The sequence below is a fragment of the Podarcis liolepis genome (assembly GCF_965112155.1).
Source record: "Podarcis liolepis genome assembly, chromosome: 2".
Lineage (NCBI taxonomy): Eukaryota > Metazoa > Chordata > Lepidosauria > Squamata > Lacertidae > Podarcis > Podarcis liolepis.
Window position 1 is genome coordinate 3,152,001 of NC_139555.1, and position 142,256 is coordinate 3,294,256.

General features: G+C 46.2%; 4 protein-coding genes and 1 long non-coding RNA gene across 16 annotated transcripts in view; 2 read left to right on the forward strand and 3 right to left on the reverse strand.

Moving 5' to 3' along the window:
* The first annotated feature begins 3,351 nt into the window (after positions 1 to 3,351).
* On the forward strand, positions 3,352 to 15,594 carry IGFBP6 (insulin like growth factor binding protein 6). The gene is made up of 4 exons (XM_083486769.1): positions 3,352 to 4,296; positions 13,338 to 13,489; positions 14,144 to 14,263; positions 14,654 to 15,594. The coding sequence occupies exons 1-4, from the start codon at positions 3,981 to 3,983 to the stop codon at positions 14,765 to 14,767; spliced, it is 702 nt and encodes a 233-aa protein (XP_083342895.1). The 5' UTR covers positions 3,352 to 3,980; the 3' UTR covers positions 14,768 to 15,594.
* A 1,320-nt stretch (positions 15,595 to 16,914) lies between these two features.
* On the reverse strand, positions 16,915 to 31,310 carry NEMP1 (nuclear envelope integral membrane protein 1). Of its 5 annotated transcripts, none has more exons than XM_083486708.1 (9): positions 30,996 to 31,310; positions 29,093 to 29,205; positions 26,917 to 27,136; positions 25,521 to 25,593; positions 24,838 to 24,931; positions 23,247 to 23,361; positions 21,802 to 22,027; positions 19,798 to 19,974; positions 16,915 to 19,397 (listed from the first exon to the last, which is right to left on the reverse strand). In XM_083486708.1, the coding sequence occupies exons 1-9, from the start codon at positions 31,102 to 31,104 to the stop codon at positions 19,205 to 19,207; spliced, it is 1,320 nt and encodes a 439-aa protein (XP_083342834.1). In that variant the 5' UTR covers positions 31,105 to 31,310; the 3' UTR covers positions 16,915 to 19,204. The 5 variants fall into 5 exon arrangements, with proteins under 5 accessions (XP_083342834.1, XP_083342833.1, XP_083342837.1 ...); XM_083486707.1 differs by having other exon boundaries at positions 19,798 to 19,971; positions 29,093 to 29,208; positions 30,996 to 31,309; XM_083486711.1 differs by having other exon boundaries at positions 29,093 to 29,208; positions 30,996 to 31,309.
* Positions 31,311 to 44,318: 13,008 nt separating this feature from the next.
* NAB2 (NGFI-A binding protein 2) lies at positions 44,319 to 61,445 on the forward strand. 7 transcript variants are annotated; one of them, XM_083486692.1, is made up of 8 exons: positions 44,319 to 45,004; positions 48,049 to 48,814; positions 49,754 to 49,887; positions 51,850 to 51,901; positions 53,994 to 54,120; positions 57,490 to 57,690; positions 58,854 to 59,774; positions 59,843 to 61,445. In XM_083486692.1, exons 2-7 carry the CDS (start codon positions 48,059 to 48,061, stop codon positions 58,952 to 58,954), a joined length of 1,371 nt encoding a protein of 456 aa, XP_083342818.1. In that variant the 5' UTR covers positions 44,319 to 45,004; positions 48,049 to 48,058; the 3' UTR covers positions 58,955 to 59,774; positions 59,843 to 61,445. The 7 variants fall into 7 exon arrangements, with proteins under 7 accessions (XP_083342818.1, XP_083342819.1, XP_083342817.1 ...); XM_083486693.1 differs by having other exon boundaries at positions 44,536 to 45,004; positions 53,997 to 54,120; XM_083486688.1 differs by having other exon boundaries at positions 44,671 to 45,021.
* Positions 61,381 to 115,905, reverse strand: STAT6 (signal transducer and activator of transcription 6). Of its 2 annotated transcripts, none has more exons than XM_083486623.1 (21): positions 115,627 to 115,905; positions 89,633 to 89,763; positions 87,905 to 88,043; positions 87,023 to 87,103; positions 86,654 to 86,792; positions 85,034 to 85,086; positions 83,965 to 84,122; positions 82,506 to 82,625; positions 81,354 to 81,539; positions 80,143 to 80,230; positions 78,192 to 78,314; positions 76,881 to 76,973; positions 74,306 to 74,512; positions 74,129 to 74,223; positions 73,419 to 73,555; positions 68,759 to 68,896; positions 66,987 to 67,047; positions 65,733 to 65,828; positions 65,020 to 65,097; positions 63,261 to 63,428; positions 61,381 to 62,656 (listed from the first exon to the last, which is right to left on the reverse strand). In XM_083486623.1, the coding sequence occupies exons 2-21, from the start codon at positions 89,761 to 89,763 to the stop codon at positions 62,560 to 62,562; spliced, it is 2,388 nt and encodes a 795-aa protein (XP_083342749.1). In that variant the 5' UTR covers positions 115,627 to 115,905; the 3' UTR covers positions 61,381 to 62,559. The 2 variants fall into 2 exon arrangements, with proteins under 2 accessions (XP_083342749.1, XP_083342750.1); XM_083486624.1 differs by lacking the exon at positions 115,627 to 115,905 and adding an exon at positions 97,477 to 97,497.
* A 20,710-nt stretch (positions 115,906 to 136,615) lies between these two features.
* Positions 136,616 to 142,256, reverse strand: part of LOC310699175 — a 6,856-nt gene continuing 1,215 nt past the window's right edge. The window contains exons 1-3 of the long non-coding RNA XR_014521968.1: positions 142,222 to 142,256; positions 138,703 to 139,778; positions 136,616 to 138,457 (exon numbers count right to left, since the gene is read on the reverse strand). The exon at positions 142,222 to 142,256 is cut by the window's right edge and continues 1,215 nt beyond it. This is a non-coding gene — a long non-coding RNA (uncharacterized lncRNA). The remainder of the gene's footprint in view (positions 138,458 to 138,702; positions 139,779 to 142,221) is intronic.

Sequence of the window (142,256 nt, forward strand, 5' to 3'; positions counted from 1 at the left end):
GGCACCTTGTTGGTTATGCCTGCAGCTTGACCTGGAGCCATTCGCAAGTGATTTATGTTTCATGCCATGAAAAGCTTAACCTAATTATTGAGAGCAAACCTCTCAAAAGGCACAGGAACCGGCTGGGCTGTTATCTGGCCAATTGGCAGCCCTATTTTAGAGCCATGTCTTCTATTGCATTCTATCTCCCTGAATCCAGCTGTGTGCTGCTCCCAAGGATTGCTACCATTTTGCTAGTCCCAATTTCCTTAACAGCAGCCAGATGTTCAGGCAAACATTAGCACGTGATAATAGTTCATCTCCATACGGGAAAGTTATGCAAACTGGTTCCTGAAGGTGCACAAGCAGCCAAAGCTGCATTTTCCTGATCCGTTGGCAACTTTAATCAGTGGTGAAGACTGCAAGATTCCCCTGGAGGCAGCACTCCACTGAATACCAAATGCCGGGCACAAAGGACAGGAGGAGGGTTGTTTCTTTCATGTCCTGTTTGTGGGCTTTCCCCCAGAAGCATCTGGCTGGCCACTGGGAAGGAGGATGCGGACCTAGATGGCCCTTAGTGGGCAGACCACCAGGCTCTCCTTTGGCTGTTTTACCAGAACCCCAAGATCCATCAAGCAAAGCCAGGAGCAAAGTCGTGACTCAGGCAGACAAACATGTTCTGAGAATTCAGGAACAGGGTGCAGCTGAACACAAGCTCACCCCAGGAATTTGTGATGGGTACCAAAAGAAACCAAGGTCACAAATCCTTTCACACAAAATTCCACTCCTGGTTTCCCCCCAAACATTCTTTTTTCAGCAACCAAATTGATTGTGAGTTGGAAATTCTTGCAGATCTTATACACATTCTGCAGAAGGGCATTCTCTTCTGCTCTAACCACTCAGCTTCATTCACACCCCACACAGAACAGGTAAGGGTTCCTCATCCCCTGGACATTGTAAGTGACTGCCAAGCAGGAAGACTAAGTCTTAAGAGCAACTTTTCAAAAACAACCCAAGTGATGGATGTCATGTTTTTGGAAAGAACCAGCCAAGAAGGGAAATAGCTGGGCAATTGAATTACACAACAGAGATGGACTGGAAACTTTAAGTATTCCAAGCATTCTGCCTGGATCCAAACAGAATAAAATTTTAAGGGTGGGAAGAAGAGCCAATCTCTCCCAATCTCTCCCCCCCCCCAAAAAGGGGACACACAAAAGGGCCCTGAGCAGGGATGTTTTGGCTCATTGCCGGCTTTTGTTTGGAAACAGTTTCAACACCATCCCCAAATAATTACATTAAGTCAAACAGGAGGAGTTTGAGAGGCGGACTCCTCTAACTCTCAGCCTAACCGACTTTGCAGGGTTGTTGTGAGGGTAAAAGCAAGGTAACCCCACGTATTCTGCCTTGACCTTCTTAGACAAATGAGGGGGTGTCAGTTAAAGTTCAGCCCATCCCTAAATAGTTAACCCAGAAGTCCTGAGTTAAAAAGGGACAACTTTCACTAGTGTGTCTTAACCTGTCTTATGTGCATTCCTGGAAGACCCAATGAACATAATGGGACATGTCTGGAGGTAAATGACATCACATTACATTTACTCGGGAGTAAGCTCAACTGAGCTCTGGTAAAGACTCACCTTGAGCAGACACACAAGCTCTGCAATCCTAACCCTCTGATTTGGGAGTAAGACCCACAGACATGGTTAGGATTGCAGCCAAAGCTCCTGCCAGGTATTTCCATACCCAGAAGATTCAGCCTGCTGTTAAAGGCACAGGAGCAGATTTTAAAAGGTGGTTTGCACAACTGCAGAGAAAGGAGCTGAACTGGAGCATTGCAGGAAAAGAGGAGAGAGCATGAAATAAAAGGGGGAGAAGTAAATTCGTTCAAGCCTTATGCTTCGATTTTGTGGTTGTAATACCCTGTTACCTAATTATCATCTTTCAGCACTCAGATGTTACAAGTGTCAGCAATTTATTCCCACTAACTGACGGTTGGTTATAACCACAAACAAGCACTCAGGGTGAAGCGCCTGTCTCTCTTCCCCAACCCCATGCATTTAACAGCTTGGTGACAGGCAGAAATCCAATAGGTAAAGTGTTCCTGATCACAGTTTGCAAGCTGCACCTCCTTTTGCAAAGGTTTGCAAGCTGCACCAGTTATTCAGCACAGTTGAAGGCTCAGAAGTACCTCGACTTCACTGCCACATGACTTGAAAGTTGCAACTTCACAAAACCTTCATGGAGGAAAACAGAGCCTCTTGTTAATTTTTGATCAATTTGCATGTTTTAAGGTACAGGGGTTCATGGGGGAGAGGGAACTTGGCAGTCCTATCATCAGATAAAAGTGAGTATTTTCCGATGGCTGATTATTGTGTTCTCTAACATGAGAAAACAAAACTCCCGCTTCAGGCAAGAATTTCCTCATTCTGTTTTTCCCAGAAACAAAATGGGAATATTGCACTGCAATGCTATCCTCCTTTATCTGGAAAGAAAGTCCCATTCAATTTTGTGGGATTTACTTCTGAGTAGATAGCACTGTCAGTGTTCTAATCCCGGTGCTCAGGTGGGTGAGACAAACACCAATAGCATAATTGCTGAATTTGCATCTTAGCTTTTATTTCAAAACAGGCTAGATTTGGGCTTCAGGGTTCCTTCCACTGCAGCAAGTTGTCGTATTTTGACTGCGACTTGGGACTGTTATCTTTGTTTTCCTCTTCAAATTTAAAAAGGCTAAATGTGTGGGTGCATGTGGAAATGTTTGATAAAATATTCTGCTTTAAGAATGAGATTTATTTTTTTACTTTTCTTCTAAAAACCAAGCCGAATTCTGATTGCCTGGAATTCCAAAGCAATACTTCTATTGCATTTACCGATGATTAATTGAACAGAATGGGACTTTCCTGTGAACATGGGCGTAGCCAGTGTTTATTTAAAGGGAGCAGGCTTTATGTGGGGGAGGGGGGAGAACCGAGATATCTGCAATGCAATCGGTCAGTTAAGCATTTCTAATTATTTACTTAATTTAAGGAGGCAGCTGCCCTCCCTGCACCCCCTTGGCCACGCCCATGCGTGTGAACGTGCATGCACGCGGCGTCTCCGTGCTGCCTAGGTTCAGAAGTTGAGAAGTGTGCAGCAAGATTCGTGTCCATGTTTACTACTTCGAAATAAGTTCCTGAAAGTGGGGCAGGCGACCTTCCTCCGAAGCAAGTGTGCAGAAGGATGCTGCTTTGCAGGCCCATCCTAGGCACGGTTCCTTCTGACTTAACCATTCCCTCCCCTCTTCCCCTGTTTCCACCCCCCGCGAGGTGGGCTGGGTCCAGAAAGAGCGCTTCGCGGCTTGTAGAGGCAGGGGCGCAGCTGCCAGCCGCTTGGGCGCCCTCGGGGCGGGACGGGCCACAATCCCGGGGCCCGAGCCGCGCTCCGCTGCGGCACCCTGCAGGCCCGCCTTGCTTTTTCGAGCGGCAAGGAGCCTGCTCGCCTTTGGGCGGCGGGCAGATGGTGGTGCCCTCTCGGGCCGCGCGGAGCCTCCGGGGGAGACGCGAGGCTCGGGTGCGGTAAGCGCCCCCCCCCCGCCGCCCCGCCTGTGTCTACAGGATTCCGAAGCGGGGTCTTTCCTCCAGTTCCTAATGGCGAGCCCTCCGCCGCCCAGGTTTTCCGCGGCTTGCTCGGAAGGCAGTTCCCAAGACGGGAACCGGGCGCTTGGCGCATGGCGCGCTTCCTGGGCCGGCCGTTGGACGGGGCTCCCGCGCCGCGCAGGGCGCCTGGCACCTCCCGCCTTGGAGCGGCGGGGCGCGGAGCCCCAGCTGCCCGCCAGCTCCTCGCGGTCGCCCGCAGCCCCACCCCGCGGGCTGGCGCCCTTCCAGCCGGGCAGGCTGCGCACCTGGCGCGGAAGGAGGCCGGCGGCTCGGGGGCTGGCGCTGCGCGCTGCACGCATTTAAGGGCTGCCGCGCGGTGCTCCAGCCACTCTCTCCGCGGCTCCGGCACCGGGCGCCCTGCGGACCACCATGCTCCCGGCTTGCTGCTTGGAGACGGCGCCGCTGCTGCTGCTCCTCTTGCTGACCGAGGCGGGAGGCGGCGGCGCCCCTTGCGCTTCCCCGGCGGGCGGCCGCGCATCCTCCGCGCAGGCTCTTGGCGACGAGCAGGGCTGCGACGCGCGGGCGCTGGGCGAGCCGTGCGGCGTCTACACCCCGAGCTGCGCGCCCGGCTTGCGCTGCGTCCCTCGGCCCGGCGAGCGCACTCCGCTGCACGCCTTGCTGCACGGCCGCGGGGTCTGCGTGGCCGGAGGCGGCCGGAACCAGACGGAGGCGGCGCCCGCGGCAGGTGAGTGCCGTGGAGGAGCCGCGCCTGGCAAGCGGGGAAGCGGGGGGGGGGGGGCGGAAGGCGGTAGAGAGTCCCGCATGGGGGTTAGACTAGATGACCCCGCGGGGTCCCTTGCAACTCTACAATTCTATCCTTCCATGAAATATCGCGGGGCCAAGATTGCCAAGCAAGTGATCCTAAAGTATGGAGGGTGAGGAAGTATAAAGGGGGGTTGGGAGCATATTGGATGCAGGAGAGGACTGAACCTCCTTGGCCTTTCATCGAGATTCACATGTAAGATCCTCGGCGCAAAGGGAGCAAAACCCTATTGAACACTGTGGGATTTACTCCCAAGTAAAGAGCCATAGGATTGCCGGCAGCGAAGGTGATGGAGTGAAACGATCAGCTGTCCTCTTCCTGCACTCCCACGGTGCGATTCAAGTGCTCTTTCTTTACATTTCTTTAATTTTGTAAATACAGCAAAGACAAAAGAAGTAACATCACCAGCTCACATTAGGAATGAAAATAATCCACACAGTCTGATTTAAACCTATATATTAATATAAGCAGTCCCTATTCCCCAAACAAAATTGAAGATTGCGAAGATGTACAATCAAGGGCAGAAAGGGAAGAGAAGTCTTTCGGGTGCTGAGTAGCGAATGCTGGCTGCTGCTTTTTCTAGCCTTGAAGCATAAAAGCCATAAGGGCTCATAGGTTCCCCCCCCCCCCTGTGCTTGAACTACAAAATTTGAATCTGAATTAGTTACTTGATTTGGAATCGTGTTTGTGCAGGGGGAGTAGGTACTTTTGAAATGTGTGTGCTTTGAGTTCTTTGCTCAGCCGTTCGTGTTTTGTTCCAACTTTGGAAACATTTAATGCCTCTCTGGTAACTCGGACCTAACTATATGCAACCTGAGGTCTAGAAGCCTCCATAGCCCCTCCAAACCAGGTATAAACACCAGGGATGACCCCTGAAATCGGTTAGGTCACCTAGACTTGTGTGTGAGCTGAACACACGCCGTGGCCCCCCTTGATCTCTCATGCCAGGCCTGAGTCACCTTTTGCTCAGACTAGTAGCGGGTGCAGTGCCAAACTTGTCTTGCAGGGAGAAGACTGCAAAATCATCTCTGCCTCCCTGGAGCTGCACCTTCTCCTCTTCTCTCTGGGGAGGTTTCGCAAACAGTTCTTTACGGCTTCCCTTTGTAGACTGCAAGAATCCACTAGTTTGTGGGGTGGAGAGAGGAACCCTGGGAAGAAGAGCTTGGGCTTCAACTCTATAAAGCTAATATACTGTACTGTGCAAGTAAAGTTTGGATCTGGCAGTTCCTTGTCATGAACCTACTTTATGAGTTGGATTTATGATTAGACTTGTGATTTAAGGACACTGCCTCAGAACTCTTGAAATGCTAGTACTGGTCTGTGGCAACAGGAGAGGAGGGGATGTGAGCATGTCTGGCAGCGTGTCCGACTCTGCACTGGAGCACAACTCCCGAAAACACGTTTTTGCTTGCTTCCTGGGCACTTGCTGACAGCAGTCTGTTTTCTTTGATTGCATGAAATGAGCCATAATCTGCAAACTGGATTACTTGCAAGTGCCCTTGGTTTTGCTTTTCCTCTCTAGCAAGCTGAAAAGGAGCCATTCTGCCAGATGATGGAAAGATGCTGGGCAACTCACATGGGTACTTATTTTCACGAGCAAAATTTGGCTCTTATCCTTTGTGTTGTGACACAGAGCAGTGGACAAAGAGAGAAGCTGGCCCTGCATTTTCCTTTTTCAAAAATCTTGGTCATGCTTGGCTAGACCTTCTTGCTCTTTTTGCCAGGACCAGTTGGGGTCTATAACTAGCCAGAGCAGAATCCAGATTTTGGTCTGCTATTGAACTCCCAGGCTCCCTGGGACAACAAGTAAGCAGTTAATCTGGATCCTGAAAGTGCAACAGGGACTGTTGCTTTTGACCAGGGATTTGACCTTGGTTCTAGTACATAAGCCTGGCCTGGCCAGTCCAGAGGCTTATACTGCCTACAACAAGGCTGATACTGTGCATTCTTAGTTCTTTCTGTTCCTGATGCTCTCTGAAGTTGAACACATCCAGTCCATGGAAACAGCCAAGGCTAAGTGTTAACATCAGGCCATGAGATTCCTGGCTTCTGTTGGCATCCATCTGTCTCGAGAGATGAAATCAACCACTGCATTAGTAGCACGGATGTGACCTTCTCAGGGTGCAAGCCTGGGCAGCGTGTCTGGAGGCCCTGGGCAAACTCCCTCTCTGCCTCCCTGATGTGGTCCAAAGGAAAGCAGAGCAATATGTTTGGCACCAGCTGGGCTGCAGGAGTTGCCAGAAGGCATACAAGGCACCATCCAAATGTGGATTTCTGTAGGGGTACTCCATAGCCTTTTTTTCTCCTGAAGATATCTCCCAAGCAGCGGCAGAGCGTATGCCTGCACTGCATGGGGTGTGCTTTCAGTGGTGCTGGGGCTGGAGGGTGCCCTTCTGGGTGCCACAGTCCAGGGGAGAAGGGGGGAGCTGCTGCCCACTCTCCTTCTAATCTCCCCCTCTGGGTCAGACCTGACCCAGCGGCACAGCTGCTGTGGCTGGGCACAAGGTGCACCGTGGCCGAGGGGGGTGGGCCAGCAGCATTGCTGCCCACTCTCCTCCTGCTCTCCTCCTCTGGGTCAGGGCTGACCCAGGGCTGAGCTGCAGACAGGCAGGAGCGCCACAGCCAAGGCACAGCTGCTTCTTGATCAGAGTCAGGCTCTGTTGAAGGAGCCTGCTGTAGGGTGCCTCTTGGTGCCCCCTCACAAAATTGTGCCCAGAGCCACAGACACCCCCCCCCCATGCCTCTGCTCACAAGGCAGCAGAGATTTAGGTTCAGAGTTTTCCTTCTCCTAGATGGACTCCCTTCCAGGTTTGACAAACCCCACCTGCCCCTCACTTCCATGTTCAGCACGTGCAGAACCTCCTTCTTGACCATTGGACCCACTATCGGTCTCGTCCATTCAATCCACCAGAGCCTGTTTTCCCATGCAAGGGAAGTCCCTCAATCGCCAAGGGTCTGAGACCCATTGGCTCCCCTCACCTCGTTTAGCTGGCCAATCGAAGCCGTTCCCGGGGTGTGGCTGCTGTCCCATGCTGACAGCTTCTAGGAGCCACTGGCAAGAGCTGAGTGCAGGGGGGGGGGGCAAAAGTGGGCAAACTAACTCAGAAGGAGCACGATGTGTCCCCCACCAGAGGTGCTACCCCTCTCCTAACATCCCATACACCCTGATTGCTGGCATATATGGCCCTGACATTGCCTCCGCCCCCCACCCTGTGGTCTTATTTATTAAAACATGTATTTGCTGCCATTCAACTCATTTGGATTTCAGAGTGGTATACAATCGGTTTATAGCATAAAATGATAATAAAACAAAATTTTTAAATGCCTGAGTGAGTAAAAATGTTGGTTGGCACTGGAAAGACTGCAGTGTTGGTGGAAGCTGAGCCTCGATAGGGAGGGCATTCCATAACTGGGGTGCCACTGCTGAGAAAGCCCTTTCCCTTCCTGTTGAATAGCAGATCTCTGATGAAGGAGGCACCTGGAGAATGAACATCAGCAGAAGATTTTAAAGCACAGACAAGTTAATATGGGAAGCCATGGTCTTTAACATTTAAAAAAATGCATTGCAGATTAAAATCCTGCCATTCAACTGTTTGGCAGGAAAAATAGAAGGTCTGAATCTATTCTATTTTGCTCTCCTGAACAGGTGATATGCAGAATTCTCACCTTTTTCAATAGAGCTCCATAGATGATGCAGGGGCAATAATGGTGGCAGAGCAACCAAGAAATACAGAACGGTTGGGGTTTGCCAGCCCTAGCAACAGCTGCCTCATGGACCACTCCTCTGTGCTGGGTGAGTTGAGGCTAGCACTAGGCTTGTACTAAAAGTCAGACAATTTGCAGTGAACTAGGTCTATAAAGTCAGAAGGACAACGGAGAGAACACTGGAACAGAATGATGTCATACCAACATCATCTGGATTCTCCAACATTCCCAAGTGAGCAAGTTATGTCACTTCTGGAGAAAACAGCTATATTGGTAGCCCTTCCAGTGCCATGGATTTCCAATGTAATGTCTAGTTGCTTTGTCATCATTTTGTAGAAGGTATGCAGATTTGAGCTTAGCTTGGCACTGAACATGCAAAACAGGTGCCCCAGTTACGCTGTCTGATATAAAAATAAAAAGATCTCTTAGTTTGTTAATATGGAGAAGATGAAAACCACAGTTGGCAGCAAGGAATTGTGGTCGGCATGTCCCTCAAATGGCTTGTGCAATAAATTGTCATTCTCTTCTCAAAATAAAATCCAGAGGTAAGAAGGGATATTGGAGATGTGGAGATCATGCCAAACCCTTCCCTCTGCTGAGGGATTGTGGTTGGAGAACTGCTTGTGTTGAGCTTGTAAAATTCACTCCGCTCCTGATGACTAAGAAGCACTGAATGCCACTGTCCTGATGATTAAGAAGCACTGAGTGCATCTTCCTCCACCTCCTACTTTAAAATATTTTAAATGGCAACCTTATTCAGGCCTCTTGGCGTGAATTCAAGTATGTGCATGCATGCAGTTCAACAAACCCAAAAATGAGACATCAGTTTTTTACATTACACATGTAGCACTGAACATTGTTTCATGAATTTGTGACAGCTTTCTGTCCTTGTAATACACTTGTAGCCTGACATTGTTAGGAGGAGCAGCATCAAACCTTGCTCAGAAACATTTACTACAGCCAAACATTGTGTGGAAATCAGAATAAACCTGCATTTCAAGCTGCAATCCTATGCACGCTTATTTGGGGAATAAAGGATGATTATGTCCAAGTAAACATGCAGAGGATTGCACGAGTGGTCAAAACCTAGGAACACTGGGGGGGCGCTGGTGGCGCTGTGGGTTAAACCACTGAACCTAGGGCTTGCCGATCAGAAGGTCGGCGGTTCAAATCCCCACAATGGGGTGAGCTCCCGTTGCTCAGTCCCTGCTCCTGCCAACCTAGCAGTTCGAAAGCACATCAAAGTGTAAGTAGATAAATAGATACTGCTCCAGCGGGAAGGTAAACGGTGTTTCTGTGCACTGCTCTGCTTCGCCAGCAGTGGCTTAGTCATGATGGCCACATGACCCAGAAGCTGTCTGCGGACAAACGCCGGCCCCCTCAGCCAGTAAAGTGAGATGAGCACTGCAACCCCAGAGTTGTTTGCGACTGGACTTTTAACAGTCAGGGGTCCCCTTTACCCTTTACCCAAGTTGTAAAAGCTGGCTTAGAGACCGCAATATCCAACAAATCCTTTGGAATACTAAAAAAAATCCACCTTTTTAATATCAAACTTTTAGACACTATTAATGCAGAAGTGGTTTTTGAAAGATGAAAGCAGTGGAGTCTAGGCCAGTTGTGATCTGGATGGGACCTTCAGTAACTCATGCATACATCTCTCTTCCTATTTTGCCATTTTACCCATGCCTTGTTTTTGCAGTTAGGAAAACACTTAATCAACATCTGCCTGCTGTTTATACTAGGCTAAGTGGGGCTTTGTATCTAATCGATTGAACCTTGATTCCATTTGATCAAATGACCTGGGTAAAGGTATAATTTATCATGTGGATAACTTGCAGATTGTCAGGGACTGTCCTGAGGAGGGCTGCACTGAGGAGGAATGGTGGGAGCCGCCACCCCCCTCCTGATCCTGAATCTTCCCAGGAGCAGGAGGACAGTATAGCTTTGGAACAGTGGTTTGCAGAGGGGCATAGTTCAGAAGGCAGAAGCTGGGAAATACTGGATGGGGAACAGCTAGCAGATCTAACACTAGAAGAGAGAGAGTTAACAGATTCACAGTCCCTGGGTACTATCTACCCCCCTTCCCCAAAGTCTCTGAGAGCTCAGAAAGTGGCAGAAAAGAAAGCACAGAGGCTACAATCTCAGATTACAAAACATAGGAATGACGTAGATTAATAGGGACGGAGGGGGGGGAGTGACCTTAATTGGGAGCACTGCCATTCTGGTTAGAGGCTTTCTTTTGACCTTCGCTGTGTTTATTAAAGAAACTAACTGGTAAGAATTCCCTTTCCTTTGATCTGCTCATTTACGGCCACAGGTGAGGAAGCCAATCCCCCCAAAGCCTGACACTGGTGCAGCATCCTGGATTTATCAATCACTGGTGAAAATGGTCTAGCATTTCACAGCCAGGAAGCCCCTGGAGTTTTCCAGGATAAGACTGCAGTTCTACTCATCCTTAGATAAGAAGGCAAGTCCCACTGATCACACTGTGAATTGCTTCTGAGTTGAACATGTATGTGATTGGGCAGCCTACAAGCACCCTGAGTTTTTAAGATTAATCATGCTCTCTAATAAATATGTATGTAGCCTCCAAAAAACATGTGATTCTTTTATGGCTGGAACCTGTTCTGTCTTTTTGTCCTGCATGGAACTTGTCATTATGGCCTACTAAGTAGGCTTTGCCCATCGTTCTTGCTGCTACCGTTTCAACAGCCTTAAATGGTCTCCACTGAGCCAGGGTGCTGTATGTACAATCCAGACTGAATTGGAGCTACAGTGGTACCTTGGGTTACAGACGCTTCTGGTTACAGACTCCGCTAACCCAGAAATAGTACCTCGGGTTACGAACTTTGCTTCAGGATGAGAACAGAAATTGTGCGGCGGCAGTGGGAGGCCCCATTAGCTAAAGTGGTGCTTCAGGTTAAGAACAGTTTCAGATTAAGAATGGACCTCCGGAACGAATTAAGTTCTTAACCCGAGGTACCACTGTACTAGTAGTACAGGACCTCACAGGAAATGGGTTGATGCAAGGAAGCTCTGCTGCCCCCTTGAGGAGCTGTGTGGAAAATGCAGAAGTCTCATGTGAGAGCTGAGCCAGTGGTCAGCTGTGGAGCAAATCCACAGGTTGTCAATGATCACAATCTGTAACGTGCTCCACATGTGTCTATAGACGTAACCAGTGATAATCTTCAGGTCCTCTGTGTGCTGCTGTAAGGGGTAATGTGTATATGATTGTGTTTTACCCACATCATTCATGTGCAGAAATTTTTAGCAGAGCTAATTTTACATCTTCATTATTGACTACTAGAAGCTGTCTATTTCACTTGGGTCTCATGGATGGTGGAGTGAAACAGTTTTCTCAACTAAACCTGCCCACTGAACTTTCCTTTCTGGAAGTATCCCTTTGTTGCTGGTGGGAAAAATCCATGTTCCTTCAGGACTGCATAATTATTAAAACTGCCCCAAATGATACTAAAATCATCTGTCATGATTACTTTGACACGCCTGGACTTGGTGAGTTTCTCCATTATTCCAGACTTGCTGATGCCAGTCAGTTATTAAATCAGCATGCAAAATTCTGCACTCCCTGGATCAGCTTTTGTTCGAAAAACCCAATGGGACTTTTTTTAACCTTCTTTTTCCCCAATACATTAAAACTGCCTGGGAGAAAAAGTCCCCCAACAAAAACAGCAAAGATATACTTCTTGGCTTTTGGTTGGTTTGTTGTTGATTTTTGTCTCAGGTGCTTTTTGTGTACAGAAATGCTCACTTAAATGGTAAGTGGCTGGAATTTGGGAACAGAAAGGCTGCATTATACATCTGTTTCCTTTCTAAATTCTACAGTAAAAAGCACAACTGGGCTAAGGTCCTGAACATGCCCCCCCCCCCCGGAAAAGTATAACTTGACAACAATATATCTGGGCGTGAATTCAGCTAGCCTCCATTCTGATTGTCACAAAGGGAGAACTGAAGTGTTCAACACTTATTGTCCCAAGTGACAACATTATGGGGCTGGAGGAGATAGGGATAACTAGATTAGGATTTTTTATATATTAAAAAAATGGGAAGTGCATGTGACTGTTAAGATTCCTCCAAAACTACCTTCTGGAGAATATTAGCTTTAAAAATTGTCCTTTGGACACTGCTAGTTCTTGGCTGGAGATGGACAAATGATTATTTGAAATAGCTGTTAGGCGAAACAGTGCTTTCCAGTGTACATTTCTTTCTTACATTTTTATCCCACGTGCCTTTCAGGGCAGTGTAGCTTCATGGCTGAGGGTTTTTCTGGATGAGTTGCTCCTAATGTCTGTTCCAGCTCTTTGACTAAGTGCAGAGTATGTCCCAGTTGCGGCATCTGGCAAAATACTAGGCAAGGGTAAGATTATCTGAAATGTCAAGGAGGAGAAACTAACCAAAGTCTTTGGCTGTATTGCAAATCCCACCACCTTTAGAGAGGTATTGCTCACTGATCACAACTTTTGATACCTGGCATAGAGGCACGTTTACTTTGCAGTTAATGCTAGATGGGTTTCACACATGTATCTAGATGGGTTTCACACATGTATCTCCAGAGAAGCGGACACGGAGCAATGGATCCAAACTACAAGAAAGAAGATTCCACCTAAACATTAGGAAGAACTTCCTGACAGTAAGAGCTGTTCGACAGTGGAATTTGCTGCCAAGGAGTGTGGTGGAGTCTCCTTCTTTGGAGGTCTTTAAGCAGAGGCTTGACAACCATATGTCAGGAGTGCTCTGATGGTGTTTCCTGCTTGGCAGGGGGTTGGACTCGATGGCCCTTGTGGTCTCTTCCAATTCTATGATTCTATTTTCTTGATGAGCTTCCAGAACAATGAGCAGATATGTTTCTTTCAACTGCAGGGCAGTTTAGTTAACATCCCTACTGTGTCCTGCTTCCCTTTTGCCCAGTTACAGGACTCGAGGCAGGGCTGGACTTCTGGGATCCCTCAGACCCCGTCAGCTGCAGCTCATGCAGTGCATCCTTAATCATACCCCCTGCACAGGGTGGGTGGGTGGTGGTAAATGTTACCAGATATACTGATAGGAATAACAGAGGCTGACTGTTCCATTCATCTTCTGTTTTCATGTTCTGCTTGGAAGAGAATGTGGATGCACCCAATATTTCAACATTGTTCTCTGTAGGATTTGGGAACTGCTGTCCTGCAGCTGGTCCTCCCTCCCTCCCCTTGTCATCCTTAAGAAGGTGACTGAAAGGCTGAAGCCTGTTTCCATCTCTCTAGATGATGGTTGGGAGGAGAATCACCATGCCGGTCAATCAACAGCAGAGCCTCTCCTGTTACAGAGCCAGGATCCACTGCAAGAGGTCACGGTTGGCAAAACCCAGCTACAGCAGCTCTCCCTGGGCAGTGATGCCAAACAGGAGCGTGATATGGTACGTGGAGCAAGCAGCCTGTACTTTCCCACCCAGAGAAAGAATAGAAGGGACTGCTTCCCTGCTGACATTCTGGCTTCCTGCTCTGTATGGACCTTCCTGCACAGGAAAGTGATGTTAGAAGAACTGAGGAACCTGCACATTATTGCTCTTAACTGTTTGCTTCTATTTCTCTCTCTCTCCTTCTCACACCACCAAATTCCTACTTACAGAAAAGCATGAGGTATAATCTTTCTGGGATTGCATATTTTCAGTAAGCCAGAGAAGGATCTCGTAATTGAACACTTCCTCATGGTTTAACACATACAGCCTTCCTCCCTATAGGGGAAGCCAGCGTATCGCTCCCTGCCATGCTAGCACTTTTATATGGTGCCTTCTGTATAAACCCTTGACTTGTAAAGCAGACCCAAACACTTGTATTTAAAGTACTGTTAAACCCAGGCTGAATACACTGCTTGACTCTTCTGGCTTCTGTCCACCTATGGGTATCATAGCTCTTTTGTCAATCCAATACCAGGGAACCTGTGGCTCTCCAGATGATGTTAGACTACAACTTCCATCATCCTGGCTGTGGCCGATGGAGTGATCTAATAACATCTGAGAGGCCACAGGTTCCCACCACAACTTAACTACTGTCCTATTTCTATTTGGCAGGCTCCTTGCCGCAGGCACCTGGCAGCCATCTTGCAGGAGTTGAAGGCCCCGCTCTACCAGAATGGTCAAGACATCTTCATTCCCAACTGTGACACCAAAGGGTTCTACAGGCGTAAGCAGGTATACTGAAAAGTTGCCTAGAGGCAAAGTGAGCTACTCTTGGGCTTTTATAGCAAGCCATAACTCTAATAAGCTGAGTAATTTCTCAGTTGGCTTAGTGTTCTGGTTCTTTTGGCTTCAACTTTCCTACCAGAATCTTATGTTAAAAATATCCAGTCTCTCCCACTGTGTATACAGGCAACTCCCCATATACACAGAGGTTGTGCTTTGAGGCACTGTGTGTCAGTGGGATGCATGTAAGCCCACCCTACCCGTCCTGCCCCATTGCAGAGCCGAAGTGGCTTGCGCATGCCGATCATGCACAAATGGGGAATTGCCCGGATCCATGGGCTAGAGAAGCTGCTGTTCCACAGTAGTCTTATCTTCCACTAACATCATTGCCCCCTACAGTGTCAGGCATCCAAGGGACAGAAAAGAGGCCAGTGCTGGTGTGTGGATAAGAGAGGCCGCCGGTTGGAGGGCATGGAAGAAAAACCCCTTTGCCTGCTTCCCAATGTCGACTGAGCGGTTGGGAGAAGAGTGCTCCAGCAGCAGAGATGCTTGTCCAGGAAGAATCGCTCTACTAGAACTGTTGCAAATATTTGCTTTTAACTTATTGTGCTGTTGCTGCCTTGCTGGGACCTTGCATTCCCTGGAATAACCTTGGAGCAGCTGTTGCATCTGATAATTTACAGAAGGGTGGAGGAGCCTGGACTGGCTGCATCACAACACGGGCCAAGAGGAGGCTTCTGACTACATGACTAAAGAGGTTTTCTTGGATAAGCTATCAGTGGTTGCACTGCAAAGATAAGCTGGCACCTAAGCCAGCTTTACATTTAGTAGATGTTGCGTGCATCCTATGTTCTAAGCCGGTAGGGAGACATGAGTAGCCAGATACTGGGTGTGGGGAGGAGAACCAGGGCTGATCTAAAGCTTTTTACCAAGCTAGAAGTAATAGGAAAAATGGGAAAGGAGACAACTTTGTAAAAACAGGTGACCATAGAGAGCCCGCAAGGGCACTATGAAATGGGAAAGGATGAGAACAGCAACCACACACCATTACCAACACCTAGAATTATAATGAGATAGTGTAGAAGGGATAAATGGTACGGGGCACTGGGACACTCGTGGTTGTTTTTTTCCACTAAAACCTGCTTGGTCCTTAGCCTGCCCTCTGTATCATCTTGCCTTACAGCTTCCTCTCAAACAGATTGTGGGGAGAGCTCCATGGAGGGGGTCTGTGGTTGCCTGGGTTTTCCCTATTCTCTGCCATGTGCTTTCATTGGGCGGGGGGTGGATTCTGTATGTTTCACTGGCACTGGATTCAATAAATCTGAGGACGATATAACATGCTTGCTATTAGTCCTAAAGACTGGTTTTTCTTTGGCTTCTGAAAATCTCCTGGCACCAACAATGAAAAGGATTCAGCTAAAGAAATAAACCTTGTCCCTAAGAAATGCTTGGAAAAGATGAAAAGGTCATAATTGCATCTGGTAATTAGAACTACACCAGCATTTTTGTGGGGGATTTTAACCGTTATTATTGTTTGCACCTAAGCATAACCTGCCACATTGTTTACTCAGGAAACCTGTCTGCTAAACAATTAGTAGCAAATAAAGTAAGTTTGGAGGCTACCATCAGTTCTGAGAGGTCCAAGTTCTACAAGGAGGAGCCCTGTGGATGCTACTTTACATAATAGCATGCTCTGTTCCTTCATGCATTTGTGGCATCAGTCTCCAGTGAACTCAGCGAAAAGGAAGCTGAAGTCAGGTAGGGCTATCCCAAGAGCTACTATGGTTACATGCTTTTCCTCTCCTCAGTAGCGACCACCCTTCTGCGTGTGACAAGACAGAAGGGTGTGGGATAGAGCTGGGCTGCTATCTACTCTTTTTCTCCCCCCGTGTGCTTTCGGATGAATGTGGTTACTCTATATTACCTCACTTGTATGTTTTTTAAAGGAATCAAATTCAACAAGTAAACACTTGTGCCTGACCTTCTGTTAGAACTGCATATGGTCTCTAAGCTGAGTTGTTTAGAAGTTCTTTGTAGTCAGTCTCTTCACCATGCTCTGAAAGCAGGGAAACTAGTCTGGGGCACAGAGTTCAGTCACCCAAGTTCAGTCTTGGGCTTGTGTGTGTTTTTTAAAAAGCACGTTTATTGCCCTTAAGGTTAAACATGAGCAGATTTGACTAGAGGGTTGCTATTGCTACCCTTCCTTGGACACTAGATGTGTGGGTGCCATTACTATTCTGCAAAACCCCTGTGGCCTTGCATGCCTAAGGCACATTATTCCCACTGTAACGTAACTCCAGAAATTACAGCTTGACCTGTGTCTTTAGCCCTTGGCTAAAAAATAATGTGTAGAAGTTAGATCCGCATAAATTGCAGGCTCGCTGTATAAGGAAGCATCAACCAGGCCTTTCTGATCAAGCAATAACAGCAGTCACCACCTGCAAGAAGATTCTCATGTTTGGGGGCAGGTTGTTGTTCTTCAATAAAGCTTCCAACTCACAAGTGGTTTATTGTACATAATGCTAGAGAGCAGTCCAACAAGCAAATAGCTGCTTGGAACAATCAAGAGGCAATTTTAGACAAAAAACAAAGCAGAGTTTTCTACTAAACCTTCCATAAGAAGGTGGAAAGGTTTACCCCTCACACCATCACAAGTTTCATTTTCTACCAAAAAAGACTTTATTAAAAATCTTAACCTTCACTACACAACCGAGAAAGCATTGATATGGCATATCAGTACATTCACAGTCAAAAGTAACTTTTTAAAAAATACTGACCACCTCCTAGGAGAAATAAAAGAGAAACACACACTTATTTAAACCTGTCTGTTGGCAGTTTGACCACAGTTAGGAGGTATTCCCCTCCACCACTACCCCAGAAATACGTAATGGCTTATATCCCCAATTTGCATAGATCAAGTATTTTGCTTTTGTGACAAAGTGAACTCAGCATTTTGTATTGACTGTAACACTTGGAGGAAGACATTTTACACATACTGTTTCATAGAATGTAGAGCAAAAACTCTTAAGTTTTGAACAAGTGAACTTTGCAATATACAAGGTCAGGTGCTTCTGTCTGATCAGATCTGTTCAGCTCTCAATATGGGGAAAGGGCACCAGCAATTTACTCCCCAGCCCTGAATTTGGAACCGAAAAAACTTAAGGCAGTGGCCAAGGCCAGCACCATGACCTTTCTTCTCTCCTGCTCTTCTAGTACAACCTGCTCTGGTCCCATTATCGTAATACTTTCTCATTTCCTCTCTGTGTTCCACAGCACTAGCTGCAGCTAGTGGAGAAAGTATGGCAAAGTACATCAGGGCATGGGATAATTTGTACCATTTTGGATGCAGACAGGGGGTTGTGATTTTCAGTAGTCCCGTTTCTTGTAACACTAAATTCGCTCAAAATGTATACCAACAGCATGGAGTTCTGATCAACTATATTGTTTTTATGATCTCTGAATATGGAGAAAAGGAAGAATTTCAATCCCAAAAATCCTGCTGACCAGGTACTGCCAAATATACTGGGCAGCATTTGCACAAGTATCAGGCTACAGAGAAGAAACAGAATAGCCAGAACACAGGACATGACAGCTCTTATCACCTTTTTGTGTTTGCTCATGTTGCTCCAAGACTAGGTAAATAAGGCACATATAACCAGTCAAATTCTCTGTCATATGCTGTCAACTATTTTGAGGGAGTTATTCCTGAAAGAACTTCATGGAACCTAATGCCACCCACTCTTGGAAGATACAATTCAACTGATCTCTGGAAAAACAACCATTTTGAAAATGTAGGCCTTTGCTACATTTCTCTGTAGAAACTAATTTGAAAAAGGCTCAAGGAATATGATAATAAGGACCTACACCTAAGTGAATCAGGTTGCCATTGTGTCTGTAATTCTTTAGGAACTATCCCTGAAGTTAAAAAGCTGGTAGAATTTGATAGGCTTAGTCGCCTATAACATTTAACAGCTCTTTATTAGATTGTGCCAAGCTGCATCTGCTAAAAGGAACAAACCCCCGAGGATCTAACTTAGCTGTCAGAATTTTTAAAGCCAGGTGGTAACGAGAGGGCCAAACAGGTGCTTGAAAGTAGCAAGGCAAAAGTTAAATCCTGTTATAGTACCAGTTAGTTGGTCTTTTCTGATGCCAAATAGCAGCTTCAGAGAGCTATACAGGCAAACTTATGTTGGGAGGAAACTAGTTCAAAACAAACAAAAACACAGAAAGCAGTAGAAGGCCACCCAAAAAAATTGGTTGCATCTTGTTTGCAAGCAGACAAAATCCTGTTTGAGCTAAAACATGCATAATGTGGGTCATCTGCTGTTCATTAAAGACCTGGGCCAAGCACAAGATCAAGCTTGATAGCATAAGAAAGAGTTGCCTAACAGATGATAAGCACAGGAGCCACCAAGGGGGCAGTATCTCTACCAACCACCACAGACACCATGAAAAGTCAGACCTCGGACGACAGCATTCTGGGCTTCCAAGAAACAAAGTATGACACCAATTAAGGTACTTACGGCAAAGCCTAACTCAGCTGGACATTACACATTGCTGTAAGCACTTCCTCTGGAGCCCCTGTCTAATCAAGGCAAAATAATCCATTACCGGCAGGTTTTAAATAGATTGTCACAACTCCACCTTGCTCCCCAGTTGCCTAGCCTCATTCACTCACAGCCCACAAGATACTGAGTCCAGGACTCTGCCCCACGTGTAGCTCACTGCACGTTCGAATCACTGTTTAGTGCAGGCAGCAGGGCTTTAATAGAACCCCAGCCCATTTGCGCAGTCTGCCAAGCATATACACCTTGTTCTGTATGTGCCATCCACAGTAGACTAGGCATACATGTGCTCTAACATGAGAGCAGCAACGCTGCAACTCCTACCCCGTGTCAACAAGGGGCATTACCAACCAATCTATTTGCATGAATACTAGCCGGCTTTGTTTCAGAAACTCAGATGGTTCTGGGGCCAAAAGGTGTCCACGCGTTTCTCTTCTTCAAAGCTGTAGTCTCGCTCTCCATCTTCCTCTTCAAAGAGCTGATCCTCCAGAAAAGAACCTCCCAGCCCATATTCCTGCTCATGGACAGAGATCTCATTGGGGACCACATGCGAAGCACCTTCTACAAAATCAGCAAATCTGGGGAAAAACCAGCAGAGAGCAGTGAGAGTACTGCAGCAACCAGCAGATGTCTGACTTTTATTTAATGGCCTGCCATGAAATGCATGTAACATGGGCCAATTAAACATTTGTCAGTCCAAACTGCAGGCACGGCCAGGGGAATAGCCCCCATGTGTAGCATGCACTCAATAAAGCAATGCACACTTGGTAGTTTTTCCTGGCGTGTGGCACTAGCAGAGAAGCCAGCTTCAAACCTGCATCTCATCCCCCCCCTTCCCTTAACTACCCCAGATCCCACCTCCCTCCTATAGCTGAGTTTGTAACCAGGCTATCCTTTTGAAGGCTCCCAAAGGGTATAAGGACCCCATAGCACCATGCAGCTTTCCCCTCCCATCTTCCAATCATCTTGGGACAGTACCTCTTGGGAGACTGGATGCGGGAGACTGCTTTCCAGGCAGAGAATTCTGGGCTGCTGCAGTACTCCCGCAATTCCTCCAGGGCTCTGCGTGTCTCCACCTCCCCCTGTATCCGGTACTCCTCCTCAGTCAGCAGACGTGGTGGGCTGGGCTTTTCTGGGGCTGTGGAGACCTTCCTGCTAGGATAGCAATGACATTAGTGGCAGCTGCAAGTCTGAACATCAAAGTCTGGTGCCTTCCAAGAACCTTTGAGCAGCTCAGGAAACAGTGTTTACTCTGGAGCTTCACTAGAATAGGGTGCAACTGGGAGTCTGTACCAAAAGGGCACAAGACTGTGATTTTGGGCTAGGACTAGACCTTCTTCAGAAAGATTCTATGCCACTGGTCTTACTGCATTATCTTGATGGTTCTTCCCAAGACAGTCTTGTGATGCACAACAACTAAACACAATTTGGCAGTAATCGGAGTAGGGTATTCTTTAAGCTAGTGAACACTAGGTAGACATTTGAACAGACCTCAGACCTGTGTGTCATTTTCTTACATCAGACCCAAAGAGAGACCTTTTACAGACTGACTGTCTTTTTAGGGTGATTCGCTCCCAGCCTCAAATTTTATGCCTTGAGCAGTCTTACGTCTCTTGTGTCTTACTGCTGTAAAGTTCAATTGAAAAGAGGTTTGCCAGGTATTGTAAATATATATGTTCTCATATGCTATGCTCATAGGCCCACCTGACAGAAGAAAAGACACAGAGAGCAGGAGGACCCAGGCATCTAAACATGATGCTAGTCTTTATAGGGAGACAGAGCTTGCAAAAATCTCTGAAGGCACCATCTAGTGGTATGTTTCAATCCAGCAACTGAAATCCCAATTTTAATGGTTTCAACACAATATCCATTTGACCATATTTGCCATTCAACATCCAGAGCAAGCTCACCAACAATTCAACCCAGCTTCCACCATACAGGCTGCAACCCAGGCTGCATGGAGCAAAAGCATACCCATTAATTGGGGGTTAAAGCATTAGGTTAGCCATTCCCCCTCCCACAACCTGTTTCCATCAGCTACCATTTCACCTGGCTTCACCTGAGGGAGGAAAAAAGAGATAATGGGTGTGTTCAAACATCACTGTAAGCCATAAGTAATGGCTTACTGTAAATATGTCTGCTTCATTCCTCCCCTCTAGTATGCAAAGGAAACAAACCACAATCCCTGGCTTGGCATCACATCTGAACTGGAGATCATGTTTTGTTTTATTCAAACAAACCATGATGAGAAAGCAAACTTTGGAGCAAAACAAACCATAATCCTTGTTTGGACACAGCAGTGAGCCAGGATCATGGTTTGTTTCTGCCCCACCTTACGAAGGAGGAGAGAATCGGGGAGGAGTAAAACGATGGTTTACAGTGGCACATGAATGCTGCGATTGAGGTCTGACTGAGCTAGCTGGGATCCAGTCAATGGGTCCTCCTTTTTCAACACTGTCCCCATAGCACCTATTTCAACTGGTCATTAGAAGAAACTTTACCCAATTACATAACTTGCTATAACTTTTAACAACTGGTACGTGAATTTGCCTGCTTTCCTCTCCATTCTTTACACTAGTATATTAAAGAAACAATATAGTTTTGCAATCTAATATGCTGCACAGCAGATTGCTGCACAGTGCCCCAGAATTTTAAGTGCTTAAATAATTAACAACAATCATCCCATTCTGAGCAACTATCCTCTACAGGAGTGTCTAGACACTCCCTGTATATATATGCAAAAGTATTCATTCTCCTTCTGATTATCCAGATATAAACTACAGACTTGGCCAACACTGAATGAAATATAGTAAGTGATCTTTGAATAGGCAATCCTTGTTCTCTCGTACATGTTGGAAATTTCACTGTGTTTTGAGTACATACACACAAACACAAGCACACACCTTATCTTACTAGTCTATTAATGTCTATTATTGGATTGTGCCTTCTAGGATGAGTAATGCCCTGCTTCCCATCCGTCACCTGTAGATAGCATAGGCCCACATGACTGGGTACTCCAGGTTTTTAGTGCAGAATGCAATTACGATCAGTGCGATGGCGATCTGCCGTATCTGGATGCCTGCGTAGAGGAAAAGCAAGCCAAGAACCTGCAAACCCCAAGTGAGGAGATTGATGCTGCGTTCGTTCTCCAGGGGCCCATATTTGTAGCACACTGCAAAGCTGATACACCCTACAACGAGCAAGTAACCTGCAAAGAAAGGAAAGGAAATTAAGGAAGAAACATAAAGAGAAACTCCAAGAATTGTTTTTAATCTGGAGCCTAAGCTATCCTCATGGTGAGTGACTTAATGAATGAAGCACCACCCCAGGAAGCAAAACAATGTGCTAAATCAGCCAGAAATAGATAGAAAACATTGACTATTCCCTAACAGCAAGAGGATTAAAACATGTTGCCAACAGCACAATTCCAGAAAGCAACAAAAGCCAGGAACTCAGGTCTTTTACACAGTCTGCTCTAGGAAGACTGGACCAAAAAGCCTTAAAATGAATGGGAAGATGATCTAGAAAGGTTGTATCATACCAAGTGTAATTAAGACCATGACTCCTGTGCTCACAGTGCGTGCTTCTCACATGGGATATTAAAAGGAAAAACCTCTCAAGATCAAAACCAAGTCAGGGTTTGGTACGGTCGACAAGGACTGCATAACTAGAAGCCTGAAACAGGTCGCTTTCAAGACACATGCAATACAGTGGTACCTCGGGTTAAGTACTTAATTCGTTCCGGAGGTCCGTTCTTAACCTGAAACTGTTCTTAACCTGAAGCACCACTTCAGCTAATGGGGCCTCCCACTGTCACCGCACGATTTCTGTTCTCATCCTGAAGCAAAGTTCTTAACCCAAGGTACTATTTCTGGGTTAGCGAAGTCTGTAACCTGGAACGTATGTAACCCGAGGTACCACTGTATCCAGTAGTATAGCTGATGCCATTATTTCCTTCATAACTCCCACCCCAGTGCCTCATCCCACTAGGAGTCACCATCCAAATACCAGTTTTACTTAAATTTCTGTTTAAGTGACTCCAAATCATACTTGAGCAGAATTTGCTGAACACTTCTTAGCTGTCATTTTGGTGTGAACAAATATCAGTGCAGCTAAATTTGCCTTAATTAGATCTCTGGGTACTCTTTACTCAAGCTAATTGGGAGCTGAGGATGAAGTGTGGAGGCTAAGCATTTCCCAAGAGTGAAGGCAATGCATTTCCCAAGTGTGAAGGCTAAGCATTTCCCAAGAGTGAAGGCAATGGATTTCCCTGCATTGCAGGGGGTTGGACTAGATGAAACTTGGTGCTACTTCCAGTTCTAAAATTCTATGATTCTAAAATTCTAGATTCACTCAAAAATATGAAGATTAGCCTAAGGCACAGGCTTTGATGAAAAAGAAAGCACAGAAAGTCAAGAAATACTCACCCAGCAGATATTCCCAGTACAATTTACAGATCTCCTGCAGGTTTCTGAAGACCAGCTGAATAAGGTAAACAGAAAAAGACCAGCCTCCCACTAGCATGAGGTAGATGGGACTTTTCTAGGGCACAAAAAGAACAAGAAAGCTATTTTCGCATTCTCGACAGAGCAGACAATCCAGCTTGCCCTAAATTAGGCATACAACACTACTAGGTTGTTACCATATGCAAACTGCACAATTTAAATTCTATGGCTGGGTTCTGGCAGGCAGGCATATTTCAGCATAGCCTGGCAAGATAAAGTTAGGCCAGATTCTTTGGTTGGGACTGATGAGAAGCATTTGGCCTAGTTCTCACAACAGCAAGTGGAGTGGCAAACCTGTATGTAGACTGTACTATGCAGGTTGCGGCTCACACAACACAACATGCCCTACTAGAACCCTTCTTCCCAGCACTCTACATGCAGGGAGAGGGGTTGGTTTTTTTTAACAGAAGAGGATTAAATCATTTGATGCATACCACTGAGACACAGGTTTACCCATTTTACCCACTTATGAGAACCAGGTCTTAGACTACAGTGGCCAATTTCGGTGCTGAATGAGGGATTGCAGGGGCGGGGCAGCCATGGCACTCTACTTAAATCCCACTGAACTGTGTATCTGCACTTGACTTGGTCCAAATGATTTCACAAAGGACACACAAACACTTTTCCAACTCCACAATATGAAATATGAAGCACAATAAGAAACAGACAATTTCAATTCAAGCAGCTATTTAACTATCAGATGAATAGATTTGTCCAAAGACGGGCATTTTCATTTGCTGAATGTCATTTTTTTTCTCATAGGGAAATATACCATTTGAACTGTGCGGTTGATGGCATGGGTTTTCCTACATTGCAAAATACCACAACTGGGATTTTTATACGTGGTTGCACAACCACTAACATTTGAATTTGCATATGGTAAGCTGGTGGAATGTAGTCAAGCAAAAATGGAATATACCCACTAACACACTGCCAAAAAATATTTTTTCTAGTATATATGGCAACCACAGTAGTAAAGTATTTATCATATTAAGTTAGTCCAGATTCCAACAAAAACGTGACTGAAGTGCTTCTGAGCTATTATATATCAGGCAAGAGCCATATATTGAGAAGGGTGCAATAAAAATCCCACTCTGTGATGATGTGAGCCATGTTCATCTGCCCACAGCAAGCAAATGTTTCTCTTTTCCCTATTTTCAATTATTCCCCTCTCTAGGGTCAATGATTATTATGTCTATCAGTTCCTCATTTGCAATGGAAAGAGCACCACTGTACATCCTGTTTCCTCTCCTCTTGCTTCTGCCATCCCACTCATTCCTCTTGCTAACTTAAAACAGTGAAAGGAGGAATATGGACAACAAAGCGGTATGGAAGACAAGCCAAGACTGGGTGGTCAATGTGTCCTGCACGTTCTTTAAGCCGTGGACAGTCTGAATAAGGCACTTGAAATTAAAGCTTAAGCATTTTGAAAGATGAACTCTGAACTCGTGGCTTTCTGGATGCTTGTTGTCAAAGAGTCTAGTATTGTCAATAGAACAGTACTTTCACTCACCTTGGGCACCATTCTGGACATTACATAGATGACAATTAGCAATGAACTTAGCACGCCAATGCTTATTCCAGCCGAATAGAAGAAAAGTGGACTTCTGCAAAGACAATTGTTATTTCAGTTGCTGTGCAAGAATAACATTTATACGTCCACAAAGGTTGTCAGGAGCAGCAAATATTCAACACACGCCACAAGAACAAGGGGAAATGGCTGGAATACACCAAGAGCCAAAACCTTTGGCTGGCCTTTGGGGGACAAGCCGGAGTTTACAGTTGCCATGTAGAGGTGGAGATTGTTCTCTCTGTTGCTTCTGGCAAAGCCCACAAAGCCCTGAGTCCACAGAGACACTGGGGGCAGCATAGCCATGATTTAGCAGAGCAAAAGGCAACTTTCTGTGGAACAAAGAAGCAGCATGTCCTTTGCTAGCCATGGCACAGCTGGAGACAGGCAGTCCTGAGTCCCGGGTCTCAAAGGCCAGACAGAGAGCCCTGGGATGGGGGGGAATATTTTGCTCCTGAGTCTGAGGTTCCCCACCCCTGCATTAGCCTTTCATTATTAAAACAAAAACCATATAACCTACTACCATTGCTTTAGACAGGAAAGATCAATCTGGTAGCTGTTACAGGCCAAGAAGATGGTTGCAGTAGATTATGTCTGGCATTTCTGCCACCCATTACGGTCCTCACCTGCTCATCAAGTCAGCACAGAAAAACAGCAGAAGGCCCAGAAATGTAACCACGAAGAGCTTGGGATCAAATGCTGCAAGAAAATGAAACAGTTCATCCGTTGTGTTGAACCGACCTTTGAGCTGCTAAATCTTTTGGATCAGGGTGTAAGGTGACCTCAAATGCTGTCAGACCAAGTGCCCATTTATGATGAGGCTTCATATAGCAATACTGCCAGACACACAACACTTCTGATGACCGCTTCCTGTCTTTCATAGGGCATCACCCAAAACCACCCTATACTCTTTGTGCAAATCTAGAATTAATTCAAAGGGCAGAGTACAAAGTTCCTGTGCAGCAACATTAAGAGTGCTGATCTACTGTAGGAACAAGCACACTACATCCTAACTTACCAAGAAGAAACAACACAGCATAGCACATAACTCATTCAAGCAGTTAATACTTTCCCTTAAAATACCGTATTTTTTGCACCATAACACTCACTTTTTTCCTCCTAGAAAGTAAGGGGAAATGTCTGTGCGTGTTATGGAGGGAATGCCTACGGGTGGAATGCCTACGGATTTTCCTCCTCTAAAAACTACGTGCGTGTTATGGTCGGGTGCGTGTCATAGAGCGAAAAATATGGTACTAGTTCTCATCATCAACATCCCTCCCAAATAAAATACAAAAATGAATTGAACAAATTTCGATTTTACTCAAACTTTGGTACTCTGAGATAATACGCACACAGCTGTTCACTAATTGCAAAAGGTGCATGCATACTGAAATGGCCAAGCTCCTATGCAATATATACAGGATCAGTGCATATGTGTCATTCACAAGTGATGGGTATTTGCACCCAAGTATAGAAGAATGAACCATTAATTGAAATTTCACACTAAGCAATAGGATCTCCTTTTAAAAACCATTTGGTATAAGAGTGTCATGTGTCCATTTTGCAATAGAAAATATTCTAGACACATAGGTTTTCACAAGGAATGGTAAAAGATCACTAAAACCCGAAAAATACCATATAAGTCAAGCTTACATCTTGTTAAAAAGCTAAAAAAAAAAAAAAAGAACTTTGGGTCACTGCGACTTATTTGGCCCTCACAAAATGAATCAACTTCTCCATTAACCTGACATAGTGAAGCTTCTGACATCAGCATGAAATCCTAGTATTCATCCTACTTATGGCACCACATGTAGTAGAAAGCATCTAGATTACGTAAGTCACTTGCCCAGCTAGTGTCCTGATATTCCTGCCCTCGCATAACTACTACATTTCTGTCAACCAGAAGGCCTGCAGTTCACAGTATCAGGAAGTAAGCAGCTTAATCTAATTCATTTAGCAGTATTAGATGCACAACTAACAGCTTCCCCAGTAAGCCAGCAACTAAGGTAAAAGAGGACATACTACGAGCAACGATGATGGTGTAATTGGAGCCTTCTTCAAGCACATCAACTTTCAAACAAGTTTTATTACTGTAGAGACCTACAGTAACATAGGTGTCATTGAGTTTTTCTTTGAAGAAGGAGCCGATGTAGTTCCACACATTGAATCCCTCCAGTTCCTTAAGTTTTTCCTCATTTTCCACCTGGATGACTCGGATCATCTTGCTGCTTTTTACCCGTATCTGCAAAAGACAGAGGTGGGAAAGGGTTAGCCACAAGGGAGATTCCAACCTTAAAATATAGAAAAATCAGAATATCACCACTCAAGTGGTATCTAAATAAACAACACAAAACTTATGTACCATTATGAAATGCACGCTACAAAGATGAATGACAGGCTGGTTCAGAGGAAAGTACCAAGGAAGAGAAAGGGGCTTTTGGAAAGCGTGCCAACAAAGGAAGCTGATAAGATTGGTATAATGTACAATTATTATAAAGAAAAAGTATAAGCATTCACTTGAAGGAACAGGATCAGAAAGGGAAAAATCAGGATCAGGATGGGGGCGGGGGCAGGGGGAGAGAATGAGGAGACAGATGGCCAAAGTTACAATGCTAAACTTCATTATACAAACAACTGAGCAGCAAAACAAGTTTACAAGAGACTGTGTGAGTATTCCATTCAATCAAGGCTGAGGGCCTTTCCAGACACCGCGGCTCAGGTGGGTGGGCAGGAGCAACAGTCATCACTAAATTATTGATCCTGTTATGGAGAAACTGCTGTTTCCCAGGACACAAGCAGTTAAGCACCGGTGATAGTAACTGCAATCATTGCTACAAGAAATATGAATCTCCATTGTTCAAAGTGATGCGAGCACTTACTTGACCTTGCCTATGACATCACAAGTCCCTTCCCCCTGGCTATTGTGCCATCTTCAACCAATCTTTTCTATTTTCCAACTTCTCTTCTTCAGTAGCTGCATAGTCAACCCTCTCCCACAAATAAAAAAGTCAACTACCCAGCAAGGAAGGAAGATTAACAGCACAATCCTAACCTTGTCTACTCAGAAGTAAATTCTACTGAATTCAACAGAGTTTACTCCCAGCTAAGTGGGGTTAGGATTGGAGCTCAAATATGCAACATTCCATTACCTGGGTATAAGAATACTACTCAGTTTATGTAATGCTGGTAAATAAGCACAGACATCTGCCAACCATTACTGTAGTTGGGTAAATCACAAATAGTGTATGGAGAGTTTGCATTACCCATAGAGATAGATAAGTAACTAACTAAGGGATAGGAAATCTGTGGCCCTCTAGATGTTGATGCACTCCATATGCCATCAACCATAGCCAGCATAGTCAATGGTCAGGGATGATGGGAGATATCATCCAACAGTATCTGGAGGGCTACAGGTTCCCTATTTGTCAGCTACATCAATCTGCAGCATAACTGGGGCTCCAAGAGATGACCTTGTCTTTGACTTTCATCTCCAACCATGATAACAATCTATTTTTCTCAAAGCCTGAACCTATGAACATCATTCTATAACACAGAATGCTCTTTTGAATAAGAGTTTCTTTTAACGACTGTATAATACAACTTGAAACAGAATGAGAAGGCACAGAGAAAACATCTGACTATACTGTACAGTGGTACCTCTGGTTGCGAACGGGAACCGTTCCACAGGCCCGTTTGCAACCTGAAAAGAACGCAACCCGCGTCTGCGCATGCGTGGGTCGTGATTCGCCACTTCTGCGCATGCGAGTGATGTCATTTTGCGCGTCTGCACATATGCGAGCAGTGAAACCAGGAAGTAACCCGTTACGGTACTTCCGGGTTGCCGTGGGACGCAACCTGAAAACGCTCAACCTGAAGCAAACGTAACATGAGGTATGACTGTATACAAAACTAGCTTCACAGTAACACAGTAGAGCACTTCAACAGTAATCATGGCTCCAATTCTGAGCCTTGAGAAATGCATTACACAGCACCCCATATCGTTCATCCACCACACACTCCCAACCAGTATGCTGAGAAACAAAAGACAATGGAGGTTTTTCTGAAAGCTACATGTAGCTACTTAACAGATTTACATAATCTAGGATTAGTTCCCTTGAATTTTGTTAGCAAGTATGCAGACAGAAAGTTCGGCTGAGGTTCGTCAACTGCCAGAAACTTAAAGGACTCCATTTCTTACCTGAATTCTGGTCCATAAGTCATGCCATTTTGGGGTCACCTTGTTTGTGTAGCAAAACTGCTTAGAGGAATTCTCTTTTTGCATGCGATGATCTTCAAGAGGCAACACTCGATCTACTGAATTCAAACAATAACCAAGGACTGCGTTAAATACATTTGCAAGATCTTTGCCTGAAATCAGAGTTGCTGCCTGAGAATTGAGAGAACTGGGTTGTTTTATACAAAATGTAGATCAGGATTAGTCTATTCAGTAAAGTGCTGGAATGATGCTCTCTAGCCTACACCAAGAAAGCACTATTTCCGAGAGCAGTATTAGCAAGAGGACACAAAAAAGTCCAAAACATCACTATTCATTTTCACACAAGTTATACCACACCAATGAACTGCAATAGGCAACTTAAAAGCAGCCACTAACACAGGGTTTGGTGCCCCAAAATCTACACGTAGTGGACAATGAGAGGGAGCCTGCACATTCATGGACATGCATGTACACACGCACCTTCTACACATACCACCATGTTTTTTTCTCCTACGTTGAATTTGAAATTTTAAGATCCTCAGGGCAAGCACCTGATTGTGTAGATTCTGCAAAGCACTATAAAAATTATGTGTGCTTGGCAAAGAGGAAATTTCAAATAATTCACAAGCATGCAAAAAGTAACTTGTGAATCCTGTGGGGGGGGGGAACACTTTTATGACTATAGCACCCAACCTGGTGTCCTCCAGAAATTTTTGACTACAGTGCCCATCATCCCTCACCAACAGCCATGCAGGTTGAGGTTGATGGAGTTGTAGTCCAACAGCATGTGGATGGCACCAGGTTAGAGAAGGCTGCTTTGCAGAATAACTAAAAAGGTGCCTGTCTCAGGAAGTTAGAAACTAAATTTCACTATGGAGTGTGTGCATGCATGAAGGAAAGTGGCAAGGATTAGCAAGGGATGAACAAGCACAATACAGTTAAATATACTTAGGTTTTAGAGCCACTGGAGATGCGGATAAAGCTATTGTTTTCAATTGTTTAAAATCATACTCTGCGCTGATTTCCTGCGCCTCCAGGAAATGGCACTGCTGGGGGGAAGCCTTATCAAATTCAGCTGGACCTCCTTCCAAGTTAGCAGGCACAGGACTGCGCTGTCAGTGTCAGAAGTTTAGTGAATCCTGCCTTTTACCAACAATTTTCACCTGGGCTGTTCAAATCAGACACTTGCCAGTAAACGAGTGCCATCATTTACAGCTAAAGGAAACTTATTATACCCCAAATTCATAGCCAAGCATTTCTGGCATTTCCAGTTTGCTCTCTTGAGACTTGCTGGTAAATAACAGAAACGTAGTGCCTGACAACATTTATGTTTTTATATACAGTACGTTGGAAGCCGCCCAGAGTGGCTGGGGCAATCCAGAAAGATGAGCAGGATACATTTATTATTATTAGTAGTAGTATCTTAACATACATAACAATTGTTATAAAGTTGTCTCACATAGAGCTAGGTTCCAATTCTTTGGTCAATTAATTATGAACATTTTGGGAAACACCAAACTAAAGCCTCTTATGTCGAAGCCCAGGAACAAATCACGTCGCCTTTCTGCCTTCACTTCCCAAACAAGACCACGGATAAATTATGCTGTCTAGTTTTGGGTGGAATTTGCAGCATTTTAACGAAACTGTACATTTCGTGTGAATTGTTTTTATCAGTAGTGATGTTCATTTATTAGGTCTCTATGGCGCCCGAAGATCACGGGGCGGGTCAGGCTAGAAATGCAAAGCCTGCCTTGAGAAGGGAAGGCAGCTCAGCCGAGACTCTGGCATCTTCCCTCGCCGCTCTGCGCTCCTGGGATTCCCCGAGCGGGGAAGCAGCTCCGCGCCTGCAGCCGCCCGGGGAGAGGGGAAGGGCCCGCCCGCTTACCTGAGCCGCCCACCGGCACCACGAGGACCACGGCCCCGAGGAGGAGGAGGAGGAGGACGCGGCGGCCGAGCCTAGGCCGCCCCGAGGCCGCGTTCGTCCCTCCCGCCATGGCCTTCACCCGCCGCCCATCCCCAAAGGCCGCTTTCTCGCCGCGGTTCCTCTGGCAACCTATCGGAGAGCCGGGCTCGCCGCCACGCGGCCTCCCCTGCGCATGACCGAGAGGGATGTTAGCCAATGGCAGGCTGCTCGAGCGCGGCCGCTGTCGGGAGTGCCAACTCTCGAGGCCGCCTTGCCTGACGGTAGCGCTGAATGATGTGCCAGCAAGCCTATCACCGCGGCGGCCTCTGTGAGGTAACGCCTCTCGGCAAAACGCCACATTAACTCGCTGGCTCTCTGGCCAACGACAAAGTCAAATCGCCCGACATTGAGCCCGCCCCCAGACTCGTATTGGGCTGCGGACGTCCCTTGTCAGCCAATCAGAGGAACGGTTTTTAAAGCTAAGCCCCCGCCGCCGTTTTCAAGCGGCAACCTGGCAACCAAGGGGGAATGTCTGACGTCGAGCGAAGCGACTTTCGCTTCACGCGCGCGCTGCGCAGGCAGCTGTTGAACCTCGTTGCTGAGCAACCGCCTGAGTGACAGGTCGCAGTTTCAGCTCTCGCTTTAGATTTCAACTGTTAGAATTCAGTATCTCCAAGTGGCGGGAAAGAAAACGACTCCACCTTGTGGGAATGTTCAGGGATGCAGGAGAGGCTATATTGTTTGATTATATCCTTTCCAACTTGTGCTAACAAGTTCCACAATTTAGCAGAGTAACATTCCCCTTTTTAAACTTGCACAGCGGATGCGTTTGCTCAGGCTCACTAAAGCCTCTAAAATACGTTTTCCTTTTGGTAATTTCCCATTTAGTCCCTCATAAAAAGATAGACACGACACAGTCATCTATAAAAGTATAAAAAGAGCTTACTCACACATTCTGTTCACAGATGGATCCCAGAAGGCAGACTTTAAATTACAAAAGTAATATACACCTGGAAACTGTCCCATAAGGAGACAGCCCCTTTGTAAACCAATAAAATCTTTAATAAAAATTAAGTTTTATAAAACTCTGTAAAGTATAATTACCACAAGATCTAGATCAGGAAAAAGAGAGGGAATAAAGATCTGCATCAGAATCTGCTGCCCCTGTGGATCCTGCCGCCTGAGGTACTCTCACCCAACTTGTGATCCCAGCAACGGCACAGTGGATTTCAATTGCAGAGAACATGGCATCATGCTTATCTTCCAAGAATTTATCTAATCCTCTTTCAAAGTTGGTGGCCATCACCCCATCTTTTGAGAGCGAAGCTGTGCGAAGAACAGATAAAGAAGCTCACTGCGAGCCTGGTTTCTCTCAGCTGTATGCCAAGTGTGTCAGCTCCCTCCTAACATGTACACATGATGGGCAGGATTAATATAAGGAGTCCCATCAGTGGAAACCCTGCTCAAGAATTTATGCATGTGCAAGAAGACTTGCCCCTTTTTCTTACCCCATGCTCCCTGAAATTAGGTCTAGAACAATATACCCGTACATAGTGTATAAAGTACATTTGAAACACATTTTCAAATGTGTTTGTTAAGGGCTGCTGGGATTGTAATTCCATGAGGGATACTACAATGCCCAGAATTCTTTGAGGGGGGAAATGTGCTTTGAATGTGCTTTAAAGGTCCAGTATAGTGTGTATGCAACCAACAAGTAGGTGAAACTGATGCATATGTTTGTGCAGGAGCATGACTTCCCTTTATACCACAGCTTTTCAAACTTTTCATATTGGTGACAGACTTTTTAGACATGCATCATTTCATGACCCAGTAATTCAGTTTTACTAGCAGACTGGAGGTTAAACTAACCCCTTTCCAGTCCCAGGAGGAGTGCAGGAAGCGTTTGCATGACACACTTACACACTGCAGCTGACACACTAATGTGTTGTGACACACAGTTTGGAAAGCTCTGCTTTGTACCATAGACAAACAGGGAGAGTCCATATTTTTTCCAATGGCTGGATGTCTCCAATGTAGCTCTTAATATAACAGAACACACTATACATGTTTTGATGGGGAAGTTAGCTCACATCACATAGGTTTCAGTTCTCATTTGTCAGCCAAGGCTAACGCTATCCATTTCAACCCCCCAAACTCAATCAATATCTCACTTCCCTGTAGCTGTAACTGCCAGAGAAAATAAAAACGAGCACACTAAACTTAGAAAAAATAAAGTTCAAAAGACAACAGAACATTGTTACCTAAAAGTGTGGTTTGAGGTCATAGGCACCTGGTCTTGAGTTCTTCAGCTCCCACCACATTCCCCATGAAGGGGCGGGCACCTGCAAATTTTTGTGCTGGGGCTGTGCACACCATGAGGACTTGTGCGCCTGACGTCAGCACGCCTGCAGCAAGTGTGTCCAATATCAGCATGCCCCGCTGATGCTACATGTGCACATCAGTGGGTATACTGACATCAGACGCATGTGCGCATGTGGCGTGTGTAGCCCCAGGCACCAACTGACCCAGGGCCAAGTTTGGGGTCATTTAACACAAATGCTTCTGCTAGCCAGAGGCTATATCCAGGATTGTTCATTTTATAGTTTGGGTACACTTTATTGTTTTTCCAAAAATATAAAGAGTGGTGGTATACTCCCTCCAGTGAAGTCAAAAATATGGATGCATGATTGAATGAATGGGGAAATTCCAGTGTTTCCTGCAGTAGGAGGAAGGAAAACACTAAGACGAATTCTGGAAATACTTAACCTGAAAGTGGGGAGTAAAAATGGCATTATATTAAACCATTAAATGTTAATGGGCTTTGTTTCCTATTGCTTTTGTAATCATTTACAATTGTAGAAAGAAATTAATAATTTTCTGATGTAATGCATTGTCATATTGTCAGAGGCTAGGGCAATAAAAAGACAAGGTTAGGAGTGGAGCAAAACAGTAACTGTTGCAATGTAGAAATAATAGCTTCCAAGAAGCCCAGCAATCCTTTGCTGCTTTCTCTAGTGCAAAGGTGGGCTACCTTTATTTTGTGGGGGACCACATTCCCCTGGTGGTGGCAATGGCAGGAGGGGGGAGTAATCTCTGTGGGGCTGCATGCCAATGATGGGTAGAATCAGAGACAAAAGTGTTCTGGATTGACTAATCCAGAATAAAGATTGCCCTATTTCAATTTTCACCATTGCTATCTCAGATTAGATTTCCTGTTCTTATGCAAGTCTACTCAGAAGTAAGCTCAAATGGGCTTCATAAGACAAGCAGCACATGGTATTGATCACACAGAATTTTTGCATGATATTGATTGAGGTTCTATCTTACACAACTTAAGAACATGATAGGATACAATATTTATTTATTTATTTAGTAAGCACTTCTCCCACTTTCATGCTGCTTATCAGTTTGCAGGCCATTATTTAAGGGACTGGGTGCAATCCTTTTTGTTGTTTAGTTGTGTCCGACTCTTCGTGACCCCCTGGACCAGAGCACGCCAGGCACTCCTGTCTTCCACTGCCTCCCGTAGTTTGGTCAAACTCATGCTGGTAGCTTCGAGAACACTGTCCAACCGTCTTGTCCTCTGTCGTCCCCTTCTTCTTGTGCCCTCAATCTTTTCCAGCATCAGGGTCTTTTCCAGGGAGTCTTCTCTTCTCATGAGGTGGCCAAAGTATTGGAGCCTCAGCTTCAGGATCTGTCCTTCCAGTGAGCACTCAGGGCTGATTTCCTTAAGAATGGAGAGGTTGGATCTTCTTGCAGTCCATGGGACTCTCTAGAGTCTCCTCCAGCACCATAATTCAAAAGCATCAATTGGTCCAGCTCTCACTTCCATACTTCACTACTGGGAAAACCATAGCTTTAACTATACAGACCTTGTTTCAGGACTTTTTGGTGTAGGATGTGGGTCATAAATTTAATAAATCTAACCTGAGCTAACCTACTCAGAAGTAAACCCCATTTGATTCAGTGGAACATACTGCCAAGTAATTATGCAGCTTTTTAGTGAAATCCTATGTTTATCTACTCAGTACACCCCAGTGACTTCAATGGGTCTTACTTCTCCTAGGTAATTGGCTCTAGGAGTGTAATCTCAGTCTCTTTCATTTGAAAGGGAATTATCAAGAGTGCATGAACAGTTCAGAGGCATAACTAACTTATTCATTTCAGGGTCAAATCTTCCCTTTTGCTTTGTTATGTTCATTGTCCTATTTTCATACCCTGTAAGTCTCCCCAGCAGGGATAATGACTGTCAAGGCTCTGTGAAAACAGCATGTTCACACCCACACTATCTAAAATATATGTCTATGGATAACCCTTGTTCCCGTGCCAAGGTCACATCGCTATCCTACCAGTCCAGCAGTCCAGAAAGAGAGAGACCCTCTTCTTCAGAGGAACAAAACTTGATGGAGATCAGATTAAGAGAGGAAAAGAGACCTCGACCAAAAAAAAAGTGCTAGGGTAAAAGACGGGGATTCTTCCTTATTTTTTGTTTGCCTTGGAGCACAACAGACCTCACAAGAATTAAGGAGCACATTCTAGCTGAGAAAGGAGCCATTCAACCTGTTTTGATAGTCCAGCCTGATGTAATTCAAGATGGCTTTCTCAGAAATCCCTCTCTATAACTGGTTTGCTGGTTGAGTTTATTGCTGCAAAAAGTGACTTGACGAAAAAGGAGATTGAGGTGCCCAGTCTGGCACATCATGAAACAGATACCTGCACTGATAATGATCAGTGGCTACTGTTACCTGAACTTTCTGCTGGTGCATCCCTTTTCCAACAAGAACATACAGTATGTACTGTAAAAGCAAATCTCTTCTTCAAAGAAGAACCTTCAAAGGTTGCTCTATAAGTGCAGGTGCTTGGGGAATAAAAAGGAACCAGGCAAGATTAACATCCTAGAGTTAAGTGTCCAGTGCTGGCTGAGACACCTTAAGCAAGGACAGTTGTGCAGCTCAGAGAGGGCTGCAGTTGAGTATCAGTGCTCCTGCTTTAAATGCAAAATGTAGCCGAGTGTCAGCGCTTGGAAGGCATCTCCTGATACAGCAGAGGTCTGAAACACAGGAGAGCTGCTGTCAGTGTTGACAACACTGAGGTAGAAGGGCTAGTGATCTGACTCAGTACATATAAGGCTGTTTATGATGTTTTTAAGTCTGGCAGAGCCAAAGTCCCAATGTTTTCCTCTGGGCAGCTGGAGATAGCTTTTCATGCAATGCTCATAACTGAGAAGCATAGGTACTCTATGGTGGGATGTAGTGCCACCAAGGCATCACAATGTAGCATGCATAGATGGATATCTGACTTGGTTCGTTTGCAAAAAAGGTAGGCCTTTGTAGCAGCAAGAGGAATAGCCTAAAGCGTGCCTGTGTGCGTAAAATTCATCAAAGCAAGAAAAGGCTTCTTTGTCTTTGGCTTCAGAGTGTGAGAAATTAAGCAAGTGCCTAAGAGCCTTTGTAAGGAAAGAAAGCAACAACCCTACTTCTCAATTGCTTTTCCTTTTTGATTCTCTCCGGGAGGCTCATATTAGTGGGAAGGAAAGGCTCAGGGGGTGGACGGCAGCCTTTTCAACAAGCCTATGTGGGATGCAAATGCTTCACAATCCCATCCTTTCAACCCACGTGACCCGGCTCTTTAATGCCAAATATTTTCTTAATAGCATAATTGTCAAGGCCCTTCCCACGTGCTGCCCACTGCTCTGCACTTGGCTTGCTGCACCTGGGTAGGGAATTTCACACTCACGGCGATAGTGGGAGAGGAGGGATAGCTTGTAAACTGAGCTGATGTGAAGTGCTAGGACAGTCCTATTGCACACCCCACGATTGGCCAGCTCTCACAAGAAACCATGAGCTTCTCCAACCTCAGTCTGACCTCAGTCTCAGAGCTCATCCACTTTTCTGTGTTATTCTGACTTGAGTTGCCATATACTCAAGCTTGTGGAAATGTGGCTGAAGTTGGTTCCAAGCTCCTTATTCAACACGGAGCTACGTGCATGAACAGCCCAAATGAAGAACTGATGTTTATATGCCCCTTCATCCTCGAAATAAACTTTGGTCTACCTACATCTTGGGTGCATCTCAAAAGGAACAGTTTCTCAGTAGCAGAGATCTGTGACTGGCACTCTAAATTATCACTCTAATTATCAGCTCTAAAGAGTTGATAATTTCGGGGATAACTAACTAGAAACTAGTAATCAGATTAGTTGCTTTCATGATACAGTATTCTCAGGAAAGTCTTCATCTGACAGCTGGCCATTCAGATTAGTTTACCTTCAGATGGGAACAGATCAGTTGGCATTACCTTAGCAAAGTTAACTGATTAAGTAGTTGGAGAAATACCTGCAAAGCATTAAAGTAGGCTATCCATGCAATCCTACACGTTTACCCGGAAGAAAGACCCACTGTTCAATAGGATGCATGGGATAGCAGCTCTAATACATTGCCAAGTTGTACAAATTAATGTCCAAAACTCTTTGTCTGTAATTGTAGGATTGCTGCCCATATACAGTGGTACCTTGGGTTAAGTACTTAATTTGTTCCAGAGGTCCGTTCTTAACCTGAAACTGTTCTTAACCTGAAGCACGACTTTAGCTAATGGGGCCTCCTCCTGCTGCTGCTGCGCTGCTCATCCTGAAGCAAAGTTCTTAACCTGAAGCACTATTTCTGGCCTAGCGGAGTCTGTGACCTGAAGCGTATGTAACCCGAGGTACCACTGTACATAACCACAATATGTGACACGTGTGACTCTCTGGTGCCACATATACACTGCACCTATTTATTCCATATTCATCCAGAATAGTATGTCAATCCACTTCTACCACTTCCTTCCCCTCCCCCACATTCTATATGAGTGCACGGGGGTGGGGAAGAACTAGCCACTTCTGATTGTGGGTAACTACTGCTAATCCATAATTGGTCAACTTGAGTGGGGCAGGGAACACAGAAGCACTGCCTTCCAGCTGTAAACATGAGGCATTTCTTCCTCAGTTAGAACTGGGGAAAGAACCCAAGGGTTCCTACATCACACACCCCTCTGCTATAATGTAGTAGGTGATGCTTCTTCTGAAGAGCAAGGGAACTGCTTTATGCTGAACAGGCTTTATAACAGGATTGGGAACCTTTTTTGGCCAGATCCTTCTCTGTCCTCACCTCCCTGGGCCAACTCTAACAAGTGGGTGGGGAAAACCACCTGCCAATCACCTGACACCAAATGATTGACAGGTGGGTTCTACCTCTCACCTGTCAAAGCTCGTCGGGCAGCTCTTCCCAAGTGCCCAATAGCCACATGGATGCTGGGTGCCTGGGAACCGCAGCACAAGGGGTTTTGCTGGCCGTGTGCTTGGTGTTTCCCAAGCACCAAAAACAGGGTTGGTAAAGTTGTTATTTGCAGTGATCAGCTGCACAGCCAATCCAACTGTCCCTCTTTCTGTCCCACAAGATGTCAGGTATGGGGAGGAAGACCATGGTTTGGCAATCAATCAATCAATCAATCAATCAATCAAGGCCTCACATGCCAAATTGGGATCTGTACCAGGGCGAGCTCTGGCTCACAGCTCTATACTGACCAGAATAAAAAAATTCCTTCCTGTAGCACCTTAAAGACCAACTAAGTTAGTTCTTGGTATAAGCTTTCGTGTGCATGCACACTTCTTCAGATACACAGATACACAGTGTATCTGAAGAAGTGTGCATGCACACGAAAGCTTATACCAAGAACTAACTTAGTTGGTCTTTAAGGTGCTACAGGAAGGAATTTTTTTATTTTGACTATGGCAGACCAACACGGCTACCCATCTGTAACTATACTGACCAGGATGACGATTTATTGAATTTATATACAGCCCTATACCTGGAGGTCTCAGGGCAGTTCACAGGATTTCAGGAAGGAGCTAACCGGCTCCTAACTAGATTTGCTAGCTAAGGAGCCCGGGACCTTCTGCATGCAAAGCAGGCGCTCTGCCACTTAGTAGCCAGAGAGACAGGCCGCTCGGCTGGCACTTTTGGGGGGGCAGCACCGTCCAGCTTGACCCGGGGGTGGAGAGAGGAGAGTGGGAAGCAAACTGGCCGCCCTCTCACGGGCTGCGTGGCGCCACGCGAGGATGCTGCCAAGGCAACTTTCTCCGGGTCAGGCGTGAGCAGAGGGCGCAGGGGGCTCCATCCGCAGGAGCAGAAGGGATTCCAGGGCCGCCCTCAACGCCCGCCTGCCTTCCTGTTAGAAGAACTAGATGGCGAGCCTTCAGGAGCGGGGGGGGGGGCGGCTAGAAATCTCTCCTTTCTGCTGCTACTGCAGCTCCCCAAACCTCCAGAAATCGGGGAGGGGGATCTGCAGGCCGCCTGTCATGACTTCCTTGCGCCCCATTTGAGAGTGCGGGGAGCGGTCCCCCCCTGGGGGCTCTTTTCTTGAGCGTGGGCGTGGGGGTCTCTTTGGCGCCCGCGCCAACTTCCCTGCAGCGCGGCCGCGCGTGGGCGCGCTCCTTTCTGCCAGCCCCGCGAGCAAAGCGCGCCGCGCGCCACTGGCCGCGTGGGAGGCAGGATGTGCGTCAGTCCCGCGCGGGGGAGGCCGACACGTGGAAGCGAGTCCGACCGCAGCGCTGGTGGGGAGGGAGGGAGGCAGGCGAGGGCGGGAGCCGGTCCTTCAGGGAGGCGAGAAACAGGATTGATCGTCTTCCTTCCCAAGAGCCCAAAACTTGCCTGTCGCTGGCGAGAGCGGCCCATCGGAGGCGATAGAATGGGGAAGCCAGGCCACCCCCAATGGCGAGTGGCTGCGTTTAGAGTTGGTTGGTTTTTCTAATTGCACTGGGATTGGAGCATTCCTCTCCCTAATATGATTGCCCTCCGGTATCGCGGTGGGAGGGCGCAGACTGAGAAACGTCGGGCCGATGGAAGGCCGATTGTCGCTTACAACCACCCTGCACTGTCAGCCGAACGAGGACGCTTTTTACCATCACCGTCTTGCTCAATTAGACATTGAACCTCGATTTAATGTTCTCTTAAGTAAAAGCTGAGTTTCTGCCGTCTCATTTAATTATGGGACTCTTCAGTTTACCACAAGATTTTCCAAACTCCATGTTCGCTGATCATCTACAAGTTGAAAGAAAAAGGTTAAGCGGGGAGCTTAAATTATTTCAGGACAGTACTTTTAGAAATGCAGCAACTGCGAAGTGTTACTTACTCAATGATATTAAAAGAAAGAGCCCCCCCCCGGGTTATTGTGCTCCTGCTGCCTGTGCTCGCGCACACATCTGCCTGGGGGTGGGGAGGCGCTAGTCTTTACAACCCCAACCTGTATTCCACCCACAGCAAAGTCCACCCCACCCCACTATAGGGCGCTTTCTCTGCTGCTGCTTTTCAAACAGAAACAGTGGCAACAGCGGGCTGTCCTTTAGGTGCTTCTGTAGTCGCGAGTCAAACCCCGTGGAATAAATACAGCCAGCAAGAGGCAGTTGCCAGAGTGATGGTCTTGGACCTGGAAGACCAGGGATCTAATCCCTGCTCCACTCTCAAGCTCACAGGCTGGAAGTGATTCGGTTAAACGCCTTGTAAGCTCATGCAGGGAAACCTGATAGGGAAAGATGGGACTCCACAGCACCAACTGGTGTCACAGTGTTGTATCGCATATGCAGCACATATAAAACGCTTTTTCTTTACCAATCTAGCTGAGTCCACAGTCTCTCTCAGCCTAACTTACTTCACAGGGTTGTTGTGAGCATAAAATGGAGAATGGGAGAACCACGTATGCCATCTTGTGGTCCTTGGAGGAAAGGGGGGATATAAACCTACAAATAAATAAATAATTAAGCAGCTACCTTCCAGAGTCTTGTCTCCACCCAGAACATGGCCAGCTGCAAAGCTCTGGTACTTGGCTGAGTCACTGATTCATAATGATGCCACTTAGGTTGTTGAACTGGCACTGTTGCACACCACCCCAGTCTCTGAGCAGTGCAAGATTCCAGGGGTTCCAGGCACACTTACCCAGGGCCTGGGCTTCCTTTTGGAAATGAGGCACAACAGAGTCTGTGGTGTCTCTATGATATATGGTTTATATAGTACACATATTATACAACCTGAGCCTACAATGGAGGGGCTCCCAGCATTCACACGCCAAGAGGGTCCTGCTTCTCCCACAGCTGCAGCCCTGGATTCAGGCAGACAGCAGCCATGGCTCTGACCCTCTCTCTAGCTTGCTGCCTTTTACTGACTGCTGCCTTTACCAGACTGCAACCGTCTACTCCTATCTTCCATCATGGCCAATGTTGAAAACCCAATCCTAAACACTACTCTACTTCAAACTCTGAAGTTTGGTCTTTCTAACTAACTCAGAGCTGGAGGAGGGTCTCTTCTCCTTGGCTTACTTAAAGGTCCATTACTTTCCCTTAGTTCTTGGTTAATGGCTCATCTCCCAGGTGATTACCTCATGAGGAAACTGGTGTGGCTCATATTTTGCCGCAAACTGAATCCAGGAATTCATTGTCCAGCACTCAGTTTAATAACAAGCATTAAATTCTAAATCTTACTGGGCCCAGGAATTTAGGGGAGTCTGGAACCCCTGAACTCATATTGGTATGTTAGCTCAAATGCAGGTCCTCCACTGTCCTTGGGACACGTGCATAGAATTGCAACCCAAATCCTGTTTTCCCCCCAAACACCTGCTTGTATGAATACGGCTTGCAGTTCTGACCTGCAGCCTAGCTCTGTAGCATTATTCACAACTGGTTAAAGAAATGAAGTTGGCTTGTGTGTGAGGAGCCCTGGTGGCAGATGGGGATTCAGAGCCCCTGCAGAGGTTGTGGGACTCAAGGATGGGATGGCTTGTGGGCCAGCTTGAGGAGCATTAGCACTTTGAATCTGCCCCCACCTGGGTAGATGCTGTCACCATGCCCGTGGGAGGTTGCACAGTGGGAACCATATGTTACTGCTCAGGCCTCTCTGAATAGAAACCTTTTCTCAGCAGCTAAAGCTGGTCAGGAGGATCCGGCCTCCACAGAGGCAGCTCCCTGCCTACGCCTTCCTTTGCATGCAGGGAATAGCTCTGACTTCCCGGGGCCTCTGTTGCTTAGAAGCTGGGAGGTTTCTCTGGGCCTGGACACTGCTGAAGGAAGGCAGAAGGGGAGGGGCCCCCAAAATGCAGTGAAAGGGTGGCACAAAAAGTTGCTGAACTTCCGTTGCTACAAAACCCACAATGGACATTTCCTGTGCTGCAAAGAAGATGCAAAAATAAACCCACAATCAATTCCCAGCTGCATGGGGAAAAGATAAATTTAGCTTTGGAGGGAGGTGGGAGTCAGAGCGGAGAGGCCAAAGCACGAGGGAGCTTATAGCTGGGGTGGCAGAACAGGGGAGGGGTGGCACAGCGTTGGCCTTGCATGCAGGAGGTCCTCAGTCAAGCCCCAGGTATGGCTGGGAGAGACCCCTGTCTAAAATCCTGGAGAGCCACTGCTAGTCAACTTGCTGAGTTAGATGGACCAACAAACATATCGCGCAGAAGACAGCTTTCTATGTTCCTATAATACTGTTGGTGGGGTATTTTATTCTGATCATCCTTTAGATGCAACTTTTGGGTCTTCAAGTTGTTTCTCTCCTTTGGATTCTAGGGGTCATCTCTATTGCCAAGTTCTCCCCAGAACCTCTGCACATGCTCACCCAATTCAACTGAGCTATATTTACACAAATGCACATTCTTTTCATGCCATGTGGAACAGGCTGAGATGTTGAAGTGAAAGGGCAGGATTTGGCAACTGGCCAATCCCACCCACGTATGGCTACACTTTAGGTACAGTGTTCCTCTTTTTGGTGTGAGTACATCTGCAGTGTAAAGATGCAGTCTGCAGGAATGGGGGCCTATTAAAGTGGCATTTATGCACTAAACGCATGTGGATATACAACCCATCCCTCTATGTTCTGTGGACATTTCCTCTCATTTACTGAACCCAATACATTGACTACTCATAAGTGTTGCAACATTATAGCCCCTTTTACTACAGCCCCTCCATCCTAGCCCACAAACCTCCAGCATTTCCCCTAGGGTTTTCAAGTCTGCAATATCAGAAACTCTCCTTACCTGTAGTGAAGATGCTTGCTTTGCTCATTTAATTTTAATTTAGTATTTGAAACCCGCTTTGCCCTGTGTAATGAAGCCCTAAGTAGGTCCAAGTGTACAAGATCAAAAACGATTCAGGTACTTTTTCTATTGGATTGGATTTGCTACAAGCTGAGTAGCAAGTTTCAGAATGGCTCAGAAAGAAAACTCACCAGAGCGATTGCTGAAATTCTGCACCTTGCAAGTGGAGAATGCATATGTGCTATTCTATGGGACAAAATATGATATTTTGAAGTGTACATCTTTACAAGACTCGTGACGCTAGTCATCTGTCAATCCATGGAATCTCCAGGTAAAATGAAAGGCTTCAGTCAAAGACTCTTAAAGAGCTGTTGCCAGTCGGATTAGATAACACTGTGCTAGATGGACAAAAAGCCTATTCCTAATGGGCTAGCTATCCAATGTCTAATAATAACAACTAGATATTAGTTATTAGATTCTGGTATCAAAGTCTGCACTGCAAATTTTCAGTGGAGTCATCCCCACTCTCCCAATGTAATTCTTTGGTCACTATCAAGTCATTTTTAAAATAATAAAAAAAATTAAGGAATTCAATTTTGCTTTTAAAAAGGCAATCCAAAAAAATTTGGAATGAAAGAATAATCCATTAAACTTGTTTCCAGTAGGGTGGAAATTTGAATATATTCAACTATGGGCATAGTGGGGGGGGGTTGTGGGGGGGCAGGACTTTGTTAGGGGGCAGAAATGACGTGATTGGTCAGTTAGTTAAGTATTTCTATTGTTTTACTTGATGGGGGGGGAGATGCCCTCCCTTGCCCATGTATTCAACTACAATGACACCACCATGGGAAGGCATTTTTAAACAAGAGGAGCATGTATCTCAACGCTAGTCCCATTTCAGTTACCAAATCCTGGCTCTGGCCACTAAAATATTTGTAAAATCATCCAGCAGGATTTTGACAATTAATAATTTTATAATACGCCTCTAAACGCCCCCCCCCCCGCATCGGCACCCTTCAATTAACCTTGGAAGCTTGTTCCCCATGGTTTACACGGTCCCAGGCACACTTCACCCACGGACGTCCAGTTCACACAATAGCGGGCAGCACGCCCCCCTCACTTACATGCGGGACCATGCGCGTCACTTGCACTTCCAAACACAACACCGCACACGTGAAACCCAAGCACTCACGCAAACGCAAAGCCGTGCACGCCTGGCACGAAGGGCGGGCAGGCGGGCGCGGGATATTGAGCGCGCAGCCCCACCCGCGAAACCCCTTTCTCTTTGCCAGGTACTTCAAAGTCCTGCACACCAATTTCTCCCCGGCGGGGCGTAACGCACAACGCCCAGAAAAGGGAGCCGGGGCGAAGCCAGCGCGGCGGCGCCGGATCCTAACCCTGGCCTGGGGAGGCGCGCGGGGGAGGCCGGGGACAGCCATGGGGCGAAGCAGCAGCAGCAGCAGCCCGGCGCGCTCGGCCCCTGCCCGGCCCGCGCGTGGGCAGAGCGGAGGGGCGCGCGCGCGAGGAGGCGGCGTTTTCCTTCGCCGCTGCCGCTTTTCTGGTCCGAGGCAAGAGCCGCCTGCCGCCCCCGACGCCTCCCACGCGCCGCGGCACCAGCAGCACCAGCAGCAGCTCCGAGCCGCCGCCGCCGCGGCTCCATTGTAAATCCGGCGGCGTGGGAGGCGATTCCGCGCCAGAGGCTCCGCGCCGAGGAGGAGGAGGCGGAGGCGGAGGAAGGAGAAGGGGGAAGGGGCCGGGCGCGGAGAGCCACCCCGGCGGACAGGCGCCACCCGACGCCCGGCGCGCACTCGCCTCTCGCCCAGAAGAGGAGGAAGGCGCCGCCGCCAGCGAGGCTCGAAGGCCCGGGGTCCATGCCCCACCACCCCGCCCCCCGGGACGCCGGCGAAGGAAGCCAGCAGCCCCTCGAGGTCGCGGCCAGGGCGGAGCGCGCCCAAAAGTAAGCGGGGAGCGGGCGGGGGGGGGGTGAGGGTCGTCTCCCTCCGTTCTCGCCTCTGCCCCAAACTCCGCTCCCGCATCTGGTCAGGGAATTGCCCGCTTAGGAGGCCGGGGGGGGGGGGAGAGGTGCCGGGACTCCAGTCTTTCGCGAAGGCGCACCTCCTGACACGAGCCGCTCGGGCTCCCAAGTGGGAGATGCGCGGCCCGGTGCTTCTTCCGTGCATTCTGCACACGCTCAGAGACGCTTCGGCCTGTCATTTTTCTGTCCCTGTTCGCGGGCTCAGTATTGCCCTTTCGGGTCCATCAGAAAGGATCTTCCCCAGCACCCCGCCCTCAAATCTCTTATCGCAAATTCTGCCCCGGGGTATTTTTAGGTTGGCTTGTAGCATCCTGCATGCACCTAACCAGGGCTTGGACTGTGAGTATCTGGGGAGCGGCAGGCAGGGCGAGTCGTGGAGCTCCATGTCTTTGGGAGATGGGGAAAGTGTCTCCTAGGCGCTTCAAAAAGGACTTGGAAGCCTTCCTGGTCAGCTGGAGACAGCAGAACGTCCCCAGAAACTCCCAGTCCGAAATCCTCCTTCCCGAAGAGTATTGGCAGGAAGCATGATGTGGGAGGAGGGCAAGGAAGTTTGGAGCTAGCCGTGCCTTCCCCCACCCTGCCTGCAAGCTTCATTACCCAGCTCCCCTACACCCCCCCCCAATCACTCACATTTCCACATTCCAGCACTGCCCCTAGCACTGCTCCGGGGAAAAGACACACATAAACACATAGGGGGGGGAGAGAATGGTAGTTTACAGAACTATCCTAAGTGCCCCAGTGCCTTTCATTTTGACCAAGACGGGGCACGGAGTGGGTGTCTGCGGAGTGTGGGTGGGTGTGTTTTAGGGGAGACAAAGAGCATGTGTTTGTGTGTGGCCTCTTCCTACTTTGCAGAGAAGATCCAAGTAATGTGAGTTTGTTTGAAATGTCCTTGGCTTTAGTGCAGACAGAAGGTCCCATTCAGCTATTGGTAGTGCATCAGTGGTGTGGGGGCTGGGGAGAGCTAAAGGTGCGTTTTGTACCTTCATTTTGAGTAATTCAGGGCAGGGACAGAGGACTCTCCCTGCATGCCATGGTCTGAGTGCAAAGTGGGTAAAGGGGTAAAGTAGATGCACTTTGCTGCCTGGGGTGAAGGACAAGACAACACCCCCACCACCCATTTCCCATTCCATGCCAATTTTGAACAGGCTCATAGCTGAGTCTTCCTTCCACACCAGGCTTTGTCCCTGTGACTGAGGGGGCCGCGGCTGCGTGACACCACCATGCTGTGCATGCATGAGCTTGGAGGGTGGCCCCTTAAGTGAAAGGGGGGGGCTTGGCTCCCATGACCCCGCATAGATGGCGCACGTGTTCCACACTGTGCAAAGGGACAGCATTCTTCACAACTCCTGAGGGCAACAGGCATAGGGCCGGCCGCAGGGCACACCTAGCATTGCCACCCAGTGTTTCAGCTGCAACTCCCCGCTCACCAGACCTGCTCCCTGAGGCATGTGCCCTCAAGCCTGTCTGGCCCTCAAGCTTAGGACTGTCTACATGGACTAGTCGTGGTTCTCTGGAGTTTTAGGCAGGGGGTATGCCCAGCCCCACCTGGAGGTGCCAGGAATTGAACCTGGGGCGTTCTGCACACCCAACAGTTGCTCTACCAGTGAGCTGCGACGCTTCCCCAGTTTCAGCGTAGATCTCACTGAATAGGTTCAATGACAGAGGGAAAAGTGACGTGGGGGGCGAGCTCTTTGCTTTGATGGGAAGATGGCTGTGTGTTACGGTTGGAGGTTGTTGTGTAGGATGTGGGTACGCAAGATGACACTCACTTATTCCAGGCGAATTCATCCAGAGAAAATGCCAGCCTCTGGCCTCTGGCTCACAATCACTAATGATGATCCGAATCACAGTCGCAATGTTTTACAGGGCGGCAAGGAGGTGGGAGGTAGACCTCTGGAGTGGGGGGGGGGTCTCTTCCACCCCCTTTATAGAATCACAGAATTGTAGAGTTCGAAGGGATCCCGAGGGTCATCCAGTCCAATCCTCTGCGATGGAGGCAGGAATCTCAGCTAAAGTATCCCTGACAGATGCCCAGCAACCTCTTCTTTAAAACCTCCAAGGTTGGAGAGTCCACCATCTCCTGAGGGAGTCTGCTAACAGCACTTAGCACCACAAAGTTCTTCCTGATGTTTAGTCGGAATCTCCTTTCTTGAAACTTGAATCCATTGGTTTGGGTCCTACCCTCCAGAGAAAGAGAAAACAATCTTGCTCCCTCTTCCATGTGACAACCCTTAAGATATTTGAAGGTGGCTTTCCTATCTCCTCTCAGTCTCCTCTTATCCGGGCTAAGCATACCCAACTCCGTCAACCGTTCCTCATAAGGCTTGGTTTCCAGGCCTTTGATCATCTCGGTCCCCCTCCTCTGTGCAAGTTCCTTGCTTAGGACCAGTTCACACAGATAAGTGGTGCTTGTTTCCTCTGCACAATCGTCTTCTGTGGTATGCTAACCACATGGAGAGACCCACATGGGGACAGTCTAATCAAGGGAAAAGCAGCAGCTGCCTCTGTGTTAGCAGGGGCAGATAGACGCAAGTACATAACCATTCACTTGCAGAAAACAAGCACCCCCCTTTTAGGGGTGAATCAGGCCTCGAACCAAACGGATTGTGAGTACAGGTTAACTTATCCATGTTGGTAGAGCATAAGACCCTTAATTTCAGGGTCGTAGGTTTGAGCCCCATGTTAGGCAAAAGATTTCTGCAATCCAAAGGGGTTGGACTAGATGACCCTCTGGGTCCCTTCCAGTTGTACAGTTTTATGATTCTATCATTCCAAACCTGGTTGTGGGGTAATAAGCCCCAGCACATGCTCTCCATTTGTCCACCAATCCCATGCCTGCCTTCTCTCCCCCATCAACCATGGGGGCGAGACAAGAGGGGGTGACTTCATCTCTCCGTTTCGCCCACCCTTTCTGCCGGCTCACCGCGCACTCTGTCCCTGCTGCAGGCCTCTGGCTATGGCCCTGTCCCTGCCTCGTACCCTGGGCGAACTCCAGCTGTATCGTGTTCTGCAGAGAGCCAACCTCCTCTCCTACTATGAGACCTTCATCCAGCAGGGCGGCGACGATGTGCAGCAGCTGTGTGAGGCAGGCGAGGAGGAGTTCCTGGAGATCATGGCCCTGGTTGGCATGGCAACCAAACCGCTCCATGTCCGGCGCCTGCAGAAGGCCTTGCGGGAGTGGGCCACCAACCCAGGGCTCTTCAACCAGCCAGTGCCTTCCATACCTGTGAGCAGCATCCCTCTGTTCAAGATCTCTGAGTCTGGGGGCCGCAAGTCCCTGACCAACGGGCACACCAGCCCCGGAGAGACCCTCAGCAAAGCCAGCGCTACCTCCCCCGCCAAGAGCCCCTCGGATCCAAGAGAGAAGCTGTCCCCCTTGCCGGCAATTCAGTGGGGCAATCCAGAATCGGAAGAGGAAGGGGGGGCCTCCTCGCCCAGCGAGCACCCCTCATCCGCAGAGCACCTGGATCCAGAGCTGGCACAGGCGGTGTCGGAGGGTGTGGACCGACTGCTGCGCAGCTGCCCCCGTGGCGGCGAGACCGAGCTGAGGACCCTCATGAAGCTGAACAAGAAACTGGCCAAAGCAGTGGGGCACATCTTCCGGATGGACAGCGGGGACCCTCGCAAAGAGGAAGAGATACGGCGCCACAGCGCCATCTACGGACGAGGCGAGACCCGGCGATGCGAGGGCAAGCAGCTCACGCTTCATGAGGTGAGCCAAGGAGGCTGGCTGGGGAGGCAGGATTGCTCACCATCAGGGGACTCCTCCAGGCCCAAGCAGATCTGGCTCAGATCCAGAGTTTGCAGTGGAGCAGCCCCATGCAGTGCACTTGGGGAATAACACTTTGTGGCAAGGGGAGTGCAGGTCTGCTAGTTCGTATTGTTTTGTTTTTAAGATGGGGTTTGGGCGCTCCAACTCTAAAGGGAGCTAAATTAGCTTAGAGCCAGGCTTCCTTTTCCCTGAACGAAAGGAGCTTTGATCCGGCAGACACTGCCAGTGGTGGAAGGGTTGTGGGAAGGAATTTCTCCCAGTCCCCTGCAGCTTTCAGGGTAGGTTTTCAGGGGGCTGAAATTGCTTCCTTCACCTTTCCACCCACTGGGAGTATTGCATGAACAGAGTTCTGCCTGGTGATCTGTATATCACAGGCATTTTTTATCCAAGAAACTGGTAATCAAATATTGATTCTGGATTGTTACAGAAGAGGGGAGTTAGACTTGCTGTTGTTCTTTGTCTGCCCCCTTCACCCCTCAAGCGCTCCTCCAGTCTTCCCCACAGCATTGTTACAATGGGGAGCTTTCCTTTAAAAGAGACCTCAAACTGGCAAGCGAATGTGTGGAGTGTGTGTCTGGCACTCCTCACAAATGTTGCCCAGTGGTAAGCCATGCGCTGCTCTCCAGATGCCAGTGATTGTCTGCTCTTTGCTCATGAGTTCCCCAAGAACCACAGGGGTAGACAACATGGTGCTCTGTAGGTGTTTTTGTACTCCAGGTCCCACCGTCTGTGCTCATGGGCCAGGCTGGGTAGGGTCTATGGGAGCTGGAGCCCAGCATCGTCCAACGTTGCCTCCCCTTGCTGTACCGCAAGAGCCCTGTGGACTCAGTATCCTCATCGCTTCCCCAGAGACTCACTCTGCCCTCTCCATCCTCCCAGCTCACCATCAACGAGGCTGCCGCCCAGTTCTGCCTGCGGGACAATTCCCTGCTGCTGCGAAGGGTGGAACTCTTCTCACTGTCACGCCAGGTGGCCCGGGACAGCAGCTACCTGTCCTCACTTAAGGGATCCAGGTGAGAACCAAACCCTCTTGTTCTTGCTAGAGCCTTGGGGGGGGGGTTACCTGAAAGTGAGGCTGCGGCCTCCGGCTGTAATGCTACTGTGGGTCAGGGGCGCCAGCTCCTGGGGACTGAGCCCTTCTCCTCCCCCCATCCCAGAAGGCAGAGGCGAACCGCAGAGCAGTGCACAGCGCAGCTCCAGTGGCTGGCTCTTCCTCCTCATCCTCCTGCTGTGAAGCAGCCTTCTGCTGGTGGCAGCGCCAAGAGGAGGCGGATGAGGAGCCGCCAGCCACTGAAGTGACGTTGCCCCCCCCCATTGCCCTCACAAGCTGGCACCTCTGCTGCGGGGTGGGGAGATGGTTCAGCAAGCAGCCTAAAGATTCTCTGCTTGGTAGGGTGGAGAGCCTTTTCTTCTATTTGAACCCTCCCCAGCTGTCCTTCCAGATTGGCAAGAAGGGAGGCGTCAGTGCCTACTTTAGTTAAAAGTAAATACAACCAAAACTCTTGTTTATCTGGAAACACAGATTTCTGATCTGGAAGCCCTGTCCCCTAATTCCTGATAGGCGAGGATGCTTTGCCATTGCTCAGTGACAGAAGAATGTTTCTAATTATTATTTTTCCTGATATTTTTGTGCCCCAACATCACAGAGACCTGGACTGAGCTTTGCTGGGTCCTGGGACAAAGTGAGTTCTGCCGAGGGATGTCCACCTGGCCTGTTTATCGCACCCCCTGGCAGGGCCTTTTCTGCAGTGACACCCCAATTTTGAAATACCCTGACTAGTGATGTCAACATTAGAATATTTTCAGTGCCAGATTAAGACTTCCTTGTTTGCCCAGATAGAGCAGTGCCTAGTGGGTGGCGCAGGTGGGGCTCCAATGCTCTCCCAGCTTCCCAAAACTTTAACCCGTCCCCCTCTTGGCCCCCCCCCCCGTGCCTCCACACTGGCTGCTACTGCCCAGATATTTTACAAGCTCTATATTTGTATTTTATCTGCTTTTTGCCTGTTAGTTAGTTTTATGGTGGATTATGCTTTGCTTCAGTTTTATTTTGTTGTTGTTGTTAGTATTATATACTGCCTCGGGACCTGTTTGGATGAAGGGCAGAAACTTTAAAAATGAAGAGCTGCTCCCCCACTGCTCCAAATAGCAGTTTGGGCACCCAGTAAATGGGCTTGGCGCTCTTTGGCAGCTGGAGCTGACCCAGCTGTGACTGTGCAATACATGCACATTCTGGCACCCTTTCTGCTTATGGCCCTTGCTGCTGCTCTCACTCATGGAATGGCCTGGTTCAAATGTAAGAGGAATCCATTGTTTGGCACTGAAGGTCAGGGCCGTGCATGAGCCTCTGGTTTGCAAGCACTCCCTCCACACCCCTCTCCTCCTTCTGTGCATGTGCAAAGAGATCAAAAGCTTCAGCGTTCACTTTTGAACTAACCACAGTTCGCAGTTATGTCCAAACTTGAGGACCCGTGGTTTGTTCTAATTGCGGCAAGTTATCAAACCAGAGCATCAAACTACAGATCACAGATTCCCAATGTAACAGAGAACTGTGATTAGTTCAAAAGGGAAAGGGGAGGGCACAAATCCAACACCCACCGCAACACGTTCTCGTGGTTTCCCATTACAGTGGAATCAATTTGGCAGTTAATGGGCAAAAAGAGTTTATCTGTGTGATATTGTAGGTGCCTAGCGTCTCACTTAAACAGGCCCTCAGCTGCTGTGCCTGCAACATTAATATGCCTGCAGCGTCCCAGGCTGCAGAATCCTGTATGCGCTAAACTGGCATGTTAAGGTGAGGGGCTCAGTTTAAATGTAGGAAGGCATGCAACGTTATATGGCTGAGTTCCTCACTACCTGGCAGTATGTTTAAATCATTCCTGATACCTTTTTGACTTCTTCAGTGCCCAGGCCAGGGACGAAATCCTGGCCCGTTACCTAGCAGAGTGTTCTGACTCCATTGTGTCTTTTGTCCTCAGGCTGCATCCGGATGAGAGCGGTTCTGGGCAAGCCAAGCGCTTCAAGCAGGAGGTAAGCTGCAGAGCCAGCCCAGTTGCGCCTGCATGAGATTGCAAAGATAATGAATGGGAAGCCCTGTGGATCCCCAGAGAAACTGCTACATAAATGGTGGTGGTGATTCACGTGTTCACACACATAGAAACTGGCAAGTATATGGTACGATGGACCAGGGGAAAGCACTCACTTTGCATGCAGGAGATCCCCAGCTGAATCGCCAGCATGGAGGTCTCTTGCCAGTCAGAGCAGAGACAGTGCTCAGCTAGATCAGGGGTCAGCAAACTTTTTTTGGAGGAGGCCGGTTCATCGTCCCCCAGACCTTGTGGCGGGTTGGACCTCGCGTGCAGGCGCACACGCGTCAAAGGGAGCTTCTCTCCCCCAGCCCCTCCCCTCCCCCTGCTTACCTATGCTGCTGCCATCGGCACTGCGCTCTCCCAACCGCGGCTCCTGTGCCTGCCCTTGTGAGCGGTGGAGGGACGAGTGGCCCGAAAGGGCTGGCTGGCTCTGGAGAGGCGCTGCCCAAAATGGCGCTCAGCCAGCCCCCTTCCTGCACTACAAAAATGTGAGTCATTTTGGACTCCCAGCTGTCCATAGAGGCACAGGTTAATTCTGTGTCCAGGGCAGCTCTCTACCAGCTCCATCTGGTACGCAGGCTGAGACCCTACCTGCCCGCAGACTGTCTTGCCAGTGGTGCATGCTCTAGTTATCTCCCGCATGGACTACTGCAATGTGCTCTGTGTGGGGCTACCTTTGAAGGTGACTCAGAAACTATAACTAATACAGAATATGGCAGCTAGACTGGTAACTGGGAGTGGCCGCTGAGACCATATAAAACCAGCCCTAAAGGATCTTCACTGACTCCCAGTATGTTTCCGAGCACAATTCAAAATGTTGGTGCTGACCTTTAAAGCCCTAAACAGCCTCGGCCATGAATACCTGAAGGAGTGTCTCCACCCCCATTGCTCAGCCTGGACACTGAGGTCCTCCTCTGAGGGTCTTCTGCTCACTGCAAGAAGCCAAGTTACAGGGAACCAGGCAGAGGGCCTTCTCGGTGGTGGCGCCTTCCCTGTGGAACGCCCTCCCAGCAGATGTCAAACAGATAAACAGTTATGTGATTTTAAAAAGACACCTGATGTCGTCTTTAGGGAAGTTTTTAGCGTGTGATGTTGTATTGTACTTTTACAATTTTTTCTTGGGAGCTGCCCAGAGTGGTTGGGGCAACCCAGTCAGATGGGAGACATGTAAGTAAGTAAGTAAATAAATTAGTAGTAGTAGTAGTAGTAGTAGTAGTAGTAGTAGTTTAGAGTTCATTTCATCAGATCTCTGAAATATTATCCTCAGTTGTAACATAAGCTGCAGCTGCAGGTATACATGTGGGGGTGGAATCATAAGCAGTGGGATTAGAGGATAATTAAATGCAAAAAGTACTGGTCATAGTGACAATTCAATTAAAGCTGGAGCCTCTGCCGAAATAAGCTTCCTGGCTCTAACTGACTTTTCCCTAGCAAGGTTCGAAGCTGGAGAGCATCCACCCACCTTTAAACCTCCCCAGTTGGCCTCTCCTGCCCTGTCCCATCCTGGGCCTGCCTTCCAACACCCCTTCCCCAATCTGATTCAGGGCTCTGGGGGACACACAGGAGACAGTGGGTGACTGCCGTATCTCTTGCAACACCAGGAGATTAGGGGCCAAACTAAACGGGCCATTAAATATGTACAGGGGTCTAATGTGCACTTTTATCTTTCAATAGCAGCTGCAGTGGGGGGGGGGGCGGGGGGCGGTTAACCCTTTCCATGCATCCATCTCTTCCCGTGAAGCCATTAGTCTCACGTGGGACGATTCCATTGTGTCAATTTTTGGTTGAGCATTAATTCCCTTCCCCAGACACCACAGTCCCATTTCTGCTTGAGCATGGGGTATAGCTGACATTTGCAGATAAAATAAAGTGCACGTTGAACAGTTGCATGCATTTCAAATCACTTTTAAGTGAATGGTCTCCAGCATTGAATCTGACAAACCTAGTGGGGGGGGGTGTTTACGGTGGAGGCAAAGTCTTTTGCCAAAGGACTATACGCCCAGCTTTAATGCCTGCCTCCCTTGTCCTTCCAGCAGGTTGCTGAGCACAGCCGTTCTGAACTTCCCTTGGTCTGCGAACCCTTCCTTCCTCAGTACCGGTCAAGCGTGGAGGAAGACACAGCCAGCTTGTCAGGGGAAAGCTTAGATGGACACCCACAGGGTGAGTGGACTGAGCTCCAATTAAATGTTCCAACTGCATGGAGAAGTAAATTAGGGTGCCTCAAGACTCTCACTGTTTTGTGGGGCGGGTGCAAGTAAGTTTAGGTTTGCACTGTTTTGTTTTTTATTATTTTTATTTAGAGCATCCGTACCTTGCTTTTTAGCCAAAAAGGCTCCAAGAGTGGATTACATGCAGTTAATTCAAACAAAGTAGTACCTGCCTGCAGACTTTCTATCTAAAAACCACAAGTAAAGAAACGGGCAAAGAGGGAAGAGGAAAAAAGCAAATTCGGGCACCAATTCCTAAATAGTAGTTCATATAATGATCAGCTGTCAGGGAAACAGCTCAGGGGCAGGAGGTCGGATGGATTAGAGTCCGGAAATGGCTGAAATCCAGAAAAAATAGTCTGTTTTCCTAGTGCAACAAATCCACTTTTTTAAAAAGTATGACTTTTTGAGGCTTGGAAAGTGACTGGTAAATGTATTGAAAAATGTGGGATGAACAAATCACGTAACAGGAGGACATATAAAACACCATGCCAGCAAATCAGGAAGAATGCAGGACGAATGTTCATTGCCATATAATAAACCCCACAAACAAATCAGAACAAATGCTCAATAGAAACTGGATCTAGAATCTAACCTCCATGTAAGCTTTGGGTGAGCAAATTGGGATGAATGCTGACTAAACAGGCCCCCTGGATCTCATTCCCTTTGGCCATGGGGCCAGAAGAAGTCTCCTAGACTTACAGGCAGGCTCAAATACCCTTCCTTTGTGTTGGAGCTCTGATTCTTTTGCCCTTTGTTTGTTTGCTCTTTCTAAACTTGGAACATGTGTTGACTTGTACATAATTTGGAATCATATTCTGTGGCTCACAGACTTTGCACAACAGCGGTAAGTTCTGTCTGATTTTGACTTCATCCTGAATGCTTTCTGCATTTTGCCACCTCAGATTCTTCATGCGCACAGACCTTTCCCTCGCCAAACAATACTGATATTTTGAGCTTTGATTTTTTTTTTAAACCCTTGAGTATCAAAACCTACTCTTTTAGGCATATTTGTGTTTCCTAAAAGCTATCACAGTGTCCTAACTGCCGTTTTCCAGAGGGGCTGTGGATTTTGGGCAGAAAATTCTCAGTACCCTGACAAAACCAGCAGCCCCAGGGCGTTTATTAGAGGGATATGCAGCAGTAGGTTGGCTTTAAAACCAGCTTTTCATTTCTGTTGAAGAAACCTCCTGTGTTTCCTTCTCAGAACTATGGCAACTTTCTCTCTGAAATGCAAACCGTGTCATGTACACCCCTAAGACTTAATTCACTCACTTTATATTCCATCTTTCTGCATAGAGCAGCCAAGACTTGTTTGGCAACTCTCAGAAGATTCCAAGAGATTAGAAAGGGATCCCATAGCTCAGAGATAGAGCGCCTGCTCTCCCTGCAGAAGGTCCCAGGGGCAGCTGTCTTGCAGGACAGCCTTCTCAAATCTGCTGCTCCAGATGTTGCTGGGCTCACAGCTGCCATCATCTCTGGCCTCTGGCAATGCTGGCTGGGGCTGATGGGAGTCAGAGTCCAGCAGCATCTGGAGAAGGCTGAGTTAGAATAACCTTGTGTAGCAGGACTCATGCCTGAGATCCTGGAAAGTCACTGCCTGTCAGAGCAGATCAGCCTTCCCGTACTTGCCCCCCACCTGGCGGTTTTGACTGCGACTCCTTCACCCTGAACCACTGTCGTGTTGTCTAAGGCTGATGGGAGTTGTAGCCCTAAACATCTGGAGAGCCAGAGGATGGGTAGTGCTAGAATGGACAGTGCTGGGCTCTGCAGATCTGACTCAGGGCAGCTTCACCTGTTCAGAGAGGCAGCCAGAGAAAATAAAGACGGACACATTAAGACCAAAGGCTTTCTAACCTTTGGTCCTCCACATAGTGCTGGATTAGACCTCCAGACCCAGCTGGCTGCGTCTGATGGGAGATGGGGTCCGACAGCATCTTTCAATACCACAAGTTCCCCCTTCCTGTTTTGCAATTTTCAATCGCCACTTCTGATTTGGCATTCCAGCAACTCCTCCTGCAATTCTGATAAGAGCACAGCAAAGCTTTGCAAGTCTCAGCACGGAGGTGCCCCCAGGTGCCATCGTTCTGAGGTGCCAAACTGGCGTCATTGACGGGATCAGGTTCGTTGGGCCTCATGTTGGCAGGGAGCTGAACAGCAGCCGAGTTCCCATGAACGCAGAGGTCTTAAAGGCATGTGATGTGCTCCTGACCCCTGCCTCGCGCAAGTCTTGGGGGGCTGCTCCTGTTCTCCTCGGCAGCTCCCACCACAATAGGGAACCTGCCTGGTTGCATCCCCAGCTTACGTGAATGGGTTTGTTTTCTGAGTAGAGGATAATGTGTTCTCTGGACCATGGTGGTTGGCCTGTGCCCTTCCAAATGTTACCACAGTGCCCTTTTGTTGTTTCTCCTGGATAATGCAGATGCTGTTTAGTTGTAGATTAATAGGTTTTATGTGACTAGATCAACTAACTACTATGCATAATTTAGGAAATACATGAAGTGCCAGTGGAAAACATGATTTAAATTATTCAAATCATCTGGGTCCACTCCCTCCCCCCTCCCCCGTGATTTTAATTGATGTGCCCTGGTTGAATTGCATGCAAGAGTTTCATAATAATAGTACTATAATCTTTATTATTTGTACCCCATCCATCTGACTGGGTTGCCCCAGCCGCTCTGGACAGCTTCCAACATATATAAAAACATAATAAAACAATACACATTAAAAGCTTCCCTATATAGGGAATTCTTTCTGACAGGATTGAAAAAAGCTGGAAGTTGTGTTCCCCTTGTATTTTTGGTCCCACCAAACATAAATTGATCCAGGAAACAGTGCTGCCTGTTTCTGCTCTAGGCACCTTCAACCTTTTTAGACTTAGGATCCACTTTTAACCCAAACATGCATTTGGGGACCCATTCCGTGTGTTTGCATGGTGGTTAGCGTTCCTGTTGCGACCTACCTTGGATCAGGCTGCTCCCACCAGTTGAAGAACAGTGTTCTGCTCTGTATCTCACTTGCAGAATGCATGTCCTTCGGAAGGGTGTGAAAGGAAGAACAGAATCCCTACTCATTCTGCCTCCCTCGGTGATTCCAGTCTTTAAGAACCTATTCTAAGCTCCGTTTCTTGACCATGTTAGAGCAGGATAGACAATGGGGACTTGGCTTTTCTTTGTCTAGGTTACTCCTAGTTCCTAGCGTAGCTTTAGTTTGGAAGAGATTCTAAGTTCTGGAGTAGATTGGGTCATTCTGTTGACTCAATCCATTTTCACACAAGTTCGCACCGTCTTCCCCATTGATTCCCCCTCCCCCTTTTCTGCAGCAACAGGATCCTGTCCTCGGCTTACACCACCCCCCAACGCTGCCCCTGACACACTTCTGAGCCTCCCGCCCCATGGACTATGGAGTCGTCATATCCTGCAGCAGACTTTGATGGATGAAGGGCTGCGTCTGGCCCGGCTGGTGTCGCATGAGCGGGTTGGACGGCTCAGCCCCTGCCTGCCAGGGAAGCCCCCAAGCCAAGGTAAGAGGCTTCCTCTCCCAAGACTTCATTGGGCAGCACAGGCCTGGGATAGCAATAGAAGCCTTGCCCATCAGCTTCGCTAAACTAATAAGTGGGCACCACAGCCAGGATAGCAACGGGCATATAGAACCAGAACTGTAGAGGTGGAAGGGACCCTGAGGGTTATCTGGTCCACCCCCTGCAGTGCAGGAATCTCAGCTAAAGCATCCATGGCAGGTGGCCATTCAGCCTCTGCTGAAAAACCTCCAAGGAAGGAGAGTCCGCCACTTCCCGAGGGAGACTCTTCCATTTTCAAACAGCTCTTGCAGCCAGAAAGTTTTTCCTAATGCTTAGTCAGAAAGGATAAGGAGCCTTCACAAACACTGCCTAGCTGGGCTTAGTCAGGAAAGACATCATTAAATCAAGAAAATGCAAAATACATGAATGTCTGGCAAGACTAACTTTGATGGCTTCCAAAACACAGTTTTGGGCACAGCAAAATCTCAATAGCCACATTAAGCTCAAGATCATCGTGCTACCTTATATTGGTTATTACTATGTCGCAAGGAGATGGCAGGAATAAAAGCAGCGTGTCATAGATTTTGTGCCTGCCAAATTCTTTTTGTTTCGTTAATTAAGGGGGCTTCCAGGCTGACGCTGTTTTAGGGTGGGATTCAGTCACATACTGGCAAATTCAGGTTGTGCAACTAAAGCCGATTTGGACCTCTTGCACAAAAGGTTGGATGTTTTGCGATAAGGAATGCGACAAGACAATGCACTGCCAAGTGTAGGATAATGATTGGGTGATGCGATGTTGTATAACCTCCCCACAAACAAACCACAACAAATGCTTGAGAAAAGGAATGTCTGGAAGCACCCTAAGAGTAAGCTTACAGGGGCAAAATAATTTTTGACAGCAAAGATCACCGTGTGGTGATCTTTCCTTGTGGTCACTGGAGAATGGCAGGGAAAACTGAGGGGATGGTGCTTCAGAGCTCAGATGTTAAGCGTATAACCTTTGGAACCACCCAAAAAAATACATTGTGGCTGTGGGGATGTGCAACTGAAGGGAAGCCCACAGTTGTGGCAGGAGCTCCTTGCTGCTTGAAGTTAATAACAACAGAAAAAGAGGCCAAGGACAGGAAATTGCATATTTCTGCCTGACTTTCAATTTCTCATTTTAGAGTTTGGGGAAAATCTTTCTGAGCGGTGCCAGCCCCCAGTAGCACAGGCCGAAGCTAGAAGAAACAGCATCAAGGTGGAACCGGATACCAGCCGGCAATGAGCAGCAGGTGACTTGAGGCTCAGTCGCCAAGCAATAACATGCCAACCAGCTCTGAACATCAGACTCTGGCAGGGGAGAGGGGCGCAATTCTCCTCATCACCACAAGGAGGCGTGCTTGGTTTCCTCAACAGAGCAAGGCTACCATATTAGCACAACACATTTTATTACTCCTGGTTCTCGTCACAAAATGGAGAGCCTGCCTCTCCCCCTCCCTATTAACTATGTAAGATGTTGGGGGCCATCCTCACTACAGGCGATAGCCATGAGCTCAGGGAGACCCAATCTGTGGCTGGCTTTGCCCTGTGAAAGGCTGCTGGGAGGTCAGCCTTTCGCCCCTCATGAAGCCTGGAACTCTGGGGTACATAGCCATAAAAACACAAAACCCCTCACCAATACACTTTATGCCCTGAACAGAAAGCTGATTCGATTTCTCAGACACAAGCATTGATTATCTTTCTGCATCCAAATTTCTTATGATAACGCACTGACTTACACTTGCATCCCATACGTGTACATACAACACATTCTCTCCATAGCCCTTCTCTCTCTCTCTCTCTCTCTCTCTCTCTCTCTCTCTCACACACACACACACACACACACTGCCTTGCATATGGACAAGTGGCAGACATGATATTCCTTACATTATTGTGTATCGGTTGTCACACTTTCAATTGTAGATTGCGTATACAATGCTCAAAATAGCTTCAGCATCATTGCCTCCCTTGGTCTTGACCTTAATCTGGTGTTTATAGTCACCAATGGTACTGATTCACTGCTCAGTCGTGTTGTGGAATCCTGAGAGGTATTTGCTTCCATGCCTGCCTGAGGGAATCTGTCTGAGAATTTGACCAGTTAAACAACATGGATCTATTTAGTGACTGCCATTAGTTTTGGGGGCATGCTGGTGAAATTTACAGTTCCATCCTGTTCCAGCAGCAGATTTGTTTTTTAATTTCTTATTTTACTAAAATTGTGTAGTTGCAGGAATTAGAATTGACTTTTGAAAAAGGCTTACCGCGCCCACCCCAATTTTATGTGACCTGCAGTAGCCCCCTAAAGGGAGAGGAAACACAAGTGAGTCTTCTCTCTGTTGGATCCAGGAGGAGCATCAGGCTCACTCCTTCACTGGGAGCAGCTTCTTTCTCCCAGCCGCCGCTTTCCTTTCCTGAGGCAACCAGTTCATACTCTTGGGGCTCATCTACTGCTTTTGCTCCTTGCAAGGAAGAGAAGCCAGTGGCCTCAGGACCAAGAGGTGGTGTTGTACCACACAGGACGACTCAGAACCAGCGCTGCCTCTGGTACCTTCAAGGGGAACGTGATGATTTGAATGCCCCTGGGTTGCTGAGTGGATCTTCCATCTTGGAGCAGCTGCATGTAGGCAAGAAACTGGAGCACAATTGCATTTTTAAATTGGTATAACCCGCCCTGGGACCTTATGGCAAAGGCTGAGTAAGAAATTGAATAAATTATAATATTCTAGCAAAAGGCAGCCATAGAGAAACAGGCCCCAAGTGCATACACTGAAAATGCCACCTATTTATTTGAGGTTCCCACTTTGACAAGTGGTTTAATTCTGGAAGTTCTGTAGTACTTTACCACTGTACCGCTTGGAATCTCTGAATGGGAGATAGGACACATTTCTAGTATTGCTCAACCTCTTCTGGGGCAGAGGATTGATTATAGTGACCTTTAAGGAGGCCAGGAGGGCATGAACTGTACTGCTGCCATAAGGAAAGATTGTTCAGCCTCAATGCTGCATTGTGCTGAGCTAATCCCTCCTTTGGGCTTTCTTGAATGCAGCCCCATCTCCCTTCTCCATATGAACGGAGCAGAGGGCAAGGGCTGCAACAGGAAAGGAGGAGGGAAGGGGGACACCTCCCTAAGGTTCTGGGGTGGGGAATCTATCACATGTGGCATTCTGCTTAAGTAGACCTACTGAAATTAATGGGCCTGACTTAGACATGTTCATGGATTTCAGTGAGTCTTTGGTCTGGGGTGGCTTGAAGAAAAGGCAACACAGTCCATTTCTGCAGTGCAGGAGAATATGGTGTTGCCAAGGGAAATGGATCCTCTGGATCGCCACACGTTGCTGAGCTGTAATCCCTGTCACCCCAGGCCATTGTTCATACTGGCTGGGGCTGATGGGAGTTGTAATCCAACCACACCTGGAGGATCCCTGGCATAACCACTGCTTGTCAGGATGGAGAAAAAAGAACAGTGACTGCTCTGTATTTTGCTGACAATTTAAGCGAATTGTACTGTAGTGAGGTTTTGTTTGGACATACAGGTGCAAAACATGGATTGTCCAAGGAAGGCCATGAAATCCTGTTGAGGCAAACATTAGCAGCCACAGGCTCTCGCTTCCGGTTCCTCATCTTGTCCCATAGAGCCTTGGTGTCTTTTTAGAGAAAATTAGCACCCTTTCCTTTGTAATGTGTACAGTAGATTATTTATTTTGTTATTTTGAAATAAAGTCTTATTTTACGGCTTATTTTACCATCTATTTGCACCTCTTCACAGGCTGGGAGATCAGATCATGGGGAATTGGCACTGGTGGGTGGAGCCCGAACAACGGGAAAGGTGTGGGGGGGGGATCTCGTTATTACATGAAGTAGCAAAAGACACTTCCCCACACTTCCCCAGGAATTAGAAAGGACAGGGGATTTTCACCCCACCTGGGTCTCTCACAGCCCAAAAGTCATACCATCACTGCTTGGGAATGGGATAGTTCTGGAATATGCACTTGGTAGTGGATCTTGGTCCCACCCAACCAGGCAAAAGTAGAAGGTCTGATGGGGAGAAGTGGCATTTGTGGGTTTTTAATCCTGGGAGTCTTCTGCAGCAGAAAAACAGAACCCAGGATAGAAGAGCCAGTTGGAGTAATCCCACCTGCCCACAGTAGATAGAGGAAAGCTCCAGCAGTCCAGTGAAGGATCCAAGTCTCTAGTTCCTGAGAAAAATACCCTCTCTCTCCTGTCTGGGCTGCTGGTGGGGAAGGAAATCCACCCCATGTTTTGCAGAAGGAACCACTTCCATGGCAAGCAGGAAAGCATCCAGGGCTATATTGGCCCCTCCCCAAAGGACAGTGCCAAGCAGCAAGCAAATGTGAGCCTCAGCCCTGCTCCAAAGCAGTGGCACCAGTGCAGTCCTAGCTCAGCAGTACAGCACCTGCTTTGGATACAAAAAGTCCCAGGTTCAGTCACTGGCATCTCCATGTAGGACTGGGAAAGCCCTTTGTCTGAGCTGCTGCCAGTCAGTGTAGGAAATGCTGAGCTAGACGAACTAAGGGTCTAACCTGGAGAAAGGCAGCTTCCTATGTGACTTCCCTGGATAGGCATAATTGGCAAGAATCCCTTGACAGCACATATCATTTCGCGGATCTGGCCCAGCACAGAATCAAAGCTGCCCTTGATTAAAGCAAGGATAGGAGGGTCCTGGGAGAGGGAGGGCATGCCTGGAGCCAGGGGAAGAGCTTCCTGTGCCCCATAAGGATTTAGGGGGCATCAACCACCACTGCTCTGGGAGCATGTCCAGTCTTTGATTGCTGCATGGTCCATAAAAGTCCCCAGAAAGCATCAGATGAAAAGGCTATGAACAGATGCTGATCACCCCAGATTCTGATGATAGCGATTCATTTCTGACTCGGGGTGTAGCAGATGGGCCAGCTCCTCGTCGGAAGGTGGGGAAATGTTCTCAGGCACCCTAGGGAGGGAAAAGAGAAGGTGGGCAAAAGGAAGATGCAGCCCTCTTGAAACATGTCCACAAAGAGATGTAGTGGCAAAGCACCTCCTTCGCGCCCTGTCTCCGTGCCCCACTGTCTGTAGAGACACTCGGCTTCACTAGGTTCCAGGACTAAGCATGGCATCTACTCTGAATCGCATCAGCAGCCAAGTCAGGCCCATCAAAGCTACTACTGCTCCTCTTGGACCTGTTCCCACCTCTCCCTTTCACCCACATCCTGCTGAATTATCCCATACACTTGAATTTCCAACTCACAAACTTGCAACCATCCCCCACCCACAACCTTCCTAAAATTGGAGCATGCCTACATTATATATTTAAACTACTTTTCCACCTCCTTAACCTTTCAGAAGCTCCCAGCTAAGAAATGCTGCAAACTGTAGGACAATGAAAAGGCAAGTAACTGATAGTGCTGCAAACTACTAATTCCTAGGATTCTTTGGCCCGCAGACTCGGTCACAGGAGGAGGCAGCACAACAGGAAAAGCTTATCAACTGCAGGCAGTGGAGAGAAGGAGCCTTGGCCTCCTCAACCTTTATCCTTGCCCAGGACTCGCTACACTTACCTGATCAGATTTGGTAGCACTGGGAATGAAAGATCCCTAACGTAGGATGTGGAGTTCTCACTGTGCGAGCAGTCCAGTGGCATTTCCACATCATGAGGCATGGGGTAGGCATCCATTGAGCCAAGGGGTGAAGAACTTCCCAGGGAGTAAGGGCAGCCCATTAATTCACTATAGGAAGCAAAAGAAGAACTGAGTGGAAACATGTCCAACTTAAGAGAGTCACGGAGAAAGGAACAGAACGTGTGTGCGTGCGTGTGTGTGCACACGCACAATTAGATTCCAACTCCCATAAGCCTTAGCCAGCATGGCTAATAGTCAGGGATTACGGAAGCTATAGTACAACAACATCTGGGAGAGGCATCTAATGGGTTAGAAGTCCTATTCTAACTCTCCCACAAAGCAATAGCTTAAGCTAAAGCTGGCTGGCTAGTGGGGCTGATAATGATGTTCAGGGCTTTTGCAGTATTCTTGCTGGAAAACCAAAAGAAGCACTAGCTTAACTGGGCAAAATTCTAAGTAGCCTTAGTGCTAGGAAAATGCACACAGAAATATATTTATTTAATATATAGAATGTTCCCAACATCACTATATTATGCTGAGGAGCCAAAATGCATTCACTGAATGCAGTGAATTGTCTCTTGATGAATAGATGAGGTATTTAAACTGGGTTCCACATATGCTAATATTGTGCATGGTGCTGCTTCGTTTGCTTTAATATTGTATGCATTAACTAGCAGCCTTGCAGTCAGCATTGCTTGGGAATTCTAAAAAACAAAGAAACACAGCATGGTTTTGAAACCAGTGGTTAAAATCAGTGTAAGCTTGAAAGGCCCAGCCCATTGTGATTCAAAATGGCATCCAATTGTAGATGAAAACTTACTCTCAGGGACCATCATTCAAAAATTTGGCTACAATACCTTCAGGGGTGTCCAAATGCACAGTTATCAAGCAGCTTTCATATACATACACAAAACCTAAACCTTAGACCTCACCAACCCTGCATCTTCTCCCTCCCCTTGCAGACTGCTCTCCCCAAAACGTCACCCCTTATTTGCCCCCCAAGCCCACATCCTTTTCAGCTCCTCCCCAAACCTCTTCCCATTCGTTTCTGCTCACCCAAACTGTCCTCTTCACTGCCCTCCTCTCTAGCAGTGGCACTGTGGGAAGGCTTGCCAAGCTCACCCTGCAGTGATCTGGCCTCCTATGTTGTATTGTGCCCACCTGCTTCCATTTGCCTCCAGTTACCTCCTCCTTGCTTCCTTGCTGGCCTCAGACACCTGCCTGCTTGGTCAAACAACACCCCCCCCCCCTTATAAAGCTCAGCGAAACTGCAGTCTAGACAAGCCAAAGAGGAACAGGAAGGACAAGACAGGTCACCTCCTTTAGCAACCATCCTGCTCTGCTGCTGCTCTCCTCCTCAACCTCTTGGCACTGCTGAGGCCAAACACCAACATTGGTGTGAAGTGTGTAGCAGCAGCAGCAGAGCAGCAGTTCCAACAGCTGCCTCAGCCTGTCCTGTTCCTCTGCAGCTTCCTGGGCTCATCTGCCTGCCTGGGCTGTGAGCCTGCTGTTCTGTCATGCTGCAACATGACAAAGGACCAGTGCAAATATAGTACAGACACACTACCCTGGATCTCTAGGCTTTGCCAGGTGGGAAGAGAACAGGGTTTTGGTGTGTTTGCCCCCTAGTGGGGCACATTTGTAACATTCAATCTGACACTCAAAACAAAGACGTCTGCAATCAGGGCATGATTCTTACGGCAGCAAGTTCGGACTTCCATATGTTGTACTGATGGAGGGAGACATGCCCATAGGTTGCGCAATCATCAGATGAGGACTGTGGAAAGACAGAGCAAGGATATGTTAAACATATCCCAGACGAACAGGAAATTGGAGAGCCTATCCTATCCCAAACTCTGGAATGGACCTGCAGAGCTGGGGTCATAGAATCACAGAGCTGTAAGGTACTGCAAGGGTAATTAAAAAAAAGAAATCCCACCCTTATTAATTTATTTATTCATGGCATGTTTATCTGTCCCTTCCTCCAGAAATCTGGGACAGTATCAATGGTGGTGCTTTTGCTCTCACCACCCTGTCAGGTAGATTAGGCAGAGAGAGGCTGACTGAGCCAAGGTCACCCAGGAAAGTTGCCCCACAACCTCAGATCCCCAGATGTGGTTGGGCTCCAACTCCCACCGTCCCCAGCCAACTTAGCCAACGCCTTAAAATCCTGGCAACTATAGTCCCCCACAAAGCTACAATTCCCAGTGCCCTGAACTACAGTTCCAATGATTTTTTTTGTGTGGGGGGGGAGTCATGTGCTTTAAATGTGCATCAAGCGTATGGTTGGAGTGAGGTGCACGCAGGTCCTCCCCACTCCTAAAGGATGATGGAAAGTTATTGAGAGATTAGTGCTGTTTCACATGCACAGCTACTGCACAAAAATGGCAGGATTCATAGCAGAGGACTTACTCATAAGCAGGACCAGATGAGATTCCAGGATTCATGCTAAGGTTGCTTGTGGAGCCGCCTGGGGTGTGACTCAATGAACCAGCGAATGAGCAAGGTCTGGAATTCAACACAGTTTTGGTATCATTTATTTGCTTGCTTATTTATTTAACATTTATTTATTTGCTTTGCTTATTTATTTAACATTCATTCATTTATTTATTTCCCGCCCTTTAGGATACAAATCAAAGCTGCATATTAGGATGGCAGTTTGGAGACAAAATCAGGGTTTTACTATCTGACCGCAGTTATCTGCCCATTGCCCTGTTTCTAACAGCTAAATACAGTACCAAAATGCTCAAAAGAAATATAAGAGAACCCAGAGACCAACTGTGGAGGTTGCTGTGGGCTCCCTCATTTCTCTTCTCCATGAATTAATTTAGACTACAGCTTATGCTGTAAAGTGCAATATACACCAATGATGAACTACCAAGAACAATAAACTTCTAGTCAATACAGTAGCTGCTGCTCTCATTAAGGTGCTCTTAGGTGGTGGCCCAGGGGATGGAGTCCCAAGTCTCTTGCAGTGAGGCCTAGACCTCCTGTTCCCACTTTCCCCCTGTAAGCAGAGTGGCTGAGCACAAGGGATGGGAGAATTCATATTTTTTTGTTGGTTTATTATTTTTCCAATATTAAATACACTTCTCCAGATTTCCACCATCAGTCTGCTTTTCTTTAGTCTTCATGGAAATTCAGCAGCATTTTAGTATTGATTTCTCTTACACGTTTGTATGCGTTTCTGTCTAATACAAACATCTTTGCAGCGCAATTTCCAACAATATAATTCATTTGTGAATGTTGATTTCACTAATATATGCATTTTCATGAACACTTTATCTCAGTATATTCAGTTTTGTAAACATTACAACTGCATTGCAACAGTCAGAAAAATGCAAATTTTGAAGGATGGCTGTGCTCTGGTTCTCTCACTGTTTCAAAAAGTGCAAATTAGGCCATTTTGTTATGCAACATAAACTGAATCAAAATTCTCCCCACCCGTACTGAGCATATTGCTTGCCACCTACTATCTTTAGTTTCCCAGCTGCATCTATACATATAAATCAACATATTATTTTTTTTTTTGCAAATTTGTGCCCTGGGCCCTTTCACCTATTTAGGAATATCTCCAACACATCTACACTGCAACCCAAGACAAGAAAGCCCCATGAGAAGAAGCAGGGAAGTTTTCACCAGAAGTGTAAAAATCCACCCACTTACACATCCACGGTCATCTTCATCTTCGCTGGCTGGTACTCTTTATTCTTCTTTGGTGGGTCTACTGTGGGAGGAAACACACTCAGGGTTCATTCCTCTCAACACACAAATAGGTATCATTCCCACCCCCGTTTTTCTATAAGATGAGATTCGCAGTGATTTTTACATCCCTCTACAGGAGGGGTGGGGAACCTGTGACTCCCCAAATGCCGCTGGACTTCTGCCCAACATCCCAAGAAAACTCAGGCTTTTGACCCATAACTTGAATGGTACATGGGTATGTTCTTAGCCTCTTCCTTTTTTAGCAAAAAATAAATAAATTAGTTATTCAAATTTACATGTACAAACAGCAAGAATGAAGAGACATGTAAACAGGAAATAACCATATTGAGTAAAATTACATAAAATTGGGGTGGGGGGGGACCATAAAACATCCTAACCTGTCTTAACCAGGGTCAATGGACTTTTCTTCTGCTTGTCTTTTTTTAGTGGGGTGGGCTGAGTTCTGCCCTTTTTTATATATTACCAACGAACATTTTGGGCTCTTGTTTTATTCTTGTTCTAATTCTTGGTTTAATTGTTTGTGTGTTTTTGGGAAACATTAAAAAATGCCCATTTGAGGCACTTTCACAAAGTAATAACGATAAAACAACCAACTGCTACTAGCAGAATAAAGATACCACCAATGAAAGGCCTGCTCTCCTCGGCGGAAGGAGGTCTCTGTTGTTTTAGGCAGTGGCGTAGCGTGGGTTGTCAGCACCCGGGGCAAGGCAAGTAATTTGCGCCCCCTAACCCGTGGATTTGCGCCCCCTAACCCTAACCCCCAGATGTTGCGCCCGGTGCGGCCGGCCCCCCTGCACCCCCCACACTACGCCACTGGTTTTAGGTATAACAAAAGGGCTGCTTGCTGCTGTCCAGGTTGGGGCGAAGGAAAGAGGTGTGCATATATGGCAGACAGCCCTTCACCCCTTGCACATCCTGGGTGGGAAGAGGGAAAAGGACAAGGCTGCTGGATCATTGCCACATGATGAGGTGAGGAGAAGGTGAGGAGAAACTGCACACAATCCCACTACCTCAAGTATAGAAGGATTAAAAATCGGGTGCTCTAGTGGCCCAAGAGACCCAGACTCAGACCCAGACAAGGAAGGGCAGAGAGAGCAAGGCCAAAAAGTGGAAACTGCAAATGGGCGGCTCACCCGCCCCCCCCCCCAGGAGGAGAGCACAACCCACCCACTGTTCCCGTGCCCCAGGGACACCTGAGTGCACGCCGACAGTGGAAGAAAGTTGTTCAGCAAAACTAAAAACCTCAGCCAATCCCCTGCCCACCCCACCTCAGCCCTGATGAAGATATGTTGGCTGGGGAGAAGAGAGGTAACCACGGGGGCCCTTCAAAAACACACATACAGAAACCAAGATTAAAAAAGTGCCTGACTCAAAAAAGTTGATGAGCTCAGCTAGTGCAACCACAACAGCTAAGCCCCTTGCCCTGGAGTGGATATTCTGAGGGGGAAGGACTAACCTGGAAGTCTGGAATGCAGGAGAAAGGCTAGTTTTCAGCTGTGACTTTTGAATGTGGCCATTTAGTTAATAAATATAAGGGAATACAGTTTTCCAATTGTTTTAGAATTTGGGATGCAAATACTTTGCAGCAATGAATGAATGAACGAATAAAATAAAGAAATAAATGAAATAATGGGCCTTCTACTAGCCTTAAAAAGCTGAGGCCACGTCCCTCTGGCTGCAAGCAAATAAGGTCCCCCCCTGCCCTCACTCACCTCTCCTGAAAGCCTCGTGTTTAGGCCTGTCAGGATACAGGATCTCAAGCTGCGGCAGATCCAGAACACAGTCAGCAAGGTTGCAGATGATCAGCTGCTTGGTTGTGAATGGCTGGATGTTCTCCACCTGAGTGGAACCTGAGCCAGGTGGGGAAAAGCAGCACAGGAGGAAACCAGTATATCAGTCCACCGCAGAAAGCAGTTGCCTGCTATCTTGAACACTGTCATTCATCCCTTCTGTCAGGGGGCCAGCCAGCAATAAATCACGTGAAGTTAACTTTTTATTAGAAGAAACAAGGCCTGCACAGGGGAGCCCTACCTAGTGGGCACAGCAACTCTTCTCAGTAGGTTTTGCCTCTATAAGGCAGTTGTGGAGACTGCAGGTCCCGCCCTCCCACAGCTAAGGCCAACCTTTGGCCCCCCTCCCAAGCTCTTGCCTTCCATTCTGCTCAATTCACTACATCACAGTTGCAATGCCCTGCAGCACCCACTGAGCTCAGCACCCAGGGCAGGGGAACCAGCCGCACTGCCCTAAACCCGCCTCTGGCTGGACTGCATCTCCTCCACTTTCTGACCCGTTGTGTGTTTCACTCACTTAACATGACGTGCATTTTTGACCATGTACTTTGCATTAAACAAATGAATGCATTTAGCAGCTCCCCAGGACAAGAGTTGTTCTCTTACTTCCTTGGCAAATGTCCCTCACGCATAGCAGGAAGTTCTACTGTTTCAGACAGCAGAACTAGTCTCTTTCCCAAAGTGTCTCCAGTTCAGCACAGAATCTCCTCTTACTCCGAAACCCTCCCTTTTACATGAATTTGGTGAGAGCAAAACATATTTAACAGCTGGGTTTAGACAGAAATGAGGGCAATTTGAGCTCCAACTACGTACCTACACTCTCAAGGCAGCTATGTTGGATTTGGACCACAGGCCTAAGGGGTTTTTTATGCCTTGGTGCAAGCTTGGAGGCACGGAAACTCCATCCCTGCTTCTTGGTCAGAGCTCCTACAAAAATACAGCTGTATTGCACTGCTCCTCACCCCCTTGGGCCTTGGCGAGGTAATTTCTGGTACCTGTCATTTCTTATAGTAGCAGGGGCATTTTATCTCGTTAGTTAGTTAGTTAGTTAGTTTATTTATTTATTTATTTAGTATGTATTTTAATTATTATTTTTCTTTCCCCCTCCTGCTTTTATTTTTTTAATGTATTTTTATTAAAGACTTTCTTAATTTACAAAGGTATGTGCAATGTCTCTCTCTCATATTTTTCCCCCATGTAACTTTTTTTTTTTTACAAATCGGTTTCATTTGTTGAGATATTAGGAAGAATGGGGGGGGAAGGTGGAGGGGGGAGATGAGTAGGTGTGGGGTCGGGTGGTGATGTTTCTATTTTACTTAATATATGTGGGGTTTTGTGTCAGCGTTGCTTGTGCAGGTTCTCTGCTGTTCACTTATGTTCCTTTGGTGGTGAGAGAGGTTGGGGTTGGCCTGGGGTGTGGCTGTTCATTTGTGGTTGGCTGTGGTGGTCTTTGTTTTCATGTGTGAGGGGGGTGGGTGGGTGTTTTGGATCAGGTTAGCCATATTAATTTGTATGTTGTTGGTGGATTATTGTCATTGTCTTGTTGGGCTGTGTATGTGATAAAGGGGAGCCATACTGGGGTGAAGGCGTCTTCTTCTATTTGTCCCCGTGTCAGTTTCAGTTTATTGGTTAATTTTTCCTAGTAAGGCTGTTTCCCATACTATTTGGTACCATTGGTCCATGCTTACTCCTGACAGGTCTCCCCAGTGTCTGGTTATGTTTCTGGCTGCTGAGGTTATGAGGTGGGTGGGTTATGAGTTTTTTGTGGTGTAAGTGGGTGTAAGTTGTCTTGGAAGATGTTTAGTAGGGTCAATTTTGGGGTGATTTCTAATACTTGCTGGTTATTTTACATATTTCTCGTATGGCTGTTGTTCAGAATAGTTGGATTTTGGGACACTCCCACCACATGTGGAGGTATGTGCCTATGGAGGTGCACCCTCTCCACCATTTTGGTGAGGTTCCTGGGCGTATTAGTGCTAGTTTTCTTGGTATTAGGTACCACCTGTAGGTGATTTTCAGAGTGAGTTCTTTTCTTTTCATTGATATGGATTTAAAGGCAGGGTTTAGACCACATTCTGGTCCATTGAGTGGGGTTAAACTCAGGGGCCAGAGGGAAAGCAGGTGGAGCTATGAATGCAAATATTATCTCTGCACATGAGGCTGCAAATATTTCTCCAGCCACACAGAGGTTTCCACCCACAAATTTCTCCATCCTAGCAAGCAAAAGTATATCAGGTCAAGGACACATTCCAGCCAGGCAAAAGCACTCAAGGAGGGCAAGGAGTAGGGTTGGCAAGGGTTGGGGCCTACAAAGAGTCCCAAGGGCCTGATAGAGAGGAACATTTAGCCCCCAGGCCTGAGTTCCTTCACCCACGCCACAGAAAGAGGGCCCCTGGCTGAATCTAGGCTGGGTAAGAGCAGCTTCCACAAGCCCTCCATGTTTTTTCCTGTGGTGTCACACTGTAAGCTCCTCATGAGGAGAGCTGGGAGGAGGGAAGAAGAAGAAGAGAAGAGTTTGGATTTGATATCCCGCCTTTCACTCCCTTTAAGGAGTCTCAAAGCGGCTAACATTCTCCTTTCCCTTCCTCCCCCACAACAAACGCTCTGTGAGGTGAGTGGGGCTGAGAGACTTCATAGGAGTGTGACTAGCCCAGCAGCTGCATGTGGAGGAGCGGAGACCCGAACTCTGTTCACCAGATTACAAGTCTACCGCTCTTAACCACTACCCCACACTGCAACCTACCCCTTAAAGATGGAGCCACTCTTCCCCAGCCCTTCAGCAAGAGGAAATCTAGTACTCCTTGAGATGTTTGTTCAAATGCTGCAGAGTTCAGAGGGAAGCAGCTTCCTCTTTAATAAAGGACACACCACAAAACCAGGAAGTGAAGCCCCAGTAGTGGCCGTACCCAGGATGTGGTACAAACTCACTAGATCGTTCCCCATGGCAATTCCTTCCGCAACTGGAGGCAGCAATGCTTCTGAATGCCAGTTGCAGGAAACCACAGGATGGGAGAGAGATCCTGTGCTGAAATTCTGCTGGTGGGTTTCCCCCAGGCATCTAGTTGGCCACTGTGAGAATAGGATGCTGGACTAGGTGGGCCATTGGCCTGATCCAGTAGGCAATTCTTATGAAGCTTTTAATGTTTGATGCTTTTTGTTTTATTTGTATTTTTACTGGAAGCTGCCCAGAGTATCTGGGGTAACCTAGTCAGATGGGTGGAGTACAATAAATAAAATTATTATTGTTATTGTTATTATTATTTTCTTATAAAAACAAAGCTAGAGAAAGCACACCTAACCTCTATTCCTCACACCATTTCATTTCCAGCCCCAGATAACTGCCCAGCCTCTGCCAGAGTGGGTGTTGGGGGACGGGGACTGCCGTAAGGGATGAGTTTTCACTTTGCATGCATAAGGTCTCACGTTTAATTTCTGGCATCTTTAAAAGATTTCAGAATGCAGAGCTGGGAATAAAACCATACGAGGCTGAATGGGCTGATTCTAAACAGAGCAACGTGCTATGTTCATGCTGACACCGTGTGCTCCTGTAAGCAACCTGCTCTCAGTTAATGCAACACTTGTAACACAGACCTGTGGCTCTCCACATGTTGCTGGGCTCCAGCTCCCATCATGCCTGACCACTGGCCATGCTGCCCAGGGCTGATGGGAATTGGAGTTCTATTACGTCCAAAGGGCCTCAAATTCCCCAGCCCGGTTCTGACACCAGTCCTGTCTTAACACTGTGAGGACAGGCCAGGAATCAGCACGGGAGAAAGCCCACAACTGAAAGCTGGCTGGCAGAAAGCTAGAACGCCTTCGGACCCCTGCCCAAATCAGAACCAGGACTGAAGGTATAAGTTCTTGTCTACCAATCCATTTCCAAACCAGAACAGCAAGGGAGAAGGCTAGTTTCTAAAGCACTGGCAGACAAACAGCGTGAGCCCAACATATTGACTCACATGTAAGACCTAATTGGCTCAGTGGGTCTCACTCCTAAGTAAAGATGCACAGGCAGGCAGCCAAGGTGATTTTAAAAACAAAACAAACCCCTCTGACTCTGGGGTGGGGGCTTAGACAGGGGATCCTTAGGGAGGGGCAAATCTGTCAGTTTGGGTTTCTTTCACTTCCTCATTTTTCCAGTTCATTAAGTTCAGCTCTTTGTATTTCCACATCAGCTTGTGTGTATTTTTTAAGTCCTCATGAAAATTTAGCAGCATGTTAGTGCTCATTTCTCTCAATATAATATTTGTATGCTATTTTGTTCAATGCACCTTTTTTCCAAAACGATTTTCCCTTACATAATGCTTTGTTGTATGCTGTTTTCACTCATATATGCATTTATACACATGTTGCCATAGTGGGCACATTTCGTGGTTGGAGAACTATATTGCAACATTCAGAGAAGTGTGATTTGCGAAAGACAGTTGTGTTTCAGTTTGTTGTTGTTTTTGTTTCAGGAAGTGCAAATTAGATAGGTCCGTTTATAAATGCAAAGTGAATCAACCCCCCTCCCCCAACAACCCCCTACAGCTCTAGCTGAGGCAAGAGGAAGCCAGCCCTGCTGTCCTACGCGAAGCCGTACCGTCCGGAGCGTATGTGACGTAGGCAATGCTAATGCCACCGATCTCGGAGTCACTGAAGCGCAGCAGGAAAGTGCCGGGTGGAGCATTGCTCAGGCAACTGAAAACATACTGCTTGCTGATAAAGCCCATGATGAGTCTGTGTGGGAGAGACGGACACAAAGAGAGAAAGAAGGGCGGGGGGATAGGGATTTAAAAGATCAGCCTTTTTGTGATAAGGAAAAATGATTGGGGGGGGGGGGAGAGCACTGGAAAGTGTGGAATATCACTTGCTTTGATGAAATGTCATCTAATCCCCCCACAAGCGAATCAGAATGACTGCTCAGCACAAAGTCAGTGTTGTCTAATCTCCCTGCAAATGAATCAGGGTGAATGCTGAACAAACAGATCACCTGGAAACCCCCCAGTCAGAAGAGCCCTGCTGACCCTGAGGCCTGTGAGTTTCCTCAGCTCTGGGAAAGGGAAGGAAACACCAGCTGTGACTGACTGACGTTCAGCTTAGGGACCGCTAGTTAAGAAGTGGTGCCACAGACCCTTCTCCTAACACCCTGGAGGACCCTCCCCCTCATCTCCTTAACAGCCCTGTGAGGTAAGCTAAGCTGAGAGATAGTGACCGGCCCAAGATCACCCCATGATGTTCTCCTCAGGCCTAGTCCAACACTTTTACTGGCTAATTACACCACACAGTGGCTCAATCCAGTTGCTTTCTTACCGGTCAGACCAGTAATCCTTCAAGTGCTTCTTTGTGAGGTAGAGAATCCCATCAAACCACTGCCAGAAGGTGAATCCTCGGCCAGGAAGAATCTCCTGTAAAGGGAAAAGGTGAGTGAGTAAAGGAAGGAAGGGAACCAGGGATGCCCCACCCTCCTTACAAAACCCACTGAGGGACCTTATTGAACTGGGACCACGAGACTTGGCGCTTCTGGAATTCCTCAGGACTGGCGTTGCTGTCACCAAAGATCTTCTGAGCCAAGAAGTAGTAGTGCTCCTTGAGGAGCCCTTTAGTTGTCTCCACCTCAGCCATGAACTTCTGGTTGAGAGTCTCACACATGGACTCCCAGCTGACACGCTCGGCTACCATGAAAGGGATGCGATTCTGGAATAGGCCAGAGAGAGAGAACCTCATAGCTACGCAGAAAGACACACAGAGAGAACAAACCACCAGAAGCAGCAGCAGCAGGAGGAGAATGCACATTCATAATCTCTCCCACTCTTTGGTCTTCCCCGCCCACCTCACAATGGCAACGGCACACAAAATAACAGCAAAGGAGTAGCCCAAACTAAGAACAGACTCTGTTATGTCCTACCTACAAGCTTCCCCTGCATAGCCAATATTCTCACTCACTTTGCACCCATGGGGGCAGGACTAGGCTTCCATGTTACATTACTGGCCTGGCATGAAGTTTTTCTCCCTCTCTCATCATATTGAGAGGTGGCAACATCCAATAAAGCTGAATGCAGGAAGATTTGGGGCAGGTAAAAGAAAGTCCTCACATAACTGAACTATGGAATTCTCTCTCACTTGGATGTCTTTAGAAGAGGATTAGACAAATTCATGGAGGAAGACACGGCTATCGATGGCTACTAGTCATGATGGCTACATGTTCCCTCTAGGATCAGAGGCAGTGGGCCTCTGAACAGAAGCACACCTAGGGGGTGGCTCGGTTAGCCTCCACCAAGGACATAGGCCCTAGCCCCCCCCCCTCCAATACATGTGGGATATAATCCTCTGGAGCAGTCAAGTACAACATTTCCTGTTTGCCTACAGTGAACATGCATGGGGAATGTTGGTCCAGCCAGTTGAACTTCCTGTTACACCTGGCTGGAGCATCCTTTCTTTTGCATGTGACTAGTAGGTGGGCGTGACCTTTCCAGACCTGGTGAAAGGTCAAGTCATGTAGCCACCTCCCTCCCCCCCCCCATCCTGCCTTCTTCCTGCTTCACTTCGACTGCACTGCTGGCTGTCAACCAGTGGTCCCTAGGTCAGGGGTAGACAACCTAAGGCCCATGGTCCGGATCAGGCCCAATCACCTTCTCAATCCGGCCTGCGAACGGTCCAGGAATCAGCGTGTTTTTACATGAGTAGAATGTGTCCTTTTATCTAAAATGCATCTCTGGGTTACTTGTGGGGCATAGGAATTCGTTCATATTTTTTTTCCAAAATATAGTCCAGCCCCCCACATGGTCTGAGGGATGGAGGACCGGCCCCTGGCTGAAAAAGGTTGCTAACCCCTGCCCTAGATTATCTCCCATATGGGGTAAACATGTTTGTACATATTTGTAACTTTAAGCCTAAAGCCTGCCTTCAGGGACCACACTGTGCTCTGCCTGATCGTGGGTAAAACTACTTTTTGTTACTTATGAATAAGACTGTTGTGTCTTTAGTCTTTTAGGAGGGATTCAAGGGATCATACCAGGAACATATCCAACCTGGGCAAGCCAGATTGAATTGCTTATGTAAAGGGGGAATGCACTCTGTTGTATAAAGAAACTTATTAGTGCGAGTTAGGAAGGATTATATTAATCAATATATCCTCTCCTGTTACCCACAATATTCCCACAATACATCTCCTTGCCAAGGGTGCAAGGGAGCCTAGGTATGCCTCTGCCTGTGAATACCAGTTGATGGGAATCACAAGTGGGGAGAGTTTTTCTGCAGTGAGGTCCTGCTGATGATCTTCTCATAGGCACAACAGAGTGCTGAACAAGATGGGAATTGGTCTGAACCAGCCGGGTTCTTCTTTTGTCCTTAATGTGAGAAGCTGTGGGTCATGTGGAAGAAGTCCATGCACACTTCAGATCACCCTCCCAGAACCTGGGATAATGCTGGCATGGTGAGGAGTCACAGCCTGCGATGCAGAGCGTTTCATGCTGCTTCAGTAGCGTGGACAGCAGTGGGTCCCAAATCACTGCCATAACATGAGAAGCATTTTGCTTGGGTTTTGGTTTCATCCTAGTGCCCCCTCCCATCTGAAAACACAAACACGTTGTGCTGTTACCAAACCTCTTCACTTTGCAAAGGAGGTGTTGGGCATCTCCTTGTTCAAGTGCAACTAATAATGGAATCACAGAATTGTAGAGTTGGAAAGGACCACGAGGTTCATCTAGTGCAAAGTTTCCCAAACTTGCGTCTCTAGCTGCTTTTGGACTACAGTTCCCATCATCCCTGACCTCTGGTCCTGCTACCTAGGGATGATGGGAGTTGTAGTCAAAAAAAATAATAGCTGGAGACCCAGGTTTGGGAAACCCTAATCTAGTCCAACCCCCTGAAATGCAGGAATCTCTCTGTCCCAACCGGGGCTCAAACCCACAATCCTGAGATTAAGAGTCTCACGCTCTACCAGCTGAACTATCCATTTCACTTGATGTCACACCATACTCTTTAATTCTGCCCCCAACAACAAGTGCTTCTACCCCTTGGGGACACGGACAGCTTTATATGTCAGCTTATGTCAATCACTTACAGCAGCGGCAAAGGCATTGTCCCATAAGATGGTGGCCTTGGCATTGTTCTCCTGGTTGCCATGGACGATCACCACAATGGGAAGTGACAGGGCCTGGAACACAAGAAGTGGAAAGAGGAAGCACACTTCAGCAGGGGGGTTGCTTTCTTTACAGCCAGAGCCCTCTCCCTGCCCCTCATATCTCTCACAGGAGCACAAGAAGCTGCCTTAGACAGACTCAGACCATTGGTCCATCTTGCCCAGTGGACTGACTGGCAGTGGCTCTCTAGGGTCTCAGGCAGGGAGCTCCCCCAGCCATACCTGGAGATGATGGGGATGGAGCCTGGAACCTTCTGCATGCCAAGCAATGCTCTACAACTGAGCCACAGCCCTTCCTTTGAGTTATAGCCCTCTCCAAATTCACTGCCAAAAACGAAGAATTTCCAATTCTAGAAACCAAAAGCGGTGACCTGCAACAAAATGTTGCACTGTATCCCCAAGTCCCTAACAGGAGTGCTCCTGTTTAAGTGGGAAATGAGGTGTGTGTGTAATATAGAGTTGGCTTCAGCAGGGAGGAGGAAAAGGAGTAACACTTTTCCTTTCCCAGGTAACTGAAACTGGGCTATCTAGTAGTAGAATTCAGATGTGGGGCTCATTACAGATTTATTTTCAAGATTTTCAAGGAAACTATTGCTGCCCACAGCTCCCTCAGCTCACCTGAAATGGCCCAAGACATTTTGCCACTTGAGGCAAAACAGAAAATGGTGGCCCTCCCTGCACCACCAGACTGGAGGCAGCCTGGGGAAGCCCTGGCACACTGAAGATGGCAAGGGGGGGGGGGGAGAGGCCATAGTGCCCCACTCATTCCGGGCAGTGGTTGTGGGTGACAAGCTCAGGATGCGACAAGGGTGCGCTTCCTGGGGGCCTTCACAGCTCATTCCATGATCTGGTTCTGAGGTGGTGAAGAGATCCTTCCCCTCAGGGGAAGGCTGAGATGGTGACACCTCCTATCCACAGCAGCAAATATGTGCAAGGACACCCCTAACCTTTCTTTCTATATCTGCCTGAGACAACTGGGCAGGCTTGGAGGTGGTATTAAAAAAGGCCCAGGCTGTAGTTGTGGGGGATTTCAACATTTCCACCAAGGCCACCTTGGTTGGGCAGGATTGGGGCTTCATGTCTACCGCGCAGAGCAGCCTGTTGAGACTTAGGAAGTGGGTCATCCCTGGAGCCTCTGGGGAATCCATTTGTGCCCTTCCAGCAACAAAATCACCAACAGGCCACAATCTGCAAGCCAAATAATGAGATAAACCTAAGCAGCAGGGCTGTTACCTGCAGGCGGAAGATGGTTTTGTTGGGACCAAGGCTGACACTGGCACTGAAGAGGATAGCGCATTTCTCTTCGGTCACAGACTCGGTGCTCTTACGGTCACAGCGCTTGATCTTCTTTAGAAGCTGAAGGAAGAGAAAGGCAAAATCACACCTGGCTAACCTAGAAAATGTCACAAAAGTTGTGGGCTCAAAGTAACAACTTCAGCTACTGCTTGGGAAAGTTCTACTCCATACTTCAGCCTCCTTTTTATCCGTTTCTGATCCAACAGCCACCTTGAATCGTGATGCTACAGTGGTCCAGTTGTTCACAGAGTCCAAATTCAGAGTCTACAGCTACATCTGAACACACAGAAGAAGAAGGACAAAATGGGGAAGTACCGTTCTGACATGGAAGATCAGAGTGCCTGACTTCAGAATATAGGAAGCTGCCCTTCTTCTTTTTAAATACTCCCTGTGAGTAGAAAACTAGAACAGAGTTTTTGGATTTTCTTTTTTCCATTTAAGTTTTGCATTTTGATTTATGGATATGTGCAATACAATCAATAAAAAGAAAAAGAAAACTAGCACAGAATGGCAAGGATTTAGCGAGAACTTTTCTCCCTGCTGTGCCAATTTTCTTCTTGAAGCAAGTATTCAATTTTTTTTTTAGTGGAAGAATATTCTTCCCCTGCAATCTGAAATGGAGCAGCCTATTCCTATCATCTCATAATTTCATCATCCCATCCTGCTGCAGGTGTCTTCTGCATATGCCAGGTTCTCAGCCTTAGAGCATTGGCAATGGACTTGTGGCCCTCCAGAGGCTGTGAGATTACACTCCCACCATCCCTGACTGTTGGCCATTCTGGCTGGGGGCTGATGGGAGTTGGAGAGCCGCAGGTTCCTCACCCCCACCCAAAGCTATGCAATCCCAGTTAATGGTTTGAAGGCACACAATGCTGCGACAATTCTAAAACTCTGTGTGTGTGATGCAGTCTGCTCAAGGCCTGGACGGAAGATTGTTTTAGAGATATCTTCATAAGCCAATTTATGGTTTCTGAAGGAAAGTAGGGTATGTATAACATCCAGTCATACTTTGGTTATCAAACGCCCTGGAACTCGGACATTTTGGCTCCCAAACATGGCAAACCCAGAAGTGATTGTTCCAGTTTGTGAACGTTCTTTTGGAACCTGAACGTTCAACAGGAACTTCCTGCAGCCAATCAGAAATCACGATTTGGTTTTCAAACATTTTGGAAGTCGAATGGACTTCTGGAACAGATTCTGTTCCGACCTACAAGGTACAACTGTACAAACAAAATTATCCAGAGTCAGGTATAAAGTCTCAAAGCAGCTTTCTCCCAAAAATACAACCTAGGGGAGAAGCGCCAACTTGTGAGGGAGGCTCTGTTAGGATTCTTGCTCTGTGCTTGCAGTCATGGGATTGTTTTCTATCACATGATGGTATATGTTTTCATCCCACATAGTGGAAGTGACGGAGACAGGATGTTTTGTATTACTGTGTTCCGTGAAGTGGGACTATTGTCCTTTGTTCTTTCTCTTTGCTGTCTGATGAGAAAGATGAAGGATCTAAGTCAGAACGCTCCAAGTGTATTATATGTAAACAAAGTAGATTAGCCAAAATGCCGTGCTACTGAGTTTGTTACGTGAACCGCCAACACTCTACAGGATCCCTAAGTGTGCTGATACTTCTTGGTATCAGTCGCTGGGATGTTCGGGCTGAAGAAAGCTTTGGAAGCTCCCGAACAAACGACCAAGAGGGAGAGAACATGTCAGTCGGGCATGTGTGTCTGCCAGGGTCCTACACGCGAGCAGGATGATCCTAAATGGCTCGGGAGGCTAAACGTCACCAGTGGTTTCTCTTCCTCCCATCGCAAGCATTCAAATGTATGCATACACACACACACACACACACACACACACACACACATTCTCTCCCCACTGCTGTAGTTACCATATTCTTAAAGAGAGCACAGCAGGCATTGCTTGTTGCATTTGTCTCCAGAGGTGCTGTGTTGTTCTGAATTTCTCCAGTGTTTTCACTGAAACCGAAAAAGAGAAAGTGCACATGAGTTTATGTACTTCCATTCTGAGCCAGGGGTTAATAATTGTGGGTGTATCAGGCGAAAAACAACATTTTCAGAGTGACTTCCATGAAACCACAATCTGATCTTGGAATCAAACCAACAAATGTAATAAAGGTGACGGAGAGCTTTGCTTTCTGTGGAATCGCTATCCCACAAACCCACACCACCCAACTCCAAAACAAGGGAGGGGCCCTGAAAAATGTCCTTTGCCTCCCCCACCGCCCCGATCCCTGGCATGGTGGCGGTCAAGCAGGAAAACGTGCTGGCAGGACATGCTCTCCAGCGTCGGGGCACCTGAGAAGGCAGCCCAGGAAGGCTGCGCGCCGCCTTTTGCCAGGAAGCAGGAGGAGGACAACGACCGGGAGCAGAGCCGTCTTTAGCAGATGCAGAGGCTTCCATCCTAAGCCTCTGCGGGGATAGGTCTCCTCCTGTGGAGGCTTGGGAAGGAAGCTACACACCCGCCAGCCATATAGTTGGCGGGGTGCAGCTGGCGGGCGTGCGTGCAGGGAAAGGGGAAGCCGCCGGCGAAGCCACACAGCTCCCCCACTCGCTGGGGCGCCCCTGAGAGGCCGTCGCCCGGGCGCGATGAACCACTAAGACCAATGGGAAAGACGTCTCTCTTTGTAATGAGGAACTCTTTGTAATGAAGGGCCCCTGCAATGTGGAAGCACCACTAGATATAAGCCTGCTCAGTGAACTCTCGCCCTAGAAGTCCTTTAGGAGCTATGGGGGAGGTTTTGCAAATATTTCCTGACGCTGATGCAGAGGGTTCTCCCCACTGATGCTCAGAAATAGGACTTCGGAATATGTCAGACACAGAACGGAGTAAGTCGGGGGGGGGGGTGTCAGGGGCAGAAAGTCTGGCAGGATTGTTTTAACTGAAATGCCTCCCCTAGAATGGCTCACCATGTCTCTTGTCTTCTATCTCCGCTCTAGAATATGTCAGATTCACCTTGGGAAAGATATTTGGGAAAGACCTCTTTGCTGCGCCTAGTATTCTAAACCTCAAAACGTTGCTAAAACTGAGAAATAAAGCAACAGGGAGAGTGGCATGTTCAGCTGCAAGGGTTCTGCTCACCTGAGGACAGTCTCCAGGTGGCTAGTAGCTAGCTCCCGTGCCTGTTTCTCTGTCACAATGTCAGCGGTGACCGTGAAGGAGTGTGGAGACTTCAGCAGCTGTGGGCCCAGCAGGAAGCGTGTGGTGGCTTGAAATTTGGTTTGGGTCTTCAGAACTTGTAGGGGCTGTTTGTCCACCAGGAATGAGCTGAAGAGGAGACATAAGCAGTGGTCAGAGAGCCAGGGAGCAGTGAGAAGGATTGGCTATTAGACCTGCTGCAGTCAGCCTCATCATTCTCCCTGCTCCCCAGTCAGTATGATGGACAGAAAACATGGATCTAAAGGAAGAATCAGCAACTGAAGGCTCCAGGGACAAAACTAGCCCCTAGAGTAGGACCAACCTGTCTTTCCCCCGTTGTCAGCACAGAGACAAGAGTGATTTATGGAGGAATGTCATGGCTGTGGCAATGGACTTGCCAGTAGCCTACCTTGGTGTGAGTGGCCTGCAACTCTCCACCCCCACCCCTGCAAAGCAGCCCTTCTTTAAAACTAAATTCTGCTGGCAAATGTATGGAGACCCAAGGGTAGCGTTTAAATGGCAGTGATGGGGAAGAGAAATGAGAAAATGGTGGAAGCACAGATCTCAAGGCTGAAAGGACTTATCTCAAGAGTCCTGTCCCAGTCTCCAGGAGGCAGCAACAGTTATTCCACATTTACATTGAGGCCACATCCACATCATACACCTACAGCACCATGACAGCATTTTAGACGGTCAGGGCTTCCCCCAAAGAATTCTGGGAGATGTAGTTTGTTAAGGGTGCTGTGAGGTGTTGTAAAGTTATAATTCCTAGAGTTCCCTGTAAAGAGGGACTGGTTGTTAAACCACTCTGGAAATCTCACTTCCGTGAATCTTGGGGACTGTAGTTTAACTCTCACAGAGCTACAATTCCTAGCACCTTAACAAACCAGAATTCCCAGGATTCTTTGAGGGATGCCTTGTGCTTTAAATGTATTGTGTGGATGTGACCATACGCTGCATTGTTGGGAATTGGTAAGGGGAAAGCCAATCTTTGAGATGAGGGTATGTGGGTAGGGGGCAAGCAATTGCTCTCAGTGGCCTTCTGATTCTCTTCAGATCTATGACCTTGGTGCTTCTGGCAGAGATTCTCCTTACTTTTTGACGAGGGAACTAAATACATTATCCAGACGTTCCTGAAGCTCAGAACTCAGCTCAATTTCAGAGGCTACCAACTGCAGGCGGAGCTGGAAGCAAATGTCCACCAGGCTTTCAAATCTGCCAGGAAACACACCAGGTGAGGGTTAATTTCCCCTGCCACCAACCAAAATCCCACAACAACTCCAAGATTACACAAGCTTTAAGAACCGAACAGACTGGGCAAAAAGGTGCTGCAGTCACCCTCACACCAACCGGCAACAGTGTCCCTGCCTTTAAGTCTATCAAAAGGTTAAAGCAGGGGTAGCCACAGGTTGAGGGCCACCTTCCCTTCTGGGGGCCACATGCCGGTTGTGGGAAGGACCAGAGACAAAAGTGGGTGGAGCAATGAATTTTAACTTTTTACAGTGGGCTAGCTTCATCAGACAAGTAAGAAGCATGATTGGAGTTCAAGGGCACATTCCAGCCAGGCAAAGATATCTGAGGGGCAAAGGAGGCCCAGTGAGGAGTGTGGCTGGAGGAGATTTGGGAGTGACCTAAGGCAAATTCCAGAGGCCAGACAGAGAGGCCTGGAGGGCTGCACTTAGTTCTTGGGACCCAAGGGTTAGAGAAACATCCAAGTTGATCAGCAAGGGTCTTGGCTTCCAATCAAGTGTTAAAAACTTCCAATCAAGTGTTAAAAACAATACAATATTAAAAACTTCCCTAAACAGGGCTGCCTTCAGGTGTCTTTTAAAGAGAAGATAGCTGCTTATTTCCTTCACATCTGAAGTTCCACACAGTGGGCACCACTACCGAGAAGGCCCTCTGTCTGGTTCCCTGTAACCTCACTTCTTGCAATGAGGGAACCGCCAGAAGGCCCTCGGTGCTGGATCTCAGTGTCCGGGCTGAATGATGGGGGTGGAGATGCTCCTTCAGGTATACTGGGCTGGGGCCATTTAGGGCTTTAAAGGTCAGCACCAACACTTTGAATTGCGCTCGGAAACGTACTAGGAGCAGTGTTTAGGCAGAGCTGCATGTTTGCAGGATGCTGCAATATTGTGGGAGTGTGCAGAGTGGTACTAGATGAGGAATTCAGCCTCTGGAGTGTCAGAACTTTTCTTTTAAGGGTCACACACGTAAATTTCTAGCATGTGTGACTGCTTTGCTCTAGCCACAGGACATACACAGTCCTGCATATGGTGTAAAACTAATTTAGAACACAACAACTACATACCAGGCTCGTCTGGACACAGACTGGTCCAACAAGGGAGATTGCTTTGCCCCTTTTATATCTTAGGGGTTTGTTTAAGCAGCACCAAAGGGCCATAGGCACATTTAGACCTCAAGCTTCCTCACCATCAGCACTAACAATATGACTGGCTTTGCAACATGAGTTGGAAGAAACTCCCAACAGTGCCAAAATAGTAGTTCCCCAAATGAAGCTATGCACTAACTAAGCTCTCCTTGCACTACTCACCTTTTCTGGAGTGGAGCCAAGTCCTCATCAAAGGGAGTTCCATTCCCAGCCAGCTGTTGCTGCCTCTTCCAGATCATAAGTCTCATCAGCACCATTTTCTTTGCACCTTCTAGTTCATTAGTTGTTTTCAGGAACAGATTCTGAAGATTTTGGAGAGACTGAAACAAGAGACAAATAGGTTGGTAGGAATGAAGAAGACAACAAATGCTGTTGAGGCATAAATCAGATGTGCCACAGAACAGGGTGGTGGTCTCAGAGAAAGGGGACCAGGCAAAAAAGATCTTGGAGTGTGTTCCCAGTAGACTACGCCCCCCAACCACAGAGCCATCTGCCACCAACTGCCCTGTGGGGAGAGTCCTGGTGACCTATGGCATGATGGTATCCTTTATTGTGGCTTTAAAGAATGTATCTGAAAGTTACTTGTCACCTTCACAGGACCTGTATCCTAAAAGGAGGGATATAAATAAGTAAATGATTCGGCACCAATCTGTTTGCATGTTGTGTGTCCAGGGGTTAAATCAAGGTGGTTTAGGGCGTGGCCCAAAGGGCTGCATGCAGCCACTGAAACCTTTTTTGGAGGCTCTCAGCAACATTTGACTCCTCTTCCTCAGCTCTTGTGCCTCCTTCCCAAAGCTAGGTGCTGGGCTTTGGGAAGGAGGAGTGAGAGCTCTGACAGGGTCCCAGAGGCTTCCCGGTTCTTCCCAAAGCTTACTTAGCATTTTCCCAGCTTGGGGAAGGAGATGGGAGGACTCTAGGACATTGCCAGAGCCTCATGCCTTCTTCCCAAAGCCTGGCACCTCACTTAGCCAGCTTTGGGAAGGCTGTGTGAATGATGGAGGGGGCATCAAATTTTGGCCTCACTCCTCCCTGCGCCATGTGACAAGGCAGTGTGCAGCCCATGACTTCCATGGCAAAGTACTCCTGTGGCTCACTTCTTATGAAGAGCCACAGGTTCCTTCTCCCCAATCTAGGTGATGGAAAGATATAAATCTTTTAAACAAAATCCATTCATCAAACAAGAATGGTGTCTGCAGAATGAATGGACCACCATCATGAATGGGTTACTCACATTTTCTTGCAGGTTCTCCTGGGGTGAAAACTGCAGGTTCAGCTGCAAAGGAACTGAAGACCGTAAAATCATGATTAGCGTCTGCAGAAGAACTTCAGGCCTAAGTTAAGTTATCACAGAAGGACAAGGCAAGGACTTACTCCCTTCCCCCAGCATAACCAGCATATATGATTGCTCTGCCCAGCAACTTCCTGTTCCTAATACTCTGTGGGCAAAGCGTAGCAGTTTTCTGCTGGGCAAGCAGAAAAATGTGTGGGTGCATGATGAGGTTCAGAATTACATTCTGTTTCAAAAGTATACCTTTGTGGCAGGGAAAGGCTTGTGCAGGTCAGCAAAAAGCATCATGAGATATATTTTACAGAAATCTAATTATATTGGAATTTTGCTTGCTATCTCCATACTGACCAAAAAACCCATGCCAATTCCCTAACTAGGAGCTATGATTACTGCTCAACAATTGTGCCCTGTACTCTCTCTATATATTTAATAATCTAAAATAATGTGTTATTATTTGTTAGCCAGTATTATATTTGTTCACAGATGATCACAGGGCCTGGAGACAGACAGCAGTGACCAGGGGAGGAATGGCTGCTGGGAGGAGCGCAGAGAGAAGATACGCCACGGTGCACCTGTAACAGCGAAACCTGATGCTTTCATCTGCCCCAGCTGCAACAAAACGTGTCACTCCCGTATTGGTCTCTACAGCCACAGCAGGCTCTGTAACCTCCCAGCAGTTTGACTTGGCCCCTGAACATGCACTCTTCCACTGTCTCCGGAGACAGATGGGTGCCAATAAATTTTGTTCACAATAAGCTCCTTGATTTCATACAGGTTGAAAGGGTGGCAAACCTTGCCACAAAAGTTGATCTGGTGAATTTTGTGGTCAAGCAAGCACAGCTAGAAAGGGAAGCCTCTCTCTGAAACCCTATCAGTGTCTAGGATCTTCAGTAATTTGTTTAAATCTCTTTTTACTGTTCTATTTTAAAACTGCATGTAACCTTATGGTGAAGGGGGAGTAAGAAATCAAAATCGGCATTGCCCATCCATGCCATCCTTCCACACCTCTCAACAGTTTTATCTCTACAATTGTGACATTAAGACTGACTACAGTGGTACCTCGCGTTAAGAACTTAATTCATTCTGGGGGTCCATTCTTAACCTGAAACTGTTCTTAACCTGAGGTACCACTTTAGCTAATGGGGCCTCCCGCTGCCGCCGCACGATTTCTGTTCTCATCCTGAAGCAAAGTTCTTAACCCGAGGGACTATTTCTGGGTTAGCAGAGTCTGTAACCTGAAGCATCTGTAACCCGAGGTACCACTGTATAGTGATCAAGTCCAGGACTCTTTGCAGCCCAGGGTGTTCCCATACAGCACAGAAAGTCAGCAGCATTCGCATGGAACAACGGCCATTTTAAGGTAGGCCATTTCTGGCCCCAATGCAAGAGTGGCATTTTGCTCAGCCAACCTTTGGGGTTGTGGGGCCTATGAGGGCACTGGAGCAGTGAGGGGTGGCATCAGGGGGAGAGAAGAATAGGGTGGCCAAAGTGAGGTGATGGTGGAAGAAGGCACCTGTCCCTGTGTACCCTCAAACCTGGCAGCATTCATCTCTACCTCCTCACCTCTTGCGTTGCCCTTCATCTGATTCAAGCTCTCCCGGAGCGCCTGGATCTCCTGCACTCTGTATTGCAGTTTCTGCAGACTGAATATAAACCTCAGTTCTTCCCGTTGGCGTTGGATGAAGAGGGCCACATTCTGAAACTATAAGAAGCAAAAGTGAGATGTGGCACTTCCTGCTTACATCTTCTACATACTTAATAGCTAAATAGCTATTGCTTTGTGACATGCTGAAGAACTAGGGTAAACTGGGCAGTGAAGCTACAGTGATCCTACAAAACAGTGGTGACAAGCAATCAGAAGAGACTCAGCCTGAGGGCCCAGATGTAAAAGAAAGAAAGGACCAGCCGCCACATGTTGGCTATTCCTCTTACCTGTTGGGCTGCTGCTTGCTCTCCCTCTAAGATTCTTTTTATAGCCCCCACCAACTGCAGCGGCTCTCTCCGGTATCTATTCTAGAATTATTGGGAAGAAGACAAATGTTGTTAATGCTTGTGCCTCAAGCCACCTGTGAGGTTGTCCCATGGTTTATCCCCATCACAAGAATGGACTGAAATTGCTGTATAGACAAGAATGGGGAACCTGCGGCCTTATAGATGTTGTTGGACTACAACTCCCATCATCCCTGGCTGTTGGGCAAGCTGACAGAGGCTAAAGGGAGCTGGAGTAGAGCAACATCTGGATGGAAGGCCACAGGTTCTCCAGCACTCCCTTAGTGACCCTGGGAAGGAAGGGCACTCGGAGGCAACAAGCTGGGGTGGGTCATGTTCCCCAAAAGTGAACCCATACTGCAAGCTGTAAGCCCACCATGGTTTATTATGTCACACCTTGCCTAAGAAACTGGCTCTCAAAAGCCTGGAAACTTAGCACATAATGGGCAAAGGGTTGTATCCACTAAAATGGCTAAGTTAGGCTCATTTATTTCAGTGGGTTTACCTTTCCTTCTCCCATGAAAGCCCTCCCTGAGGTTGCTTGGGGTTCCGCAATCCTAAGACAGCAATCCTTTTCAGTCATCAAATCCACCCTGTTCCTAAGTTACCAAAGGCTAGCAAATGAAACCCAATCCTTACTGCCTCTTTCCTAAAGTTTTGAAAAACACACTTTCATTAGGTGTTCCAGTATAACAAACTGCTGCGTTGTCCACAAAAAGGGACAAGGTAATGTAACAGGATAAAATTGGCAGGGCGGAAGGCCCTGTTTTGATCTGCCCCTCTCCAGTGGGGGCCTTTTTCAGCAGACATCAGTCTCCTACATACCTCAATATTGGCAATGACCTGAAGCATTGGGCCAGTCTGGCAGTTTTTGTCGGCTAGGTCTTGCAGTCTCTCCACCATGGCAGACAGGAGCCTGTCAGCAAGAACAGCACAGAAGGTGTCTGAGCTGTTGATGAATTCCCTGAGGAGACCAGGATAGTTGGGGCAAGCAGGAGTGGGAACAGGTTGAGAAAGAGAGAAGGAGAATTGGAGACTTGTTGGTCATTATTCCACAGCCAAATCCACCCACTCCTTCCTTTTCAAAATTTTGTCCAAGCCACCACATCACCTCATAGGCCCCATTTCTCTCAAGCAACAAAACATGCCCTCTCTAGGCTCAAGTAGTATTATTCCTGCCAGGTCCTCACTTCCAAGGGAAATGTATGATGTGTACACAGCCTAAGGCTACACAACACTAACAGTATGCCTATACCTGTCTACTCTGAAGTAAATGCCACTCAAAAAAGGACCAGTATGAAAAAGTGTGGTTTCCTTTTTCAGTTATGTAAAAACGAACAAGTTATTTGGGCCTTCCTCCAGCATCAAATGTATCTGTGGGGAGAGGTTATGGACCTAGCAGCCCACCTATGAGGGAAGATGATGTACAACGGGGAGCTAAAATGACTGCTTTTTTTGTTTACAGGAATATAATTTTGATAATGCATGTTTTTGGCTTTTTTTAAAAAAAACATATTTATACTTTTTAGGTTTATACATTTCACTAATTTTACAAGCATTATGACATTTCAAAACTTAACTTCCTTCCCCCTCTTTCTGTGGTTTCTTAAATTTACTCTTAATATCTTCTGCATATTCAAATTACGGTAGTTTCATTTGCTCATTTATTCATCTTCTTTAAATATATACTCTTATGAAACTGCAGGTTATTACAATAATCCTGCCAATGTTCTTATCTGTTTACAATTTATCTGTAAAAATTCAATAAACCATTACCATTCTTTTATAAAAAGTTTTACAATGTATGTTTTTTGGAACTGGATTACTGCACTTTGTTGTTCTGTTTGCAGTTGTTTTATAACTGTTATTTGTTCTGAAAATCAATTTAAAGTATTTTAAAAGAAAGAAGAAAGAAGTCCTCCCCCTTCAGTTCAATGGGACTTGCTCTTAGGTAAACCTGTATAGCATTACAGCCTTTGTCTGCTGGCCAAAGGAGCAGGTCTGGAGAAGCTGGTCTGGACCTGCATAATGTGCATAATGTGCAGCTGAAGAGCCATTTCTGCAGACTTCCCCAGACTTCCAGATGGGGACTACAACTCCCATCATCCCTGACTACTGTCCACGCTGACTGCAGCCAGAGGGAGTTGGGAGTCCAACAAGATCAGGAGGCTACTAGGCTGGGGAAAGCTTCTTTAAGAAAACTGACCTAACCTCTGTGTTATGACCTGAAATGTGATGATGGTTAGGGATGACATCACATTGCAACATCTTACCCTGAGTTAATTCACTGATGGCAAAACTACTGGTTTTATGTTTTTATATTGTTGTAAAACACTATGATATATTTTTATGACACAGCAGTATACAAATATTTCCATAAATAAATAAAATAATAAACTGCAAAGAGGAAAAGCCCTACAAGGACACGTCTTCACTTTAATCTGTATATGAAGAACAGTTGTGCAGGATGAGATGAGGGAATGAATAGCAGTGCTAGGAGTTTGTCTGGAGAAAACAAAGCTGTTTTTGAACAATGCTCCTCTGTAGACTTACCAAGGCTGGTTTTCTAACCAGTCCCCCAGTAGGCATCGCAGGCTTCGAGGAAATTCTTCAAAGAGGCCACTGAATAGCTCTGGAGGCATGTCAGAGACAAGGCTCCACAGGGACATCTTGGAATTCGTCATCTGCAGTGGGAAAAGGAGAAGTTGGCTGTCACCACACTCAAGAGAAGCTACGGTACATTGGACAATCTGATAATGTCTTATTTACTGCTGAAAAAGGGCCTCTTTCCCCAACATCACGCGTCCCCCCAATAGACCATCTATGACAGTGTTTATATCCACAATAGGAACATGGGAGGCTGACTTATACCTGAGACGTCAGTCCATCTGGCTCAGCACTTTCTACTTTTAACTAGCAGCAGTTCTCTAAGGTCTCAGGAAGAGAAGGTTTCTTGCTTCCTAATTCTCTTTAACTGGAAATGGACAGATTGGACATCAGGCTTCCTGTCTGCAAAGCATCTGCTTTAGAGGTGAGCTGAGATCATCTTTTAATAAGATGCTTGTAAAATATTCCAAGATTGCCAGCTCACTGCAAAGCTTTCTGGAATGATGATGATGATGATGATGGTGATAATAATAATAATAATAATAATAATAATAATAATAATAATACCAGTTCTGATGAATAAAAAAGGAAGGCAGTCTGGTAAATTTCTCTTGAAAGCAAGTTCCTCAGAATAGCAGCAAAGGTAACCTATCTGTTGACTGCTAGGAAGGACACAGGATACAACCATTGTTGTTGACAGCACCCATCCTGTGGAATTCCTTCCCCACAAAGGCCTGCCTAAGTCCTTCATTGCATGCTGAAATATACTCAGAGTCGAGAGTGAATTTCATGCTCTTTATTCAGCTCATAATGGTGAGGAGGGAATGGAAGTCCCCTCAAAGTATCTGCTTTATATACATTATTTACACAATGGGCTGCACGTGACTGGCTAATTCCGGGATTCTCCTGTAGGCCAATCAGGTTGTGGATTCACTTCTATCTGGAGCTGGATTGGGTGGCTCCTACCGACCAATCATACTGCTGCATTGTTCTAGGACCAATCAGACTGCTGCATTCTGAATCCTATTGTTCTAGGACCAATCAGACTGCTGCATTCTGAATCCTATTGTTCTAGGACCAATCAGACTGCTGCATTCTGAATCCTATTGTTCTAGGACCAATCAGACTGCTGCAGTTTGGATCCTATTCAACTCAGTACATAACACATGCCCTTATGCAGCTGGTGAAAACCTTCTTGCATGAGTTTACCCAGGAGCAGAGGTACACCTAGGCTCCCTTGTGCCCTTAGTAAGGAGCTAGAAGGTGCCACCCCCATCCCTTGTGCCCTTCTAGCCACTCCAAGCCAAAGTGGAGGGGTGTGGTTTTTGTGCACCCCTGGACCTGCACTGTTGGTGGGGGCCAACCTGGCCAACCCCTTGGTAAGCCCCTGCCCAGTGGGAACAGAAAACTGATGCTAGCATTCTGTCCTATTGTAACTAAGGGCTGGTCCACATTTCTGCTTGTATCATGCCTGGAAAGCACGGGGCCAAGTTTTCTGCTTGCTCTGTGCTTTCTAGGCATGGGATGATTGGTTTTGCTTTTGCCTTGCCCCTTTCCTCCAGAAAAGCCACTCAAGTGCTAAATCGGAGCTAAAGGCAGCCTGTTGAAAACCCAGTTGCTAAACTGCGGGTTTTCCCAGAGGAAAGCAAAGGGACAAACAGAGATGTGGATAATCCCTTAGGTGTTTTTAAATACTGTACAGTGGTACCTCGGGTTACATACGCGTCAGGTTACACACTCCACTAACCCAGAAATAGTGCTTCGGGTTAAGAACTTTGCTTCAGGATAAGAACAGAAATCGGGCTCCGGCGGCGCGGCGGCAGCAGGAGGCCCCATTAGTTAAAGTGGTGCTTTAGGTTAAGAACAGTTTCAGGTTAAGAACGGACCTCCAGAATGAATTAAGTACTTAACCCAAGGTACCACTGTATATGAGTCCCTTTAATTTATTTCTGTCTCACGGTATCAATGCATTTATGTAAACTGTAATCTGAACTACTTTGGGAAAAGCACACTTATTATGAAAAGGTGACTGACCCTGTGTTTAAAAATGGATCAGTTTACAAATCCAGTGCAAAGTCTTTCCAAGGGACGTTTTATGGAGTCACTAACAATATCACCAAAGTCTGTAAATTTCCTAGTTGGAAAAACAAATCTGTCCAGTTTATAACACTTGGCAGTAATAGAAGTGGAATGTCATCCTTTCCCTCTCCTTAGAAGTACTTCAACAGATCAGACTGAAAATAATAATAATAATAATAATAATAATAATAATGCTGCATACATGCATTAGTAGGTTTTCAACTATTTTTTATCCAGTTAACTTCACTCTAACCCTTTCCCCTTCTAAGAGCCATTTTATAACCTCCTTGAAGGCTGTACACAATGCCAGTCTAACGCAGAGGAGACCCACTGAACTGAATGAGCATGACTAACTTAGATCCATTAATTTTTGTGGGTCTACTCTGAGTAAAACTTAGTTTGATTTTTAAAAAAAAAAACCATGAAGAGTTTTATCAATCTTTTAATTATCTTAAAAGATAATTAAAGATAATTATTACTTTCCCACATATAGTATAACACTATAACACCATACTGGGTTAGTGTTAATGTTAAATTATTATGTTGCTATAGTTTTATAATGCTATATAATGCACAATACTGCTATAGTGTGATGGTGTTATAGTACTGTGTGTGTGTGTGTGTATGCATGTATATTTGCCAGGAAAGCATTCTAGAAATAGTTAAAAGACAGGTTAAAGAAACCAAACAACAGTTATCAAATGGAAACCCCCCACCCCACCCTCAAAATGTCATACTGAATTTGTGTTGAGCTATGATGAGTTCACTTTCTGAACAGGCCACTGCCCACGTCAAAACCTCACTTTTTAAAAAAGGCATGAGTAGTGCTAAAGGCATTTACACTTGCACAGATGATGCTATTCTTCCATTAGTCTGTGATCCAAAAAAGGAGGAGGAACCACAGGAAAAATTCAGGGTGATATGGATGGGGGGGGGGGTTGGATGCCCTGCAGAAAGCTAATGAACAAAGCACAGCAAATCCACACAACTGCACCAGGTTCACCACTGAGCCCAATGCAAGGTGCCAATGTGTAAAACCCTTAATAACTTAGGATCCAGTTATCTGAAGCAGCCTCCCCTTATATTATCTGCACTGAGATCTGCTGCTGAGGCCCTTTGTGCTGTGCTGTTGCCCAGCAGAGTCCGAATGACTGGGAATTCATTTTTAAAATGATGAAAAACTGCTGCTGTTTGTGGTCTCTGGGGTGAGTTAGTGATATCATGAAGTTTACAATCAGCTGGTTTTCTGCACCAGGGTGTGGACAAATCTGTCAATTTCAGATTTTTTAATTGTTCTAATCTTAAACGGAGTTCTCTGCATTTCCACATCAGTTTGCATTTTTTTAAAAAAGCTCATGAGAACTCATCAGCATTATATTGTTTATTTCTCTGATACACATACTTCTGTATACAATTTTCTCCAGTATACACATTTTTGCAAGTAATTCCCCATATGCAATGCAGTTTTGTATATTATTTTCACTAACATATGCATTTTATGCACCCATTGATAATAATAAAAATAATAATAAAAACAATAATAAATTTTATTTATACCCCGCCCTCCCTGGCCAGAGCCGGGCTCAGGGCAGATAACACCAGTAAAATTACAATAAACATAATGGGGGGGGGAACCAATTTAAAATGCGGCCTCATTTTAAAAGTAGCCCATAGATAAAAACTGTAAGGGGAGGGAAACATAAGGGTCAGACTGAGTCCAAACCAAAGGCCAGGTGGAACAGCTCTGTCTTGCAGGCCCTGCGGAAAGCTGTCAAGTCCCGCAGGGTCCTAGTCTCTTGTGGCAGAGCATTCCACCAAGTCGGGGCCAGTACTGAAAAGGCCCTGGCCCTAGTTGAGACCAATCCAACCACCTTGCGACTTGGGACCTCCAAAAAGTTCCCATTTGTGGACCTTAAGGTCCTCCGCGGGGCAGACCAGGAGAGGTGGTCCCGTAGGGATGTGGGTCCTAGGCATATGCACCCTAGCATATGCATTTTTGGACACATTCCTTGGCTGGAGAACTGCATCACAAATTCAGACAAGTGCAACATTTTAAGGATAACTGAGTTTCACTTTGCACAATGTTCCGGAAAGTGCAGATGAGGGAATTTTGTATTAAAATGTGAACTGAACTGAATCCCCAGCATCCCTAAATGCACAGCTGGAAAAAGCTGGTTTCCCTGTAGCTGGATCTAAGAGAGAAGACTGCACATCTAAACAAAACATGGCAAGCTGAATTCCACAGCGGACATTGAACTCTCAAATTATGTACATCAGTAGGCAAAGTTCCACACCATCCCTCAGCTGAAGAGCATTCAGGCTCACACTGCAGCTCTTGGAAAGGAGCACGAATAACTCCCGGAAAGACACCTAGCCAAACAATTCAGTACTCCTGGAAAGAAGTTTAGCACTCAAGCAGTTTTTTGTTTCTCTCTAAGGAGCAGGGAGCAGCTCTTCCCAGTGTAAACAAGAAGAAAAACTAGAGTAGAGCTGCCAGGTTGTAATCTGGAGATTTAACAGATCAGTACCAGCAAAATAGGATGCAGCAATAGTCTCTCCTGCCCCACCATCCTCCTCTGAGCCTGTTGCACACCCTTGCCTAGGAGAGCAAATAATAAAATCAATTAAAATACTGTAAAGTAAAAGATCTTGTTATTGTCCTGTAGCAGATCTCTTAGATCTCCAGCTATATCCCACTAGAAACTCTAAGCGGGGGGTGGGGTGGGGGGAGGACTAACAAACTAGGAAGCAAGACTTTAGAGGATGAATAGTTAATGCAAATGGAGTGTTAAGTGTACACTCTGTAAAGGGCTGAGGAAAACAGGTATCAGTACCCCACTCCTTCAGCCCCAATATAGTAAGACAGAAAAAGGAGAATCTAGGATTATTTTCTTCTGGGTTAGGATGTCAGACTTGCACCATGCTACTCACTCATACATACAAGGTTACAAGCCTAGAATCCAGAGAGATCTGTCCTGTACATTTAAATCCCCCAAATGCATCAGGAAAGCAATGCAGCGAAGTCTGTCCTTCCTCCGGTCTTGTCATCTGCATCTCTCCCCCACCCACTTCCACCCTACTCCTCCCTCAGCTGCTGCAGTGAGCAAGTGTCACACAACAGGAAGGAGATGGGGCGGGGTGTGTGTGTGTGTGTGGACAAAGAAACCACAACATTTGCAAGCTACATGGCAACCCTATCTACATAAACTTTTGTAACTCTCCAGTCTGAATAGCTTATTGCACTGCCTTGCCACATCTCTTGCCTCCTTTGCTCTGAGCATAAGAAGAGCCCTGCTGGATCAGGCCAAAGGCCCATCTAATCCAGCACACTGTCTCACACAGCAAACCCTGTGCCACTCCGAATCCCCACCTACTTCCCACCCTGGAGAAGCTCCTCCCTCCACCGCCAATTGCTTCAATTGGCTCAGCAACTAGCCAAGCTGTTCCCAAAAATCATGGAAAGAAGGAAAGAGGGGCATACTGATCTTAGCACCTGGTCTAAAGGCACAGGAGCTAGAAAAGGATCTAGGGTTCTTAATAGACCACAAGTTTAACACAAGCCAACAGTGTGGTGAAATGGCAAATAAAGCTGGGCTGCATCAATGTGAGTACAGTGTCCTGATCAAAGGAAGTCATAGCACCACTCTATTCTGCCTTGGTCAGACCACACCTGGAGTATAGTGTCCAGTTGTGGGCATCACAGATGAAGAAGGATATTAATAAACTGGAAAGTGTGCAGAGGAGGGCAACCAAGATGATCCAGGGTCTGGCAACCAAGCCTTATGAGGAACAGTTGAAAGAGCTGGGTATGTCTGGCCTGGAAAAGAGGAGACCGAGAGGAGATATGACAGCCATCTTCAAATATCTCAAGGGCTGCCACGTGGAAGATGGAGCACACTTTTTTTCTCCTGCTAGAACCTGAACGAATGGAAAGGAGATTGCGACTAAACATCTTGAAGAACTTTTTAATGGTAAGAGCTGGTCCTCGGTGGACAGACTCCCACGGAAGATGGTGGACTCTCCTTCATTGGGGGTTTTTAAGCAAGAGTTGGATGCTGTACTGTTTTTAACACTTGACTGGAAGCCGCCCAGAGTGGCTGGGGAAACTCAGCCAGATGGGCGGGGTATTAATAATAATAATAATAATTATTATTATTATTATTATTATTAGAAGAGTTTGGATTTGATATCCCGCCTTTCACTCCCCTTCAGGAGTCTCAAAGCGGCTAACATTCTCCTTTCCCTTCCTCCCCCACAACAAACACTCTGTGAGGTGAATGGGGCTGAGAGACTTCACAGAAGTGTGACTGGCCCAAGGTCACCCAGCAGCTGCATGTGGAGGAGCGGAGACGCGAACCCGGTTCCCCAGATTACGAGACTACCGCTCTTAACCACTACACCACACATGGCCATCTGCCATGGATGCTTTAGTTAAGATTCCTTCCAACTCTACAATTCTGTGTCTCTATGAAGCTAGCACTTTGCTGAAACTAAGCAGTTCTGGTCACCCAGCGCCTGGGCCTGAGCATCACATACATGCCACCTTGGGTCCCAGGATGGAAAAGATGGGATACAAATAAGTAAGAAAAGAAAACAAGACTTGTCAGGAAATACCAAGGATTGCAAATTCCATGTTACACTGCAACCGTGTGCCACAATGGGCTGCGGAACACAAGGAGCGGAAGAAGGAAATACTTAACCCAGAACTGGGGAACCTTTGGCCCTCCAGTTGTTGCTGGACTATCAATGCCAGCAAGGGATGATGGGAGCTGAAGTTCAGCAACAAGCAGGGGAAGGCTCTCCATCTCCGACTTCCCTCCCTACCCATTTCCCCCTAAAACTCCCTGCACAAGCTGCTTTAGGGTTCTGGACCCATTTGGGAGGAGAGTCTCAGAAGGAGAAGCGTTAAGCATTCCTTCCCCATGGCTTTTTGCATGAGAGATACTTTTCCTGCACAGACTTACGTGGGTCTGTGGCTGGATAGGGACACATACATCAACTGTGAAGTATGCAGTGGGATGGCTGGGTAGCAGAGCTCACTCCATTGGCTTCGATGTGGCAGACCAGTTCCACCAGACCTCCTCTACTGTCAATTGCCAACTGGGTGCAGGTGCACCTGCTTTTAAAGGGACTGAGTTTGCATGATTAAAGAAAAAGGCCAAAGTGCAGGTAGGGCAAGGCGAAGCTCCACCCAAGTCAGGAAAAGAAAGCTGATGAAAGATGCCAGAGCCAATTCCTTAGGGATGTGGGTGGAGGGACTGGTGGTTTATGGCAGGGAAGTCAAAAGGTTTTCAGAGGACTCAAGAAAAATAACAAGCCCGGCATTGGGAGACATGCTCATGCATTTCCTCCTAACATCTAGTTTGGCTCAGAGATAATCCATTTGCTGATCAGTTAAATGTGCACTGTGGAAAGTTGTCACTTGGCAAATGCTGTGCATCCGAATTGCATACACACACCTCCCAAGCCCAGATTAGGCTCTATACACTTCACCCACAAATAGCCCCTGATTTGAGTCACATCATGATGTTATAACTGTCCTATGTTAAAATTATCTTGTGGACGTGCCCTTCCTCATGTTTTCCAAAAACGAGACATCCCATGAGAGTTAAGCAGAGTTCTCTTCAAACAAGCCAAACTAGATTTAAGACTCTGTCGTGCTTCTTGGTTATTTTTAGCAAGCTTTTCTGAAGTATTTAGACTCAACTTACTTAAAACCCACTTGCTAATGATTCTACTCCTCCTAGGTCTAGGCTTCAAGTGTGAATCTTGAGGTTACCATGGCACAAAACCACCACACAAAAAACGACGAAAAAAGTGTTAATGAATCAAGAAAGCAGCTCAGGATGAAGCTATTCTGCATATCAATCATATATTTATATTACGTCAATGTGGCAGAGTGGCCAAGCATTGGGCTTGAATGGTGGAGACTTGCCCTTCAGATCTTCGCACAGCTATGAAACTTATTTGGTTGCTCAGCTCCCACCCATAAACTGTGGGGATTGCACAAAGGAATCTCTTGGTGGGATTGTAGCCGTGGTTCAGGGGTCGGCAAACTTTTTCAGCAGACCTTGTGTGGGGCCAGACTATATTTTGAAAAAAATATGAACAAATTGCTATGCACACTGCACATAATCTAGTCCAGGGGTCTGCAACCTTTAAGACAAAAAGAGCCACTTGGACCTGTTTCCGAAGAAAAAACACCTGGGAGCCGCAAAACCATTGCGACATTTAAAGCATGCGCGCCGCTGCCCTCCGATCTGACAGCGGCCGGGAAGGTGACGTCGGGACAGTGCGTGACTAATGCACGCACCGCCCCCATGTGACGTCACAGCCAGTACAACGCCCACCACAGTGGGGAGTGTTGGGGCGCACAATGCGCCTCCTCCCCTCGCTAGTATCTGCCCTGGAGCCGCGGCAAAGGTGTAAAAGAGCCACATGTGGCTCCGGAGCCGCGGGTTGCAGACCCCTGATGTAGTCCAGCCCCATGCGATGCAATTTGTGTTGTTTTTAATCCCTAGGCTTTTTACCAACTCCTAGGATGGGAACAGGGCGGAAACAGATAAAACTGCCTTGATAACTATGAGCTGGAGCAGGTTGGTTTTTTTGTTTTTTTGTAAGATTTCCTCACGGCTCACCCTACAAACCTTCCCCCCACCCCCCGCAGTTGCTCAGCTAGTCATCTACAGGAGTTTGGTTTGTGTGAGAAGAACGAAAGTGAGAAAAGGCTGAACGCCAAAATTAAATAGGAATGGGGATGCCACGGCACACGGGTTGAAAACCACTGCACTAAGGGCTCAGCCACACTTATTGTTTGCTCTGTGCTTTCTAGGCACAGCTCTGAGATTTCCTGGTCCATGTCCAAGCACTTCCCCCGAGAAAACCCACCCTGGAACGTTGAATCGGAGCAAACAGCAATTCAGGTTTTCTGCAGATTCCTGTTTGCTCCAGTGCAGCAGTAAGCAGTGGGTTTTCACAGGGAAAGCGCTGGGGTAAAAAAAAAGGGGGGAGGGGGCCTGGAAAGCCTGGACCTGTGTCTAGAAATGTGGAGCAAAGGTACAGGTGGATGAACCCCAACACAGTTACCACTCGGATAAAATTTGCATTTGATCCTGTTATTTAAAAACACATCTTTCAAAAAAGTAGAGGGAAGAAAAATTTACATGAAAGGGGTCAAAAGCATGGATCCGTAAGAGATCCTGTAGAGCAATTATGTTATTTTAAGCACTTACTAAAGGTAAAAGGGGAAGAAGCAGAAACACCTGAAAGGAGCAGAAATCTCACACTAGGCAGGTTTGCCACAGCAAAAGGCAAGATGACTTGATGATTTAAAGGTACAATCTCTGACCAGCGCAAGTGTGTGGCTGAGGTCTTTAACCTGAAGATTCAGAAGTTCTTGTTTCTCCAACTAAGCTCCTCCAGACAACCTATTTATTCAGCATTCTAATTTGCTTACACATTGGTTAGATTATGGATGTCCTTACTGAGCATCCAATCCAATTTGCTTATGGGGTGGTTAAACAACCATTAGGATTTGTCTTGTATTCATCCCAATTTGCTTGCAGGACGCTCACATGTCTTCCCATTAATCATTTGTTCATTCTGCACTTTTCAATCATTTCTCAGTCACTTTCCAAAGTCATGCAAGGTCTTTTTTTTTTAAAAGTGGATCTGTTGTGCTAGGGCAACAGAGCGCTTTAATCCACTTTAACTGTGCAAACATAAAGTTCTGCTATGCACTTTAATGCCCCTTGCAATATATTGGCCAGAAGTACCCTCAGACAGGGGTGAAAGTAGGCTTTATTTCACCTGGGTCAAAGACCCAGTTTGGCACCCGCCCACACACATTTGCATACACAAACAAACACACACACACACACATGCTGGGAGGCTTCACCCAGGGCAATAAACCTGGCTAGCCCCATCCTCCCGTCCTCCGTAGCTATGGCTCTGCTCTCAGAAGCACACGATTTTAGTTTACGCATATGTCTGAGAATCATCCCAGCTGCGGGAATGGGTAACACATGCTACTCATCAGATCCTGGCAATTTCCTGACAGCACTAAAATCTCTCTTCACTGCCAAAAAAGCCTCCAATGAGCTAGGCCTCAGCCCACTCTTTCCCTACAAAACCAAGAACTGTGACAAAAAAACTGATCACACCACAAATAATAGAAAGTCTTTTCTGCACTTTTTCCTCTATATGTGTGCCAGTTTTCTCTGGTGTGTGAACCCAACACTGCCCTGGAGTTTATCTACCAATTGCATTAGTTTGGCTGGTTGAAAGTCAGCTTCACTGCTTTGACAACTAATTCTAGAACTATTTTGCTATCATATGTGGCAGGGCCAAAAGACATGAGGACCTCCAGATGGTCATGGACTACAACTCCCATCATCCCTGACTGTTGACTTTGCTGGCTGGTCTGATGGGAGCTGGAGACCAACAACATCTGGATGGCCTCAAACTCGTCACTCAGTGTACCCAGCATTAGTCTGAGCAGACCAGTTGAAATTAATGGGAGTGACTAAGTTAGGCTTGTTAATTTCAGCGAGTCTTCTCTAAGTAAAAGCACTGAAGTGTTCTATTATTCTATTGCTGCAGTTTAGACACCCAGTTTCCTCCAGTCTGGCTCCTTCTTGACTTCCTAAACCAGGTACCTGCTTCTCTGAAGATTCAGGAACAAGAAATCAGAAGCAGGGTAGAGGAGTTTGGATTTGATATCCCGCCTTTCACTCCCCTTCAGGAGTCTCAAAGTGGCTAACAATCTCCTTTCCCTTCCTCCCTCACAACAAACACTCTGTGAGGTGAGTGAGGCTGAGAGACTTCTGAGAAGTGTGACCAGCCCAAGAGCAGCTGCATGTGGAGGAGCGGGGAATCAAACCCGGTTCACCAGATTATGAGTCCACTGCTTTTAACCACTACACCACACTGGCTCACCAGAGGCCCCTGGAGCCAGCTGCTGTACCACACTAAAAAGAAATGCAGGGCTCCCCTATCCAGAAATGACCAAGGAGAGTACAGTATCTGAATAATTTGGTGCAGATTTTTCAGTATATATTAGCACTGTATTCTAGGGAATGTTTTTACACTCTTGTATCTCATACTTCTTATTCCATCCTCAGCATTCTGACCTCTTCACCTGAAGCACGGCTGGTCCCTTTGCTGTCTTCTTTCAACTCTGAGCAACACGAAGCAGCTGGGTCTAGCTGTCCTTCAGCTACTAGATTGACTATCAATTAAAAAATATGTCAGCCTCCCGATGAAGCTTCTAAAACAATCAGATGTGTGTACTTCAATGTGTGATTCTGCCTGTAGCGTTTTCAAGGTTTTACAGTAAGTCAAGCCACTGCATTTACTCATTAACTATTACAAGGGAGAGGGTCAGAAACCATCTAATTTAGATAGTTGGGCCAAGACTGTAGTTAAGAGGTACTTAATAAAGAGCCATATATAGCACACTATTGCAACAGCTATTATCACATGTGCAACAAAATCCACCAGGAAAAAGGCTGGAAATCTTTTTTTAATGAAATGAAATGAAATAAAATAAAGGTTTATTGACATAAACAAGGAAATACTGAGACAGGTAGACATAGCTCTCATTTACACCCAGATTTATAATGGGGTAAATGGGACAACTGCCTGTAGGGGGCAGAGGTTCTGAACTGTCACTAAAAAGAAGCAGAAATAAGACTCAAAGCCTACTAGAAAGTTATAAAGGAAAATATGAAGGCACCCTTCTTTTTTCCATACACACAAATATTCATGTATTCAATTTTAAGCAAGCAAACAAAGAAACAACTAGCAGCCCCTCACCACCACCTAAAAGCCCATTTCCACCGTCCCAAGCAGACCAACAGATTGCAAATACTCTAAATCACATTCCCAGGTGCAGGCAGGCCCACAAAAAGAGAAGTAAGTAATTTAAAACAAAGTACAAATGAAAGGTCCTTTCCTTGTCTTTTCCACAGATTTAAAAGTCCAGCATTGGAATCTCTGGAATACAGTCATTTCTGGAAACAAAAGTGCAGACACCCTTCTAAGTAATTTCAAAGAGATAAGGCAGCCTGGCTGTTTCTACGTTTCACTGTGTACTGGAAGAAGCAAAGATCACCAATGTCGAAGCAATGATTCTTCAACATCAACTTGGACTGGTCATGGGGTGCAGATGCCTGATTATCGTCTTCCAAAGCAACTCTTCTATTCTGAACTTAAAAACGGAAAGCACAATGCTGGTGGACAACAAAAGAGGTTTAAAGGCTGTCTCAAGGCAAATCTAAAAAAAATGTAGTATAAACACTGACAACTTGGAAACACTGGCCGAATGGAGGATTTTGACACAAGTTGAACTTACTAGTATTTATTAAGAAAATCACATGAACAAAAGACCTATTAGAAAAGAATCAACACTACACCTAATACTGTTTTGTGTTGGGCATTGCGGGGGGGGGGGGCAGGGCAGGGACCAAGCAGTTGGTAGCTGGTTTAGGTAATCCAGGGCATGAATTTTAACTCTTCTGAAATTCATTTCATCTGTCCAACACCTCTCAGTGTCACAAACTCTGTCTTTATTGCTTCTTCCAGCAACCAACCCCTCCAACAACAGACTGCATTAATAAATAAATAAAAGCCCAAATTCAAGCCATACATGTTATCTTCAAAGAGGGAGGAAACCAAGATATGACAAATGCTCACTTGCAGGCTTCCTGTTAATTAGCATAAGTGAAGAATATGTATTTCCCCTCCAGTGCACCCAAACAGTGTTTCAGACCTCTCTCTCACATATCCAAGGTACAGAATTTTAGAACAGCTATTTATTAGGGTTTTTTTTCCTTTATAGGAAAATGTATGATGCCTCTGCAAACATATAGGTTGAGTAGAGGGGCAGCAAGCTTCCAAGCAGGGTGGCAGTACTCGTCTCAAAGCAACATTGATCAAGCTCCCCCAAACCCTTTCTCTTTTAAAATAAAATTTAAACAAATTTAACAGAAAAAAAGAAAAGGGAAAAACCCACACCAGCTCACATTGAGCATACATATAGGTTAAGAAGATGGGGAGCAAGCTTCCCAGTTCCAAACAACATCAGTCAAGCTCCCCAAAGCCTTTCCTATCTTTCAAAAGAGTATTTTGTAACAAAGGAAGGAACACAGAGAAAACAAAACAATAGTGAAAAGAAAACACACCCACCAGCTCACACTGAGAGAATATAGTAACCATCAATATAGCCATCGTAATTTGAACGTATAAGATATCCAAATGTCCAAAGGTGCCTCTATCTACCTTAAACCTCTTAATCTTTTCCAGCAAGCACAAAACACACAGATTGTTCCCCTTTTTTGCCCCCACTGAAACCACAAAAGCTGCTTCTTTTCACAGCCCCCACTCAGGCACGAAGACATGAATTCTAGCATCTTGACCATAAAAATATATTAATCAAAAATCTATTGTATACCAGGAAGTGCCAGGCTATGTTTAGGGAGTCCCATTCTGCAAATCGCAGAACATCTTCACGAAAAAAGGAAAACAATCACAATGTCATTTGTGATCCTTCTGTAACAGATCTTGCTACTGCACTGAAAAGTTCCGATTTAAACTGTCATGTCCTTTAAGAATCTGAACACTATCAAATGCCAGATGTCATTAAAAAATCATCCTTGCATCTCTTTATCTTCCTGCCTCTCCCCCTGCCGCCAATGTTACCAACTCCCTTTGGGAGGCAGATTGTACTGTATTATAAAGTTCTTGCACATAATTTGCTGCCCATCTGATAATACCAGTAACAACAACAAAAAGACTTTAAAACTTTGCAAACACTGAACCAGAGCAGCTGGGGAAAAACATCTCCTTTGCAAAGCAACTAGCAGCCAAAACCTAAACACAATAAATTATGGAAGTAAAATATATTCTACTGAAGCCAACAAGATTTCCAGCCAAGACCTGTGGAAGTGCCAAGTAAAGTTTGATTGGCCATGATTTCAATTTCTGTTCATTTTAGTTGAACCCTAAAAACAAAAGAATGCATTTTTTTGCAGATGGTTGTAGCAAATGTTTGTTAACATAAGAATGTAATTCCGAAGGCAATTGGAGAGGAAGAGAAATGGGATTGCAGAACGACCTCTCCCTCTGCTCTGCGGAAAGACAGGCAACTTTTGGATCCTCCTTGAAATCTTTGCATCTCAATTGATTATTTCAAGAACTCTGTAGTTTCATACCTGAGCTTTCTTTTTTCCTCTGCCCTCCCAATCCCTTTCCCTTTTGTGTTGAATCTTTTAGATTGTAAATCTGAGGGATGGGACTGCTTTATCACTGACATTTATAAGCACAGTGGGGAGCCACATTTGGTTGAAGAGCAGGATTGGAATGCTTTAAATAAATACATAAATAAAAATTAATGCAAATATGATCCCGCAGTGCTGTCAGGATCAGGCTCTGATGGAGGAGGAGGAGGAGGAGGAAGAAGAAGAAGAAGAAGAAGAAGCATATGGTACAGAATTGTGGCACCTGGACTGGAGGAGGGAGAATCGCCCCTTTCCACTCGGACTTCAGTTGCTTTGGAAGTTGGAGGTGCCAGCTCTGCTGCCATGTGGCGGTGCAGAAAAGCCTCAGTGGAGGCTGAGTTGGCCTTTGTTCAGCCAAGGAGGAAGCTGCAACTGAACAGGATGAGCAGGAGGGGGGAGCTATGATGCCTAGAACCAGGTGTTGCTTTTGTGGCTGGGAGCAGACCCACCCGCCCCAAAGGAGGGCATGCTTGCAATCCCAACATTCTCATAAGGTGAGGGAGTCTTGCAAGCCCAAAACCTTGTAGGTTAAAGCTTAGCAGGAGGAGTGGGGAAGCCTGCTGGGACACCTTTGTTGCTTCTGTCCAGTTCTGAACTTCTTGCCCTAATCCTGATCTGCAACTGCAAAGTACTGCATCTATCTCTTTCACACTTCCAAGAGCCTCTGTCTGAAAGCGTTGGGAGGGAGCCAGGAAAGCATCTCCCTGACAGAGGAAGTGCACAAATCACCAACTAGGATGTCACTCACACTTCCTCTGTCTAGCACTTCCTCTGACACAACACCCAAAAACCGCTCCATTTCTCTCTCTCAGAACTGCAAGTTTCACTCTCTTCTGCACACCAGTGCTCTCCAGGGTTTCAGTGCTACCCGGAGATGCTGGAGATTGAAGCTGATACTTTTTGCATTCAAGCAGTGATGCAGGCCAGAAATACATGCAGCTATTCAATGCCAGACAGTCACAAAAACACCTGCTGTCCTAGAACTTCTCTGAAGCTGCCGCTCTATATAAACAGTGCCGGTCGTCTGAAGAATCCATGTGATTTTATCTGCTGATAAGCTCTTAGAACAAGGCAAGTATGTAAGAATAGTCCTGCTGGATCAGGCCAGTGGCCCATCTAGCAGCATCCTGGCCTACCAGATGCCTATGGGAAGCCCCCAAGCAAAACCTGAGCACAACAGAACTCTCCCCATTTGGGATTGTCAAAGGCACACTGCCCCCCAGGACCTACCAACAGCCTTATCCTCCACAAAGGGAGGGAGAAAAGCACATTGACCAGTGAGTTAATGTTCACATTGTACGTTAACTAACTGAGCAAATGGGGAAGACAGCAGCTGAAAGTTATAATCTTATTCAAGAAAGGACATTTTGGTAAACAATGACAGAAAGCTTCTTTGCACCCTACAGACTCGGGACTGCTTTATCCAAGGTCATCCAGAGAATGGAGCGCGCTTCCCCAAACCAGGATTTACCGGCATCCTATGAATCACATATATTGTATAAGAGCAAGGTTAAGGTGTGCATCTCCAGCCACTCTTTAAACTGTTCTGAGTGGATTGCATACAAGACATTTCTCATCCAAGCAGTTTACAAGGCTAGAGCTGTTTAGCTTCAAAACCATAATCGGGGCTGCCTGCAAAGGAGGTGTTTAAAAGGAAGGGCTAGCTCTCAATATTTATTAATGTGGAAAATGATTGGGACACGCAAGTGAAAGGTTGCAGCGTTTCTTCACTTCCCAATAGAAGTGTCCGGGATACTTTAAGCCATGGTGGGGAGAATGTGGCCCTCCACGTGTCATTGGATTTCCATCAGCCCCAGCCAACGTGACTGGTGGCCAGATATGATGTTGGAAGCTGCGCTCCAGCAACCCCTGCTATAAACTGTAAAGAGCACAAACAGGGCATTCCCTCCACCTCCGTTTCGGGATTTCCTATCTGACATCAGCTCTCCATAGTTACTCAGAATGCTCAATCCTCAGTGAGTCGCTTTTTTGGGTGGGTTGCCTCCTTAGGTTTTTGTAAAGGCTTTTTTCTGGAGGGTACATCTATAGACCTTGGGATTCCCCTAAGAAACAGCTACCTCCCTCTTGTTTCTCAGTGGCCACATCTTGGCTCCATTCAGGTTGGCACTCACCCTCTGAGTCTGCTATTATAGGGAGGGATGTAACTTCTGTGTAGGGAAAAACAGGTGATTCTGCTCCTATTCAATGTGCAAACTGGGTACGCCACAAGGCAGAAGTAATATTGCTTTATTCACGAAAATGAATGGTACGAACACACACAAATATTGACCAGCTTTGCTAAACACACACAGCTACATTCATGATTTATGGCACAAGACTGATAGCTGGGGAAGGACTGGAGAGCAACCAATCTGTTCCAGTTTATTAATGATTCTCTACGACATAAAACAGGCAAATTTAACTCAACTGCAAGTAACCACACACCTGAATATTTACCCACCTGTTTAACTTGAGGAAAATATTGTCAGCCTCAGAAGGCTTTCTAACTGAAGTCTACACATGGAGCAGAATCAGGTGGTAAGGATCCTGAAGGGGTAACGTGAACTGGACCAAAGCCACAGCTGGGGGGGGCAGGCTAGCTGGGCTTTTTACCCCGGGTGAAGCCTGCAGAGGGGTACCACTGAAGCTCTTAGACTGTGTGTGTACAAAATGCACGTGGGGGTGCCAAACTGGGTCTTTGACACAGGTGAAATACCGTATTTACTCAAATGTAATGTGCACCTTTTTTTGTCAAAATTAGGGTGCCCATTAGATTCAATGGCACATTAGATTCGTGTAAATGCAGTAAAGCCTAGTTTTGCCCCTGGACTGGACTATTTCAAACTACAGGAAGGGGCACCCATTTTTGATGATCCTTCACATAAAAACAACCCATTGTAAGATTGCACAACAGGGACAAAAACAGGAGCCTTGTTCACTATTGAGGGGAACACTAAAAAATCTCATCCCACAGATGCAGTCCATTCTAGCACCACATAACCTGAGAATATTACAATATTGGGGCAGCATATAACTTTTAAAATTATAGAATGAGAACAACATTAGCAATAGCAACAACTCTACTCCCTCATCTGACTAGGCCTAATTCTGGATGGCAGGTTATAGTACTAAAGTAACTGAAGAAGTAAAACAGGAAAGAAAGCAGACTTACCTCCCTATCACCATGCCTGAGAAGCGCCTGCCATGACCTGCAAGGCATGTCAACATGGTCTGCTCCAGATATTCAGGACTGCAACTCCCATCATCCTCAGCCAGCATGGACAACGGTCAGAAAATATGGCAGCTGTAGTTCAAAATATCTGGAGGGAACTATGTTGGTGAAATGTTTCTGATGAAAATATAGTTATGAAGCAAACCAGCCCTTCCTTTTCCCTTGAAAATGTAATTATAATACCTGCCATGGCAAAGAGAAACACTAATTGATCAAAAGGTGATGAGACAAAGCCAAACTCCATTGGCTGCTGAATTTTTGAGACTTCCAGAGCTATCTATCAAATGGGTTTAAAACAAACAAACATTTGATGGTAAAACTGCAATGGTGCCATAAAATCCCCAGGTAGCTGATTAATGAGATCAGTAAATTCTTAGAGGGGGAGAGAAATTTTTGGATATTTTCTGCCACGGGTTCAAAAATGACATGGTCGCCCTTGGTACTATGGCCATGCATCTCAACTTGGGGAACGGGAGAATGAGGAGAGGCAACATTTGCTGTTTCACCTTGTTAGGAGACCCCTTACCCCTCAGAGTTAACAATTCTTAGTTTAACAGTCAGTCCCTCTTCCCGGGGAACTCTGGGAATTGTAGCTGTGAGGGGAACAGGAGTCTCCTCACAATTCTCAGCACCCTTCCCAGAATTCTTTGGGGAAAGCCATGACTGTATAAGGTGGTGTGATACTGCTTTAAATATATAGTCCAGATGGGACCTCAGGCAGCAAAATTGTGTAGGCCAGCTGTGCCTATCTGTGTAAACTAATAGAATTTTTCAGTATTCACACAAAGGTCATGCAGTACAAGTGGCTCACATCTAAAGTCCTGGAATTTACAATCTGATGCATGTTACATAATATGTGGTGGGGGTAAGATTTAAAATCTCTGCAGTCACACCCACGGAAAGCTGTTACAACTTCCTGCCAAAGTTTCCTTCTTGGGGAGGAAGAAAGTTTATACCACCTGCAACCTTTCATCCTATCAGCAATATAAGGTGTGCAGCAGCAGGTTTGTGACTCTTACCTTTGTACAGGAGGGTACAGCCCAGCCATACAAAAGGCAACGTTTTCCGCACGCATCTCTCTGTCCCCCATCCAGCTAAGCAAGAAGTGTTACCAGAGCTCAAGAAAATGTTCCAGCCAGGCAAAAGCTCTCAAGAAAGGACCAGAGCAGGACCCGTCTGAGCTGTGGACTGGAAAAGGGAGTGTGACCTAGAGAAATTTCAAAGGGTGAGGTAGAGAGGTCTAGAGGGCAACTCCCAGCCCCAGGCCCTGAGATTTCCCACCTCTGCTCTAAATGCACAATGATGCTTTGCCTCACTACAGAAGTCTTTTAATTTGGCATGAAGGAAACAGGCAAGACATATCGCAAGGAAACCTGACAGCACTCTCTATTCAGGAGCATATTTCACTGAGTACGTCATAGCGAGTTCATCCTGACTCAAACATCCTTCTTTCAATTTATTTGAAGTGCAAGATGGCTGTGTCACTGCTTCTGTTATTCTTCAGAATTCATTCAGTGGTTTGAGAAAGGGATCCCTGCCCAGGATCTGTAAATTCATCCCACTTTGCTTCAGGTAAACAGATTTTGCAGGTTTTGTTATTGCTTAAAAAGGCCACAGAAGCCTGTATGCTCAAAAGCAAAAGTGGGATCTAAGAAATATCTGTTCAGTGAACACACAAAGCTAGAGAAGGACAGTGCTGGATAGCCAAACCCTCAGCATCAATGTGAAGATAAAGGCAAAAGACCCCTGGACGGCTAAGTCAGGTCAAAGGCGACTATGGGGTTGCCGCGCTCATCTCGCTTTCTGGCCAAGGAAGCCGGTGTTTGTCCACAGACAGCTTATCGGGTCATGTGGCCAGCAGCACTAAACCACTTCTGGCGCATGGAACACCATGACGGAAACCAGAGTGCATGGAAACACTGTTTACCTTCCCGCCACAGCGGTACCTATTTATCTACTTGCACTGGTGTGCTTTTGAACTGCTAGGTTGGCAGAAACTGGGACTGAGCAAAGGGAGCTCACCTGGCTACACCCCCTTGGCACTGTATAGTGGCATTTATGTCGAAGGGGGCCAAACCATGTAGAAATACACACACTAGACTCCCTCTACACAAGCAGGAAACCGGATTGGCTGTCAGGGGGTGTGGCTAGCAGGGATATTCCAACTTTCCCCTCCCATGTTCACTGAATGGGGGGAGGAGGTAGTCCATCTGTAATATTGTTCTTTCAAACCACTTTCAGCTCTCTGAAAAACAATTGTCCATCTCCAGCCTCAAGTGTATACACTGGTACCTCGGGTTACATATGCTTCAGGTTACATACGCTTCAGGTTACAGACTCCGCTAACCCAGAAATAGTGCTTCAGGTTAAGAACTTTGCTTCAGGATGAGAACAGAAATTGTGCTCCGGCGGCACGGCAGCAGCGGGAGGCCCCATTAGCAAAAGTGGTGCTTCAGGTTAAGAACAGTTTCAGGTTAAGAACGGACCTCCGGAACGAATTAAGTACTTAACCCGAGGTACCACTGTAAACTGACACATACCGTATTTTTTGCACCATAACACTCACTTTTTTCCTCCTAGAAAGTAAGGGGAAATGTCTGTGCGTGTTATGGAGGGAATGCCTACGGGTGGCATGCCTACGGATTTTCCTGCTCTAAAAACTATGTGCGTGTTATGGTCGGGTGTGTGTTATAGAGCGAAAAATACGGGTAAATATCAACCAACTTTGACCCAAGAACAGCAGCACATGCTTCCTCTCTCTCTTTCTCTCTGGTAGATTTACTCCATTTCCACTATATGTTGCTGCCCTGCCCCAGATCCCCAAACACCTTCTGACCAAATGCAAGCTACTGCAGGCACTGAGCCTTTCTTAAAGGACCACAGGCTCTCTGATCACCTTGGTTTTAGAACACCCTCCTGCTGCTATCAGATGCCACATTCTCCACATCCTCCAGTCACAAATCCCAACATGTTTTGATTTTGCATTTCCTTTGACCATAATTGCTAATCATAACTGATTTGCAATTTCAACCTAGAAATGCTAGGCTTGGCTCCTATCAGCAGCACCCCGTGATGCAGGCAGCATGGGTGGCGCACCGTTGCTCCCATGTCTCCCAACACTGTGAGCTGTGGGCATTTACCAAGTGGAGGTGGGGCGGGAAGAGACGTGTTTGACCTGGTGTGGTGTGTAGCAGCAGAAAGAGCAGTTTGGCCCTGCCATCACAGGCCACACCGGGCCAAGATCCCTGCCTCTCTCTCGCCCCTTCCAGTCAGAGCCAGCAAACACTGCGTTGGGCAGCTGGGAGAGCAAAGGTGCCCCACTGGTACCACTTCACAGGCAACTGCAACTGTCTCCTGTGTGTACAGCCGTGCAATAAATCAACCATGAAGCAGGTGGATCATATCCACACCACGCCATGATCCTCCTGTTTCATGGTAGCTTTACTGCAGTGCTGCTATACACAGAAGCTAAGCCCAGGATGTTTGGGTATTTTTAAAAATTGTTGAATTGACTACAGTCAAACCTCGGTTCCCAAATGCCTCCGTTTTGAAACGTTTCAGCTCCCGAACACCGAAAACCCGGAAGTAAATGCTCCAGTTTTTGAATGTTTATTGAAAGCTGAACGTCCGACACAGCTTCTGCTTGAGTGCAGGGAGCTCTTGCAACCAATCGGAAGCCGCACCTCAGTTGTCAAATGTTTTGGAAGCTGAACAGACTTCCAGAACAGATTATGTTTGACAACTGAGGTTTGATTGTATTTGGTTCTAAATATTTAACTGTTTAATTAACTTTATAATTTTATTAAACAATTCCTATATTATTATTTTAAAAGAAACAGTTAAATCAATTAAAATACAGATTACACCATGCAAAGTGCATGATATATAAACTAAGAACCCAACCACCAAGTAGCCCAAGTGTTCTTTCTGCACTGAATTCAGAACTTTGAAAGCAAAATTCCAGCCCATGCTCTTTACAGGAAATGTTAAATAGGCTCCACTTCATCTGAAAACATCTGTTTGAATTCTACGTTCAGTTTAATAAAACTTTTCCCCCCATGATTGTGACATCCCAAGCAACTTTTAAACAACTGGTACCCTACATTCCTTCCAACAGTGACTTTTTCTTTCTTTACAGAAACTAAAACACATTCTGCCAAATAGCATTATAACATTATTCCTGCTTAACTATTTCTTAGGCATTTCCTTAAGCTAACATTAAAAGGAAAAAGGCTTCAAATAGGATAGTGTGTGAAAGTAAGAAAAAGGGTCTCAGAAAATGAATTAAGGAATTGTCCATTTTCTTTATACTGACTCATCAGAATAAAACTTCAATTAAAGGCAAAAAAATTAAATCACATTATAGTTTAGTAGTCAGGAAATTATATTGTATTGCAGGATTTTGGCAATGATAACCCGAGACCAGGAAAGGAAGGAAATCAAGGCAGATTATGTAAGACCAACTCTCTCTCTCTCTCTCTCCTTGCTCCTTGGATGCACACAGCTGACAGAATTCCTAGCACTGTGCCTGCCCTGTCTGGCACAGAGGGTCCTAGGAAGGAGGTAGCCAGCAAGAAAATGAGGCAAAGACTTCTCTGGACCCTTCTCTTGTGGTAGACCAGAATTTGAAGAAGGTTGAAGACCTGGGTGGGAGTAGGAGGACAAAGGAGGTGCCTGATCCTGGTGCAGCTGCGGACACTGCCCTGGGCATTTCCAGTGAGCAGGGGAGGGGAGGGGAGGGAGGGTCTGTGCAGACCAAGGCCAGATCTTTTGCCTCCTCTCTCCTTTCCGCATTTGGGGAGGGGGGAATGTTGAAACCAGTAATTCTGCTGCACTCCAAACTTGTCACCTGGGCCATGTGCCTCTTTAATTCCCCCTGCCAGATTCAGCGCTGCAACAGCGCTTTCTCCACTTGCAATTCCCAGAAAATGGCATTCAGAGATATACCGCCTCCAACCGTGGAAATAAGAAGGCAGCCACCATGGCTAGTAGCCACTGACGGCCCATTCATGGGCAGTAAGGCTATTACTACATACTGTGCAAGCACATTCCATAGTTTAACTCTGCACAGTGTGAAGAGCTACTTCATTCTGTCTACCTTCAATCTTCCAACACTTAGGTGCTATCCACACTGTACACTTGAAGCACATTCAACACACATTTGAAGCATATGGCTCTCTCCCCCAAAGAATCCTGGGAACTGTTGTTTATTAAGGGTGCTGGGAACAGCAGCCCTGCGAGTTGTAAGGTACAGCCTTAAACTGTGGGATTTATTGTCCTAAAAATCCAAGCTTCTTTGAAAGAAGTAAACCACAATCCTGGCAGCATTTTCTCAGACTTCTCCTGGACTTCCTTATGATTTTGGCAAACACAATATGCTGTATCTTACCATTTGCACAATATACCCACCGATATTCTGCTTCCACTGTATTACACCACACGACTTGACACGGCTCTTACTCATCTTCTGAGCAACCACCACCCACTGTCCCCAAAGCTGCAGGCGGTACACATTTTGCTGGTTAGGCAATCCTCCCCAAGGAAACCAAGTGAATAACATATTTGAAACACTTCCCCTTTATTACCGTCTCCACTGCCCCTTAGACCTTAGTACAGTTTGACAGGGTGCCTCGTTGGGCAAGATTATGATCATGATTTCTGATTTTTATACCACTCTTCAACCAGATTCCCATAGTGCTTCACTACAAGGATAATACTATTATTATGCAAGTACAAACGCCTGAATTTACCAAAAGTCTCAAAATCATAAGCTATATAAAAACAGTAGGATTAAAACTGTGTCTGAAAAGTTTGAGAAGATACAACAAAGCCTTTACTTGGCCCCAAAAGGACATTAAAGTAGGTACAGGCAGACCTCTCTAGGGAGAAAGGTGTTGAGATCTATCCTAGCACATGGGGAAGGACATAAATAGGCTGGCTGTCCTTCAACCACCCTCCAGCCCAAGATGTTAAGTAATAATAATACATAACACATATGCCTTATCTTGCCATGATTCTGGTATTGCATGCGGAGGAGTGGAGCCTGAGATAAAAGCGATGAGACAACAATAAAGATTCATAATCAGATCTCCGGAATCAGGAGTGGGAAATTTTGTTCAGTTGGAGGGTCACATTCGCTTCCCTTCTCAGAGGACCACAGGCAAGTAGTCAGCGGGACAATGGCAAAAGTGGGTGGAGAAACAAATATAAATGGTATATTTGTACAGCTGGCCAGTTTCTACACATATTTGCACCCCTTTCTCTGTTCTTCATCCAGACAAGTAAGAGGCAAAATCTGATTTCAAGGACATGTTCCGGTCATGTAAAAATCTTTGGGGTGCAAAGCAGGGCCAGGGCAGGAATGTGGCTTAGGGAGAGTTGCAATGGTCAGATAGGAGAGGTCTGCAGGGCTGCATTTGGTTCCTGGGCCTACGGTTCCCAACCCCTGCTTTAAATGTTTGTAAAAAGCAGCCACAGTGGGCATGCACACAGACCCTAATCTCAGATTCAGGTTAGGGCCCCTGATGCTTTGGAAGTGAGGTGGTGGGGATTAACACTTTCTTTGGTGCTTTCTGCAACTTTACAAAGCCCTTTTACAGGAGATAAACCTGTAATTAGGCAATATGCCAGATGGGCATTTTATGCTAAAATATTTCTTGCTAGTTTGGATACATGAATTGAGAGCTTTATGCGGCCATTATGGTGCACCAAAATGAACTGTTGTTAGAATTGAGCATTATTGTATTAATTACTAAACTTGACTATTCTAGGAGTTTGGTCAATTATTTGTTCCTGTAATAAACCTAATTGCTATGAAATATTGTCAGGAGCAACACTACTGTGAATGTAGTGGTTCCTAACCAGGAGGCGTCACACCCACACAGACTGGGTCCTGTATTCATCGGGTTGAATTCTGTGCTCAGCTTATCACTGCTGTATCTGTATCTCTTGTGTTGACTTGCCTTCTACAAAAACAAATCAAAACTGAACTCAGGGGGAGAAATGAGATAGATTTTGTATATATACTCCATTTAGGTGGCCCCTGGTTCATGAATGCATCTGATGAATTACACTTTTTTAAAATTCCTGCACATTTTAAAAATTCCTGCTTTTAACAGCCTTTTATGGGCAATTCTAAAATTTGTTTTATTTTGTGTAAACCTCTGAGAAGTTTTGTACGTTACAAATCAATAGTATATAATTCTTGTAAAAGGAAAGAGAATGGAACGCTCCCTAGGCCACAGAGGCACAAGCCACAGAGATATATTTTAAGTCTGTGAGGCAACACACACTCTCTCTTGCGCTGTGTGTGTGTGTGTGTGTGTGTGTGGCTTCTCGGTGCAACATCCTGCTAACAAGTTTTCCGGAATTCCCCAACATAAATTTGCACATACGCTGCAAGCACATGCACCAGGACACACTTTCAAAGCACATTTGTGAGCTGGGATTTGAATCTATTAGCAGTGAACTTTTTAGGAATAATGTTTTATTGGGTTTTATAAACAAAGATCATAGGAATAATAAATGATACAAATAAATAAATAGACCAAGTCTTCTCATGTGATTTGTAAAAATAGCATAATAAATGTGCAGCAATATCTACAACATAAGGTTCATCACTAGTGGTCAGCGTCTAAGTTCTTGGTTTCTGAAATGGTTTAATCAAAAACAATGGGGGAACAGGATAGAACAGTTAACAGATAACATTCAACATCACATAGCTAAATGCCTAATCAGGAGCTCTTGTGATTGTGCTTAGATTAAGTGTGAATAATGTCGTTTTTATTTTACTTTACCAATGAAATAATATAAAGTGTTGGCATATTGATAAACGGGAGGGGGAGCGTTCAAAGAGAAGAAAATATTTTCTGCTTGAATTTAAATTTAGACTAATCAGATTGAGCCAAATGCTGGTGGGGATGGGCTGCTCGTTTTCTGGAATACTGGCAATCTGTTACGAAATTAAACTGGAGTAAAGTCACCCTTCTTGATCTGTCCACGTGTCAACTGTAGTTTATTTGTTAACAGCAGTGGCCCTTTTTAAAAAAGGCAGAGCGGCGAATTACAAATCTGGAACGAGACCCAAGCGAGCCTGGCCCTGGCAGCTCCCAAACTTATTTACTTGGAGAAAGACCCGCTGAAGCCAGCATGTGCTCGCCCCTCGTTTCCAAGGCGCCTTTTCCCCGGGCACCTTTGGACGCGGACGGGCTCCCCGGCGCCCCCGCAGCCTCTTCTCCGCCCGCCCGCCCGCTCGGAAGCCACCTGGGCGCACCTGCGCGCGTCTCCTCGGCCCCCCGCCCCGGACCCGGCCGCCCCCCGCCCGCCCCGCGGCGCCTCCAAGGCGGGCCAACCTGCTTGAAGCCACCGGGGTCCCTTCGCTCGCTCGCTCGCTGCGCTCCTCGCCGCCTCCAAAGAGCCGCCTCCCTCGAGCCCTCGAGTTTTTAAATCCACCTGCTTTGAATCCCAACTTTCGAGCTTCGAAGGGAGGCGACGCCGCCGCCGATCCCCGAAGCTGGGGGTGGATTTCCTTCTTCGGACGCGGCGCTTTGGGGCGGGGCGCGATCTGGCGGGCGTCAGAGCCCAGCCCGGAATCGCACGAGCGAGCGAGCAGCGCCCCGTGATCCAGGAAGAGGGACGGGCCGGGGCGGCGGGGCCTCCTCTCCGCGCGCGCGTGGCCCCCTTTCCTGGCAAAGGTCCGGAAGCCCGCCAGGCGAGCGCTTCCCAAATCCCTTTGGCTCGCGCGCCGGGCTGAAGTTTATTGTTCGTGTGGCTTTTGCATTTTCTGCTGCGCTGCTTAAAGTCGCCTCCAGAGCCTCGTGGCAAAAGATGATGGCTAAACTTAGGAATTACTGTTAACAGATGGAAAATATTTCTATTAAAAATATTTCTTCCCTGTTCAGGGAAGTTTTTAATATTTAACGCTGTATTGTTTTTGACACTTGATTGGGAGCCGCCCAGAGTGGCTGGGGAAACTCAGCCAGATGGGCGGGGTATAAATAATAAATTATTATTATTATTATACATTATTTGTTCATGAAAGCAGCTTCTCCCTGATGGAAAGGGCTGAGAGGCTGCGTTGAGTAACAGCAACGCCTTCATGACACCCAAAGGGGCCTTTTGGCTCTGGATGGATTTGGAAGAAGGAACGGGATTAAATGGCTGCACATTGTAAGGGGGATTCGGAGGTCTAAACTGAAACTCAGTGTAGCCCTGATGGTATCCCTGTTATCAGTTATCTCACAGTATATGGTCACTGTTTGTATTTGCAGCTGTTTAAGTTTATTTTAACCTGATTGCATGGATTTGTCATGACCTTTGGCTAGTATAATAAATTTATTAATGATTACAGTGCTTTTAACATAGCAAAGATGGGGCACGTGAAGATCTGCATGGGGAACAAGGGGGTAATAAAGATCTACATCGGGATCTACTGCCCCTGTGGATCCTGCCACCTGAGGAGCTCACCTCACCTTGCCTCATGAGAGGCCAGCCCTGCAGCCCCTTCCTGCCAAAGGAGGGGGGGGAAACACACTGAGAACAATATCATCAAGACATTTTAAAAGCCTGTCGGAATGCCGAGGAACCTTCTGGACAGAATTGTTGCTACTTTTCGCCGCTTCCCTTTTTGTGCTCTCCAATGTTCACTTACAGCCTCCCCTTGGGAAAAGGAAAGGGGGGGGTGCAATGGCCGGGCGGGCCTGGATCAGGACCCGGGCGGGCCAGATCTGGCACACGGACCGTAGTTTGAGCGCCCCTGCCCTAGACTCGCAGGTAGCAGGGACTGTACTTTTTAATGGTAGCACCACAACTGAGGAATTCCTGCTCCTAATTATTATTATTTATTTGTACCCCACCCATCTGGCTGGGCTTCCCAGCCACTCTGGGCGGCTCCCAAACGAATATTAAAACATAATACAGCATTAAACATCAAAAACTTCCCTAAACAGGGCTGCCTTCAGATCTCTTTTAAAAATAAGATAGTTGCTTATTGCCTTGACATCTGATGGGAGGGCGTTCCAAGGGAGATCAATGTGGCAATGAGGGTCCATTTAACCATTATTCTAACAGCCTTTTAATGGATGGTTTTACTGTTGTTTAAATTGCCTCCCTGCTTTTTTCTTTTCTTTTTTGTTGCTGCTAATTACAGTGGTACCTCGGGTTACAAACACTTTGGGTTACAGACTCCGCTAACCCAGAAGTAGTACCTCAGAAATTGCGCTGCAGCGGGAGGCCCCATTAGCTAAAGTCATGCTTCAGGTTAAGAACAGTTTCAGGTTAAGAACGGACCTCCAGAACGAATTAAGTTTGTAACCAGAGGTACCACTGTAATTGTGTACAATGAAGTGTAATTGTTTCTTATTATTTCAAATTTTGACTGTTATAAACTCTGTATTTTTAAAAAGCACCAAACACCAGTAATCAATGAAGCACAGAACTTCCCTGAAAACATTGTTAAAAGTCTTTTGCAGGGGGGTGGGAGGAGTTGAGGCCTCCATTTATAAAGAAAAAACATTGTTATATAAACCAAAAAAACCCCAAGCAAACCTGCAAAAACTGCAAGATCGCACAATAACCTACGCCACGATGTTGCCTTGAAGTTTCACTAAGCAGAGGGAAATTTCTTGTCGTATTTCACAACTACTCATCCGGTTTCAAATTCATAAGATATTTACTCGCTCCCATGCTATCATTTGGGGCCCCCAATTTTGTATTTAAGGAGGCTTATGTGTGCAGTGGGAAGGAGAGGCAGGGATGGGTGGTGAAAACTTGATGCAAACAGCCAAAAGTTAAATAGAGACCCTTCTGTGCTATTCTGGATACTGTATCTAAAAGAAGCTGAACGTTGAAAGATTTAGCATAGATAAAACAAAGTACTTCTTCAGTGCAGAGTTAATCTATGGAACTCACTGCCACAGGAGAATCAGACAAATTCATGGAGGATAAGGCTGTCAATGGCTGTGTTCTCCCTCCAATATCAGAGGTGTGTGCCTCTGAATACCAGATGCTGGGAGCTGCAGATTGGCCCCTGTGAGAACAAGAGGCTGGACTAGACGGGCCCCTGGCCTGATCCAGGAGGCTCACCTCATATTCTCATTTATTTGTATTAAATACTATATAGCATACAATAGACTACTTAAAAAATAAGTGTCTATGAATGTGTCTTATGGCAATATCTTTGCAGCCGTTGGCCAGAAAAGAGGTAAGTAGATGCTGGGTTACTATAATTTTCTCAGAGTTTGGGTAGAATATGGCCTTCACATACCTAACCTCCTTTATCTTTTCAGGCATTAGGGACTCATGTGAGAATTACATGATTTATTATATCATTGTTTTTTTAACAATATTGGGGAGGGATGAGAGCCTAGGTCAAAAGCTTTGCTTGTGGGAGGTGCCCCGAATCCTGGAGAGCAGCCCTGGGACAGAATAAGTAGCAATACTGGATTACATGAAGTGGGCTGACTCAGAATAAGGCAGCTTCAAAAATAAGTCATGCCAGACCACTCTGATTTCTTTTTTTGATGGAATTACAAACTTGGTGGATCAGGGAAATGCTGTGGGCATAGTGTATCTTGATTTCCTGATACTGATGCACCAAACACTCAGGCAGAGCAATGTCCCATATTTTGTCTACCCCCCCCCCTTTCATGGTAAACTCCATTCCAGTGTTAGCCAAGCATGCTGCTACAGGCGAGAAGTGCCACTGGAGAACTGTCTTACAAAATTTGAGAAGTACAAATTTTGGAGGATGATTGGATTGGATTTGCGATTAGTTTTGCAAACTGTTAATTAGGTAAGCTTGAATTTAAATGCAGACTGAATCAAATTTCTACCCCATCCCTATCCCTGATCCAGTCCGAGTGAGAGTGATTCTCCAGATCCGAGACAGAAGTACTTTCTCTTGTTTGCTCCCTGAGCCTTTTTACTGGGCATGGCGCGGGGCTGACTCAAAGTTGCCTTTTAAAATACAGTGGTGCCTCGCAAGACGAAAATAATCCGTTCCGCGAGTCTCTTCGTCTAGCGGTTTTTTCGTCTTGCGAAGCAAGCCCATTAGCGGATTAGCGGATTAGCGCTATTAGCGGTTTAGCAGCTATTAAAGGCTTAGCGGCTTAGCGGCTAAAAGACTATTAGCGGCTTAGAAAAAAGGGGGGGAAACGAAAAAAATTGCAAGACTCGCAAGACGTTTTCGTCTTGCAAAGCAAGCCCATAGGGAAATTTGTCTTGCGAAGCGCATCGAAAAACGGAAAACCCTTTCGTCTAGCGGGTTTTTCGTCTTGCGAGGCATTCGTCTTGCGGGGCACCACTGTATAATTTATTAATGTAAATGATAAGAATCAAGAAAAAAACAGAAACACAATACAGTGGTACCTTGGGTTACATACACTTCAGGTTACATATGCTTCAGCTTACATACGCTTCAGGTTACGCACTCCGCTAACCCAGAAATAATGCTTCAGGTTAAGAACTTTGCTTCAGGATAAGAACAGAAATTGTGCTCCAGCGGCAGCAGGAGGCCCCATTAGCTAAAGTGGTGCTTCAGGTTAAGAACAGTTTCAGTACAGACCTCCGGAACGAATTAAGTACTTAACCCGAGGTACCACTGTATACATGTTGAAAAATAACCACCTCCAAAGTCAACAAGATCAAATACGGCAACTGCACTCAAACAAATGAAATATATATAGATATATATATATATTTCCTGTTTTTCTTCAGATCATGGACCAGAGAACACTTGTGTAACTGCTAAACATTCCTTAAACCCACAACATTGTACAAGAAATTGAGGAACCATCTTAAATTTACCATTCTAAACCTCAGGCAAATTGTTAGTTTCAATAAATCAACTTGTATGCCAACTTGTATTCATTAATCAGTACTTTGAAACAATTATCTTTCATCTCCAACTTTGTGCACCCAATATTCTTGCTGAAACTAGTACATTAAATATTGTTTCAGTCTGTATTTGAATTTAAAAATTTAGAGGAAAAATGTTAGTTTATAATTGCTCTTTTTAACATGGGCTGAGTATAAAAGAGATATCAAAATAAAATTGATGTCTCTCTGCCACACTCAACATAATTAGCGTTTTTATGGAGCAGTCAAGTAATTTCGTTGTCCCCAAAGGGGGCAATGACAATAAAGATATTATTATTATTATTATTATTATTATTATTATTATTATCTGAATATATAACGGCTAACAAAATTATATGGATGTTTTGCCAGTCATTAAACTGGAGTAGCCAATGTGGTACCTTCCAGATGTTATGAACTGACTGTTATCTATCTGTCTCAGGAGGCCTTCAAGAGTAAAGTCAAACTATCCGAGAGTTATAGTGCCTGTTGTGGCTGTAGAGACCAATACAGGAGAGACATGTTTTGTTACAGCTGGGGCAGATGAAGGTGTCCAGCTGAGCTGATGCATGTATACCATGGTGTTTTTTCTGTCTGCACTCCTCCCAGCTGTCTTTCCTCCTCTGGTCATTGCAGTGGATACAAGACCTGATTGTCTCCAGGTGCTGCAGTTGTCTGCAAGGGATTCCCACATGGGGTTCATGTTGCCAGCCTTCGTGTCATGTTTGCAGACACCTTTGATATACAAAATTGATCTGCCAACAGACCTGGTGCCTGAAACCAGCTCCATGCAGAGTACATCCTTGTGAATCCTGCCATTTTCCATTCTGTGGGTGCGACCAAGCCAGTGTAGACATCCCTGAGACAGGAGTGCGAACAAGCTGGGAATGTGGGCTTGGGACAGCACATCTGCCATGTGATGCCCAAAGTCTTCCTGAGGCATCATTCCTGGCAGGCGTTATTAACACAATTTTAATAGAACAAAACAATCCCTTCCTCATCTCATAGAGAAGATAAGGGGAGTCTAAAGTACAATGTAAAAAACAAAAACAAAATAAAAATATTAATCTGTTAGTTTTTTAATGTTTTATTTTGTTTTTATATATGTTGGAAGCTGCCCAGAGGGGTTAGGGCAACCCAGTAAGATGTGTGGGGTATAAATAGTAAAATTACCATTATGGAATGGGACGTACCTATTTTCATCAGAGAAATGTTGGAGAGTATGCCACCATCCTTCTCCAAATCACTCCCCCTCAAAACGTATTCAAAATGCCTGTCAGGATTCTATATATGTGTTTACATGTAACCAGCAAATTAATTAATTAATGCAAAGTATGGATAATCATGATCCCTGTGTGATGCAACATGGGCTATAAAAGCTTTTCTTCTTGCTCAACAACTGCTGTCTGGGATTGCTGGAGCTGACAATTAAGCTCAATTAAGGACAATGAAGGTCCCTGAGTTCATCACTTTTTGTTCAATCTGTTTTTTGAACAGTTGCACAGTTGCTGGCAAGCGGTAGAATTCACCCTCTGTAATCCCCAGTGCCTCACGCCTATTCCCTCAGGATGTGCAATGCAAGGACTGCCTCTTAGGATGCTAACGATCAGGGGTGGGTCTTCTCATAAGGCTAGACTACAACTCCCATCTTTACTGGCCATTGGCTACACAGGCTGGGATGATGGGCTATGGTACTACACCTATCTGGACAGGAGAGCTGTCAGAATGCCTGTGAATTATTGTTTATGTATCTGTGGCCAGGGAGAGGTAGAAAATATTGTCCACTTCATTATGTATTTTCTTGTACAGTGGTGCCCCGCAAGACGAATGCCTCGCAAGACGGAAAACTCGCTAGACGAAAGAGTTTTCCGTTTTGGAGGTGCTTCGCAAAACGAATTTCCTATGGGCTTGCTTCGCAAGACGACAAAGTCTTGCGAGTTCCTGCTGGGTTTTTTTTCCTCCCCCCCCCTTTTTCTAAGCTGCTAAGCCGCTTATCAGCTGATCCGATCAGGAGATGAGCCGCTAATAGCGCTAATCCGCTAATCAGTCAATGGGCTTGCTTCGCAAGACGAAAAAAACGCTAGACGAAGAGAATCACAGAACGGATTATTTTCGTCTTGCGAGGCACCACTGTATAATTCTCCTAGGGGTAGATTTCTCAAAGGAATTCCCTAGATAGTTTCCTTTTAAGCAATGAGGAGAAAATTGGTTATTTGCTGATGAATGAATACACTGCCTGTAAGGTTTCTAGGTTCACCTTTGCAGCTCAGCAAAGGCAGGATTTCTTTGCACAAAATGGGTTGCTGATTTTATTTGGCACTGTTGCACTGGAGTCACATTCACATAGATAACTTATGATTTAGAGCAGTTTATCTTCAGGCATCATAGGACTGTCGGTATTTTGTGGGAGGAATTCAAGTGCACACTGGGAAAATTAGGTTTGGGCCAAACAAACAGAGCTGGAAGAGGGAAGGCACAATTCAGACCTCCTACACTTCAGAGCATCACAGAGCTGGAGCAGAGGCAGATTTAGGGAGGCGCAACCGGTTAGGTTTCCCTGGGTGCAGAGCCTCGGAGGCGCCACAGAGGCCCCGCAACTATGAGGTAGACTGGAAGGCAAGAGACAGAGGGGCACCAAATTTTGGCATCACACAGAGCGCTGATGAAATGTGAGATCCCATCATGGTCCGCCACTGGCCATAGAACTCGTCCACCCTTCCCCTTGTCCTGTGCCTAGAAAGCATAGGTCTGGGTCCATGCAGTTTCCCCTGACCTGCTCCTTTCCTGGGGGAAACCCGAACTTTGGTGCTAAATGGGAGCAAATGTTACTCTGGGGGGAAATTGCTGTGCTCCGACTGAGTGCTAAAAAGTGATTTTCCCTGGGGAAAGCAGATGATCCCAGAGGCATAAGGCACGCAGGCTCAACCTGCACGATACATATAAAACAGTCTCAAAAATAAGGAGGAGGCTGCAAAGAACCACATCGAAAGCAATGTTTTTTTATACGCTTCCAGATTACACGTGATTTCTATTCACCACCCCATGCTAAGCCCCTGCTAATTTTCCTATTTGTTACATGTTTTCCAATATCCTCTTTTATCTGTCTACAAAACAATTCAAGATCAGTCACAATTGCCATGCTTAGCCGATTCTCATTTCATTCATACAATGGCCACCAGAGATTTCTAAGAGATTATCCTTTTCAGTGTTCCAGATCGATCATTCACTACCTAAAAACAGCTAGTTCTGTACTGTAAAAGGTGGGCAGACATGGGCCTTTTTGGTTTAGGTAGGTCATAGACTCCAAAGAAAATGGAAATTATACTGTTTTATGACATTATTATTATTATTATTATTATTATTATTATTATTATTATTATTTCCATCCGCTAGGGTGTGAGTTGCGGATAGAATTCACTGCACTCCCCTGGCTGTAGAAGTGGAGCTGAGAATTGTGTTGTATCTGGCTATCCTTCCTATTATAGTTCTGAGATGACAGATGTTAGCAGTCACCAACTATTGTTTTTTAACCACTTTCATTCTTTTGATGTTTTCTGCATCTGTAGATCAAATGTATATTCTTCTGTGCTGATTTTAGCTTTGTGTTAACACTATTCAGTTGGCATGTGTCCTGCTTGGAAGTCACTAACATTGCCTAGGCGAGGTTTCCGGTTTCCAGTAATCCTCTCCCTTCAGCACAGTTTCCAGGAAACCCCTTATGTTAAATGAAAAATGGAAGAATAGCACTTGAGGTGATTGCTCAAGCTCATTGTGGCTTTGTGTGGGGATGTGCAGGAATGGAGGGGGATGAAGTGTGAGTGTGGAGTAAGAGAAAGTAGGAGGGGCAGGGCAGGGGAGCAAGAGGAGCCCTGCAATGCGAAAACTGCAAACTCACATTCTCATTGCAAAATCTAGAGCAGTGTTTCCCAACCACTGTTCCGCGGCACACTAGTGTGCCGCGAGATGTTGCCTGGTGTGCCGCGGGGAAAATTAAAAAATTCGAAAGATTTTTTTTTTAAGTCAAATTTTCGATTGGGGCGCCGTCACTCACTCACTCAGCTTGGCGGCTGCCACTCACTCACTCGCTCGCCCACCCGTCCCTCCATCCCTGCACCCGGCCTCTCCCCCTCCGTCCCCGGCGCGGGGGCTGCCGGGATCCGTAGTCCCCTCGCCCTTGGGCTCCACGCCCGCGCGGGGTGCGCAAACTGCGTTTCCCAGCGTGGCCTGGCTGGCCGGGCGTTTTGTTTGAAGCGCTCTTCTCCCGGCCATGGAATGAGCGCAGCGACGGCGGCCGGGTGGGCAGGGGCTCTTCCGCGCAGACCCCGCGCAGCCTGCCTGCGCCCCTGCGGAGTTCGGGCGGCAGGATGGAGCCCGGGGATCCCCGCGGAGGCGGAGCGGCGGAGGCTGCCCCCCAGGTAGGGCTGCGTCGGGGGGGGGTTATTTTTGCAATGCTGCATCCGCGCCGGAGGGGACGCATCGGACCGCGGGGAGACCCCTTGGCGGGTGTGCAAGGCAATGCATGCGTGCAGGCGTTGCATGGAGTGCAGTGCAATGCAATGGCAACACGGCACCCTGCATGCATGCATGCAACTTCCACCGGCGCTCCGGACTTGGCAGGTGAGGGGGGTCCCCAGTGGGCGGCAGAGAGAGCCGGGAGGGCGAAGGGGAGCCGGGGGGAGCAGCACTGCTCCCCGAGCCGAGCCTGGGGGGAAACTTTGGCGTCGTTGCGCCGGGTGTTGGAAGCGGAGGCTGGCGGGGGCCCCTCACCTGCAAAACCTGGTCACCTCTCATATATTTCGTGCATTGCATTCATCGCCCGCTTTCTCCTCCAAGGAGCTCCCGGGGGCGTGCGTGGTTCTCCCCGTGTTATCCTCGCAACAACAGCCCTGCGAGGTGGGTCAGGCGAGTGGCCCAAGGGAGCACCCAGGGATTGTCCTGGCCAGGTGGGGTGATTTGAACCCTGCTCTCTGCCCGGTCTTCGTCCTCATTTAGCCCCCACATGTGAATGACTGTGCATGACTGAGGTTTCCCCCCCTCGTCTTGGCTATGGTGTGAGTCTGTGCTGTTAATTAATGGGGTTCTGCCTTCGGAGAAGATGAGCCAGCCCTCAAGGAGGTGATTATGTAATTTGCTAGCAATTCATGTCCTTCCCGGGGTGACGCTGCGCGCTGACGTCACGGGGCTGTAATGGTGGTGTGCCTCGAGATTTTTTTCATGAAACAAGTGTGCCTTTGCCCAAAAAAGGTTGGGAAACACTGATCTAGAGAAACAAAAACGAGTCCTCACTGTGCCTATCACTGTGGGTTTTCAATAACGTGGGTCTGATGCACATTTTACACCTGATTCTGCTGTAGATACCACCTCTTCATTTAGCTGCACATGCCTATTTCACATATTTGTTTACCATCCCCATTGAAATTGGAAGGGCAGCTGGTGCAGGTTATAATTTTGCATAAGATTCATAGTTCATAACATGCAGGGCTGCCAGTCCAAGGCAATGAATTCTGGTCAGGAGAGGGAACGACTCAAGGGCACACCCACAAAGGCCACCTTCCTGAATTCCTCACTCAGTGTTTTGTTGCTCAGCTTGGCAACACCGGCATCCACACATACCGCTGCACAATGAGTGATGGTGTGAAGTGGGTATTGCTGATCATCAAGTTCTGTAGTCAGAGATCTCCATCTGCTGTGCAGCTGCAGTGACAGAGCTGAAACTCTATGAAGTTTGGGTGAGGATGAGTAGCAAAGGAATACACCAGATCTTCTGCCCAAACCTTGTGCATTTATTTTTTAATTATTCTATTTATTTCTGAAGGTCTTTCCCCCTATCTAAAATATAAATCAGGCAGGTTTTTCTTTACAAAAGAAGAAGAAGAAACATAGGTCTCAAAAATCCAAAACCTGTATGTTCAAGAGCAGACAAGGAAAAAGTGATGGGGAGGAGTTAGCAAAAAAGGGTTTGGGTGCACAAAAGTCCTTCTGAGGGGCATAATTTGTCTGCACACACAGTAAACAGATACCTGTGTGCATGCCCAGGCCACAATGGATCTCATGTTTCTGGGAGTCGGGGAGAGTGTGGAATTCTTGACTGAGGTGAGGGGACAACAACATACATTACATCCCATCAAGCCCCACCCACTAATGTGGATGAGGAACAGCATTTAATTGAAGGCACTCTTTTCATGTGTGTATGAAAATACACAACAGCACACATGGGAAAACTAGGTCTGTGTGACCCACAGGTGCATTATATGCAATTTAAAAAATCTTGAAACAAAGACGAGATTCAAGGGACAAAGCTGACTGAAAATATTATATTTTAATTCATCTATAAGTTTCTGCGAGTAAAATTTGTGAATGTTAAAGTCTGGACATTGGTTTAATTTCCAAAGAAGGGTGTCACACATATATATGATTTAAGCTGCTTTTCTGCATTTTCGCTACTCTTACTTCAACAAGGGACTGAACAATAGGTGGCGTTTAATGAGCAATAGCCAGTAAAATTCAGGAGAGGTCCTGCTTTAAATGTGTTTGTTACCAAAAATTTATTTCCACACCTTTCTAGAGTGCAATTCTAACCCAGTTTCCCATAGTTATGAACAAAAAATAAATTTGCCTTCCCTGAGCGCTGACTGAAGTAAACAAATCACTGATAAGACTTTCTGGGAACCATGACAAGAAGAAGAAGAAGAAGAAGAGTTTGGGTTTGATATCCCACTTTATCACTACCCAAAGGAGTCTCAAAGCGGCTAACATTCTCCTTTCCCTTCCTCCCCCACAACAAACACTCTGTGAGGTGAGTGGGGCTGAGAGACTTCACAGAAGTGTGACTGGCCCAAGGTCACCCAGCAGCTGCATGTGGAGGAGCAGAGACGCGAACCCGGTTCCCCAGATTACGTGACTACCGCTCTTAACCACTACACCACACTGGCTCTTCTGACAAAGCCAGAAGTAACAGAAAGTCAGGTGATCAAACCATATCAAAAGAAGCCCTGTTTGAATGCTGAATGCTTCAGCCAGAACTCATGCAAAATGCACCGGAGACAGGGATGCTTACTCCATGCGTTCATTTCAGCACTCTCTCCTAATCCCAGATGCTCTCTTTCTTGAGATGTGGAGATTTCAGAAGGCATGGGATTGGCGACCTAGGGTGAGTTTTGACCCAAATTACCTCAAGGAGTGAAGAGTGCAAGCAACAATCATCAAGATCTTTGAATCTTACTTTGGATCTTGTGGTGCCTCTTCAACCTCATACTCAAATTGTTGTTTCTTTCTCCTTTTTCTAACTTGCCCTATCTCAGAGTTTGGTACTATTTTGGGTTGCCATATTTCGAAAAGTGAAAGTGAAACTTTTGGCAAACTTGTTGAGCTTTTTTGGCAAAATCACAAGGAAATTGGACATTTTTGAGCTTTTTTCTGAGGAAAATTGGCAAAAATGGCACTGCTGATATGGGCTGTCCCATATGTCTGGACATTAAGCCAGTTTCCACCTGGACACTGCTTGCGGCTGCAGTATTCCAATCCTAGTATTATTTCTCAGAAGCATAGATCAAAACTTGAAAGTGTTCATCTCACCTGCAGCCCATATGGTAATTCTAGGTGACTTGCAATTGGCTTGTAGCTGAATTTAAATCTGAGCCATTTTGTAGCAGCTCGCTTGCTAGATATTCTGCAAACGTCAGAAAAAGTGCATTGCTAGCACTGTACAACATCTTCCATTGTACTATGGAATGCCAAGTTTTGCACGCCAAAAACTCTGGCCAAAACAATCAAGTGTTCCAATATTTGTCATCAGTATTGTTCTTCTGATGCAACAAAACATGTATGTCCCCAACTGCATACCCTCCAACATTTCTCAAATGAAAATAGGGACATCCTATTCAACAACAACATCATCAACGTTATTTATACCCTGCCTATCTGACTGGGTTGCCCCAGTCACTCTGGACTGCTTCCAACATGTATAAAAACCTAACAAAACATTAAACTTTAAAAAACTTCCCTATACACAGATGACTTCTAAAGGTTGTATAGTTACGTATCTCCTTGGCTCAGGGGCAACTTGGTTGTCATCACATACCCTCCAAGATTTCTCTGATGAAAATAGGGACGTCCCATTCCATAGTGATAGTTTTACTATTTATACCCCACACATCTTACTGGGTTGACCCAGCGAACCTGAGCTGCTTCCAACATTAAAAAAACCATAACAGAGCAAAAAATTCCCTAGGCATTTTGAAAACAGGGACTTCCTAAGGAAAAGCAGGACATTCTGGGATCAAATCAGAAACTAGGATGGCTTCTTTAAATCTGGGACTGTCCCTGGAAAATAGGGATATTTGAAGGGTCTAGTATTGGTCTTTACAGGCACAGCAGGTGCTTCCAACAGCAAAAATAAAAACTCACCTCTTTTGAGGTTGAATATATTAACCACTGAGGGCACATTTTTCAGCACTTACTGGTCTTCTCTTATAATGTAGAGGAGAAAACACTCAGTTACTTGAGTCTTTGGAGAAATCATGTGATACAACCTGCTGTGATCCATGCTGCTGCAAATGATCACTGCAATAGTCCAGTTAGAAGGGTTACTGTAATTTAAGTCAGACACAATACCATCTTCTCTCACTTTTCCTGACCACCTCTTTTTCCTCTCTGTGTTTGTGAAACTTCTGTCCTGGAGCTTATATCCTTTGTAGTGGGAGCACCACATCCCTTGGTGCTAGTTTCAGTCCTGTTCTTGTTCTTCAATGTGTTGTGTGTACAAAGGTATTTCAGGAAGAACCCCTCGTGCTTTGCTTGCGCCTTAGCTTTTCCTGTGTTCTGCTTATGGCACTGAGCTCCGGGACCACAACCGTAACACAGTAGGAAATGAATGCATTTTCTAAATAAGATTGTGACTGTGAAATTTAAAATTAAGTGCAGTGTGTGTGTGTGTGTGTGTGTGTGTGTGTGTGTGTAATATGATAACCTCCACTCTACAGTTGGTCTATTTAATATATATATATATATAATATAAAATATAAAATATTTTATTATTGAAGTAATTCATACATAAGATTTGTTATGTATCTTATGTATGAATTACTTCAATAATGATAAAATACTTCAAAAGTGAAATATTATCAGAAATTTATAAGATATAACAAAAACAATCTATATAAAACTGTCCCCCTCAGAGGTCTGTGCCCTAAATGGCTGCCTAGTTGATAGCACTGGCCCTGCTTTGGGGTCATGAAGGGGAATAAAGAACGTGTTGTGTGGAGGAACTGTCTGTGGTACTTCAAGGGACTCTGCAGCCTGTGCTGGAAGGAAGGAAGGGAGGAAGGGAGGAAGGGAGGGAGGGAGGAGTCCCTGCTGACCTGATCAGTGGCCAGCACAAAAGTGAATATTCTCACTCCACAATCAACTGAAGAACATTAGGAAACAGTCACTGCTGAAGCCCTCCCATTAACCTTCCTTAAGACACAGGAAACCGAACTTTTAAGGATGAATATGTTTCATATTTCTGACGGATGAGCAGCTCCGAGTTATTGTGGAGACTGCAACTTTTATAGATGCCCATCAATATATTTGGCATGGCTTCTATATGAAAGCTTCTTTCTGAACCTCACTATCAATATATGCTCCAATATTTAGCAGCATGGCACTAGAGGGGGAAATGTTAACAGCTTCTCTGTTTTTTCAATATATCTGAGAAATCACATCATGAATGTAGTGCAAAGCTGGATTTTTATTGTTCTGAGCATGAACATGTGGACTCATTCATGCAATCTGTCATCTTAGGGATACAACTTCCCTCTCGTCATCGGTGACGTAGTATGCTTTCTTAATTCTCTGTAAATGTGGTCATACTAAATTTAAATATTTCTCCCACATCTCCACCTCATCTGACGCATCAACTGAGGAGGCTGGCATTGGGTGGGAAGTGCTGAAGGCACATTTGAGGAGGCGGAAGAAACTCAGCCACATCAGTAAGCAGAAGCGGAGGGGGCAGGTGAGTGAATGCTAGTTTCTTTCTCATCTAAAGGCCTACGTCATTAATTGCACCATGAAATGCCTCATCTGCTGATGCACAGAACTGATGCGTCACGGTGAATGTACACAAATAACTGGCTGTAGCACAAATTCACTTAACAAACCTAATCACCACAATTCTGACTGTGTACTCAAATGCAAGTGTGTACGCTTTTGAAGCAAGGTCTACTGCAGCAGTAAGAGTGCTGCACATATCACTTTCTGTACTGATATCACTTTTTTGAGTGACTTTCTTTTCCAGGCCCATCATACCCCTATTCCGGCCCAAGTAGGTAGAGGAAAAGAAGACGGTGTTGCGCAAGACATGCACTTCACAGACGGCAAATTTAATAGAGGCACCCAAGTATCGAGGGTTGATGTCTTTTTGGCGAGGAGGGGCATCATAAGCGTTCCAGTACAGTAAGTGCTGTCAAAGCTGTATATTCGCAGCCCCACATAGGGCTCACCCATGCTTATATTTTGCCCCACACTTTTTAGGCACAGTTCTGTGCTTTAAAGCTCTGTCTCCGAGTGCTTTTTTGGGGGGTCTTGTTGCCATTTCCAGGAAAACCTGCTCTTTAAAGCTGAATTGGAAAAAAAGGCCAATTCAGCTTTCTCGCCATATGCCGTTTGCACCGATTCAACATTAAAGAGTGGGATTCCCTGGTCAAAGCACTGGGACAAATAAAAAAGTGGGGCTTGGACATGTACATTGAAATGTGACGCAAAAGGAAGTCTGGATGAGCCCTTAGTAACACACCACCATGTACAGCACTGAGATCCAGCGCCAAGGGCCTTCTGGCGGTTCCCTCACTGCAAGAAGCCAAGTTACAGGGAACCAGGCAGAGGGCCTTCTCGGTGGTGGCGCCCTCCCATCAGGTGTCAAGGAAATAAACAACTACCTGACATTTAGAAGACATTTTTAGGCAGCCCTGTTTAGGGAAGTTTTTAATGTTTTATTGTATTTTTTATCTTTGTTGGGAGCCGCCCAGAGTGGCTGGGGAAAACCAGCCAGATGGGCCAGGTATAAATTATTATTATTATTATTATTATTATTATTATTATTATTATTATTATTATTACAACATTGCCTAACCAAAGAAAAGAGTTGCAGATGTCATGTTGTAGTCACCTGGAGATGCCTGCAGCCCTAGTTGTTTCTAACAATGGCATTTATGTAAATGCAGTGGTACCTCAGGTTACATACACTTCAGGTTACACACGCTTCAGGTTACAGACTCCGCTAACCCAGAAAGAGTGCTTCAGGTTAAGAACTTTGCTTCAGGATGAGAACAGAAATCGTGCTCCAGCAGCGCGGCGGTAGCAGGAGACCCCCTTAGCTAAAGTGGTGCTTCAGGTTAAGAACAGTTTCAGGTTAAGAATGGACCTCCGGAACAAATTAAGTACTTAACCCGAGGTACCACTGTAAGTGATATATTTAGTTGTATTCACCATGAACAGCATGGCATAGTGATTATGTGGATACCTGAAATTATCTCCTGACAACTCCCTGAGCATGTACTACTCCTTGTTACCCTAAATGAAATGTGCCATGTTAAGAAAGGTAAACCTGGGGGCGGGGATTATATATATTTTAAAAGTGGGCCGGACTAATCTCCACAAGGCCTTTGGCTTGGAGTCAATTTGATTCCCCCCCCCCTTTCTTTTTCTTTTCTCCCCCTGTGATGAGGCTGCATTTTAATTGTTTTAATGTTGTATTTTATTTTTGTTTTTAAGTTGTATTCATTCAACTTGTTTTTATTATTGGTTGATAGCTGCCCCAAGCCCGTGTGTGTGTACACACACAGACCCCAAAAAAGCTCTATGGTTGTACTTTGTGGTGGGTGTGCATTTAAAAATGTATTCCATAAGTTAATGTTCAGATAAATTTTAAAAATGTTTTTTAAAGTATCAGCACGTACTAATGTACACACTACTGCTTACAGTCCAAAAGCACGTCAAAGTGCAAGTAGATAAATAGGTACCGCTCCGGCGGGAAGGTAAATGGCATTTCCGTGTGTTGCTCTGGTTCGCCAGAAGCGGCTTAGTCCTGCTGGCCACATGACCCGGAAGCTGTAAAGTGAGATGAGCGCCACAACCCCAGAGTCGGCCACGGCTGGACCTAATGGTCAGGGGTCCCTTTACCTTTACCTTTACTGCTTACATCAGTGTGCAGCTGGTTTCTGAGCTTTTACCTTTTAATCTGGGAGAAAGAGTAGACCTTCCTTGCATAAGAGCATATGAAGAATGTTTGGCCACAAAACCCATCCCCTGAGCAACATATGCATGTACAAACTTGCAGGAAGCTAACAAAAAATAATGTTGAAGTGCAGCTTATCAGAACACAATTTGCACACAGCCAGCCACACCCCACTTAAGGCTGCTATTGCCTGTGTGGCATCGGTTTACAAATGGCACCGGAGTTTCTGGGGCCCCTGGAGTAGACCAAAAGTTCCCCTAACTGCATGCAGCAGCTGTCTGGGACAGCAGGAATTGGTATGAGTTACCCCCGTCCTTTAACCTAAGTTGGGGATGCTACTTCCTTTGTGTGCAGAATAACATTTTTGCTTGATGTACCTGCTGGGGTGCCCCTTTCACGATTGCTCTGGAATTAATAAGCGGCAGTTCAGAAAACTTGTTATGCTTCACCAGAGACATATTTGTTGGTGATAAGCAAGTACATTTCCTTTTCCCAAACTTCTAGTTAATGCATGTGCTAGTTTAAACCACACAAGGGAACCTAGCCAGTATTTGCAAGGGATTACTTCACTCTAATTCACTGAAGCTGCATGATTTGCTAACCGCATTCTCCTTCTCTGCCTTTCTTCTACTGCTGGTCACCACACCATTATATAAGCTCTATTTTTCCCAATATCTGGCATAGAAATTCCTACTGTAAATGATCCAATGCTTCTTGGGCACCCAATACCAAAGGTTCATTTGAGTTATGAATTAGGTGTATTCCATTCACTAGGATCCTGGAGAATATACTGCTGTGTTACAGTTGTGGGGGGAAATGGCGCCCGGCACTCTTCCTCTGTCCCTTTGGACGGTCGTGCCGATAGAAAACATTGCTCTTTGCAGCTCTCAGCACAGCAGAGTTCTTTGCACAGCGGCAGGAAGTGTTGCCTTGTGTGTGGATATAAATCAGACTGAATGCAGGCTTCTTGCTAATCTCCAACAGTCTTTAATGTGAAAGAAAACATCATAAATCAGCCCGGCGAGAGGGCAGACATCCTTTCTTCTCTCAGCCAAAAACGAAAGGAAACTCACACACAGACAGATTCCCGTATGTGAACATAACCACGCCTCAGAATGTGAGACGTCACGCAGAACTGTTAACCCTGTAAGTTCTGTTTCTCCTCACAACAGTATGCTGATTTTTTTAACTTTTGAATTCCCAAAATAAAGGCTGTTAAAAATGTAGCATGACAGGAATTCAAAAGATATTTTGGTTTTACTAGTATAATTTAGTTTTGCTTGATAAATAAATACATAAAAATATTGACATTTTACGTTATCTGGAAATTTTATTCATTTTAAACTTATTTTTAAAAATTGTGAAAATGTGTGTTAAGTTGCATAAAAATCATGGCAAATGATTGCCAAGTACTTGCAGTTATATTATATATGGTTGAGTATAACAGATAATCCAGAATGCGGCAGCTAGACTGGTGACTGGGGGTGGCCGCCGAGACCACATAACACCGGTCTTGAAAGACCTACATTGGCTCCCAGTACGTTTCCGAGCACAATTCAAAGTGTTGGTGCTGACCTTTAAAGCCCTAAACGGCCTCGGCCCAGTATACCTGAAGGAGCGTCTCCACCCCCATCATTCTGCCCGGATGCTGAGGTCCAGCACCGAGGGCCTTCTGGCGGTTCCCTCATTGCGAGAAGCAAAGCTACAGGGAACCAGGCAGAGGGCCTTCTCGGTAGTGGCGCCCGCCCTGTGGAACGCCCTTCCAGCAGATGTCAAAGCGATAAACAACTACCTGACATTCAGAAGACATCTTAAGGCAGCCCTGTTCAGGGAAGTTTTTAACATGTGATATTTTACTGTATTTTTGGTTTTTATGGAAGCCGCCCAGAGTGGCTGGGGAGGCCCAGCCAGATGGGCGGGGTACAAATAATATATTATTATTATTATTATTATTATTATTATTATTCAAGAAGTAGAAACAGCAAGCAGACAAGGCTTGCTGAATATAAGCAGAGAAGTAAGCAGAATGCTTCAATGAAATAATTTTTCTGCTGGTGAAAATGAATAACAAATAGCTGATGCCTAAGATGGACCTGATGGAAGTTATGAACTGGTATTAGAAGAACAAAGTATGCATTCCACTTCTAATAAAAGGACAACTACAACACATTAGAAAGACATAGTGTTGCCCAGCACCACTGCTGCCTTCAGGGATGCTGGCTTGATCACTGAAGAAGACAAGAGACAGGGCTCACAATGAAGTCAAGAGGGTTGAAGAAAAAGCCATAAAATCCCTGGATCAGGAATTTGATGATTTTTTTAAAAAAGAAATTAATTTAGATTTTCCATCATACAGTTTAAAAGAAAAGGAGAAATAATTGTTTAGTCGTGTCCACCTCTTCGTGACCCCCTGGACCAGAGCACGCCAGGCACTCCTGTCTTCCACTGCCTCCCGCAGTTTGGTCAGACTCATGTTTGTGGCTTCGAGAACAGTGTCCAACCATCTCGTCCTCTGTCGTCCCCTTCTCCTTGTGCCCTCCATCTTTCCCAGCATCAGGGTCTTTTCCAGAGAAATAATACATAACAGAAAAGAAGCATTAAATAGTTATACATTAAGTCATTATGCAATATCCAGAAAAACCCCACCATAAACAAAATAAGATAAACCCACCACCCTATTTAACTTCCCTCCACCGCTACTCGTCTTCTCTAGAATCAATTTTACCCTTATCATTGCATTCTGATTTTTTTTACTTTCTCTATATACATTGATACATTGTCATTGATAAATTATTTGTTTTGATGCATTTACATTCTTAGTCTAAGCATATTAGCGTGTCTTTTTTAGAGCAGTAATGGATGCTGTTAATTTAGCCAATTTTAAACATTTGTTTAATTTGAGAATCCATTCCTCCTTGGTAGGTAGTTCTTTAGGTTTCTATTTAAATGCTATTACTATCCTAGCTGCGGTGGTCACATATAAGAAAATTCTTTTTTTTTTATTTCAGTATTTCTTTTCCTAATAAGCCCAGTAGGTAAGCCTCTGGTTTTTTCATTAATGGGATTTTAAGCATTTTTTTCCAACTCCTCATGTATTTCTCCCCAGAAGTACTTGATCAGAGTGCAGCTCCACCACATATGCATTGTTGTTCCAGCTTCCTTGTTGCATTTCCAACAAAGGTTGGATTTCAGTTTATAGATTTTTGCTAATTTGACTGGTGTTAAATACCACCTGTAGAACATTTGATGATCTTAGTCAGAAGGGTGACATTGACTACATCTACTTTGATGGCCTTGAAGATCCAACTAAAGTTATGCTGAAAGTTGACAATTCAGATCACCAGTTTCCCAGTATCATCACAGAACAGCATCATTCTTGTGAAGTAAGATAGGTGGAAGATATTTCTACCACTTTATTCCAAAAAACGCTGAAAAATCAGTTATTGCTAATATTGTAATACTGTAGCTTTCATGAAGAAGAAGGGCATGACCTGCTGCAAATAAAAGGTTTCAAATGTGTTGTAAAGTGCAATATGCAAATGTGACACTAGATGGCGATGGTGAGCTATGGCAAATTCAATATATTTTTCAAAACCTTTTTTTAAAAAAGGATCTTTACAGCATTTTTTTAAAATATATGTGTAGATTACACCCCTGTCTAACAGCAAGTGGACAGGTAGCATTGGCAAGATGCAAGACACTGCTACAGAACTTGAAATTGAACCTTCATTCACCAGATTCTCAGTTGCAGAACTTCTTACTTCACTGAGTGACTGTGTCATAGAAGATCTGTTCACTGATTTCAAAGCATGGCAAAGGCAAAACCCTCAACCATTTAAGACTGAGAGTGTAATTCAGCATTTGTGTCTGTTACCCTGCTGGTTTAACATCAAAATAAAACACTCTTGGGTGGAAGACCTACGGCATATCTTGTTTTAGCTGATAGACTGGTCTGATGTGAACCTCCTTTGTATAGGAGTCAGCTCCTAGGACCGAAGAACTTCGCCCTCCCCCCAAAAATATTTGAGGGGCCTCCCCCCCATTAATGGGCATTGCCATTCAAATGGTGTGTGTGTGCTTTGTCATGTGATCAGTTATGCGGGACGGGCTTACCTCCCCCCCCAGCAAAATTTTATTGAAGTTGGCACCCAGTTCCTTTGACATGTAAGCATACTACAACGGAAGTAAAGAAGTTCACTGATGAGCCCATGCAAGTTCCACAGCTGCCCAGTCTATAGGAGATGTGTGAAAAGTCACAGAGGCAGAGGGCCTCGAACCGCTAACCTTCTGATCAGCAAGCCCTAGGCTCTGTGGTTTAGACCACAGTGCCACCCACGTCCCTGATAAGATCTGTCCTTCAAGTACCTAAATATGTCTGCAATGCTACAATACACCTCAAAACTGGATTCATAAGAATCAAGGCCAGAGTGCAGCTCGCCACTCTTAATTATTGGCTGAGACTAGCCTCCCTTCCAAGCGGCCTTGCTTCCTTGACTATCAAAGATGATTTCCAATTGATATGGATACGAGCAGTGGATAATATAATAACAACTAGGATTCAATCCACATTTCTTACTTAGCATGGGGAATGAACAAGCAAAGAAAACTTTATTAAACAGTGTGTGGTAGACATAGAATGACAGGCAGACCTAGCCAGGTCCCCCAGAAATTTAATTAGCGAAACTAGAAGATACTCAACTTCCCAAATACCATACATAGCTAATTTTGAAATACCAAAAAAATGAAGGGCTTTCACGTTGTCAGGCCCTCCCTTCAGCAATTCGGGAAGACCGCTATAGGAAGATACCATACGAGGAGAGGAAATGCCCGTGTGGCTCTGGGCAGCAGGAAACAACGGAGCGTGCCCTTCTTCACTGCCAGTATTACATAGACATTTGAGCTGGTTTATCCAGCCCATCCTATATAAGTGCCCTGGGCGTTCAGAACAACACTACATCTCCCTATTACTACAGGACAAAAGCCCAGAAGTCACATATTTAGTCGCCAGATTTTGTGCTGCCATGATAGATATTTGTTGAAGGATGGTCTATGCTACAAATCAGTCCTAAATAGAAGGCCCAAATTGTTAGATCCACACTTCTGAAGCCCCACCCCATACAGCTGTTCTTTTTTAACTGATCTTTAAATTTTCCTTATCGGTTTTTATTCATCCATTATCTATGCTTAATCAAGCATATGTATGTGTTTTAATCTACGTTTGGTTCTTGCTCCCAATTAATTTAATAATTATCTGCTTAGAGATACTGTTATGCTATTTATTTAGATGTTTTGCTTATGCTGGTCTGTGACCGTAATAAAGTAAATTCATTCATGTTCCAATTATTAACAAAAAAAATCAATGAATTTGGCTGCTGCACATCCTTCAATATCTCTTTTATAGTACATGTGTTAATAATGCTAAATCCCACGCATCATATATCTTTTCAATCTTGCAAATTAGTATCTGCCGTTCTAATCAATCATGGCTACAGCTTCAGGCTTGAATGCTGTTTCTAGCAATCCAAGATTCCTTCTCCATGGGCAAGTCATCTATTGCTCAACACGCAGAAAACCTGATATGACCCAATGCAGAAACCTAGATGTTTGTCTTGATATGGGATGGGAGTGCTTTCCAGAAAGTTCTGATGTCAAAATGTTGTACTGTTTCAGTGGATTTCTAAAAAGATGAATGCAAATATATAAGGAGTGCAAGGATGGTAACAGCTGTTTGGGCATGGAAGAGCCTTGCTCTATTTTGAAAAATCCAGTCATTTCCTTAAAAATAGAGACCCGGACAAATGTTGGCTCTCTTGGCCAGTAAAGCAAGATGAGTGCCGCAACCCCAGAGTCGTCCGCGACTGGACTTAACTGTCAAGGGTTTCTTTACCTTTACCTTTATCGTCTTCGGTTGTGCATGGGGCCACCTGCTCAAGTTGCCTGTGGTGACATTTGCACTTGACATCTTCCAGGGATTTCCTCCCCCCCCCCCAACCGGACATATGCCCAGAACAGAAGAAAAAATTATATCCTTCAAAAGAATACCTCCCGCTTGAAAGCAGCTTTCCAAACACACACAAAATACAATCAATAAAAAGAGGTCAGCAATAGAAAAACTAACTCAATAAAAATAAAAAATTCCTTCCAGTAGCACCTTAAAGACCAACTAAGTTAGTTCTTGGTATGAGCTTTCGTGTGCATGCACACTTCTTCAGATACACAGTATCTGAAGAAGTGTATCTGAAGAAGTGTGCATGCACACGAAAGCTCATACCAAGAACTAACTTAGTTGGTCTTTAAGGTGCTACTGGAAGGAATTTTTTATTTTGACTATGGCAGACCAACACGGCTACCTATCTACTAACTCAATAAAAACAGCATAAAACTAACTTAGTCAAGAATGGTGATTATGTCACTTCACTTGCTTTGTAATAGTAGAGCAAGAGCTTCCTGTGTACAATCCCAGACCTCTCTGGGTCGGGCTGACAGAGAGACTCCCTGCAGAGGTGGGTTTAGGGGAGGGTGACCGGTTCAGTTGCAGGCAGGGATGCCATAACTTTTATTTAGAATTTACTTAGGATGGAGGGCGAAAGGCAGGGGGCACCAAATTTTGGTATCGCACAGCAAGCCGCTGAAATTTTAGACCCCAGGGCCCACCACTGGTCTCTGCCTGGAACCCTGGAGAGCCACTGCCAGCCAGTGTAGACAATATGGAGCTAGATGGAGCAATGGCCAAACATAAGGTTGCTTCCCATGGGTAGCATTAAGTTAAAATAACTTAGCGCTAAATTTGTTCACCAGCGAAAGTGTTTTGTCATATTGCTGGTAACTTTGCGACACTATACATTGCACAATCTCTTGCAAACTAGTTTGTGCTACGGCAACGGTTGCAATGGATTCCTCTGTTGCATAATATTAAAACCCACCTTGTGCTTGTGGACAGACAACATTGGATGCAGCCCATTGCTCCTGAAGCTACCTTACTGGGGTCAGAATGCTCATTTCCATTACAAATGCTTTCTTTCCCTTTTCTGTACTGACAATTGCAGGAGTTGCTCCTGGTCACCTAGACCAGTCTCCATGATCTCATATTTGGACTTGCCTAGGTGTGACATGGAGCATATCCTGCAGTTGCCAGACAACTTTGGTTTGTTTACTTCCTTCCTTTGCAAAAGAGATTAGCTGCTGCAGCTGAGCCACAGGGGCAGGATCAGCCCTCTGGATCTGAATGAAAGACCTGTCCAGTCCAGCATCCAGCTCTTGACGTAGCCAACCAGACGTCTATCGGAGGCCCGCAAGCAGGACTGGAGCTCATCAGGGCTCTTCCCCTTCAGGAACTCGTATTCAGAGGCATATTGCCTCCAGCAGTGGGTTGGCGGACATGGTCCTGCAATTGGTAGACTACCACAAATAATCCACAATGTGCTTCCTTGCCCCCTCCAGTGGCAGACCTTGGCATCTCAAATTTCAGTGGCACCCTGTGTGGTGCCAAACTGGTGCCGCCCGTCTCTCACCTTACCTTGGACACTTTGAATATAACACCTCCATGTACCCTGATTTTCCAGGGACAGTCATCCCTGCTTCTGATATATGATCCTGCTGCTGCCAAGCTCGGGGAGGAACAAGAGCTGGCGCTTGTCCTGAGCGATGGAGGCTGTGGCTGCGGAAGCTCCAAGGGAACATGCCCGCATTGTTGCCCTATGGCTGCAGCTGCCATCCTCCTCCCTTGGGCAGCTTGTAGTGGCTGCTGGAGAGCAGGGAGGAGGGGAGGCTGCAACTGCTGAGGCCCGGCCCTGAGTGATGCGCTGGCACTGAGTGGAGACAAAGGGCAGGGCTGCCCTGGGTGGGAAGGCAGGGGGAGCGGAGTGTAGTGAAAGGAGCCTTTATTTTTTTAAAATATGCTTTGTGCATCCACGTCTAATCTTACCCCTTTCTAAAATTTATTCATTTACCTTTTGTAAGTGTAACAAAGAATAAAATAAAATAAAATTGGGATTAAGGGGTTTTCTCAGGATGGTGGAGGACTTGTGCAGGGCTGTCTTAAGCATATCCAGCACCGTGGTGCAAAGATCCCTCCGGCGCCCCCCCTTCCCAAAGTTTTCGACCTTTTTTAGGGCTGGAGGAGGCGGGTAGTGGCTGGAGTGCGGCTCCTCTGGCGGGGAAGAGGTGGAGGCTGGACGCAGTGCCTCCCGGCTCAGCTGACCGAGTGAGCGGGCCTGCGCCAAGTGAGCGAGTGTGTGTGCACCGCTCCCGCCGAGCCTCGGCTCAGTTTTTTCCCTTTTAGCCTTCTGGCGCCCCACAGAATTCAGCTCCTGCAGGGTAAAAGGGAAAAAACCGAGCCAACACTTGGCAGGCGCAGCACACGCACCCTCGCTCACTCAGCGCACTCATTCGGTGTTCCCCGGACTCCCACCTGGCACCCTCCAGAACTTGGCACCGAGGTACCCTGCGCCACTAGCCTCTATGGGTAAGATGGGCCTGGACATGTGTGCTGTGTCCCATTGGTGTGATGCTGGTGGCACTCGCCCTTCTGATAGGAAATGCTCTGTGGGGTAATGACAAACAGTGTGGGGGTCGAGGAGGGTCAGTTAACAGGGAGTGAGAACATTCACTTAAGGAGCGTTGGCGGGTGCGCACATGCACACACACACACACACACACACACACAGTACGGACACAGTAAAAGCTTGTAAACTGAAGAGGGATGTCCAAGTTAGTTTGTTGTAAGCAAAAATAACCAAGAGTCTTGCAGCCTATTAAAGAGAGAGGACCAAGCTAGACTGTGATTGATTGAGTTTATATATATGCTCCCTTTCCACAGGGAGCTGTGCCCAAAGCAGCTTAAAACAAACATTCAGAGAGTAAGAAGACGGAGCACTGAAGTGGGATAGACAAATAAGTGTGCAAAACATATTGTATCAATCAAGTCATATGAGGATACAAATATCAACTTTAACAAATAGAGAACAAATTCAAGACGAAAGACAAAGCAATAGTAAAATTATCAATAAAAAATTAAAAACAAGTATTTAAAAATGTTTTAAAACTAATTGAAACCAACAATAAGCTAAAAACACACAGAACTTCTACGTATCTAGGTAGGTTTGCCAACTTCTACGTATCTGGGTAGAGGAAGGAGTTAAGCAATGTCAATAGGCAGGACATTCCAAAGTGTAGATGGCGCCCCACTAAAAGATTGATTGCAACTATGGAAGTAGTATTATGTGGCCCTCGTATCATTGCCAGTTCTGCACTTGGGACCAGAAGTGAGGTGTGAAACCAGGGGGTCTCTTCATGCCCAGGCAAATAGAATAAAACTTATTGATATGTTCTAATTCAGCTGCTTCACACAAGACTTTGCCATTAAAATAGTGTAGTGGAAACGGCAATATATTAAAAATTTTCAGAATGAGTAGAAAGACTTGTAGTAATGTCATAAGCAGCATCTGACAGGTGGCAATGACATCACCATAACAAAATTCATCCGGGATGGAGGAAGGGGGTGTGGTGGGGGCAGGTCACCCCAGGTGTCACCACTGAGGGGGTGACAAAATGGCAGGCGGCACCGACCATGGGGCCTGCAGCGTGCCTGAGCCACGCCTCTCTCCTGGGAGTATCTGGTGGCTTGGGCGCCCGCAGGCTCCGCACTGCCCCAAACGGTCCGCCCGCTGCCTCCCCCCCAGCTGTGGGGCGGCTCTGTGGGAGGAGGCAGGCAGACGGAGGCCCCGTGGAGCTTCCTGCCCGGCTGGCCCCGCCCTTGGCCGCAGGGCGCGCTCACCACCCCAAGCGCCCGATCGGCTTGCTCCGCAGCTGGATTCGTCAAATGTTATTTCTGTTCATTTCTTCTCCCGGAAGGGTCAGGGGAGCAGCAGCAGCTCACAGCAGTTTGAATGTTAGGAAAGTGTAAACTGACTG

What these genes read in the sequence shown, in the direction of transcription:
- IGFBP6 (XM_083486769.1), top strand. Translation starts at nt 3,981, where the DNA reads ATGCTCCCGGCTTGCTGCTTGGAGACGGCGCCGCTGCTGCTGCTCCTC. An exon ending in GGAGGCGGCGCCCGCGGCAG is followed by an intron (nt 4,297 to 13,337) that starts GTGAGTGCCGTG and finishes CCATCTCTCTAG; the next exon opens with ATGATGGTTGGGAGGAGAAT. An exon ending in GGTTCTACAGGCGTAAGCAG is followed by an intron (nt 14,264 to 14,653) that starts GTATACTGAAAA and finishes TGCCCCCTACAG; the next exon opens with TGTCAGGCATCCAAGGGACA.
- NEMP1 (XM_083486711.1), bottom strand. Translation starts at nt 31,104, where the DNA reads ATGGCGGGAGGGACGAACGCGGCCTCGGGGCGGCCTAGGCTCGGCCGC. An exon ending in GGTGCCGGTGGGCGGCTCAG is followed by an intron (nt 29,209 to 30,995) that starts GTAAGCGGGCGG and finishes GTTTGAATTCAG; the next exon opens with TAGATCGAGTGTTGCCTCTT. An exon ending in TGTCCAGAATGGTGCCCAAG is followed by an intron (nt 23,362 to 24,837) that starts GTGAGTGAAAGT and finishes TTTGTGCCCTAG; the next exon opens with AAAAGTCCCATCTACCTCAT.
- NAB2 (XM_083486688.1), top strand. Translation starts at nt 44,936, where the DNA reads ATGCCCCACCACCCCGCCCCCCGGGACGCCGGCGAAGGAAGCCAGCAG. An exon ending in TCCTCACTTAAGGGATCCAG is followed by an intron (nt 49,888 to 51,849) that starts GTGAGAACCAAA and finishes TTTTGTCCTCAG; the next exon opens with GCTGCATCCGGATGAGAGCG. An exon ending in CCAAGCGCTTCAAGCAGGAG is followed by an intron (nt 51,902 to 53,993) that starts GTAAGCTGCAGA and finishes TTGTCCTTCCAG; the next exon opens with CAGGTTGCTGAGCACAGCCG.
- STAT6 (XM_083486623.1), bottom strand. Translation starts at nt 89,763, where the DNA reads ATGACGAATTCCAAGATGTCCCTGTGGAGCCTTGTCTCTGACATGCCT. An exon ending in CACCTGGAGACTGTCCTCAG is followed by an intron (nt 80,231 to 81,353) that starts GTGAGCAGAACC and finishes TTTCGGTTTCAG; the next exon opens with TGAAAACACTGGAGAAATTC. An exon ending in GTGCTCTCTTTAAGAATATG is followed by an intron (nt 78,315 to 80,142) that starts GTAACTACAGCA and finishes CTCTTCCTTCAG; the next exon opens with CTTCTAAAGAAGATCAAGCG.